Source organism: Gambusia affinis, linkage group LG11, assembly GCF_019740435.1.
Source record: "Gambusia affinis linkage group LG11, SWU_Gaff_1.0, whole genome shotgun sequence".
In the NCBI taxonomy this organism is placed as follows: domain Eukaryota; kingdom Metazoa; phylum Chordata; class Actinopteri; order Cyprinodontiformes; family Poeciliidae; genus Gambusia; species Gambusia affinis.
Window position 1 is genome coordinate 13,171,324 of NC_057878.1, and position 121,316 is coordinate 13,292,639.

Here is a 121,316-nt window from a genome sequence, read left to right on the forward strand (position 1 = left end):
ATTTAGACATTTTTTTTTGTCCTTTACCATCCTTAGTTCCATTTCTTTGTTGGTTACAGTTCTGATTCCTTTTTGATTTATTTCTGTGACTACAGGTTTGAGCAAGTTAAAAATTGTAAAAATTATTGTACAAGTTTGCCATGTCTGAAGGGCATGTTTTGTTGGCACTATTTGTACATAAGAAAATAGAAAGTCATGCATTACCATTTACATTTTCCCAGATATTCTGATCAACTTAAAGCATACATTTTAGAAAAGGTTCAGAAGTATTTGTTTTATAGGAATTGTTACTTGGGACAGTTAATTCATTACCAGACTTTGTGGAAAAAGAACTATTTCTTAATATGGGACATGTTTTCCTGTTGACCTCTCATCCATTGACCCCTGGAGATAGGCACCAGCACCCCTGGTGTGTTGGATAATGGATGGATGGATTTCTTTCCCCAGCTGAGAAAATGTGCTCAGCCTAAATGTTTCCATTGCAACTTGTCAAATATTATTTTCAAAATGTTCTGTTTATTCTTCCTTGATTGCAGTGACGCAATCATACTGGAGCCCTTCATAAAAGATCTCTGCTATGACATACTGTACCGTGCATGTATGGTTTAAAAATCTCAGAATGAGAGCTGCATATTTGTGACTTTTGACAAGCAGGCCACGGCTACGTCGGACATGTTTCCGCATGCTTGTAGAGATCAGTGACACACAATAAAGCTCTGCTTCTCACTCTGGTTCTGTCTCATATACACTGCACACAGAAACACACTCTCTCTCTTCGTCTCTCTCCCTTTCTCTCTCTCTTGTGTCTGCGTATGTGTGAATAGGCATGTGGGTGTGTGCATGTGTGCATGATAAACCCCACTAGTGGAGTAACAGTAGACTGGCAGTATTCCCAGACTGGGTTGCATTAGGCATGCACACTAGCAGAGCTCTTCAGGTCGATGTTCTCCCTCTCCAACGCTGCAACTCTCTGGCGTGACTGGGGATACTTTTGGAGGCAGGAGAACAAAATCCAGATTCTGTCTCCTGTGCTACTTTAAATCAACAGGACCAAAACCGGATGGTTTATTATCCGAGCGTGTGTGTTTAAGCAGGACACCATTTACTATTCACCTATCATATTACCATCTGCATTATTTAAGGCTTTGATAAACAATCTTATGCCGGAGAGAACCGCTGAAGACGTAGAGAGAAATGATTAAGAATGCTCGTAACGTTTTATGGGTAAAATAGTAATGTGATATATAAAAACAGAAGGTTAAAATTAAAAATGGAGTCTAAGATGTGGGAGAACTGAGTTTCTGTGTTGGGCTGCAGCTGGAGGAGCTGACTGAGGTTAGAGGGCCCATTCATCAACAGGTTTGGTGGCGATGCCGAGAAGAACGAACCACTGGCTGGGTTATCAAAATACTGAGACAGTGAGCTCACTCACACAGCAGTGAGGTCACTTACCGGAGAGCTGCAGCCTGGCCAATCATCAGTCGGCCTATTATCATGGTATGCAGTGTTGCTATGAGTAACAGAGACGAGCACTGCCACACCGACCCTTAATGAGGAATAAGATGCATCAACAGAGTTCACTCAGTTCCTTCTCCTCTCTTCGTAATTGTTTGCTTGAAGGTGACATTTCTTGACGATTTCATTTCACTGTCTGGATTTACAGGTTTCAGTATCACTCCTTTTCCGTTTTGTTTCCTCTTGCCAGGCTTTTTCTGGTTCCCTCCTGGCTGTGTTTACTGTCCCCTGCAGCAGTGTTTTCCGACTCTCCCCCCGATGGCAGGTGAGAGTAAACAAACAGGGAGGACTGAAACAATGTTAATTAACTGATCATTAACGAGTCGAGGCAGACCCTGGAGATGCGAGCAGTTGCCCACCCACCTGCGTCTCGCTATTTCACTAACTGGACTGTTAATGACTAATCAGAGGCGGGAGTGATTACATCGCCTCCTAACGAGAAGGATTTATGATTGCACGTTAGTGTGTTTATGTCGCTGAGGCCTTTACGGCGACAACAGTGTGTGGGCTCTGGTTCGCCAGTGGAAGAAAGGTACATCAGAGTAAAATACCTGCTTAAAATGCACAAGGTGTTCCCTCTTTATGCAGTTGACCAGGTTCCCAGGTCAACTGGGAACCTGATAGGCATGCTAGGAAAATTTACTTTTATATCAAAACATGGAAAACATAAATGAGTGAATTTGGTCAAACTCGACCTGAACTGCATAGAACCATGTGTTTTGTTCAGAAGAATCAAAGGCTGTCACTTAGGGGATCAAAAGCTCCAAGTGGGTAGGATGTAAAACACAGATTAATATATGGAAAAGTTCCTCCTTATTTAGCCATCCATCTATTATCCATACCCACATATCCTCGCAAGCTTATTTCCAGCAGCCATTGGGCAAGAGGTGAGATCATTTCCTTCAGGTTGTCTTCTATCACAGGGATAAAGTACATTAATTTGAACTTTCTTATTATATTATTATCCAATGCAAGAAATCATATAAATATCTCTTCATTGTTATTATTATTATTATTATTATTATTTATTTATTTGCATTGAATCCTTCTCAAGTTTGTACCTAAGGTTAACAAAATAGCTGATGAACTAATAAAAGAACTTAAATTGAAAAGTAGCTGCTGAGTCTTTTAACTTAGGTCTAAAATCAAATCATTCTCAGAGTTTTAACCAACAAACGAAACACAAAATTCCAGACTTTGATTTACAGGGGATGTTTCCATGCCATGTTTTCAAATTACAACACATACAGAAACACATAAAAAATATGACAGTTGTAAAGTAAAAAGTAAAGCTACAAATATGCACTGAACATTTCTCATACGTCGCTGCTGATATACGCAAAATGCGTAATTGGACACGAAGAAGCTCCTGCACTCATGCCAAATGAAGCAGCAGCTAAATAATTAAATTGAAACTCACCTTATATTAGGTTCTTATCTTGATGCCAAGAAATGCAGTGGGGAGTAAAAGGAGTCTGACTTTTTATTCAATGCATTTTTTGTATAACTGTGGTCTCATTCCTCAACTGTTTCCCTCCGGTAAGTAAAATACTTTTGCTGACAATCCTTTACTGGCCTGAGTCATCAAAAAGTTTTCAAATTTGCCCCTGACATATTATGGTTCTCGTCAATATAGCTTATCTGCTTGAATATTTGTTGAGAAAGGCACGAGAGACGCATGTGGATATTCCTTTATTAATAATCAGCATCACAACCCAAAAGGCCATTTCTTTGTCAGATGAGCAAAATAAACTGGTTGAATCTTCACAGAAGCTGGTTAAATGAGTTTGTCCTGGTCTTTGGGTTAGGTACAGATCTCCTGGACTGATTGAAGTCATAAGACTCCAGAGTGTGGTTGTTATAAAAATCTTGTTTCTCCAACCTAGAGGTTCTACCTCAGCCACATACGTAACAGCAGAAAAATAAATGAAGTGCTTCATTCACCCAAAGAATGTTGCCTGTGAGTGTAATCCAGGCAGCAATTAGGTTTGTCAGCACAAATGTAATTATGTAATTAGAGAGACAATTTAGCAATATAAACCTAATGGTTGGGAATTGAGACAGGGAGGACACCATAGCTTTTTTTTAAAAAAAGAGGCTGCAATCCAAATAGAACATAAAACACTCACTAAAAAGCTTTGTAATATGTTCATAATCCTTTTTCAAAAGCAAAATCCACATTTCTAGGGGTAATTAATTGAAGGTGGCTGTTTAATGCGGATCTCTAAAGAGCGTTATGTTTTCAAAGGGTAAAGTACAATTTAAGTCAGGAGAGAATACAGAGCATTTTATTGGGTTACCATGTTTGGTAACTTTGAATGGACAAACAATATGGCCTCCACATGCACATGGAAAGTCAACTCTTTTAAGGGAAACTGTGAGCAAAGTCAGAAACAGTTTCCTCTGTAACTGCTGACCTGATCCACAAATAATCTGCTCCAAGTTATTAAATTATAACAGTCTAACCCAAAAAGTACCAAACCACACAGAACAAATTGTCATCATACTCCTGTCATCAAATCATATCAATATCAGAGCAAAAATGAAAAAGGTTTGAGTGAAACTACCACCTCAAAAACCCTGTATTAAACATAACACTAGGATTTAAAGGGGTTGGACTTTATGTTATGCACACAAACTTCTTCAGATTCAACCCTTCATCTGCAAGCACTGCTTTTCTCCAGGTCTCATCAAAATGTCCCTGCTCAAACAGACTTCTAAGCGCAATTATTTCAAATGTTTTTTATATATTTGGCTAATTTAGAAACTTAAAAATCTAAACTATTATGATGGCGTAACTTTAATTATTGATCAATATGTTAAGCCTTGAATCTGTTTTTGTTTTCATTCAAAGAACTAGTTACATATTTTAGAAAAATAGTTACCAAAACCTTTGCTTGGTGTGAGGGATTAATTTGTTGATTTCTATGTCCACTGTCGCCACATGCTTGCTAAGCAGGTGGAGCTGCCGCAAACTCAATGGTTGGATGAATGTGAGTCCTATTGTGGAAAAACTTTGACCAACCTGCATTGTGAACTAAGATATATTGTCTTATTACATTTGAGACCAGAATGCACAATGTTTCATTGAATCTAATCTGTCAATATGACTGAACTGCATTGATAAACAATGTCTTATTTCTTATTTGTTTGTTGTTGTTTTATGTTTTCATCATGTAATTTACTTTGAATTACCTTGTTGCTGAAATGTGCCAAACAAGTAAATTTGCCCCAGTATAGATTTTATTCATCGGGTATTTGTGTACATTTTGAAATTAATTTCACCAATTTTTCGTGTGAAATAGCATTTGTTGGGATTTAGCACTAGATAAATACACTAAATAAAAACTGAATTAAGATAATGTCAGACCTGTTTTTTTGGTTTTTTTTCTCAGAATATTTCGGATGTGCTTCTTTAAGAACATCATTCTGTGTTTCCAACCCTGCTCCATATTCATGGTGGGAAACTAACAAACGCCTCCAAAATATCTGCTAGGCCTTCCAGTGGTGTAGTGACCTTCAGCAGAAACAACAGCTGTCTGTGCCCATTACCCAAGCTGAGATGGAAGTGCAGGAATCAGACCTGATGTGATCCAGATTGATTCCTTCAGTGAAACGACAGCCCAGGTTCAGAGCATAAGGTGTTTCTTTTAGATCCAAAATGTTGAATCAGGTGCTCAAACCTGATGGTTGCAGGTAGTTTTTAAGACTTTTGATGCCTCCTTCTTCACTTTTTCCCTCTTATATTGAGGTATAGGTTACATTCCTTGGATTAGGCCAATATTTCAGACTTTTTAGAAAACTATTACCTCTTCATAAATGTTACATTTCAAATAATTTTAGTAATTTTCTTCGATATTTCCTTCAGTCAAGCCACATTTTTAGTTTCATTAATAATAAAATAAACTTTTTTTTAATGGTAATTAAAAGTTCCCATTGACTTTTTAAATACCTTTCATTTAAGTTGGACAATCTTTCAGCAATGGCCTTCAAGCCCGAATGAGGGAGTGTTCGATTAATAGCAGATCTGTGAACAGATTGTTCCCACCTGAGACCTGGATTTCCTTACACTGTCCTATTTGATCACTTCGTTCTTTTGTTCTATCATCTAAAATCCCAGTAAACTGCATGGAGGTTTGATGTTGTAATGTCACAAAATGTGGAGACATTCCATATTTTTCATTGAACCGATAAAAGCAAACTAAGGCAAGTCCTTCTTTAAGAAAAAAACAAAAAAACACCTATCAATGGTCAAAAAATTGCCTAAATTGTCTTTCCCATTTTGAGTTGTGGCTAAGAGACATGTTCCTCTGTTTGATGGCATATTTGTATCACAGAGAAACAGGATGTTGTGGGTTTATAATTAGAAATTCCTTGACACTCTAAATGTAAGATTTAGATCAGTGAGTTTTATTTATTTTTGCAGAAATCGTCAGGGATAATGATAGTAATGGCATTGATGATTTGGTCTTACAAGCTAATGACAATCTCAGATTAGCAGGAGATTGTTTCCCTGACAGTCCTATAAAAAGGAAAGTGGTCCAACAAGTCATTATTTACTCCTGATCAGGTGACACTATTTAAAAAAAAAACAAAAAACCCAAAGACAAAAAACACCCGACTCACCGAGTGTCTACTTATTCTCTCCAAAGCTCCGCTATCTTGTGTGAATGCTCACCAAGAGGAAACGATAGATGCAGACATTCTCCATCCCATATTCCCGCTCACTCCATCTTGTTGCCATGGGAACCGAAAGAGATGGGAGACAGGTTCATATCGGCCTCCCTCAGGTCTCCAGTCGCTGCCTCCTTCACTGTGTGTGCTGTGTCTGTGTGTGCGTGTGTGCGCTGGTGTGTGTGAGATGGTGTATATGTGTGAGTGTGTGGTGGCTGTCAGAGTCGACTGCTCCTGTGTGGGCCACTGATACTCGCTGATTAAAGGAAGTTATAATTTGATTTTCTCAGCAGGCGCCGTTTAATAGAGCAGTTTAACTAAAGCTGTGCCATCCCCAGGGCTTATGGAAGCAGAGGGAGAGAAAGCAAAAAAAAAAAAAAAAAGGAGGGAGATATGTATAGAAGGAAGGAGGAAAAAGAAAAAAGAGGGAGGGAGAGTCATGCTAATCCCAAACACTGAGCGATCGCTCTCCCACTCTTTCTCTCCTTCTGATTCTGTTTGCCTGTTTTCACCGTCTGTTTCCCCGCTCACCCCCTCGCTGCCTCTCTCTGTTTCTCCTGCTCCTCCTCAGCCTATTAATCTGTGCTCCCCTCTCCTCCCTCATTCCTTTCTCCCTCCTCTTAGCGAAGCAAACATGGGAGGGCTGACTTCCTCTCCGTGTACAGGCAAGGCTGTATTACTGGCCCATTGTGATAATAGCGTTTAATTATCCTCTCAGCTAAAATCAGCCCCATCACTCTGCTTCTCCACCACCACCACCACCCACCCGTCTGTGGTGTGTCTATTACTGCCCTCCTACCCCCTTTCTCCATGCATCTCTTCCTACCACCACCCTCTATGCCCCCCCAGTTCTCCAGCTATTTCAGACCCATTTAGCGGGATAAGCATCTTGAGACAGACAGAGGGGGTTTTTTTGCTCTCTTTCACAGAGCGGCAAGGAGAGGATATGGAGACTGGCATCTCGGTGCCCGCCTCAGAATACCAAACAGGGGGGCCTGGGCATCTTAATATGCAGTGTGGGACAGAGGCGGAGATCAAAGAGAGAGGCAGACAGACAGAGAGATGGGTTGGGGTGGTGGTGGTGGGGAGGGAGCAAGAGCAGGTCCTCTCAATTCTCCTCATCTTTTTGCATCCTTTCTCCCCCGCTGCATCATCGTTCCTGCTCTGCTTTCCTGCGTCACTCCCTTGACCCTTGGAAGCAAAAAACATCGACAGCTTAATTACCAGAGCTTGCAACCGTCCCCCCAGCCGGTGCGCTGGGTGGGTTTTTCCCTCCTCAAATGTGTGCATTTTGAAGAGTTTCTGTGTTTATCCCCTCCTCAGATATATGTAACAGTAGAACACATTGAAATATATCAGTAATTGCACTCTTTCTCAGCCAATCTCATGTCTTCAACTCAGTTCCTTTATGCAGCTGGATGTACTGAAGACAACTTGATGAAGTTCAAACCGAGCATCAGAAAGGAGAACAAAAGGGATTGGAGTGACTTTGAACTTGGTATGGTTGTTGGTTCCTGACAGGCCAGTCTAAATATTTAAGAAACTGCTGAGCTACTGGGGGGGTTTCACACACACACGCCCACACACACACAGTTATTTCTCGGGTTGCAGAGAATATTCAGAAAAAGAGAAAATAATCTTTGAGTTGTGAGGATCCAAATACCTCACTGAAGTCAGACATTAAAGAAGAATCGACAGACTGGTTCAAAATAATAGAAAATCAACAGTATTTCACAGCTAAGGTTTGGGAAATAACATCTCTGGAAGCGCAACACCTTAAACCTTAAAGCAGAGAGGACCTGGAAGCAGAAGTGCAGACCACGTCCATCTCTTTCTGATCCTGCTATCCCCATCTTCTGATAGCTACTTCTTGCAGAGTATTGCACAATGACACAAAATCTTCTCAAAGTGGTGTTTAGCATATGACAATGACTTCTCTGTACTCCAGTGGCCTCCTCAGTAACCAGATCTCTACACGTCTAATAGTTATGCTGAGGTAAAAGTCGCTCTACTGGGCAGCCCAGCTTTATCGTTTTCTCTGGAATCAACAGAGTTTCCTTCGCTGTGTTTGAGATCATTGTCTTGTTTAAAGAGATGATCTTCATTGCATCCTCAGATCCCAATTCTTGATGAACTCTACCACAAACATATTTTAAAGACAACCCTTACACTAAGTTTCTTGCCTCTCCAAATTGTACTTTTGCTATGGTTCCTTTGAGGTGACTAGTAGAGCCAATTCTTTTCCCAACATGATGTGTGACAACATCCAATGAACCAAGCTGTTTCACTCTGGCGCAATGATTTTCTTGCAGTATTTGCTTGTCAAACTTTAGAGTGCTCTACACAAACTTTAAAGTGCCGTAAACATGCTTCTTCTTCTGCAGTGAAGTCTTGTGCAGTGAGGGTGCATAGAGGATATTGTGATTCAGTGCTTATCAACTATTTCTGCTAATTCCAGGTTTCACTGCAAGTGGTTTTTGGACCTTTTATTCATCATTATTATTATTCTGACTTTTATCACTGAAATCATGCGAGACTTGCCTGGTAGTGGCTGATTTATGGATTAATTATCTCCTCCTCACGTGATAAACAGCAACATTCAGAGGTTTATAAATCCATCTGTAACCAATGACGACATGATTTGCATCATGGAGACCTTCAGATAGATCTTTACTCGTACCTATCGTGACATAAAGTAGTTTGTGTTGGCCTCATTGTGTATGACCTACTCTACAAATGAAGAGTGATGGATTGATTTACTTGCTTCAAGTGCAATTCCTTTGTAATGAGAAACCTTCTTATAGGCCATTAATTACCAGCTGACACTGAAAAAAGGGGAGGATTTCTTCCTAAATACAGAAAGATTTAATCTATTTTCTTTTCTTTTCACACATGCATCTTTTCTTCACGTGTTTAAATCTTTTTCCCTGTGTCATTTGTTCATATTGCATGTAACTGAAAATATGAACTCATTTGTTTTGACTTTACTATCATCATCTGGTGTTGATTTCACATGATCACAAATACACTTACTGGAGCATGTTTCTACCCCTGGACTGAATCATTTCCCCCCCCCCTCCCCCAGACATGGCTTAATTCTCTATGGCATAATTTCAGCAAGATGTTCGAAACACTCCTCAGAGAATTTGGTCCGTATTGTTCAAATAGCTGCTGCTGATTTGCTGGCTCCACGTTCATCAGTGTGAATATTACATTACACCAGATCCCAAAGTGTGGGGGTCTGGCAATGCAGAGACAATTGCAGAACAGTAGACTGACTGTCATGTTAAAAGAAACCAGTTTGAGATAATGATATGACGCTTTAATCCTGCTGGAAGATGCACTTTGGTCATAAAGGGAAGAACATGGTCAGCAACAGCACTTAGTTTAAGTAATCATGCAGCTTGGTCAGAGGAATCACCACTTTCTTGTTCATACCAAATTCTGCTCCTACATCTGAATGTTGCAGCTGTAATCGAGACTCGTCGGACCAGGCAACATTTTCCCAATCTGTAATCATGTAATTTTGGTTTCCCGTTCTTAGCTGACAGGGATGGCACCTGGTGTGGTTGTTCTGCTCTTGTAGCCAACCTGCTTTAAGGTTCAATGTGCTGCATGTCCAGATTTGGTATGGCTATTTGAGCATCTGTTCTCTCTTTATGTTTGTTTGTTTTTTTCTGTCTTCCACAAGCCATTTTCACCCATTCACAGTGTGCGAAAGCCTCAGCAGATCAGAGCAGAGCCAGTGTGCCGCCATCTCCATGTACGAAGTTACTCAAATGCTTGTTCTTTCTGATTGATTCTCCAGCTCAGTTTTAGCATCACACACTAACGCCACTGAGTTGCTCCCATCTGGCTGATTCACCAATTCTGTTAACAAGCAGCTGAGCTGGTGGATAAAGTGGCCAGCGAGTGAATATTTAATTAGATAAACCTTGACCGGATCAGAGCTTGTTATTATTTAGCAGTATCCATGCATTTGTTTGTGCACAGAGGGGGTTGGCTGTATGGCGGCTCTACCTCCTCTGCCACCTCCACCTCCTCAGTCAATTAAGATCGTGAGTAGCTGTCCCTGAAGCGGTGTAGACAGGCTAAATGAAAAGGCAGTGGATGTGAAATATGAATCATTAGAATACTGCAAGGACAGGCTTGGAGAGGTTGTTGGGGGGGGAGGATGGGGGGGCTGTGATGGGAGGGTCTGGAGAGGAGATAAGGAGGAAAAGGAATGGGAAAGAAAGGGAGAGGGAAGAATGAGAGAGCAGATAATAAAAGATTAACGTCACGCCTCTCAGAGTGGTGGAATTTCAACCCCCCCTACTGATCAAATTATTTATCCTCGTCTATAAATGCAGAAGAAAAAGAGGAAGAAGAAGAAGCAGAAAAAGAAGAAGGGAGATTTTGCTTTTGGAGGGAAAGAAATGGAGTAAAAACGTCTCAGTTTCTCTGATGACGCTGACAGCGAAACAAACGCCTGTGTGTGTGTGTGTGTGCGTGTGTGTGAGGGTGTGTGTGTTTGTGTGACTGAAAAGAGGGAGAGACAGTGGAGAAAGAAAAAGTGCGGGCAGATGTCTGCATTCACTTTGTGGGAGGCTCAAGGCTGTTTGCTGAGCAGGGAGGATATAAGAGAGAGGGAGACGGAGAGGGTGGGATTAAATGAAACCTGTTTCTCTTTGATTTTTGCTAATTTGCAGCAAGATGAGGCGCATGGAGAACAAACCACCTACGCAGCGCCACACTAAACCACACGCTCACACACATACACACACCCACACGCGCACACACACACAAACGCACATCCTCCTGATAATTCTCAATGGAGATCAGTCAAATGCACACACAGTCACAATCTTCCGTCGTGGATCGCCTTCCACTTCCGCTCTATAAAGATCAGTTTTTCCCAGCTTACTTCCTCCTTCACTTTACGAAGCGAAACCATTAAAAGCACCAGCGTTGGAGAATACCAGCAGCTCGGATTCACATTTACTCGCACGCAAGCGCAAAGTCCTTACTCATTAGCCCTGATTCCCCCTGAGTGACATCTTTAACAAAAGGATGCAGCCTCTGCCATGGCAACAGCCTCCTCCATCTCCGTGCAGCGCTTCACTCTGTTTACATGATGTGATCTCGCTCCTCTTTTTTTTTTTTACCCCCCCCCCTTGCTCCCTCCTTTCGATTGGCTTCTTGCACTTAATCACTCCTCTCATTTCAGTCCTTTTTCTTTCTGTCTCTGGTTTATCTGCGTGCCGGTGGGGACCACCACCTGCCTGCTCAAGAACCAGAACTTCATATGTAGGTCTAACATAGAGAGCAGGGGGCCAAAGGAGAAAGGGAGAAGGAGAAAAAAAAAGGGGGTGACACAGATTAGGTATTTGGGCTTGCAGGAGGCTGTGATATCTAGGCCATGGGAGTCCAAAGCAGCCAGTGTGTCTGGTGTCACAGCAAATCAACTGTCAGCTGTACACCACCTGCCCACCCACGCATGCTTCTGCACTCTCTCTCACACACACACACGCATACACACACACGCGGATTCATCCAAAGTCTGAGGAGAGAAGAGACTAAGAATAGAACACCCAGAGAGCATTGCCACTTCTCCTTCGCTCTCCTCCTGCCACCATCAGAGGTGTTTCGCAAGTGGCCTCCAACACGATAAGGAATTTTGTGGGCTTGTTATGGTCTCCTCCGTTTGTTTCTTCTTTTTTTTCTTTCTCCCCTCTTTTCTTTCTGAAAAGTAAAAAAAAAAAAAAAAGAAAAAGAAAGCATTCAGAAAACATCATCCTCGAGCCCTCCGGTGTCTTCTGTTTTTATTGACAGAGAAGGAGGGAGGAAAAGGGATGAGAGGCGGTGAAAAACACAGGAGAGACACTTCTGAGGCGGGATTCGATCCAAGACCAGCAGGGGTGGGTTTCCAAAGGCTTCAACCGCTAAATCATCTCCTGGGAGGATTTTTTTTTTTTACCTCCACATTAATGTGTGTGCAAGTCAAGATGGAGTGCAATTGTCTCCTCTGCCTTTTAGCATAAACAGTTTGCGTGTGTCAGAACAAGGAGTGGTTGGGACCCTCACACACACACACACACACACACATATATACCATCTGAGAACCCATCCAACACTATGGATGTGTGTGTGGGCACGTATGCTGAAGCTTGTATTTATGTTTGTGTGGCGCTTTCAGTCTGGTCCCTCTCTGTTTCTCTGCTGTCTGTGGCCTCCTCTTCCCCATGAATACTAATGTGCTTCAAACCCCAGAGATCAACCCTCCTCCCTTTCCCCTCACTCCCTCCTTCCTTCTTCTCCTCCTCCTCCACCGGCCTCCCTCCCTGCCTTCCTCAGCCTCAGTCTTCATTCATTTCTCCGCCCCCTTTCTACTTTTCAACTTTCCCTCGCTTTCATCTACCCTTTTACTCTCCAATCTTTTTCTCCTCCCCTTTGCTTCCTCTTTCCCTGCCTTACTTCCTCATCCTACCCCCACCACCCCCCCCACACTGTCTTCTTTTGGCCTTTTCCAAGCTGTCATTTGTTTAACTTCACATCATTTGCCTTATTTTCTTCTCTACCTTTTGTTGGATTGTGATGTGTGATGGAAAACTAACGTAACAGGAATGTCACCATCCCCAATGTGAAGCATGATGGTGGCAGCATCATGCTGTGGAGAAGCTACTTTTTATTCCAACAGGGCAAAAATTGAACACCATAAGTTATCTTTATTCTGCTTCTGTAGAATAGGGTCTGTTACACCTTCAGTCTCTTCTGTGAGCCCAAATAAAAGCAGTATCCTAAATAAATCATCTAAATTCACTACATATTGTCTGTGTATGGCGCAGTTCAGGTCCTAATCAGGAAATCCCTCATCTTAAGCTTGCAGAAACAGTAAACCTGGAGCTCCAATTACTGTTTGCTATAAGCTTTCACCCCCCAATACATTGCGACATCTTGAAAATTATTCACGGCCTAATTCGCTTAAACTTGCATCCCATTTCTTCTCCTTCTCCCATTTTCCTTCTCAACCACGGGGGCCGTGGGAAGCAGAGGGGTGATGGGATGAGAGAGAGTGAGAGAGAGAGAGAGAGAGAGAGAGAGCTTTCTGTTGTTACACAGAAGATGCAACTCTTCAGAGTCACCTGTTCCTGCTGACTGGACGATCTCAAACTTTTACTGTTGTTTCCATAAGCAAATTGTTGGTGCGGATGTTAAAGAAAAGAAAATCGTCCCAGTGCAAACAGCAGTGTGTGCATTTTTGAGAAGTCGCAGTAAGAGCCACAAAGAAGCAAATGGGGTAGAATTAGAAGGGAGGAAAGTTGCAATAAAAAAAATAAAATAAAAATAAAAAAAAAAGCAATAGTGTGTATTTCCCGTTGTGTCAGATCTTTTTTTATTTGTTTATTTATTCATTTGGGTTTTAAGACAATCTAAAATTTTGAAATGTGAAGAAATTATGTCATGGTTACCATACTCAAAAGGTACAGCTAAAAAAGGACTAGCTGCTTGCTAGTTTGTAAAATTGGTTAGACTCTCTCAACTTTTTGACATTTTGTCGTGCTACAACTATAAGCTTTAATGTATTTTATTGCGATATTATGTGAAGACAAATGCAAAGTAGCAATTTATTTTGCAGTGACAAAAAAAAAACTATACAAGATTTTGACCACTTTATACAAATAAAAATCTGAAAAGTGTGGAGTGTTTTTGTGTTTAGTCCCATATTTTACTCCAGTTCCAGCATAAACAGTTTGCGTGTGTCAGAACAAGAAGTGGTTGGGACCCCTCAAACACACACACACACCCCAGCTGTCCTTTATGGTATGTCCCAACCAGCTTTGTGCTACGAGACCCCAACATAGAAACCTTTGTTCCTTTTTTTATTTCTTGCTAGAAAATCTAATGTGAATTTAGATCTTTACTTTGACAGGTTTTCTACGAGAGTTGCATCCATCTTCTGACAAACTCCTACTAAAGAAAAATATTCCACTGCATAATGCTGCCATCACCACCATGTGCTGTGGAAGTTTCCCACATAGAGTGCATGTATAGGTCAAAATGTTGCTTTGGTTTCATCTTGTGACAAACTGCAAGCATGAGCTCTTGCGGTTTTCTTCCTCACACACTTTCATAAACACCAGATTGGCGTAGAAGACAACTTTGTCCAGTCAATAGGTTTATCTTACCTGAGCTATTGATCTTTGCAGCTCCTCCAGCTCCCATGGGTCAGTTGCTATTTCCGACTCGTGCTTTCCTTGCCAGGAAAGTCATTTTAGGTAACAGAGTTCCAGAGGTGTTGTAGATTGTTCAGGCTGAAGCATTGCTGAGGGATATGGAGACCAGGATACTTCAGCTTTCCAGCAGTCTGGTGTATGAAGCTGTCCCTCAGTCTGGTGGAGCCAGCCAGGCTGGAGGTTCCACTACTTCCTTGTAATTAACTTTTTATTAGCACTTTTCTTCCACAAACCAAGACGTTTTTGCAGTCTCGTGATCTTGATAGTTCTTGCAAAGGTTTTCTTCAGATTTTCCCCAACTGCTTCAATTACTTTGGTTGAATTAAGACAAAAAAAAATAAAAAATACAATGAGTATCAAACTTGACAAATGTATTAGCATGCTAGCATGCTAATACAGCACAAATGAGAAACATTGACTATTCGAAAACTGGGAATACAGTAGATGATCTGAACAGGTTCTGTCTGCGCTGAATTTCTTATATGTGATGATAGACACGTATATTCTTTACATCTGACACTATTTGTTTTACATTTATTTTTAAGCATGAAAAGTTTGACAGAATTACATGGCAGTCTTGCCACTTGGAAGCAAAGTGAATTAAAATTAGGACTTCTGCACAGTTCTGTACAAGCGATCTTATTTAACACCAATGTGGGAGCTGGTTAAGGGTCTAGGAAGTACGAGAAAAGCATGTCTGTGTTTATCCAGCAGGCGTTGCAGAAGCAGGAATAATGAAGCCGGAGAAGAGGAAGGAATCCTGCAGGAATCCATCTCAGTGTGCATTCCTCATGATGTGGAGCTGAGAGAGCAGACAGCGGCAGAAAGCAACAGGCTAGGGAAGAAAATGACACAATGCATGCACGCACACATGCTCACGCACATCTTAAGACAATAAAAGCCTCTACTGGGTAGAAAACTCACTGGCGTGCAGAAATGCAGCCGCAGACACATTCATGAGCAGCACAAATGAGATTTTCACAGATTGTTGGTAAACAGATTAAATTTGAGGATCAATGAATGTTTGCCGAGTATACACTGCACACACACACACTTTCAGATGCACGCACAAACATCTGGGTGGATGCACACTTTCACACTGCAGACCACTTCAGGTTTCATCATCTTCTTCTCTCCCTCCTTTTCTTTTTTTTTGTGCTTTCTTTCTCTTGAGAGCCAGTGAAGGCTGGGTGGGGGGGCAGGCACAGGCAGAGAGGCGGAGGGATTGGGGGGGGGTTTCTCATTGCCTCTCTTTTGTTGCTGCTGGGGAGAGAGAGAGAGAGAGAGAGCACATATTCATACAGAAACCTCTCTGCAGCCCCATTCACACCCACACACCGCTCTCCCCCTCCTCCCTCCACAAACACAAAGATACAACATCAAAGAGCCGACGCTGCTGAAGGATTACTTCAGCCACACACTGGCTCCTCAATCCGGGTCTGTTCCTCTTGCGCGGATCCCACCTCCCCCCTCTCGCCCAGCTCCACTTGGTACAGCCCGAGCATTCCTGCCAAGTAGCTTTCACACATGGAGGGGAAGCTTGTCTCAAGCAATTGCTGACAAGCTACAAACAAGACTGCCTCCTTTCCCCTCTCTCCCTCCCTCTCTCTCCTTCTCTTTTACTCCCCCCTTCTTCTTCCTTGTCTTTTCCTTCTTCGCCCCCACTCCGCTTTGCTCCCACCCAGTCTCCCCTTCTTCGCCCTCCTGTCTTCGGCCCTCATTCCTCCCTGCCCCCCTCTCTCCTCTCTCTCTGAGAATGTGGGGGCCCCACTAGCATAAATTGTCAGCTGTTCCTGGGCGTACTCTCCATGGCTCCCTAAACTCACATAAGCTTGCACACGCAGCCGCTGGTGGGGCAAGGGTAACCCAAGTAAAGCCCCGCTGGTTATGAGCATGAAAAAGTACACCCAGGCCCCCGAATAATGCTGCAGTCAAGAGGCACGGAGAGATTTGGCTCTATAATAAGCTACACAGTCCCGGGGAGTCAAAGAGGTCAACATCAACTTACTTTTTGATAAATTATACAAGAAAGAGTCTGATTAGCTGCTATGCTCAAGCTGAGTTATACATTTAAAAACCACAATCTGGGTTCTGCAATCAGGTACAGTTTATTCATAATCACCCAATCTGATTTCACAATAATCGCTCTAATGTCTTGTGAATTATGAACGGTCGTTTTGGGTTTAATTCAAAGTGTGGTCTTAAAAATAATCAAATCAGAATGAACTCTCTGGTTCCAGATGTGAGCAGTAATGACACTGGAACCATTTTGCATTGTTATTGAGCAGCTGTGGTGGTCTGAAAGGGAGAGGCTGCCATCTAGTGAAAGCTTTGGGTACTGCTGGTTCAATCAAGAATCTTTTTTTTATCCATTACTTTTCAGCTAACTGGTAAAGATGTGTCCATTGTCTTTACCTGCTTGTCCTTGTAGGGCCACAGGGGAGCTGGTGCCTCTCCCCAGAGGTCAGTGGGAAAGCGGCGGGCTGCACCCTGGACAGGTCACCACAACATAGAGACACGCAGGACAAACATAAATTCATATTTTTCAGTTGACATTTCAAAACCTAAATATGAATTAAAGCTGCAAGCAGCCTCGTGCGGCCCTCGCTGCAAGCGCTGCTCCCGCACACTGGCCACCGCGGAGTTACAGCCACCGCGGAAGCTCTCGCACCGTTTCCAGCAGGAGCTCTCACGAATCTTCCCCGCCCGATCGCCCGCCAGACGACACACATGAATGCGTTCGGCAACGCTCCCCGACGACTCACAAAAAATCTGGCGCAAATCGGTCCATGTACGGCGGAGATGTAGCTGACAGAATAACCTAGGGGGCGCAGTGGAGTCAAATTACATTTCAATGCTCTTGAGCTCTATAGAGGTGAACACAAGTCTTACATTTCGAGTTTGGTGCCAATCGGATCATCTATGTGTGATTTAAAGACAATCGTATGAATATGGCGAGGGTCTGATATTCGCCATCTGTCCATGCCCACACTGTTAAGCCAGCACTGACAGATGTCATCACCTTATCATTTTAAGTCAGTTTAAGTCAGCTGCAGATGACACACAGCTCTATATTACGATGTCAACGGGTGACTCAGAACCCATCCAATCACTGAACAGATGCTTAGAACAGATAAATGTGTGGATGTGCCAAAACTTTCTCCAGCTGAACAGAAACAAAACTGAAGTTATTATCTTTGGACCTAAAGAGGAACGATCGAGAGTCAGTGCACAGCTTCAGTTATTACAACTGAAAACCAGCGATCAGGCCAGAAACATAGGAGTAGTGATGGACACTGACCTGAACCTTCAGAGCCACATGAAGACAGTCACAAAGATGGCCTTCTATAATCTGAAGAACATTTCCAGGATTAAAGGACTAATGTCTCAGCCAGATCTAGAGAAACTCATCCATGCGTTTATCTTCAGCCGTATTGATTACTGTAAAAGCGTCTTCACAAGTCTGTCGAACAAATCAATCAAACAGCTGCAGCTGATCCAGAATGCTGCTGCTCGTGTTCTCACTAAAACCAGGAAGATAGAGCACATAACACCAGTTTTAAAGTCCCTCCATTGGCTACCTGTAGCTCAAAGAATAGACTTTAAAATACTGTTAGTTTATAATTCACTGAATGGTTTAGCACCACAATACATTAAAGATCTGCTGCTGTTGTATCAACCTTCCAGAACTCTCAGGTCTTCTGGTTCTGGTCTGCTCTGCATCCCCAGAACCAGAACCAGAACCAAACGAGGAGAAGCGGAATTTAGCATCTATGCACAACAAATCTGGAACAAACTTCCAGAAAATTGTAAAACAGCTGAAACACTTACTTCCTTTAAATCTCAAATAAAAACCCACTTGTTTAGAGTTGGATTTGAAATGTAATCAATTGCAAATCTTTTGACGGAACCTGACTTGGTGTTCTGTTTTGATTGTTGATTCTATGTTGCAAAGCCTCGTAGCGCATTGTTTCTATGTAAACAACTCCATTAGTGCATAATTTCTACCGGATTTTCACAATATATCAGCTATTAGAATGGACAGAGGAACTGACAAGTTCTTATCATCTGGGAGGAGGTTACTGGTTTCTCAGTCACAAGGTGGTTGCAAACCTGAGGCCAGCAGGTCTCAATCAGTTATGGTAGATCTGAAATTTGGTTTGATGACGTCAATATGAGAAGCTACAGACTGATAAGAGGAACCAAAGAGCTCTGTTAAGGTAAAGAAGCCATTTATTTGTTAAAATTGTATTAAATATATTTGTTGTATTTGATGTTTGTTGTAAATGACGTATAGTCACAAACGAACGAGGTAATTAGTCCAACGTTTAGAAACTACAGCGGTTGTAATGCGCCACAGCAAAGGTAAATAAAGGTAAAATAACCCAAACAGGTGATTAACTCAAAACCACTCGTACCTTCTTACTCTCTCTTTGTAGTTTAAGCACACCTGTTACCGTGGTAACCGCCTGCGCTCTGCAAGACGAGCAAAAATTACGTTAAAAACATAACATTCAGTCCGTTACTATATCAAGTTTCCAGGCTTGATATTTATTTCTAGATTATTAATCACCGCTTCCCTGAACACAGCGATGATTGATTGACCAGCTGTACTTGGTGCTAGAGTGGCTAACACGAGGAACAGTTTAGTCCAAAGCCTTTTCTACTAAAATAAAATTTTTAGCGTATGTCAGATACAGTACACATTGCATATTGATCTGTTTAACAAACGTAAGACCGTGTAGCAGACAGGCTACAAGGTGTAGAAATTGTATCAGTACTGCTATTATGCTGTACTTAGTGTAGCACTACCTAATGCAGTTAAAGGACTAGATGGCATATAATACCAGAAGATTAGGTTCATCTACTGGAGCTGTTGTCAGTAATCAATAAAAACAATACAAAAGAATAACTGCTTTCAATATTATGCATTTTAAAGAAGGAAAAATAACTGAACACCACAAGACACAAACATACATGAAAAACCAAAAAGTAAAGACAATAAATATATATACACAATACTGCAGTAAATCTTCTATATCGGCGGTTTTCAAAGTGTGAGGCGCGCCTCCCCAGGGGGGCGCCAGAGCACTTTAGGGGAGGCGCGGTGCGAGGGAAAAAGTAACCCGGAAAAGCTATCTGCTTGCTGTCTACTGATGTGAGCGAAACGTCTTTTACGCACACGATCAACTCTGTGGATTTAGGAAAAAGTTGGTACTGTGGGTGCGTGGAGCGGGGATCAGTGGAAATGTTTCCCACCTTAGAGGATGTTTTGGCCAGTGATGTCAGTAACGTTACTGACGTCGGACCACTTTTTTCAGTAACGAGTAATCTAACGCGTTGCTATTTCAAATCCAGTAGTCAGACTACAGTTACTTATAAAAATCATTTTTGCGTTACTGCGTTACTATCTTCTATTGTTATTTAATCGTATTTCCTCTACGCGTCTTGTCGAGTGACCGACGTCTCTATGCGACAGAAATGTAAACAATGGAGGGAGATGCGCATTTTGTTGGTGGAAAAACTGGAACTATTTTGAGTTTTTGTCGCCAAGTCCGATTATTATAAACGGCTTTGGGCTTCATTTTTTTTAAAGTCGCTTGAAAATTTAACGAGTTGCTGGTTGCGCCTTTTTGGGCTCGTTTTTGAACGTGAAGTTACTCATTTGTGGTTGGGAATAAGCAGAGACTCATAATAAATCCCAGAATTTGTCCGTCATTAAGGTAGTTTTAGTCAGTCTCTCCCTGTCCATCATTTCGCGGATGATCCGTCCCGCTGTGTCTTAGTTAATGTCAAGTTAATATATTACCTCTGAATGACGTCGAGCTTCGCGTTGCGCTCCAGAAAACTGCAAACATCGAGACCAATATGAACAGCGCAATAAACGTAAAAACAGCCACGAATAAACGTGTCCGTAGTTGGCAATAGTTATAATAGCAAGTTAGCACCGTTATAATTATTAATATTACGGTAAGTGTCGCAGCCATCTGAGCTGTGGAGCTGCAGGAGGAGATCTGTGCGCTGCGCTGACATCAAACTCAGGGGCGTAACGCAGAATCTGGAGGCTGGGGGGGCTTTAAAATCCTTCTTGGAGTTTTCCAGACAACAGTGGACCACACAAATTACTCACGTTTTTTATTTTTTGTACAATCTCCTCTTCAGTTCAACCTTATAAGTGGAGACACATTGTTGATGTTACCATTATAAAATAGCTTACAATTAAGTATTAGCAAAGATCAATGTGATTTTCACAGGAGGCGGAGCGTTGCTGTTAGCAGCTGCTGAAAGTAACTAAAAAGTTACTTTTAATGTAACTTAGTTACTTTCCAAGTCAAGTAGTCAGTAATATAACTAAGTTACTTTTTCAAGGAGTAATCAGTAGTCCGATTAAAGTTACTTTTTCAAATGGGAGGGGGGTCGGGGGGGCGCAGCAGGCATTGTGCTCCTTGGAGGGGGGCTCACCCTTTCATACTTTGAAAGCCCCTATTCTATATAAATGTTTACAAAGAGTCCTATCTTTCCCCAGTAGTCAGCACATCGTCTGACTGACAATGATTTAATTGTCCAATTGTTTGAGATGAAAATGTACAAGCGCAATTTGTTTCCACCAGAGAAGGGATGAATAGTGAATTGTGTGGCTTTGTAATGAGATGGTGGAGGAAATGTTGTGGACCATCAGACTCCTACCAGACCAGTATAGAGTGAGTTTAAGGTTCTCCTGGCTCCAGCCAGTTGTCAGAAGCTCGCCATCCTTTGACCCTACAAAGGGATCACCTGGCCTGTATTAAAATAAACAGGACCAGTAAATTACCAGCCTGCTAGTTAACTAGACTTTTTTCAGATATTATATACAGAAATAAATGCAATTATATCCACAATCTAATTGTTAAGACAAAATAAAGATATCAGCATTTACCTCATTATCTTAAACACATATTGAATTTAAGAAGTTAAAATTGAAGATCAAGCAATTAGCATTGGCTACCACCACCAACATGCCAACCAAACAAACAACATTTGTGTTCACTACTCACCAATTCCATATATAGTTCAGTGCATGACAACTTCACGGCTCCAAGCTCACTGGATGTTCAGATCTACATGATTTTTTATAGTGCGAGTATTAAAAATGCATAATAAACAAAGAGATAAACTAATTGTTTGGAAGAACAAACCTGTAGCTCCTTTGTCTCCAGCTCACCCCCTCACCCTGACTGGGAAAGCAGGAGCAGGCTTGATTAACCTCTCAAAATGCAGTGATTGGCTGAATGCACTGTGTGACTGTCACTCTAACCAATGGAGCAGCAAAGGCGGGATTAAGGGCAGTCTTTTACCCTGGGTTACATTAGCATATATATTCAGTCAATGAAAAGCGGCCCTTCTGGTAAGGTCTATTAATAAAGGAAATCTTGTTGTCCATCACAAAGTTTGTCCAGCTAAATTTGGGAAGAAGGGTGAGTCTTTCTCTTCGTACCGCCTACTTTAGCTTTGGTCTTATATATTCTCAGATTCACAGACATTTTCTTTTCTTCTGCGGTCCCTCACAGAGATGTAGGTATCTTAAGGTATTATTTGAATAATAAGCTAATGTTTTTATTGTGTTTCCTCTCTATAGTTGTTATTATCTATATATTTTGTGTTTTCTAGAAAATGGCACATTTTTCACCTCTAAAATTGCCAAAACTGAGCGACCCAGACCATAAGAGGCTCCAGGACGCAGCCCAGCTGGCCTGTGTAAGTGTATTAGTTGGTAACTAATTTTAAAAAGTATTGTGTTTAGAAATTTGTGTATGAGGTTCTGTAGTTTTAAGTAGTTCGACTTGCAGTAATACTTTTTGGATATAAAAACATACCTGTGAAGTTTTAGGTTAGTAACTTTCGCCTGGAGTGGGGACATGTGGAGGAGTAAGGGGTATGGCAAGCCGTTTTAACATAAATTCGGTTTCGTCTGACTATCCGTAATTACATTCTAGATATCTAAAATTGCATTTTGACTAGACAAAACTACATTTTGACTATCCGGAATGGTAATTTAAGATATCTGTATTTACATTCTGACTAGGAAGAATAATAATTCAAGATATCTTCAATTTCATTTTGACTAGTCAAAATTCCTTTCAAGATATCTCATATGACGTCATCGGATTCGTCATTAGAAGGGTCACACATCCGTAATTATAATTTAAGATATCTCGAACGTAATTATGACTAGTCAGAATTACAATTTTAGATATCTGAATTAAGAGATTGCGTGTAAGCCCCTCTTTGGCTGTACTGAGCTGTCCAAACAATTGCCTGAACAAATTCAATGGCGCTGGCAGTTTTGGACAAAATTGTAAGAAAATGCCACAATATAGAAAGAGCTCTTCAGTATGGGATATGCGGAGAGCGCGATTTTATTGTATTGATATTAATATTCCGCAGCCCGGGCCAGTTCAAGTAATAACCAGATGTAGTTTTTATACTGTGGTAAAGCTATCTGCCTTTTCGGAAATTATAGTAAAGCCAGCCAGCTCTTGATTTTGACATACTACACGGCACTACACCCATCCTTTAGCTCCTCTGAAAATAAAAGCGCACCCCGGTTCATGTCTGATTCACACTTTAAGTTGCTTTCCAGCGTCTATAAAAGTTTAAAGGTTTGTGTTCATGCATTTGTAACAGGAAATTATGTATATCAAAATAAATTTATACACAGTGTGAAATGCATAGTGTCACCTTTAGGAGATACAGGGACACCTGCAGAGGATAGACAGATATAGACAAACAGAAAAAAACAGATGTATAAAGTAAACATTATGCTAAGACCACCTAAAATATGATTCTATTTTAGGTGGTCGAGGTAGACCAGTTATTCATATTATAAAAGAGCAGATCGACTTTCTTTTGGCCCAAGGTGGGGCTTTGTGGTACATGGTGGCATCAATGGATGTTCTCGCTTAGTTACCTACTTGAACTGCAGCACAGACAATCACACCTCAACAGTGCTATTTCATTTTCTCAAGGCAACAGGCCTCTATGGTTTACCTTCTAGAGTGAGGTCAGACCATAGTGGAGAATGTGGCACTGGTGATGAACGTCGGAGTCATCTAACTGGGGAATCCATCCATAATCAGAGTTGAGCGTCTTTGGAGGGATGTGGTTTTACATGTTCTGGAACCATTTTATAGCACATTTTATAATCTTAAAGATTCAGCCCTCTTGGATCCCAGCAATGATGTGCACAAACTTTCTCTTCACATAGTTTTTCTTCCTGAGATTCAAAGCCGACTGGAACAATTCAGAAAGTCATGGAACCACCATTCCTTGCATACAGAAAACAATAAAACACCAACAGAAATCTGCACTGAACGGATGTTGGCAAACAGCACAGCAACTAACAACGTGTTTGGTGAAAAGTCCAGCGCACCAGAGACTCTGCAACAGCATGGCCTTTGGCCACTACCAACCACTGTTGCTGAAGAGGTTCCTAGTGTAGTTGTAGAACCACCTCGGACCAGGCTCAGTTGGCACCGACCTCAGTCATTTAATCTTGCAGTCAATCATATTTCAGATCTGAAGGAGAAATACCAGGTCTGTTGTGCAGAAACTGCAAATGCTTTATTGATTTAAGTACATGTCACAGAACATTTGATCAAATGCATTGTTCTAAAGATACAATTACTACAAATAAAACTCGGAATTGACATGAGTAGGTAACCTTAAAGATTTAATTATAAATGTTAAGGTGTTTAAAGATATGACAAATTAATTACACATTCTGGAGAGCAATTGAGCAGTGTTCATTACCAGAGTAGACCTTTTGATTTGCAGTGTGGCTTAAACGTACACCTTTAAATTGTGAAACCAAAAAGTGGTTAAAAAGACTCCTATTCTTTGCAAAAAAACAAGAGAAGCCAATATTGTATTTACATTCCAATATTTCGGCCATTACATTACCTTTACTATAACTTGCTTTAAAATACTTAACTTTTCAAAACATTCCAACTCTATTTTAAAAGAAATGCTTATTACAGTTATTAGCTGATTATGCAACACCAAAGGTAGGTCCCTGCAGCACCCCGTCTGTCATGTACTTTGTGAAAGACTCATAGTCTGGGTGTACAGGAAGGCAGAGTACTATCAGGCAAGTATTTGCTTCTGGGAAGACTCTGTTAACCTCATGGAGGAATTCAATTTGTGGACGATGGGGAAAGCCCAGTGGAGGTACCGTGGATGTTCCAGAAGCAAATTCCAGTATCATTCCAAGGGTAATGGGACTGCATTCTCCTTCTGAAAGACAAAATGTTGAAATTATGACCTTTGTAATAAAGTATCCAGTGTGTACTCTTAAAGACATGGAAGAAAATGTGTCAAATGTCTGTCCTTGTTCCTCCTCAATCTTGTTATATTGGTGATGACATTACATTTCTTGTAAGTAAATATAAATCAATAAACATTTTGAAGACAAACCATGACTAAGCATGATCATTGTAAATAGTATGTAAAAGTATGCATTTATGCAACAAATTACCCAATATACTGTATATTCACTGGTAAAAGACAGACAATTTGTTATGGCAGCTTAACAAAACAACATTCCAGGAAAGAGACTTTTCTAGTAATTTAACAGTTTTTGGTGTCACTAGTCATTTAAAAAGTCTGCCTTTACACTCAAACTATGATTACTTCTTCTTGGACAGTGGTGATAAGTCGGTCACTTGACGGTTCTTTATATACTGCCAGTCGTTGCTGGCATTCTTCAATTGCCTAAAACATGAGAACTAAAGCTAAACTAAAATGTGAGTAGCAACGACAACAAATGATGATAACTAAAATGTTAACTCACATTTTCTTGGTCTGCTAAAAACGACTCTTCATACTCTTCGTCTTGCTGGGACCGCAGAGATCGCCAATCTAGAAGTGTACAGCACAGAGATTGTTAAAGTCAACATCAGAAATAAGTTATAAAACAAAAATGCATATATTGTTTTTGAAATTAATGACCTGCTCTTCCTCCAAATGTTGTCTGTTGGTACTCTCTCAACCTCTGGAGAGACGTCCTGTACTTCTGGTGCAGTTGAGGGTTCTGCAAACAAACTCCTGGACATTGCTGAGGTTGACAGGTTTCCTAGACATGGCCAAGACATTTCAAATTATAGTGGAAGATATTACTTTGGATGTACCACACTACATAAAATTATTTTTGTGTAAAAAACAATCATACGTGTGACGGATCTGCTTTTGCCAACCTTTTCCTTCAGCTCCCTTACAGAATTCACTTGTAATTTTTTTTTTTACCTTTCGTCCTTTTCCAGCTCTTGCCAGTTCAAAGCCAACCAGATTTAGGCTGATGTGTGGGTAGCTTTGATACACAAGTTGTTCAGTTCAGACAAGCTCCAATTCAGGTTAATTTTGGAGCTTCTGGTTTCTGTCCCCTCATGCACAGGCCTGAATAATCAACAGTGACAAAGCAATGTTAAACACAATAACAAAGAACACAAAGCCATTTAAGTTTAAACTCATCAGCCCGCCAGATGACTGGTGAAAGAGTAAAATTATCATGAAGTGGTGAATTAAACCCATGTTAAAAGCAAAAGTACCTCCTTCTGTCACATTATGCAGGTGTATGAAATAATGTATTTTTGAAAATATATGCCCACCTAATCCATGGTCCTTCAGTCTTTGTACATCTGAGGGAGAAGGGAGGACGTCAATTTTAGGGCCAGAAAGCAAGAAAATATTTGTCTTCCATACAGAGCTTGGCAGCCTCCCAGCCGAGCTGCAATGAACACAACAGAATCACACTATTGATCCATCATAGATGCTAACTGATATTCTATAACATGGAGTGTGTAACTGGGGATGCCACCTTTCATAAGTTTCAAGAAGAAACGCCCATTGTGGCTTCTCATGTAGATTATGAAAATTGTGAAATAAAAATATGAAAGCCAATAATTTCATTTATCCTAATGAACAGACTGCGATGGACTGGCTACCTGTCCAGGTGTACCCCGCCTCTCGCCCGCTGCTGGTGCGAGATAGGAACAAATCATATACACTACAAATCGCTTTCCATATCGCTTCGGGACGTAAAATTTATTTGCCAAAATACCGGACTATTCCGTATCTTGTAGACAATTCCATATTTTATAGGGCGGATGGCAACTCCAGTGCTAACTAAATAGGCTACTTAAATTTTCCCAATAAATATTTAATTATTCCACTAGCACGGGTTAACGAAGCTTGGAAAGCTACAGTTATATGAACCGATAACTGAACATCCACTTACCTTGACTTCTCTGCACTTGACGTCGAAAAAGTCTTCTTGTTGCAAAGAATAAATTATTCTCTGCAACATGTATTTCTTAATTCATGTCAAGCACGAGTTGCAGCGCTGAATATTGTTAAAAACACGAACATTTGAGCTGGACTGATCTGACACTGTGGACCACTGAATAACATAATCAAGTAGCCGAAGGCTAGTATCCGCCAAAATGTTACGTAAATCTGTGACGTTTTGACTAGACAGAATGCTAATTCAAGATATCAGTAATGTCATTTTGACTAGTCAGAATGTCAATTTAAGATATCTTAAATGGAAAAGCTGAATAATTCAAGATATCTCAAATTCATTTAGAGATATCTTAAAAGGAATTTTGACTAGTCAAAATTACAATTCAAGATATCTTAAATTTAATTTTGTCTAGTCATTATTTGCATTTAAGATATCTATAATTTAGTTTTCACTAGTCAAAACTATATTTCTCCTATCCAAAAATACATTTAAGATATCTTGAATTATGGTGTAATTTGAGATATCTTTAATTAGAATTATGACTAGTCAAAACTAAAATTGAGATATCTTGAATTTACTTTATGACTAGTCGTAATTTAATTGTAGATATCTGAAATGTGTATTTCAGATAGTCAGTAATTCATTGTAGATATCTCGAATTGAAGTCTCCATACAACTGAATGGTAAATCTGACGTCATTTCGACTAGTCAGAATGTTATTAGAGATATCTCAAATAGGTATTTTGACTAGTCAAAATATAATTAGAGATATCTTAAATCGCTAAAACGTCTAGTCATTATACAATTTGAGATATCTGGAATGTAAGGGCGGCAAAACCGAATTTATGTTAAAACGGCTTGCCACAGTGCCATAGTTTTAATTGTCAGGCACGTGTGTTTCATGTTGAAAGTCTATGTGGATTGCATCTAGGATTGTTGCGGTGCATTTTGTTTGTAGTTGCGCGATTCGAACTGTATGGAGTGTTCAATGCTTCAAGCGCGTTCGACACTGCATATTTTAATCTAAACCTGACGACCAAAGCGTGTTTTGTGTGCATATGTTTCGAACTTTAAGCATCACATGCGTTTGATATCAACGCAGCTTTAACTGTGTTTTATGTAAGACTTATTTCATTTGAAGTGAAGTAGTTAAATTCTTTATTGATATTGCATAAAAATATAATTATAATATTTTTGTTGACATACAACATACTTTATATTATAAAAGACCAGCAGACAATTGCTGGTCTGCGATTACCTTCCTAAACATCACCAACATGGTAAATGTACCGGACTATAGAGCGCACCTGATTATAAGCCGCACCCCCCTACATTTTTAAAGAAAACACATTTTGTACATACATAAGCCCCACCGGAGTATAAGCCACATGTGCCTACATTGAAACATGAGATATTTACAAAGAAAGACGGTACACAGAAGGTGTTCTTAAAGTTTTAATAATATGCTGTAGCTTTTCTTTCTGAACAGCAGCAATATAGCAAAATAACACTAACAGGGTTGGTTTAAATGGATAATAATATGCCGTAGCTTTTCTTTCTGAACAGCAGCAATATAGCAAAACAATGCTAAAAGGGCTGGTTTACATAACATAAGGTTAAAAGTCACGGAGAGCAGTCATCCTCTTCCTCCTTTGCACTGAAACCATGTAAGTGTTCTTCCTCATACCACAATGTGGTATGTGTCTGTTTCCTTCTTTATCGGCCAGCTCGATTGCTTTTAACTTGAAAGCTGCATCATATGCATTTCTTCTTGCATTCTCCATGATGAGGGTCCGTTCAAGCTAATTTTATTCATGCACAAAGCACGATGTTACATTAGTCTTCCTCTAAAGATATATTCCAGCTGTCTCACGCTTACGTTTTCTGCTCCAGCGCCCCTACTGGCCGTTAGAAAAAATTCATAAATAAGCCGCATCGTTGTATAAGCCGCAGGGTCCGGAAATTACGGTAATCAAAACATCGATATGTAATAAATTATTTCAGTTTTGGTAGAATTGTGATAAAAAAGTTCAGCAAAAGAGAATACCTATCAACTACAGAAGCAATATTAAAATTATTAAATTGTTGTAATTACTAAATAATATTTCTAAATCAGGGGTCTCAAACTCAATTTCCCCCGGGGCCGATGGAGGTAGAGTCTGGGTGAGGCTGGGCCGCATCGGGTTTTCCACAAGAAAACCCGATGCGGCCCAGCATTAAACTGGGCCGCATTAATGCTTCGGGTTTATAATATAAACCCGAAGCATTAAACTTTCATATTAAGGTGGGGGCCACAAACTATCGTCCCGAGGGCCGCGAGTTTGAGACCCCTGTTCTAAATAATTTATATTGTTTTAACTTTCTAATTTTAGAATTTTATTTAATTAATATTTGGCTCATGTTCAAGTTGCATAGGTTGTTTTGTTGAAGAATTCTTATTAATGGATTTTTTTGAGTGATGCAAGTCGAAACATTTTTTTAGTACTGAATTCTTATTTTGCATTTTATTTAGGGTAGCTCTTCATGTAATACGCATTTCTTTCCTTGTGGGATTCATAGAATACATATTTCAATCTGGATAGACTCACACAGAAAAAGAGAAGCAGTTAGAGGATTTAATGATCCGAAATTTTTCTTTGGCGCTCGAACCCGGCGGAAGACTTGTGAGCTGAGGATCACCAGGCAGGTGATCGGTCCAGGTTTAGCTCAGGGTAGTCTTCCCCCGGTCCGAATACTGGTGGTGGAGCAGACCTTGAACGAAGGAGCAGAGAGGGAGCTATGAAGATGTCCCTGGGATGATGGTGGAGATGGGGAGGAGGTGGGTCAAGTGCGGCTGACGAGCGAGAAGATCCGGGGAGGCTTGTCCTTTGAAGGGATCCGTGAACGACGATTGGCTGAAGCGGTGCGGCGCACCTGTCCCGATTGGCTGCAGCGGGGGCGTGGTGAGTGTCTGATGTGGATTTGTGTGTTTGTCTCCCAGCTTGAATTTTCGCCTAGGCTTCATTTCAATCTGGATAGACTCACACAGAGAAAGAGAAACAGTTAGAGGATTTAATGATCCGAAATTTTTCTTTGGCGCTCGAACCCGGCGGAAGACTTGTGAGCTGAGGATCACCAGGCAGGTGATCGGTCCAGGTTAAGCTCAGGGTAGTCTTCCCCCCAAAAGAGGGTGCCGGGTTGAGGCCTAGCTGGCCTGCAGTCTGCAAGACTTGTTAGGCACAGCTACGTTGGCGGGGGCCTGCAGTCTGATAGACTTGTTAGGCGCGAACCGCGTTGGCGGGGGCCTGCAGTCTGATAGACTTGTTAGGCACGAACCGCTTGGTGACCTGTGGAGGATGGAATGGCTGCTGTCGAGCCGAGGGCTGAGGACCGCTGGTCCGGCCGGATCTCCTAGCAGAATGAGATGTTAGAAATGGCAAAACGCTCCACCACCAGATATGACGAGATGCTTACCTGCAGTTATGGAACGTTGAGCTTTGAGTAGGATTGAGAGATAGGGTCTGATGTAAGATGAGAAGGCTGAGGACGCCAAGCGTCCGAGCTGAAGGAGAGAAGCTACAGGGACGCCTTGAACGGCGGTAGATGTAGCTGCGCCTATTCTAAAGAATGGCCTGAAAAGTGACTAGGTGGAAGACCGCAAGCTGCTAACGTCAGTCTGAGGTGGTGAGTGAACCAGTTAGCAGTCATGGAGAAGCATTCAGGTGTGAGAAACAGAGATTTGGATTCGTGGCAGAGTTGATGTCTTTACATGTGAATTGAGCATGGCGTGAAAAGAGCAGAACGGACCGTTCATGCGTGCGATAGCGATAGTACACAAACCTTTCGTTTTGGTGTGTTTGATGTGAAAGATTGCAGTGGTCCGTGAAGAATTTTAGATCAGATATAGATAGATGCATGGAGGAGAGCTTAGGTGTAGGAGGAGAAAGCTCTGGAACGGAGCGCAGTGATGAGACTCCTTGGTAATAGGAGTGTGATCAGTCTCTGCTATCGGGAATAGAGGAGCTGTGCTTAGCAATCCCTTTGAGAAGGAGCTTCGCAGCAGAGTTCGAGAAGAGGCTAGGTGATTAACTAGGTTTCTGTAGCTTCACGTGAAAGCTGATGCCCGCGAACGGACTGCGGATGTAGGACAGTACGAATCGACAGTGGTCGAAACAGTAGGTGATGAAAGCGAGAACTGTGGATATACTACCAGGGTAAAGGGGAGAATTGATAGCAGAGCAGAACTTGGTGAAAGTTTGCCAGGCGATAGTATGTGAAGAGTGTAGATGGGGCGAAGACCAACTCTATGTAGTGGCGTGATGAACGCGAGAGGGAGTGGAGAGAGCCATTTATTAAGCATCAGATCTTCGAAGGCTGACGTTAGCTCGGGTTGAGCGTCGGCAGCAAGGCATGGACAGCGAAACCTGAAACTAAGAACGGGACGGAGAGTCGGCGATAGCATTGTAATAACTGGAAACGTGCTGAGCTGAGATGATGAAATGTTGTTGACAGCTTGCCATGTGCAGCGGCGAATGAAAGGCATAACGGAGCTAACGGATGGGCGGCCTTTATTAATGCTTGAACCATGGTAATATTATCGCAGCGCGCTAATAAACGCATTCTGCTCCAAGGACGGCCCCAGAGGCGGCAAGCTACGGCAAAGGGAAATATTTCATAAAATGTAGAGGATTCGGACTGAGGAAAATAGGAAGGCAACTTTCCGGCAACCATTCACCTTTTAAAGCCCCCAAAACCAGAGGACGGGCGGCATCCGTGAAGAACTGAAGCGAGTCGGTCGAGAGAATGACGTTGGCTGGATGCGAGCCGCGTGGTGGGGTGTGCAGTCTGCGAGACTTGTTAGGCGCGAGCAGCTTTGCGGGGGCCTGCAGTCGGTAGACTTGTTAGGCGCGAGCCGCGTTGGTGGGGGCTTGCAGTTTGATGGACTTGTTAGGCGCGAGCTGCGCTGCGGGGGCCTGCAGTCTGCAAGACTTGTTAGGCGCGAGCCGCGTGGACAGGGACCTGCAGTCTGTGAGACTTGATGGCCGTGAGCTGTGTTGTCTCCCCACGACGACAGCCCTGCGCCTGATTACTCTTCTGCAAGGAACACAACCTACCTTCACACATACAACATGACACAACGCAGAGCCCGTAGGGTGTCTCCACCAGCTGCAGGTTTGAAGAGGGAAAGCCTGGGTTACGTTGCAACCGACAGGGAGGGACAAACGATAACAGTTTTAGGTAAACGGCCACATGCCAGGAAGTTAGATCTTTGTAAGCGTTATCGCAGGCGACGTGTGTTGCCACGAGGTTAATTTCGCTGATTTCACTCGTGTGTTTGAGGAGGAAAAACAAAACTTCCACAGCGCTCAGATGTAAAGATGTAAAACAAAAAGATTTATTCCACAGTTTCTGGGGACTTGTAGGGCGCGAGCCGCTTTGCGGGGGCCTGCAGTCTGATAGACTTGTTAGGCGTGAGCCGCGTTGGCGGGGGCCTGCAGTCTGATAGACTTGTTAGGCGCGAGCCGCGTGAACAGGGACCTGTAGTCTGATAGACTTGTTAGGCGCGAGCCGCTTGGACAGGGACCTGCAGTCTGATAGACTTGATGGCCGTTGTCTCCCCACGACGAACAGCCCTGCCCCTGATTACTCTTCTGCAAGGAACATATCCTACCTTCACACATACAACATGACGACGCAGAGCCCTTAGGGTGTCTCCACCGCTGCAGGTTTGAAGAGGGAAAGCCTGGGTTACGTTTGCAACCGACAGGGAGGGACAAGCGATAACAGTTTTAGGTAAACGGCCACAAGCCAGGGAAGTTAGATCTTTGTAAGCTTTATCGCAGGTGACGTGTGTTGCCACAAGGTTAATTTCGCTGATTTCACTCGTGTGTTTGAGGAGGAAAAACAAAAACTTCCACAGCGCTCCGATGTAAAGATGTAAAACAAAAAGATTTATTCCACAGTTTCTTGTGTTATCCTTTACGTGAGCAGTCAAATCTTAAATAACCTCCACAAAACGAACTACGGTTGAAAAACTGTGTGGCTCTGACGATTCTCACTGCAGCGACCTCGCCTTTTTCCCTCTCTACCCTTCTATTAACGCCAGGCTCCTCACCTCTTTTGCATAAATTGCAAAGTGGCCAATGAAGTTATAAGGCATACAAACTTAAAATAAAACACTTAAAACATTATGAATTTAGCTACATACGATATAATAATACTCCCTAAACCTCAACAAATTCTTTTATTAAATTACTGATTAAACAAATTATTTATTTATTTTTTTTGTATTTTTTTTTTACGGTAACTGAATATTTTCTACGTTAACTTGGCCTCCACACGACGGTTAGACTTGGTGATAAGCCGTCAGGCTATCAAGGACGACGCTTGTTTATGCGAGTGCGCTTTGTGGTTCATTGCGAATAGCTCCAGCAGAGATTACGTAGCAATTGTGACAAACATGAGCGATCGTGCATTTATCAAAACGCTGGCTAGTCGTATCCTGACGCGTGTGTTGGACTGGCGACTGTGCAGATGGCACGGACCTCTTTAGAGCGCATGCCTGCTTATTCGCTGCGTGAGTGCCTCCTTGAAAGGAGTCGGACCAATGAATGAGGAGGAAAGGAAGCCGTCGGTGCGGGTGGTTTTGTAAATAAAAGATTGCACCAAACTCGTTTGTTTTCGGTGCGTTTCATGTGTAGCTTTAAAAGACTCCTCTCTATTAGTGAAAAGAGCTTAAAGAATATGGTGCTGTGATTAGGAGACCAGCGGCAGCTGGGCTGGAGGGCAGAATGTGCTGAGATACAAACTGGGACTTCTGACAGAATTTGGAGCGAGCTAAGCAACAGAGGAAAGAGAGGGCTACAGCGGCCTGAGCGGGGAAATAACGGAATGAGGTTGACAAAAGCGTCCGCCATTAAATGGCGGGGTCGTGAGAACCCCGGCTCTTCTAACTAATTGAGCTACTCGAGACCCTGAAGATGCCAACTGACCAGCAATAGGAGGCGAAATAAACTTGAATTAAAGGTACTGGTGCGCTGACGGTGACATGATGCGTATGAAAATGAACGAATCAGGAGTGGGTACGTCTTACCTAGACAACGCCCGATGGGCGTAAACGAAGTTCCGGGTTGATGAGGCTGAAGGGTCAGCTGCGAGCTGAGATACGCGGAGGTGAGCGTAGCGGTCTGATTTCGGTTTCTCCTGGAGGTGGACTGGTAGAGAAGATGGGGCAACGGATCGAGTCCATGATGGGACGAGGAGGAAGAGCCGAGCGCAATGGAGCCACGGCGGATCGTGGAGACAACCAGCGCTTGCTGCAGGTTGACAGCACCAGTGAGCCGTAGCAACTGACGATGGTGAGCCGGAACGGGAAACCAGGCGGATGCCAGAGGACGCCTAGCGTCATCAATGAGGGAAAGACATCACTGGAGGCCGAATGCAGGCTTGATGGGGTGGTTAGATCGGTGAGGAATGACTGCGAGTCGACAGGAGCGCAGCCGGCAGGTGAGGGACACTCCCTGTATCTGGTTCTGAAAGAGGGCGAAGATGATCGGAAGGTGCTTCTGCGAGCTGAATTAGGGACTGAAGGACCGGGATTGCTGGCGGACGGGAGGCAGCTGACTAGCTGACTGAATATGGGACAGGTTGGATAGCGCGTACGTAGAATCAAGTGCGGCTGACGAGCGAGAAGATCCGGGGAGGCTTGTCCTTTGAAGGGATCCGTGAACGACGATTGGCTGAAGCGGTGCGGCGCACCTGTCCCGATTGGCTGCAGCGGGGGCGTGGTGAGTGTCTGATGTGGGACGGCTGTGTTTTGTCTCCCAGCTTGAATTTTCGCCTAGGCTTCATTTGTTCACCACATTGTGGTATCCTGGTTTTTATGTTGTTTAATTTAAATGTATTACAATGTTGCTTGACAGCACATTATGAATTTATTCCCTTGATTTGGATTTTTGTGGTAGAATTTCAGCTGGTTAAAATTTTGTAGATCTTAATGCAATATATTATAATTGCAGTCTACCTATGGTTTTAGTGGCACTGGATGAAGTGTTGTCATTAAATGACTGTTCATTATTCAAAAATTATGTTAATTCTGAATTTTTAATTAAGGAAGAAAAATAAATTATCTTTCAATATCTTATGAACTGCAGTTTACTGAAAATTAGAGTGATGGAATAGTCCATATTATTTGTTTAATAAAGATTTTTATGGTGTTCAGCTGAGTAATTATGTTCCTTAAAGTAACAACTGCAGAGTCAGTTTCATATGTTACTCTCTTCTTTAAAGATTTATTTATTTTCTGTGTCAAGTTTTAAGTTATCTTTAGATGTTTTGTTTGTTTTAAACTTTTGTTCACAAACTAAGAATTTTTCACATGAAGTACTTAGAGTGATGGAATAGTCTCCATATTATTTGTTTAATATGATTTATTATTTATGGTGTTCAGTAAAGTATTAGTGTTCATTGTAAAATATGTAACTTTTTTTTTCTTATAGTACCATATCTCTGACCCTGCGGCTTCACGGGATGAAATTGTAAAAAGCGTTAATGAGGCGTTCCACCTGAGCCTTCAGACAGTGGAAAAGAATGAAAGGCAGTTGAAGGCATTGGAGAAGAAAGTCAGCTTTCTTCAAAACGAACTAAAAAAAAAAAGAGAAAAGCTTGTTCAGGCCAAAACGAAAATTGAGGCTCTTGAAGGTGTCGCAGCCTTCTGTGCTGATGGTAGGTATATGTATAGTATATCATGTTGCTTATAAGTTTTATTTTTGTTTTATTGTAAAATTCATTAACGTGGTATAATGGTATATCATGAGGTATCTGTATGTTTGCAGAAAGTATTTTTGGTTCTTGGATGGTTTAGTATTTTTGTTGTTTTTACAAATGCACTGTGAATAAAAGGAGAGATTCACTTTTTATTAAATGAAAATCTCTAAAACTGTAATATATGTCAAAATGAAGATTGAGCTGTACAAAATAATGACAGTCATTCACTCATTTAGATGTGAAATAATGTTTGTATAAATATTCACCCCCATCTAGTGAGCACCTATTAGCTATCCCTTCATATTCAACGTATCAGTATTTCTTATTCTTTTTATTGTTCAAGGTGTGGATTATCCTGAGAATTTATTTATTTTACTATATTCTGTTGGAATTGCTATACGTGTTCTGATATTCTTTTTTTATGCTAAAATCTTTCAGAAAAGTTGAGTAATCTTCATTAAATTAGAAGGTTTTTGGGGGATGTTTTCAAGATGGTGGCTTTGAAAGACAGTTGGGGACGAGAATTGGCTTATTTTACCTATTTCTCCAGTTTATACCCTGAAAACCGATAACAAGGCAGTCTCCCATCTAGGGTAAAAGGTAGTTTTAGTGAATTAAACTTGAGGGAAAATGGGATATTTACAGACTAAAGTAAGTTTGGTATGAATGTTGATGTCACACAACTCTATTGTGGTTTGACAGAGCTTAGTTGGAAGGGAAGATTTTATTTATTTTGTTGGTTTCTATATTTACTGTTGAACAACATGGATGGTGGACAACCCAAAAACTGAGGGGGGCGCACACAAACAAACGAATGAAAAACAAACAAAACAAATCTTAAAAAAATAGCACTATTTGAACATGAATTTTGCCCTCCTTTCCTTCTGCCCTGCAAATTTCTCAATTACATTCTTGTTAAAGTCAGTCATCTCTGTGACTAGTCTTTTCTCCATTGACAACATGGCCAATGCATTCAGCCTGTCCTGAGTCATTGAGTTTCTCAGAAAAGTCTTGATTCTTTTCAGAGTTGAAAAGCACCTTTCAGCTTCTGCTGTGGTCATGGGTGTGGTGATGAGGATCTTCAAGAGCGTGACAGTTTCTGAAAAGACTTCTTCTAGATTGTTTTCCATAAACAGCTGGAGTAGGCCCACAGCACCACAACAGGCTTTGAACTCTTCCTTGCTGTAGATGAGAGCAAGCTCTGTCTTCAGCTTACCTCGATTGAGCACTGGATAGGCTTTTAAGGTGTTGCTCAGTGCATCTTCAGGAAATGCTGTGTTGTATTGTTCAAATCTGTCCCCCTGCAGGAGTGTGGCACTAACAAGGTGGTGTGTGAAAGAAAAGCGCTCCCTGGTGTGTCCCAGTATGATATCACAGACCTTAAGAGAGAAGGACAAACATGAAGATTATGATTTTATAATCACATATTTTATTCTAAATATGAAATGTTATTTTGTCCTTTCTATTAAGTCATAGAAAGAAGGAACACATTTTATTTATAAACTTACTGATTTTAATAACATTTGCTGCCATTTTTTAAGGCTGTTATGAAATGGGTTACAGCATTTTTGTGGGACAAGATTATACAAAATTCAGTAACCAAATGTTTTATTCCTCATTACCCATATACTTCAGTACAACTTAAATAATAAAACATCTTCTGAAAAGACTTCTTCTAGATTGTTTTCCATAAACAGCTGGAGTAGGCTCACAGCACCACAACAGGCTTTGAACTCTTCCTTGCTGTAGATGAGAGAGCTCTGTCTTCAGTTTACCTCGATTGAGCACTGGATAGGCTTTTAAGGTGTTGCTCAGTGCATCTTCAGGAAATGCTGTGTTGTATTGTTCAAATCTGTCCCCTGCCAACCTTGGAGTGGAGAGAATTTCTACCAAAGAGAAATACTTACAATATTATATCACAGACCTTAAGAGAGAAGGACAAACATGAAGATTATGATTTTATAATCACATTTTTCATTCTAAATATGAAATGTTATTTTGTCCTTTCTATTAAGTCATAGAAAGAAGGAACACATTTTATTTATAAACTTACTGATTTTAATAACATTTGTGGCCATTTCTTGTATGCAAACAGCGGATGAGGTCCTCTCTGTGCTCAAGATTATACAAAATTCAGTAACCAAATGTTTTATTCCTCATTACCCATATACTTCAGTACAACTTAAATAATAAAACATCTTGCTGACAAACATTACATCAACATACCTACACAGCATAGACACAACTAAAGGCATTTCTAACTGAAGTAGCTTGTTGCATTATTAAATAAAACTACTATAAACCAGTGTAACAGTGATTTTCCACCACAACTCACCTCTGCAGCAATCCTTTCATGGTCTTCTACACCTGCAGTGGCACCTCGCATCACGCTGGCTCCATCATATGCTTTGTCCAACCATAAAGCCTTTTGATCCTCAGGAAATACTTACAATATTATAATAATGACGAAGAAGAAGAAAAAGAAAAATCAGCTATTTAAACAATTACCTGATCTTTTGAATGTCCTGCTGGAACTGTTGGATGCTCTCCTGGATACAGACTGAATCTATGACCTTCATCTGGAGTTTGGCATAGAGTATCCCCCAAAACCTAGCTTCATTGCATTGTCTGGGTGGCTGCGAAAGAACTTAAAATCCTGATCCTCCAGTAGCATGGCAAATGCCTTTGAAATAGCAAACACGGAAAGCAGTAAAAGGCATTGCTTACATCACATCAACACAGAGCTGGAAAAAAGCGTGTAAGATCCATCTGACATTGCTGGATGCTGGTCTCTTCAAGTGAACGCTTTGCAAAAGCATTTTTTGTAAAGACAAAACAGAATTTTCTCATTTTGAAATTACTCCACTTTGCAAACGTAAACTGCATTATTAGATTGAGCTGATGAGCATAGCAGTGGATGTAGTGGGCATTTGGGTACACATCTTGTATCTTCTTCTGAACACCTGCCTTAAAACCAATTAAAAGTCAGCCTCAGATCACCTTAGGCAATTAAAAGTCAGCCTCAGATCACCTGCTTGCCAAAAGTTGATGCGCCTACATACACTCTCATTAGAACGGCGCCCTGCACATAGGATAGGAAGTGTGCACAATGTGAGCAATTAAATAGAATTATGTATTTACTATTTTAATAAATTCTAACATGTCTATTGGCATACTGACAGTATGAATAAATACATTTCTAAGTATTTTGCAGTTCAGAAATAATTTATTATCTAAACAATTTAAAGGGGGCGGCGCCCAAGCGCCCCCTACTGGCCAGCCGCCACTGAGTAATAGTGACACCAGTGGCGAATATGGCCATTACAGAACTTGTGTCTAATACTGAGTAATTGTCCCCTCAGTCATGTGTGGAGTAACAGTGACACCAAGTGGCTGATATGGCTAATTACAGATATTATTTCTAAACAGTGAAATTCAATCCAAAATAACAGACATCCTGTTGAATTTAGAACATGGCTCCAAGAGACTTTTTTGTTTGTCCTGAAAGGATACACATATGTACCAAGTTTCGTAATTCTAGGTTAAAGCATGGCTTGGGGCTGATCATTTAAAATATTCTAGGGGGTGCTATAGAGAAATTAGGCCACGCCCAGTAAATTTTAATATGGATTTCATTCAGGGGTCAATAAAGATCCATCCTAGTGAATTTGGAGAAGCTTGGCCCAAAACTGTGGAATTCAGAGCCAAAATTATGACAGTGGTGTTAGAGGTCACTTCGCCACGCTGCCACGCCCACCTGCTCCATCGAAGCCGGTCGGGGCTGGAATCCAAAATACACCAACATGTCTTCTGTCTCTGGAAAAAGTTTCAAGTTGATTAGTTCAAAGGTGTAAGATAGCAACGGCTCCCAGTAAAACATGACACTTCCTGTTCTCAGGGGGCGTGGCCTGAGGGCAGATTTGACCACAGGGTATTTTAGGTCAGCCCATGATGATCAATCACTGAATATTTGGTTCCTCAGCTGAGAGAGAGTTGTGAATTTAAATTGCGGTTCTTATTGCTGATCATAACACAGAATATTTAAAGCCGTTCTCACTTCCTGCCTGCTTTAATGAATGTACTCAATACAGAAGGATTTACCTGCAGAAAGTTTCCTTGTTTTGCTGGACTGCTGTGTGCTTTACTTAGAGTTGCACTCAGCTGCTGAGTAGGTTGAGTTTGCGCTGTATACATTGTGCAGACCATCAGTTTTGCATTGGCCAGAAAATGGTGTGGGGTTAACTTTGGTATCCGTTTATTTATTTTTCTAAGTTTTCAAGGATTTACCGATTTACCTCCTTACACAAGAGAATGCAAGAACATTTACTTCATCATGGAAACCCTCATCTTGAAGTGTACAACAAAGACGCAAGAAAACCAAAACAAGATATTAAAGGCAAAAATTTATTTAATCTTTAAACAGATAGCAGGAGACAGCTCGTTTATTTCTAAAATCATTTTGTGATACATAAACATCTCTGTATGTGCACATTGCATTTACTCAGTAGAGAGGGAAACTTAAGTAGAGCAAGATGATCTGGTCTTGCATTAAAGAAGAGATTAATAAAACATCTGTCGTGATGCGGCCATCTTGAATAAAGTTAAGAAATTCACATTTATAAAAACCGACACTTTTCCCTTTTTAGACCCAGCAGCCTTAGAAAAGGCAGAGGACTACAAATGGCCTGAAGATACACATGCAGTGGTGTCTTCGTACAACCCCTCCCTGCACTCCCCACCAGATCAATGCCAAAAGATATCAAGTCATTGAAACATTAGCACACCACAGGAAAACGATCAACTGGACCCCCACCTTCAAGTATGCCCCACCCCCCCAGCACTTTCACAACTTCAAGTATTCCCACCTCAGACTCCAAACCTTCAGTTTCATTACCAATTCTTAGGTTTACAACATAAGCTATGACATAAGTGCACTCAACATTCATCTATACATAGAAAAATAAAGGTAACAATAAGTAGCAGTAATAGTTATATCAATCACTTTACATTTCTTTTTTTTTTTTTCTTTTTATACAACTGTGACGAGAAATCGCTGTACAACGTGGCATCACATTCCCCACCCCCCTGAGAGTAAATGTTCAAGTTTCTGTAGCTACCAAAGAAGCAAACAGGAACGGCAACCTTGGTTTGATTATTTTAAATAATTTTAGCAATCGTTGATAACAGCAGTGACGCCTTTCTGCAGACCGTTGTGCTCAAGTGTGACTGGATTCAGTATGTACAAGCTTGGGATCCATCATGTGCCTCTGGCTTCAGCCCGATGGCTGCTGGTGAGACACTGATGGCTTTCATCCTGAAACGACAAACAACTTGTGTTAATGAAGCAGAGAGGAGGATGTAAAGGAAATCAATGAGAGCAGGCAGTTGTGCTGCACTACAATCAAAACAAAAGTTAAACAAATCCCCCTTTTTCACTCAACAATAGCCCCGGTCAGGACAGCTGACGTACAGCTCAGTCTTTGAGAGTATTCGCTTCACCGACCTCCATGTGCCTGTGCTAGAAGCGGGCGTCTCCGGCTGCCTCACGAACCGGCTGCAATGCAGCTCCGGCATTTGTACAACTTTGGGTCGTGGGTGCGGATGTGATTCCGAACATTCCTCAGTCTGAAGAAGGTCTTGCTGCAGAGCTGCGGAGCAGAGAGAAGATGGAAGAAAATGAGTAAACAGACAGAGGCTTCACTGAGACTCCAGTGATGCAACATAGAACTCTTTACAGGGGGGGGGGAATCTATCTATTTTTCTAATTCTTAATTTAGAATTGTATTGTATATATAATTTATGTAACCCCTGCAACATTTGACTGAACTAGTCTGTTTAAGTCTGCTGTAGATCCAGGAACCGACTAGAAGGGTCATGTAAAAGGCTGATTTTGTCCCTTGTGAATTATTTCTGTGATGATTTGGAGATTTGCATCTTAAGCAGGTTTGAAATTCAAAACGGAGATGATTCATTCCCCATTTTGCGACAAAGGCATACTGACTTTTATTTTAAATTTCATGCTACATCAAACGGTTCATTAATAATTGTATTCATTGGAAAACAAATGAGCTCTAACAGAGTCACCATTGGGCTCTTGGTCACCTCCCTGACTAAGACTCTTCTCCCCCAATTGCTGAGGTTAGATAATAAAAATAAAATAAAAAATAAAAAAACTATTCTTTTCTATTTTTACTTATAGAAAAATTGCAAGGTATACACAGTGTGTACACAAATCAATAATTCAATATAAACAAAAGACCCAGATTCTTCTTCTTTTGTAGCTCCACTCGATGCTGAATTGAGCCCTAACCAACTCATAATGAGTGAAATATAGTCCAAAAAAATAAATAGATTAATTTAAACCTACAATTTTGCAGGCTTGAAGATTTTTCTAATTAGAGTGAGTTAAACATATTTCCATCTCTTTATTTGGATAACATCGCCTGATAAAAAACATATTTTTTGGGATGCAAAAGATCCAACAGTTTTCAGCCGCACATTGTTGTGTTGCTCCTTTTTATTTTAAAATGATGGTGCTAAATCAAAAAAAAAAAAAAAAAAAAAACCTTTCTACTTTAGCTTTAGCAGAGATCATTTTTTTCAGAAGCCGTTTTGTCTCAACAATTTCTACACCAGGAAACTAAGTAAAAGCTTTCTTTTATATTGAGTTAGGCATTCTTTTTTTCCAGCATGAGCAGGTGTGTAACTGGGCACCAGGATCAGCATCGTCCCTGAAACTGGATCCCCGATGCTGAAAGAGCGTCCGCGGTTTCCACACTGACGTGGTTCTAGGTAACATCTAGGAGGCTGGTTCTTACCGGACAAGGCCAGTGCTTTCCATCAATGTGCCTCAGCTGATGCATAATTAGGGCGTCGCAGTCCTTGTAGGCAGCTGGACATTGCAGACAGGCGTGGGAGGCCTTTGGGACTTTGGGTGCTTGGCTGCGAGGCCCTCGGAGCTGCTTTAGGCGGGCCCGATGTACGGCGTCCAGCATGGTGCAGCTCCGGCTGCTGCTCAGGGTATGGGCCTTATTTTGTCTCTACATATGGAAAAAATTTAAGAAAGAAGCTGTTTACAGAAAACATTTATAAAGTCGATGCATTGGTTATTTGAAATCAGGTCAGTACTATCCTTTTAATATTTGAAGGATTTCCAGATTAAATCACATTTCCAAAAATATTTACTTTATTTCCAATCCAAATTGTCCTAGAGAATAGTAACTAAAACTTTGTCTAGATGCTGTCCTCCTCGTGAATGCAACTGATTTGGCATCCAAAGTTTCAAAGAACTTGGGAGACTTGGTTGCACACATTTTAAGTTTATGTGAAGTTTCCGACACCTGAGGTCAAAACTATGCAGACTCGATCACAAAACATAAAACCAGACTTTGTCAAAATGTTTCAAAGACAGGCGCACATCAACAACACTTTTTTTGAAGCAGAAAACATCTAGCAAAATTCTTCCAGGAAGAAGTGATGGCATAAATCTAAAGTGGTTGGCTTCCCATCACAGACCCAGCTTTTTAAATTTCTAATAGGTTTCAGGTCAGGGCTGGTTCAGAAGCTAAAAATCTGTCTGGTTAATTCATTCCAACACACTAACACACAATTCTGTTCAGATTTCAAGCCTCTGATCAAATCCCCTGCAAAGATGAAAAAAATAAAATAAAATAAAATCATGCAAGTCTTAAGATGATTATACCAACTGTAAAGCAGGGTGGTGGAACCATTATTATGATGGTCTGCTTTACTGCACAGTGGGTACAATCGTTAATTAATTATGACACACATTTTAAATTGTTCTTCTAATTCTAATTCAAAGTTAGGATGAAATAAATTACTCTAAGGCTTGCGATGAGCGCAAGTAACCATCTGACCAGAACCGTGAAGCATCATTAAAACTACCTTATAGGTTACCTTTGGCATCGTCCTTGTAGCTTTGGACCCAGCACATTTGTCCAGATGCGTTCTAGGTTCTCTGGACTTCAGTCCATGTCTCTGACTCTGTCCTTGTGTGACTCTTCTCTCCTCCCTTTTCACCACGCTGAGGCCCAGCGGACCCCTGGCTCTCAGCGTCCGCTGGGGAGACCCGTCTGTGTCGAATTTTTCTGGAACCTGAGACACGGAGCGCGTCAGACAGATGGCCACACTCTCCTCCTCCTTCTTCAGGCCGGTCATGGAACCCCCCGCCGGCCGACAGAAGCTGAACAGGAAACCAGAGTCCAGCAGTTTGATGGGCGGCTTGCTCTGACGTTTGCCCAGGTCAGGTGAGGGGGGGTCAGGGAAAGGTCCGACTGGCACTGGATCGGCTGGTTCTTCTTTGATTGTTTTGTAAAGAGGGTGACTATAAATCGAGGGTGGAGGCGTATGCTCTGAAAGACCATTGGGTTCAGGATCCTTTACCACTGGTCTTCCTGCCTCTCTGGACTGGCCCCTCGTCTTGTCCTCCTCCTTTGTGGACGCCCGTCTCAGCTTGGCCTTCGCTCCCGGTCGGCTGCTGTTGTACCGGAGCGTTTTCACCGCATCTCCGGCGACCTTTTTTCTGCTCTGTGTTCTCTGTGAAGGCAGGGAGTTTGGAGATGCGTGTCCGCTCTGTCCATGTGTGGACAGCCTCAGACTTGAGATGGAGTATTCAGTCGTTTCTGCTTTGATTTTAACCACGTTTCTAACAAAGCTTTTCTTGCTGGTGTAACGCACAGGCTGCTGGGTGCTGTCGCGTTTCCTCACAGACCGCCTGAGTTCCCTACCACCGTACACCGGAGTGGAGGAACGTGGAAACAGGTCCGGTAAAACCACTTTACTTCTCATGCTCCTGTCGGAGGGAGGAATGCGCTGCTTGATGCTCTTCTGCCTCTTCGTTGGGATCTGCTCGGCTCTGGAGGATCCCAAACCCTTGGACTTGACCGACTTTTTGAGGAGTTGAGTGTTGACGGGGTTACAGAGAGGAAGTGTCAGCTTCATATCTTCGTATGAGGTTCCGGGGGATGAAGAACGTGGTTTCCGTCGCTTGGTCAGAGAGTAGTTGTTGGCTTTTAACTTCCGAAGCCGTTTCTTCTGCTTCCAGCCGATTAGATCTTCTGGTCTGGGAAGGAGAGCTGTCCTCTGGAGTCCCAGGACATTCATGAGCTTGTACTTCTCCTGCGCTCTTGCGTAATCCTCCTCGTCCTCCCCGACCTCCTCCACTTCCTGCTTCACCCTGACCGGGCTGCAGGACGTTCCCGGCCGCGACCTGGACGTGCATGACAGTTGGGCGACAGAGTGGGACTTTCTGTTCTTCTTAGGTGTCTCTGGCTTAGATAGGAACCTCTGAACCTCTTTGGCGGCTCCGGGAGAGGAGCGGAGAAGACGGGTGCTTGACGCTGAGAGGGGCGAATAGTTCTGTGACCTAGTGGCGACGATGACGTGGCGAGGTGTGCTGGCTTTTTTGGAAGAGGGAGACTTGAAGTCCATGAGCTTCATCCTGTGCGAGGGACTCAGAGGGAGGCCGTTCTGAACTTGGGATTTTGGCATTCGGCGCAAGTTACGCTTAGGACTTTCTTGTAAAGACTCATCGGACGTCTCTAGTGTTAGGCTAAAGCTTTCGTTCATGTTCTCTAGTTTCAAGAGTCCTTCCCTTTGGTGGTGACGGTGCTGGCTGAACGGACCGGCATGAGCTGAGCTGAAGGCCTTGCTAGGGGCATTGAGATGGTGCTCCTGCTCTTTGAGGAGGGCAGAGCAGGCTTCCACGGCCGGCCACATGCCCAGGTGACGCGCCATCGCACAGACTTCTGGGAGATCCTCCTGACGAACACACAGGGTGGACGAGTAGGAGAAGTCCAGCAGAGACAAAAGACTGTCCTCACTGAAACCTGAAATAAGACGAAGTTGTATTAGTAAAGTACGGTAGCTTAGTGTATTTGATATGGAAACACCAGATAAGCTGGCAGATGAAAGACAAACTATGGCTGCTCTCCAAGATAAGGATTCTCCAAGCCTGTTCGTTGATTAGATCTCAAACTGACCAGCTCGACTCATCAACACACTGAGAAACACCTCATCTCTGCCTAAGACAGATTATATGAAAGCAATTCAAAACTAACACTGCGCTTTTATGTATTTAAGCATTTATTACTCACTGATGAACTAAAGTTCGTTTTATTGCCTTTGTTTCTATTTTAGGGTGAAAATAATTCAGAGAAGAGTAGCTAAAAGTACCTAAAAGCAGAGCTCACATTTGCTTCCAAGTAAAAATGTTACCAAATTACATCCCAGAACATCAAAGTGTCAACTCAAGACACACAGTACCTTTCAAAGATACTCAGCATAGGCTTAAGTTTCTTTAAAATCACCTTGCTGCAACCACAAACTTCACTATTTTTTTAATACACCAACTCAAGATGTTGTAATTCTGGAAATTTATTTAGAATTTTAATTTTTTGCTAATAATCAGAAAGAAGTACCATGTGTTTTACTTCTTTCCTCATCAAGTCACAGAACAGCTGGATTTATATTGAGATTTATTTACACACAGGTTGACCTTCTTAAAGTAGTTTGTTTTCACTTGGCTTTACTTTGTATGACAGTGAATGGGACCAAAACCACATCACTAAGAAGTAAAGTATTTGCAACAATGTTGAAATTCACATTAAAATTAATACGTTTTCCAGCAAATACAATTTCCATAAATAGTCTGAAGGCTGTTCTTGCCTAAAATATAAATACTTCTTCAAAAAATTGCGTCTCTGACAGAAAGAACAAGAATTGTTTGCAGCATATTTGATCTGGATCACTATATTAATGAACATATTAAATGTGAAAAAGAACTGGTGGAGCAGGATTTCTAATAAAATGTAACCCATTTCTGTTGACATACAACCTTTTCCAGCAATCAAAAGAAACATCTACACCGATTGATATTTTATATTTCCAATCTTCTAAAATAAAATAGAGGCTTTCTTAACCATAACCAAAGAAAATCATGACATCACAATGCACCAACTCATGAATGTCGAGATTTTAAATTCCTACCAGAGAGATCGATGTCTGCTTTCTTGCTCGAGTCCATTTCAGCCAAAACTTCATGGAAGTGATCGCTGACGGCGGCCAGGACGGCTCGGTGAGCTGCGAAGGATCCCCCGTTGGTTCGAAGGATGATGTCACAGAACTGCCCCGCCTCCCTCTGACTCCTCAGCTTGCTCAGTAAGTCGGCGCCGTGTGACGGTACCGTCTTAGATACACACCTCCTACCACCGAACCCCTGAGAGGCAAAAACAGCGAGAGACAAAAAAGATGAGACAAAAACGGCATCACTGCAGAAAGAGAAGGGTGAGAGAAAAACCACCAGAGAAACTGGCAAGAAAGTCGTGAAATCTAACATGCAGAAAATTAGGCACCTGTACCTGTAAAGTAGATAAAGATTAAAATGTCCTGTACTTACCGCTGATGTTTTACTGTGCAGATTCTTACATTGTGGACAGTGCAGGACAAAGTCTCTGATCTGGAAGTACATTCCTGTGGAGGGAAAAAAAAAAGAGCAGACATGAAAATGCCTTAGAATAAAGAAAAACAGACAAAGCAGGGGAGCTACAGAGGGACAGAAATAGATCAAAATGTTTACTAAAGTGTCTAAAGTCCAGAAAGGAATGTAAAGTTGACTTTTTACATTCTATAAAATTTAATGTGACATACGTAAAGAGACTGTGAAACAACCAGGTTACAGAGGGACGTTTGTAAAAAGGTCTCCAAAGGACAAGGACACTTGGTTTCTTTTTTTTTTCAGATTCTTAAAAAAGCTACATCTACCAAAGGGGGGGACAATTTTTTTTAGGATGAGGCTGACCGAGTCCAAAAAGTTAAAAGAAAATTATGTAGTTCACTCAAAACGCAGTTTCCATCAACATGAAACACAGTGCCTCATTAAGATAATTACACCCCGCGAGGGTTTTCACAATTTCTCACAAGTGCAAACTCGAATGTGTTTTCTTAAGATTTTACATGACAGACACATGGAATAGTTCATTAATACAGTGGAAAGCAAAATCAATCATTTGTCAGGTCTTGTGCAAATGATAAGTGCATTATCAATTATATTCAATACCCTTTGCTTTGATAACAAATACAATCCAATTCAACCTACTGATTTCAGAAGTCCCTCCAAAATAATCACATCACAACAGCCATGATCCTGGAACTGAAACATGGTGTAGGCAGCATCATGTTGTGGGACTAAAATTAGAGAGGCTGTGTTTGGGGTCCAGCAGCCCAGGGGACCAAACACTTTATTATTATTATTATTTTGTTGTTCACTCATAGGCCCATATCAAGTGAATTGTATTCATATTTTGGGATTTCAATAAGCATAAAAAAATACTGAAGCATTTCGAAATTTATGAATTTACAGTACATTTTTTGGGGGAACAACATTGAACTACTCCTCAGGGGATGTATTGATCTATCATACACCAATTCATATTTATCGGTCTACCTATGAATGTATTATAATTTCCATTATTAGGGGAATGTTTGGATACCACACTGGCTCTAGCTCAGGCGCCCACATCCTTGTAAATCCGCTCCCATAGTTTTAGTGTGGACTTATGAACACTGAATAAATATAAAGTTGAAAATTCAAAAACAATGTATCCCTTTCCTTTCGTGACACACCACTTTCTGGCAGTAAAATCCCAATAAAATACAAAGTTTCAGCTTGCAACAAAACGGTATATGGAAAAATGGCTACAAGTGGCTCAGAAACCTGATCTAAGCTTTTATCTTTTGCATAAAATGCCACCAAAGTTAGCAACATTAAGACGAAATAATAAAATTTGTTTGTTTTTCAAAGAAACCGGCTCGATGACGAGTAAAAGAATGACATCAGTGAAGCAGAAACATTCCCGTAATGCTGCTCAGGTGTTAACATACCCTCCCACCAGTAGTTCTCAGCCACGCATTTATAGGTCTCCTCCAGGGAGAGGTGGCGCTGGCCGGGTCGCCGCCTGTGGAAGGTGGAGATGGCCTCTTGCCTCCGGTCCTCACCCAGAACCTCCCGGTAGTTGATGAAGCCCCTTTCAAACTTCCTGCGGTACAGCAGCCCGTCCATCACCTCAAAGTTAGAGGATCTGCGCCCCGCAGACTCGATCCCGTGCTTGGACGCATAAACAGTGCAGTCGCCGTCCATTTTTATTTTATTTTATTTTTTCTAACAAGTTTTCTTCAGTTTTAAATAAACAAATCTATATAAAGTGTGGTTATCCCACCCAGATTGAGGACGGCAGGGGAAAGGGGATCAAAACTTTCCCAAATGACCTGAGACAAAGTCCACGTGGATGTGATGATAGAGACCCCCTGACGCAGCAAACCGATCAATCAGCCTTGATCTAATAAAAACGAGAGTCAATCAGTGGGAGTTAACAGAACCGTCTCCCATTGTCTCTTAGAAACGCCTGTTTTAGCTCAGATAACGAGGACTTCTCTCTGGATGGTCCTGCTTGTGTTCAAGCTGTCAATGAGAGCATCACTTCCCACTATCCAAACAGTTGTGGCAAGCATACCTTCCCATCAGTAGTTACACTTCCACTTTCTTTCTTTCTAGGCTCTTTTTCTGTAAATAACATTAATTTAAAACGTGCGAATTCATATCCTACAGTGGGTTAAATAAATACAGTTAAGTTGGGGGAATCGCGCCAACTACACCGAGGCAAGCGATGTAAAGTCCCCACAACGACGTAAACTAAGCAGGCTTCGCCGCCAGTCTCCCACCGACAGCCCGTCTTCCACGTACTTCAAGGGTCGGGAGTGGCCTCCGGGGCTGGATGTCGGCGGGCAGCCTCACCTCCCGGCGATAACTTGTGATTTCTTCTCGCCAACTCGACTCGGAAGCAACATGATGACGCAGCTATCAGCTAAAGCATCGCCACTTGAAACGACCTAAAAGCGAGGTGGACCCTCTCTCTCTCTCTCGCCGCGAAAGGCTCAGAAATTTCACAAATATCCGCCTTTCGCCCTCAAAAGCCAACTAATAAGCTCCGGTTAGGCCCCCGACATAGTTAACCCCGCTTCTGTAGCCACGAAGGCGCTCTGGTGGGCAAATAATCCAATTTTTCTAACTCGTAACCTTCTGTTTGTTGCTAATCAGCAGACTAACCAAGCCAACTGCTCCCCGCCTTCACACAAAGACCATTAGTAGAAGCTTTAAAGAGACTCCACCACGCGAATTCTGATTGGCTAAGAGAGCTGTCAATCATCTCAGCTCTCTGTAGCCAGCAAGGTAGGTTGTTCAGTCACGATGCCAATTTCCAAGTGTTTGTTTCACTTGCTGTTAAGTCGTGTAAAACATTATTTTGAATAAAAAATATTGAACATATAAAAACATATAACATGTCGAGTGTTTTTTTCTTAAATTAAACTCCGAGTTCTTTTACTAAGACGCACACTGCTGAATTAACATAAAAATGTTATGTAAGTCAAAATATAATTGGATGTTCATTTAAAGGCATTGTCTCTTAATATTCTCAAGGGAAACCAAGAATCTTCAATTTTATTGTCCCATTGAAAGTAGAATGCGTAAATTAAAAAAAAAGATAATTATAGATAAAATATTTTCAATAACAAAATTCCTTTTATCTTAGTATTTTTTTGGAATAGACCAATAAAAATTTAGTCCAAACTTTTGAAGAGGAAAAAAATAATACAGAGCCATTTTTTCTTTACTTTACCTTTCTTTTTTTTTTACTAACAAATTTCAGACATATGATGCCACAACTCCTTCCTGTGGAATCTACAGTAAAGTTTAGAATTTAATATTCTTATTTAGCTGAATTTGTTGGTACAACAGAGAATAGAGTAAAATTACGGTTGTAATTTGTTTTAAGGTTGACGTAAATGTTTGCACACTTGGCACATTTGTTCTCAGTCGCTGGGCCCTGAGAACAGCCAGCGACTGAAGAGAGGAATGCCCTCAGTGAGATGGGAACAGAGATATAACTCTTTGAGAAAACAGACAACCACCACAAAGTCTGACACCAGAGACAGATCTGTGAGTTAGAGCAACTTGGATACTCAACTAGTTTTTGGGAGTTTTTTTTTAAATTATTATTATTAATCACATAGTTCTCATCCAGGACTGACCAGCATTTTGTCTCTTTTCTTTTCCAGGCTGAAGAAGAATGTGGTCTACAGGCACTCAGACCAGTGTTTGACTATCCAGCAGTAAGTTGTCATATGCCTTACAGTCACAAATAGCTGCTTTCTAACCACGATTCTATGAACTTATTTTGAGTGTTGTAAATTTTAGCATCCAAAAGTCTTCAACCAAGCACTTCTTCATTTGACTGCAACCTTAGCAACGTTCGTTACCTGTTGATCTGTGGGCCTTTGCCCCAGTTACCCAGTTCTAATTTTAAAATGAAAGTTTGCTTTGCTCGTGCCTATTTTAAATGTGCAATATTGTTTCTGACCTTTCCACTGATGTGAGAAAACTACGGCCTGATTTCTAGCCTGTTACACAACACTGAAGTCAGATCTCGTTGAGATTCTGTGCCTATTGAATCCACTCAGTATGTGGAATTCAGCCATACAGAGGGAGAGGTCACAGGAGTTCAGTAAACTATATTTCAAGCTTTGGTTTTGAAATATTTGAAGAGTACAAAAACTGTTGATGCTCTATTGCAGTGACCTCACTGGCACTGTTTCTACCACTTCCTTTGTCTTAAATGACCCAAGCGTCATCCTTAGATGCTAAGTAACATTGTTTTCTGACGAGATCAAACAATCACCCTCCTATTCTTACTCAGTTTGCCACTAAAGGTTTTATTAAAAATAGCTTTCTTTAGTTTAACAACTTCCTAAAGCATATGTTAAGATGAACTGTCGCAAACTGTCACAATAAAGAAAGAATATGTTAGGGGATTTATTTATTGGCATCTTCGAAATACAAAGTTTACAAGTTTAAACTTTTTATTCATACTTTTCAGTTGGGCTTTTTATCCCAAAAGCCCAACTGGTCAAATCTTTTTTCTCTCGGGTTCCTACATACTTGCACAACGTTTGGATTAGAGTATGCCACTTCTGGTAACTGCACAGTATTTTTAAACTGTTATCTTGTCCTTATTGCACACTATGTTATTATATTAATCTTGGTTTTATACTTTTTAAATTTTTGTATGAACATACATATGTCAAAGCAGCTGTTACACCAACTGTGGGATAAAATGTTTCTATTCTGTCTTCTCTTTGGTTCTCTGCACCTCCAAGTTAGAAAATCGTGCAACAAAGCTTTAATAATTTGAATACATTTCAGGTTTTTTATCATCATCCATGTTATTAATTTAAACTTTTTAATACTTTAACTGATGCATGTTAATACACATGCACCTTAGCAACATTGAAAGCTAACACAGGTTCTTATGAAGTGGGTTTCAAAAGGCTTTAATAAAAGGCATCTACAAATCAATGTAATTATATTTAATTATTAAAAGATAAATGAGGAATACTCAAACATTTTAAGGACTGTGTTTAATTAAGACACCTTGAACCAAACTACTTGAAGTCTTTTATTAATAATTTGACATTTTTAATTCAAGATGTTAACTGTTGCTTCAGTTTTCAAAAGGTTACAGAGTTAAACTTCAAACTACCAAACCTCAAAGTGTTCTTCTCGTCTTCTTCGAGCACTGCAGCTCAGATTTATCTTGTTTCACTATTTTTCTCCCCCTATAAAAGCTTCAGAGCGTCATTAGGAAAGGGAAATAAAGCATTATCTGTTTAAGATACTAAATCAAAAACAACTCTTTGACCAGAATGTCATGCAGTTTGTAGCTGGACAAACACAAAGATGTTGCGCTGTTACAACCATGAGGAGCTTCATATAGTTCTTTTATTCCTGATGTTTCCTTTAAGCACCACCACACTCCAGGCGGTGAATGCTAATCCTTACATGTTCTGGTTTTTACTGGGGTGTTACTGGTCTTGGCCCGTTTGGATTCTGGAGGTTGGCAAACTGAATCGGAGGGGGGAGATGGACGCTCTGGAGAAACACAAAGAGAGGGATTAACGACCAGAGGATAAACTTTACAGCCTGTTTCTGTGCAGTCTTTGGAGTAAAAAAAAAAAAAAAAATCAAAAACAAATCCACACAATTGTGCCATTAATGCTGCATGATCAGCATTGTATGTAGTATATACGTGGAAGTTAATCACAAACAAATGTATATGAACTATACCAATGGGTAATGAAGTATGGGTGTCTGTTGAGGGATTATATGAAAATCCTCAAGTTCGTGGAGTGCATGGATCCAGACTTGACGGGTTTTACAATAATATGACTCGGAAACATTGAAATCTGGTCATTTCAGTCTGACTTGTCACAAACTGCTTCCACACGTTTTATTGTCAGATTTTCCTGAACACTTTGCACTGTTTAACTCAAATGTTTGGAGGAGCCGTACAGAATACAAATAAACACCTTCGAAGGAGGAACTTGATTAAAAATGTGTCAAAAATTGTAAACAAGAAAAAGAGATGCATTATTTGATGTTGCCAGAGGCATGTTTGACTAAAAGCTGTATTCTTTTTGAGAGGGTGGATTTGGTCTTATTTCTTAATGATTTGCAAAACAGTAAAGCAATAAGTACCATATTACAACTAAACTACAACCAAAGTGAATTGATTTAATTTTCAGAAACATCAGGCTGGTTACTTTAAGAAACAAAAGCCTTTTAAATGAAGATGTTAGTTATTTTACCACTATTTAACTACCGTATAACAACTCTGGCCCAGTGACACAGCACATGAAAAAGAGACAAGTGTTTGTGTTGACATTACCTAGGCTCGAGAAAGCCTCCCATTGGTGTGTGCAAAGTTTAAAGGTAACATTACGAAGGGTTTGCAGATTCTCAAGACAAAATTTTTAACATTTTTTAGAAGCCGTTATTGAGGATGGAAGACTGAGACGACACTCTTAAACGCTGAGCTGAAAAAGCTGGAGAAACCTACCGTGTTTGGCCTTCTCTGCGGCTGCAGCGCTGCTGAACAGTGAGCTGACAGCTGGAGGCCGAGATCCAAGGGGAGTCAAAGACACTCTCCTATAAACAAACAGGGAGACCAAAAATAAAGAGACTATGAAACTACACAAACTCCAAAGCATCAATTAAGAATGCTGCTTTGCTGTAGCCGACATGGTTTCCATAATTTATTTAGCATGGTGTTGAAGTAGAACAGGAAGGCATTTGCAACAATCGTCTTTAAGCCACAGTCAGTGGGGGTCCAACCAGTCCCCCGTACCAGACGGGGCTTTGTCTGCACTGCCAGGACGAAGCACGTGTGAAGAGGAAGAAACATCTAAATGCTGCATCCCAGCTTTCCCTTAAGAATTGATTAGAAGCACATGCTATAGAAATACTTGTTTCTTACTTAAATGATTCATCACTCATTGATGAATCTTAAAAGATTCATTGATGAAGGTGGATAATAAAAGAGTTTATGGTGTTCCTCAGCTCTTTGTAGAGCTCATAGGTTATGAGTTTAGCTCTTGAAACATCAGTAGAAGCAGGCAGTGGGAGCAGTACTTTGACTTCTCCAGTCAAAACCTCATAAATTATCACCGGTGGTCATGTGACGGGACCAGCTGCCCTTTAAGTACCCAGAGCTCTTCAGCTCAATAAAACTTTCAATGCATGGGTGGCAAAAAGTAAACATCAGATTAAAACGTTCCTCCATTTAGTAACTTCCACTTGTTCTAAGAAATTAACTCAAACTTTCAAGCCGAGTTTTCCATTCTCCAACATATACTCTTCATCTTTCCCATGGCAGCTCGATTCAGACGTTTCATTGCCTTGAATTGGTTTTTAAGGCAATTTGTGGAGTTGCTATAGAAACACTTGTTCCTTACTTAAAAGATTCAAATAACTTGAATATTGCACTCAACAGAAGTTTAAAGTCAACATCCAAGTACAGAATCAGCAGGGCCGTTTTTGTCTTCTTCAGATGCCAACAAATAAACAAATACTATGAATGTATTTAAAATACCAACACTGAACCTGCTATGCAGGGATTTTGTTATTGTTCTGATTGTTAAAATGTTTAAAAACTAAAAATCTGGGAATTTGACTTGAAATTTAAGGTTTTGTAAAAAAAAAAAAAAAAAAAAGTATAATTCACATTGCCTTTCACAAATACTGGCACTGTCTTGATGTGTAAAAATCATCTATTTTTGCAGCAGCATGATAAAGAAAAGAGTAAAAAAAAATTATAAATTTGAACATACTTTTATTATTATTTTTAATCTAATAACTGTTTTGTAAAAGGGTAACAATGCACACATTCATGTCCACTAGGGCTAAAACAATTAATTGGACTATTTGTGATGAATTGATTATTGAAATAAACACCAACTGATTTAGCAACTGATTAATTGTTAACTGGAGTACACAGATTCAAAAGAAGGCATTTGCGAAACGAAAAACACATTCAGAGCAGTAATTAATCCACATCTATGAAAACAAATATTTAAAAATTGCATTTAGGATTTTTTAAAAAAGAAAAACCTTTCTTTGTTTATAAATCTACCCAGAACTCCTCAGGTGACACAAAACTCCTAGTAAGGACATTTCGCAATCCAGATATTAATCCAAATATAGTCACCAGATTGGCTCTGTATTGATGTTCAGTCGAGCAGAAAGGGGTTTTTTTTATGCGTTGATGTTTGAAGTATATTTTAGATGCATGCTTTGCTACAAATGATCAAATGTTCACTAAAGAAATGCTTTTAATGTATTTCAGACAGTAAAACGTTCATCTGATTTAAAAGGAATTGAATTATCTGTTACTTTGCATCTTTTAACGTGTGTCTAATATTGTATAAAGAACTATTAAATAGTTAAATGAAAAATCTGCAGAATGTGCCCGTTTTTTAATCCGAATAACCAACGGAATAACTGGTTACTAAAATAATTGTTAGCTGCAGCCCCAATGCTTACCGTAGAATAAATATAAGAATAAGTAATAAGTGTTTACGTCTCATTTCTCCTCCTATGTTTACCTTGGGGTGGGTCCTTTTGGGGTGGTCGGACCTTTAGGGGTTGTGGACCCAGCAGTGTTGAGAACCTTTGATGTGGAGGGAGTGAGAGGTGCGAGGCGGGGCTGGGTCCTGGAGGAGCTGGTCGGGGTGAGGGGAGTGACGGAGGGCTGGGGAGTCGAGGGAGCGCTCGTGCTTCCAGATGCCGGAGTCTGACTTGCTGAGGGAGTCGAAGGTTTGGGAGTAGTGGGCTTCCCCCAGCCCTCCAGCGTGTTAAGGGTGATCCTGCGAGGCTGAGGCGTCGATCTGGGTTTCGGGGAGGTCTTCTTTTCGTCCGTTGGGGTGGGACACGGGGAGTCTCTTTTACCGCTGCTGGTTTGGGATGCCGGGTTCGGGGTGGAGCTCGACGGCTGGGAAACCGGAGAGGAGTTTTTGCCCGCTGACGTCTTCTTCCCTTTTTTCTCGACGCCGCTGTTTGGGACAAAGATTTCCAAGACGGGAGGCTCCTTGAGCGGAGTGCCCAGCTCCCCAGGAGAGAAGGAGAGGAAGGAGCAGTAGCCGTCTGTTGACGACACGGCCAGGAAGGAACCATCACTAGACCTAAACAGGAAATCGTACAGACATGTCGATGGAATGTAAAACATGAAGAAGACACTGTTTAATTAATAAATGGCTTTACATTCACACTTTGTCTAGTTTTTATTCTACATTTAAGGTACACAAAAGCATTAATGTGAAGCCGATAAAAACACCCCAATCAAATTTATTATCATGTGTTAATCCATAAAATTTTTTGTTTTACATGCTTTTTTTCTAATGTGTTTATTGAAACAACTTCTAACAGTAGAATTACAGGAAGAGTTTTATTTTGACTTTCAGGTTTATGGCTCTTCTCCTTTTTCATTTGAATCTTTGCAAGTCGGACATGCAGTCATTATTTCAGCATTTCACAGCCAGGTTTTGGTAAATATTCTGAATTTATACAGCACTGTTCCGGTCATAGCGATCACCCAAAGCTCTTTACACTGAAGCCAAATTCACCCAGCTGCGCTAATAAACTCACACTACTCTTCCCATTACGGTCTATTGTTAAAATGGAGAAGTTCGCCATGACATAGAGCTGATTGTTCAGCAGTGGTTTAAATATTAAAACTACAAAAGAAACCTGCTGTGTTGAAGGAATAAGACAGAAAGGATGGACTGATGGGTTATAAGACAAAATGACAGCAGCATGGAAACACTAGGAGTAGAGAGATAAATGGATCCATAAATCGATGGAAGCATAAAAGGTCAGAAGGAGCAACGGATGGACGGATGGATTGATGTCAGGACAGCTTTGTAGGAAAAGAGTTTTGAGATTTTTAAGTAAGCTAGAAATAAATGTTTTGGTCCTTTAAGATAAGAAAAATAAAACTGCCGACTTTCAGCGTGACCTTTTTCAGCAAAATTTCAGAAAGAGCGCATGAAAACTAAATACACCTTTAGTGCTTCGTTGTGTGCGTGTGTATAAGTACGATGGGTGATCCGTCTACAAGCAAACAGCACAAATGAAAACACCTCAAACTGGTTCGGGAAGAAAACTGCCAAATAAAAAGTTCCTGCAGTGACATCACTGAAAGAATCTCTTCACATCCAAGTACGACTGACAAACATGAATATCTGACTGCAGAATAAAAGTCAGCTCATTCAGGGCATGTTCTAACTTTTCCTGTCTGACAGAACCAGGAGAAGCCCTCTGGTCACACACCGGCTGACTGTGAAGCATCTAGAAATACACACAAACTCAACCCAACTCGGGCCCAGGTTTACCATGTGAGGTCACTGAGTGTGTGGTAGTGGATGTTGGACACCAGGCCAAAGGGAAGGCTCTGCTGAGTGTCGTACAGGAAGACAGAGTCCTCGGAGGCCACGGCAAACACCATGCGGTACGGCAGCTGGAAGAGGTTGGGGAGAGCCTGGGGAGATCCGTCTGCAAGGCAGAAATGTCAGCAAACACGCAGAAGAAGAACGAACACAGAAAATGTGTCTTAATTAATGGTTCTCACCTTCTCCCTTTTTGGTCCTGAGTTCAAAGTAGACCGGACAGCATCGCACAGCCAGGGTGGCTTTAGACGGACAGGGCAGGTGGGCGATCGGCCTGAGAGTCGAGAGCAAATGTGAACATCACTTATAAGATGCTTAATAGCATGAAATGAACAAAACTTAAAAACAAGCGTTACCTCTTTAGGCTTTTCCTGGAGAAAATGTAAGTGGTATTTATGATGTTTTCTCCCACCTCAACACATCCAGCTGTTATTTGAGTAGAAAAGAGCGACGGGGTTAGACACAGAAGGAAGACAGCGACATTTGATCACGAGCTGTCTTTGTAAGCTCGATTTTAATCTTGAAGTCCTCCACTATGTAAGGTGGATGTAAACTGATGCCTCTAGTTTGGTAGTGAACATCTACAGTGCTTTGTTAGTATTTGTTAAATTTGCTTTAGCGTGTTTATGTTCACAGACAATCTGACTTATCTTGTGGAAATTTGCATGGATGGAGGACAAAAATGTTAGTTGTTGGTTTTTGGGGGTTTTTTGCACAAAGCAGACAGAGACAAAATACAAAAACCTGCAACTTCAACTGCAGCAAAACATGATTGTATAAAGTACTGACTCAGGTTTTCAGTTATAATGCATCCTGCATTTTTCTATTTTTTTTTTCTGTCACTTCATACTGTTAAGGAATAAACAGGTGGTGGCTCAGAAGAAGCCCAGAAAATCTTTAGAGGAAGCCTATCAGCTTGGATCTGACAAGAAATTTTTCAAATACACAAAGATTTTTATAAAAAGAATAAACAAAAAACCTACTAGACAATTAGCAATTAAAATGAAAACGGCACTGTGCTTGTTAGTAAATGTTTCTATGTCAAATGGTCAGTTATGTTTCACTCACTGACGTAATTACATTTTTAAGTTTAATGCAATATTTTTCTCCCCTCGATTTGTTTGTTATTCAGCTTTTCTACATTAAAATGAAGCTACCACAAACATATAGAGACTTTACTTTGGAAGTTATTTAATCTATAAAACCGGTAGGTCATCAAATATTCAAGCCCCCGTAAATACAATTAGCAAGGTAAGATTTAATTTGGTGAATGCAGTAAATGTACCTGGAGCGAGAAGGAACGACCCATCTGGTGTAAAAGAAAGACGACGAAAGAAGGACCTCATGCTGTCGTCGTGAAACATTCTGTACTGCTTCACCTGCAAAGTGACACACAGGGGAGATTACAGGTGGTGTAATTCAGCAATGCATATTTTCCTTTTCAACACGTTTTCCCTCTGAACTCTCAAAGATCTCCAAACATCCAAGCCTTATTTTAATGAGTGATCAACTGAATCGACCAAATTACCATCTGCATATATGAAAATATTCTTTAATGCAGTTTCTCTAAATGTAGGTAAAATTCTTAAGGCTTCCAGTGCTACGTTTGACAAAAAAAAAAAAAAAAAAAAAAAACAAGAAATAGGTTTATAAAGCCACACACAAAAAAGATGTTTCAACATCAGATAATTTTAATTTAAGGATTTAACTTTTAAAAAAGGGAACTTATAAAACACATTTGTTTATTTTTAAACAACTAATTCAAATTCAATCTGAAGTTGAACCATTTGAGGTGAAGAAATGGTATCTCCAAAAGCAGAAATGGGTTTGCATAAAACCAAACCACTGGAGTTTGACAAAAATTCAATTTAACATGCAGAAATTCAAAGATAAGGAATCTAAATCCAATATGGATTGATGAAAGAATATTTTAATTATGCTTCTCATCCTTTAGCTAACATAACTGAAAATAAAAATTTCCCCTGAATCCATTTTCTTTTTCCTCGTACCTGAAAAATGCTAAGGGCTATTTCCACATTTTCCCAGAATTCAATACAAAGTGAAGGAGCCCGATTGACATTTATTGTCAAATTATTTAGAAAAAAAGGACAAAAACTCATGACAGTGCGAAAAATGTGCATTTTATGACCTGAAACAAAGAGAAGTACAGAAGCTACATTTTACAAACCTCTCCATCAGCAAGAGGCCCAGAGCTCATTTTGCTGATACAGAAGGCCTTCTTCTTTGTGTGAGTGCTGTAGACACGCATCAGTCTGACACACAAAAAGAAAATAAGAAAGAGTAATCCATTACTTACATGAAATCAGTCTGGTTGTTATCGTATTATTACTGCACACATGTGCACTACGTAGTCTTAAAAACATTACTTCCTGTTCTACCTGTCACAGCTGAGCGTGGCGACATACTGGCCCTGTGGATCCCAGGTCACCCCCTGCACGTAGCTCTTGTGGTCATTCAGCATACACACCTTTTGTCCTGAACACAAAATCAGACAAAAAAACAAAATAAAAAAATCATCGATGTGCATCACTGTTGTAGCTCGTCTAAATATTTGCACCATGCACAGCTGAGGCTGCACACCTTTGCTGATGTCCCACATAATAGCAGTGTTGTCAACAGATCCAGAAATCATGAAGTTTCCGTCTCGCGTCCAGCAGATGTCATACACGTCCTCTAAATGTCCTCTGGGGGCAAAACACGAGACAGAAAAGGTTACAGTTTCAATAGATAATTTGGGAAAGTTTTGATCAAACACAGCTGGTTTAAATTAAGCTTTGATACAATTATTAGCATTAATTTGTTATTGGAACAAGGTTTAAAACGTCATGAAGCGTCACAAATGGAGCAAAAAATAAATAAATAAGGTGCAGTCAATCAACAGATGGGCAGCTTCATCATCATCGGTCCGCGCTGCATTCTGCACAGCTGGAAGATGCAAATGTGAAGCTGTCCTAGTTAAGCCACAGCAGTGAGTGTTTGAAGCCAGATGAAATTATTACATAGCAGACATCAAGAAAAATATATTTTTAGGAGACAATAACAAAACCATGTGCATCTTTACATAGCAGACAGGTCCACTTTCTGTTCTTATGTACCTGAGCGTTTTGACCACCGACCAGCTCTCTTTGTTGAGCTGAGCGTCTTCTTCATCCTGAAACACAGTGGCCTGTTCCGGCTCCTTGGAGTCGTTGAGCTTCCACAGAAGAATAGCTGCATCTGTAAGCAAGAAAAAAAACAAGACAAAGACATGTCTCTGTTTCAAATGTATTACTGAAACAAAAGTAGTGGCACAGAAATAAAGAGAACTTTATTTTGAGGGGCTTACCGTCTCCCCCTGAAGCGAGCAGCTCTCCATTAGGGCTAAAGCGAACCACATTGACCGCCTTGCTGTGTCTGGCCAGGTTAGACAAAAACTCCACCACGGCCTTCCCATCTGGACCTTGCTCCACCTGCCACAGCTGCGTAAACAATTGGGGAAAATGAGGCAAATTCGTCATGAACATTCAAAGCTTTCCACTTTGAAAGCTGACGCAGTGCAGTGAAATAATAAGGAGTTATAACATAGACGCAGTGTGCTGGACGCTACAAGAGACAATTTTCTTTGGCTTTTGGAGGGTGGAAAGAAGGAACGCTATTAGCAAGAGCAGACACAAAGAAGAAAGAAAGCACAACATTTAGACAAACTCAGAAAAATACCTGCAAAATAATAAAATCCATTGTTTTTCTGAATTTTGAGACTAAATGCCACATTGGCTCAAATCTCTGGATTTATAATTATTCAGCAAAATTGCTTAAAACCATCTTTATTTTTTAAATTCACTCCAGGGAGAGGTGTTTCATAACTGAAGAACAGCCACAATATTACTCATTTTTAATATATTTTACTGTCTTTTAACCATGTAGCAGAGACAGATCCTCCCACATGCACTCAAAATACTTTTAGTTTTTTTTTTTGTTACAGTTGTTGTAATGTCAAAAACTTAAAGGGGTGTGCATACTCTTGGACGGCACAGTGCACCATGTTGAACCATCATGATTATACATAAGTGGCAGGCCTAAGGAAAAAGTGTCTTCATCACTGCTACCGTCAGCTTCTGGATGCCACATAAAATGTATCTTATATTTTAAACAGAAGAGGTTTTGACCCCTGCCTTTTAATCAAGTATTAAATTGTAACTTCAGCGGATGTTTCCTCTCCACTCACCCTAACCGTGGTGTCCACTCCAGCTGTGGCCAGTCGATGAAAACGTCCCTCTGTGTTGTGTTGGAAGTCCAGACTGTACACCGGCTCCTTGTTGTGCCAGGCAATCTCACAAGTCACCACCTTCATTTTTAACCCCTTTCGAGAGGAAACACATTCAACACTAGCTTATACACAAGAGAGTTTAAATGACTTTGAATCTAGTGCAAATAAACAGCGCTTCCAAAAACAGCAAAGGTGGACCCTATGTTATAAATTACGCCAAAAAATATATTTTGAAACTGTTAGCAGATACTTCAACCGAATGCTAGGATTAGCTCTCAATGTTAGCACCAAGCTGAGCGGGTTATCTAGGCACTTTACTCAAAAGCGAGTCGCCACATACATTACCGTGTTTATCTAATATTATTAGATGCTCTGAAGTATATTGCTACATAGATAAACTCGACTTTTTTCCTAATTATCAAACTAACTAATATAACTTTTAATAATAAGTGTGTACTTTACCTCCTCTGTCGTTCAGCAGCAAAAATATTAACAATTTCCCGCGTACGTTTCGCTCAAAACTTCCGGCCAAGCACAGGGGACTGATTGGATGAAATAGTGGAAGGGGCGGAGTTAGTTTGAAGCCTTTGACAACGGGTCCATTCCTTAACAGTGCGCCGGTGGATGACACGGGTGGGAGTGGAGACGAAGAGAGGAAGATGGAGTTTTAGCGTAAACGGAAGGTTGTTAAGGAGTATACCCTCCTAGTGCAACCAGAGCGCTAGTCATCAACTACAACAGCTTAAGAGAGCAACAGTGTAAATATTAAATTCAGTTTCCTGAGATTATAGGATTTTACTTTATTTCGGTAGATAAACAACTCCAGCATTGTTATATGTCACATAAGTGAATCATTTAGCTTTTGGATCTGAAGCATCCCGGATATTGTTTGTTTGAGACATCATTTGATATTTTATGTAAACTACATTGCCCTTATTTTTTTCTCCTCGGATGAGTAATGGTGCGCACCTTTTTTTAAATCCATCGTTCATATTGCTGAACTCCAGGAGAAAATTGGATGTCTCTTTAAGAAATAAGTAAATATTTCAGAAAAGTACTTTTGGTCTGTTTCCTTTACAGTATTGCACTGAACTGTTTACACCTGCTTTGAGGGTCTCACGTTTGTATGTCTGCGTGACATCGTGTGTTTGTGTTATGTTATTTTCAGCGACACAACATTGCGTATTTTTATCCTGTATTTCACTTGAGAATTACTAATTGGCTTCAACTAGTGTTATTCTTCAAAATGGAAAAGACAAAAGAAAATACTTTTTGTAAATCTGGAGATTGCTCAACTTCTGATCTTGTTCATACCAGAAAAAAAAAAAAGAAAACGTCATTGAGGACGGACAGAAGGCTTTCATAATTTAGGAACGATTCATCGGAACAAACATCACATTGATTCTTTCAACAACAACAACAACTCTGCAACTGAGATGCAGACCAAAAATCATAAAATGTGAACGTTTTTAAAGAAAATACTGTTGTTTGTAAATCTGGAGATTGCTCAACTTCTGATCTTGTTCATACCAGCTGTCACGGGAGTGAATGAACAGTTCATACAAGTGGAACCGTAACAAAGAACGCTGAAGGAGGAGGACCTATGTTTATTTTATCGTTATGTATGATTGGGAGGATAAGGAAACTCATTCATGTGTGATGCTTAGCGGTATAATCGCACAACTTAATATCCAAGTAGACGGTTACTTTGACCTTAGACTTGATGAAACACAGCAGACCATTACCAGTAGATGACATGGCTTAACTGTGGAAACTTCCCAGTGAACCTCAAGCAACTTGGATTCTGTACCTGTCTGTCCTTCCTCTGAAATCTTGAAATCCAAATCCAGGAGTAAGACGCTCTTATTGTCACTGGCTCACATCCCTGTGGGAGGATATTTCTGTTGTTGTCCACATTTTTCAATCACACTTTATTCTTCCACTTAACATTCCATTAATATGGTTGTTTGCTGCACTCTATGAAACAACCAGCTTCTTAACCAAAATAACTTTTTTGTGACGACTGCTGGTTATCTATTAAATCTCAGTATTCTCCATGACGTGTAGACCATAAAGAGATGTGCCCCTTAATTGTTTTGGTATTCAATTAAAGAAAACATTTTCCAAGAACCCTGATGTTTCAGTAACTACGTTCAAATCGAAATTAGTTGAACTGATCTCTTGACATATACTCTCCTTCTAAATGTAAAGAGTCAGAAACATGAGTTTCAATCTTTGAACAAAATCTTTTTTTTTTTATTTAAATGAATGTGTATGATCCAATATTTGATCTAGCTTTCCTTGCAACTAGAAAAAATAAGTGGCATACAATAACTATATAAGAGTTTTCCTTTTAGGCTAGAATTACTAAAATAAAGAAACTTTACAATGTTCTAGATTGCTGAAATGCACCTGAACACAACAACAAAAAAAGCTAAAAGGAATTATATTTCTAATATCTTTTTATTTGCACTAAGCGACATTCAGTTTCAGTCCGCCATTGCTCTTGGCTGCAGTTTGGACATAACCCACTATAGAAATGTGAAGCTTAAGTTCAATTTGCAATATCCAGAAATGTACTGCAAGTCTTATTGCTGGAACTACACAATATCTGTCCAAAACTAGAGTACAAATGACTTACACAGAACATAGGGTGTATAAAAATAGATTTAACATTATATACATGCTTGGAAAAAAAAAAAAAAAAAAAAAGAAATTAGTGTGACATTTAGTTGGGTAAGAAAAACTAGACATGAGATAAAACACTTTAAATGACTGAAATCATCAGATTAAAATGTAAAAAACCTCATTATTTAAAAGATGCTAAAATTAAGTAAAAACACTCAAATCCCAATGACATCTGCAACCTGAGCCTCACACGAGTTAAGATTCCTGATTTTGCAAGTCTAAGCAGGAGAATCTAGAAGGACTTGTATAAAGCTGGTAACAACAACAACAACAACGGGTGTGCAGATTTTACACAAGCCAGACCATAAAACAAGAAAAAAAAAAAAAACATCATTGAGGACGGACAGAAGGCTTTCATAATTTAGGAACGATTCATCGGAACAAACATCACATTGATTCTTTCAAACAACTCTGCAACTGAGATGCACTTACAAAAAAAAAGAGACCAAAAATCATAAAATGTGAATGTTTTTAAATAAATAAATCCAAGACATTCATCCGACTCCCTGAAAATGTTCTTCAGAAGTCCAAAAGTTTACAATCCATTTTGGAAACTGGTCAGGCTTGGACCTGTTCCAGATCCGAGAGTCAGCAGGAAGACCTCAGTGGAGATGATTTTCCAAACCGAGCGCAGCATTTCAGCCTGGGAATTCAAAGTCTGAGCCTGTCAGAACTTGCTCGAGGATCTCATCGATGACGTTGCATTCGAAATTCACCTGCGCCAGGTCCAGCGCCGGCACCCGGGAGACGAGGAGGCGGCCGACGTTCTGACGGAGCTCGATCAAGCTGAAAACGCAGCCAGACAGAGGAATAGAGGAAAAGCACGAATCAGAGATCAAGATTCATGTCCTGGTGGTTTCATAGAAACACATTAGTGATTTTTCTGCAGCCGTACCAACTGAAGGCGTCTGAGTTTGCGCCAGACGTGGGGGACCCTGCTGAAGACTGAGCATTTTCGTTTTGCTGCTCCATTCTCAACTTGAGCTCCTCACACTGGGCTGCCAAAGTCGACTTCTCCACCTCCAGAATATCCAGCTGTCGGAAAAAACTGAGAATTAACATCAGGAAAACAAAGACGGAAAAATGTACAAATAAAATGTTTGAACTATGAAATTAATGTTTCAGTTTTATAAATCAAGTGATTTCAGATATTTTCTGTTCTGACTTGTTGAGCAAAAACACAAATAAATAAATTAAAAATATTAAGCAACTTCTATTCTGCTCTCCCCACTCCTCCAGATTCTATGATCTTGACTTCAAAGTAAATTAAAGTGAACTTTTCAGTTGTGAATTTTTATTTGCACCTCAGAGCAACAGTCCAGTCCTTTTTGTCCTAACATCAGGTCTGATGTTCCTGAACTGACATTACTGAACTGAATCACTAGTGTGGGCCAAAACATGATATGTCTTTATCAATCAACCTCTTCTGAAAAATTAACTTGGAATTTTCTGTCATCCATAATTCATCTGATCAGAAATATTCTCTTAAACTACATCCCACTGTGCATAGGGCATCTCTACAAGTTTCACTTTCTGATTTGAATTACTGGAATACATTACCCTTTCTGTGGTACTCTGGTTTAGTGACATGTGTTTGTACAGTCTGGTTGTTCATTTTCAATATGTCAACTTCCTAAAATAATGGCTAAAGTGTTTTGACACTGTTGGCTTTGTCAGCTCTTTTCTCATGGCTTTTTAAGGTGTTAAAATTATATGCATAATGGAAAGAGAATATTTTGGATGGCATACTGACCTGCAAGCGCAGTTCTTCCCCTTCCTTGTTCCTCTCATCTAGTTCATGGACCAGACGGCTGACTTTAAGCGAAATCTCCTCAATGTCATTTTCCTCATCTTGGCCACAGTTTGGATTTCTGCTGCCCTCATTAGCTGCCAATAAAGCCTCTTTGTCCCTTATTAAATCATTGATTTTCTGTTTGGCCCTCTCAAAAAGACCCTTGTAGTCCGTCTGAGTGTCAGTCTGGCAAGCTTGGTGTGAGGACTCCTTTACCTTGGCCTGAGACTGTTCCTGCAGTCGGCTCTGCATGTCCTCCAGCTGAGAGGTGAGAAGTTTCAGCTGCTCTTTCAAGGCGTCCCTCTCCTGGGCCGTTTCCTGCATTAGCTCCACGAGCTTATCTTGTTGTTTCTGAACTTCAGTGATATCGGGGTACTGCTGAACAGAAGAAGAAGGACCAGCACCTTCATCACTCTCCATATGTTCCACTCCGTTACTCAAGGTTTTCTCAACCCCGTCACCGAGCTCCAGCTTAATTTCTCTTTCAATGGGCAGATCTGGATTTGACCCGTTCCTACTAGCCGTTTCGCCGTTCCCTTCAGTCTGATTCTGACTCTGCTGTTCCTCCTTCACTTCAAAAGCGGTGGTCTGGGTGGTGGCGCTGGCCACTGCTGGAGGTGGGCAGGTTTCGGCAGAGGAGGTTTCTGCTTCGGCCGTCGCCGTGGAGGTCACGTCCACAGCAGCGTCGTCGGTGCACTCTAGCACCATCGAGATTTGATTTTCACTCTCCTCTTTCTCTTGCTTCACTTTCCTTAAAATACCAACGGGCTGCTTGGGCTTGGGCGTACTTGCAGTTTCCAGGATGACAATGTCATCATCGGTGTCATCGGTGTCACTGCTGTCGATGTGGACGGATACGGGGGTCTCAGAGGTGCCTGGCTGGAAACCGTTCACTCTGGGTCGTTTTGGCGTGCTTTGTGGAGTGACAATCTGGCTCCTTTTCCCCCTGCAGAGCAAAAACAACCAAGTATTCATGACCACTCATTACTGCGATACAATCACAGCGTCTTGTAAATGTGTCCACAACCCTCTACCTTTTAGGAGTTTTGTTAATTTCATCTTATTTGGGCGACTTTCTGTTATAGCCCAACACAAAGTAGAGCATACCTCAGGGTTGATGATGGTGCTGAGAGCGAGCAAACGTTGGTGATCACAAGAGGAGAGTCGCTGCTGGCTACAGACGATAGATAACAAGTTTATCTCAATTGTCTTTCTTTTTGTTGTTTGCTTTTCGCTAACCCACAGAAGAAATCATGTCCTTACCAACTTGTGAAGTGTTTGAGGACCTCTGCAGGGTGGGTTCAGCCCTGTCTGCACCTCTGTGTACCAAGTTACTCGTCGGGTAATTAGCAGACTGCAGAGAGAACGTTGCAATATTTTTTAAAATCAATAATTTTCTGAAGCCACATTTTTTGTGTGAAATTAATGACAGTTTTGAATCTTTGTCAGCAGGGAATCTAATATTAAGTTCTGACTTGAAAATATATTTTTTATTTTCCAAGAGAACAAAGTAAATTTCTGTTTGACATAACTTCCTCATATTTCAGGATTTAAACATGAGGAAGTCACGGCAATTCTTTAGCAACATTTCTTGCAAGAAACAAGTTTTTTAAAACCGGATTCTTCAAACATGTAAGAACATCAAATCCCACAATTAATAAACATCTTGAATCTGTCTTTTGAAGTTCAGGAGAGAAATAAATGCTTAGTCTGTTGCTGTCCAGTAGAAATAGGTGACAAACAGAAGCTCATCAATATGTGATGCAATGCAATTCTCTTCAACTGAAATTTTGCCGGGCGCATTTGTACACCTTTTGCTTTATGGTGACAACTGCACTGAGCCCAGGAGGATTTTCAAAGATATCAGAGGAATATTAATTTAAAAACTAATAATTTTAAGTGGATTTCTTAGCCTTTTGACAAAATGACATGCTAGCATGACTCCGATGAGTTCAGGCTGATATTCAGTCACTCTAATTAGATTAGAGAAGCAGAATGATTGATTTTTTTCTTTTCTTTTAAAGATGGTGAGTCTTGAAATCTTTCTTCTTTTATTAATTATGCAACTTTGGATCAAAAGGGCTTCAGAGTCAAAGCTGCACCTGAATTAATTCATGGAGTCATTGAGAACATCAAGGGAAGAGGTTCAGCTGCTTTGAAGAAAAAAATTGGCCATCTAAGACGGTTATCAATTGTCTTCCTTCAGCTCTGCACTGCTCATGTTCAGGACCAGCCGCCAGCTGTGTGCGACTTTCCCCCTCAGACACGGTGGTAGAAACCTAGCTTGGTGTTCAGCAGGACAGCAAGAAAAACCTCCAAGATAAAAATAAGTTCTGCAGGACTTCAAACATTTGGACGTCTCTCGACTTTTGGAACATCTGGACTGACCAGAGGAAGAAAGATGAGCATCATCATGACTCTTGTATCATGAGGGAAGTAAATCCTGAGACCATTTGTGAATGATTGTTGCCCCTGGTCCAAAGAGTGTGTGTGTGTGTGTGTGTGTGTGTGTGCATACTCCCATTTCTTTTCCAAAACACATTGGCATGAATATAAACTGGAACCACAACATTCAGGCAACTTTGGTAAAGAAAAGGGGTTTTAACAGAACAAGTGGCTCAAAGATTGAAACATTAACATTTTGGTTTGTGATCAACAAAGTACTCAGATCTTAGTCACGCTGAGAACATCTGGTCAATCTCCAATAATAGGTTAAACAAAATAATGTCAGAAAATCTTGGCCATGGTAAAACAAAAGTGAGTGACCGTCAGTGAGGATTCATGCCAGGGGGATTTGCTGAAATCTTGAAACCAAAATGTGGACATGGTAAATGCTGAAACTTCGCAGACTTAAAGCTTTTTCCCCCCTCAATTTCTTTTGAAAAGCATTAAATGTTTATTACTGATCGTCAGTCTAACTCTGAAAAACAATGGAGTTGGACTGACACCAAACACTACCTATGTCTGTCCCTCAACTTCTTAAGTGCAGAAGTTTCATTGAAAATCTAGTAGTATGAAGACTCCAGTAACACAAAAGGCTAAGAAACCAACTTTCTTTATAAATGCCGTCTTCTCAACACTTAAACACTCAACCAGCGCAGAAATCAAGCAATCTCAGGTTTTGTGGGATGTTTAAAGTTGAACGTAGTAGGACATCTAAATTCACATGCTTCAAATGCAAAGTCAAAAATACAAACCACAACTTAAGCGCATTTAAATTACCCACCACTTGGTGAAGCTGCCGGGTAAGTCTATTGTGCTGCCGTTTAAAAGCTTTGGTCTGTCTGTCCAAGATATCCAAATCCAAATACTGCTCTTCGTCATCCTAGGAGAGAATAGCAATAAATAGTAAACACACTGCTAAACTGGTGAAAAAATATTTTATCTAAAGAAGGTAAGCTTCTTACCTCTTCAAGTTTCTGTCCTTGTTTCCTTTTGTTCTCCCTCTCTCTGTTACAAATAAGACATTGAAGAAAAAAATAAACTCATGCTGCTGGTGTTAAACATGTTCACATTACAGAGGATATTATGAACAGGCATGGGAGAAACAACGTACACCCACTTTCAGTACTACGGTTTTTATGCATCAGGACACAATAAAAGTGATCTTGTCTTTAGTTGCTTCCAAAACTCTTAAAAACAGGCCTGACTATTGGCAGGCCTGTTTTCGGGCTGCGAGTTTCGGACCATTATCATGCTGCAAACCCAGCCATAAACCATCTTCAGTCTTCCTAGTGATGGGTAGGGATGTTGAAGTCTGAGTGATTTAGAGTGTGGCTAAGTGTCTTTTATACAGGCAAGGAGTTCAAACAGGTGCAATTAATACAAGTAATGAGTGGAGGATGGGATGGGTTCTTGAGAGCCAGAGTAATTTCTGATATAAAAATCACACAATGTGACTTTCTGGATCTGTTTTAAGATGCTGTCTCTTGATGACAACTGCAGACCTCTCTATTCTTTGAAAGTGGAGAAACTTGATAAACCTGTTGCAAATCACATATTTATTTTCCCCACTGAAAACTCTGGGATTTTGCAGGGTAATGTTCAAACTATATTTACTGACTGTTGTTTGTAGGTCTTCCGGTACGACGGCTGATCATCATCAGAATCCTCAGGCTCTTCTTCTACCTTGCAGCTCCTACACAGTAAACATACAGAGTGTTTAGATTAGAGTTTTAGTTGATAAAAGTAATTGATGAAACTCGATATCCAACAATGTTGAATTTAATTTTCCCATACATGTAACTAAAATACCTGACTAAAAATGGTATTAGAGAATAATTCCCAAAACAGGCAGGTATTACCGATCGGCTAACATTCTTGACCAGCCTCTATGCCTTCGTTGCCAAATTATCCTAAGCGAATGCCGCTGCCAACACTATGTTTTAGCACAGGAAAAACCTGGAGTATTTTCATCAACAGTGCTTGGTTATAGCAGTAAATAAGAGAACAAACGCAGAAGAGTTTAGGTCATTTTCATTTAAAATGATCCAAAAATGCTCTGTTACCTGAACTGTGGATCGGGGTTTAACGAGCAGTACCACTTATCCGGCAGCTTGTTGACGTCGATCCCATCTGGGAGTTTACGCCACCGCAAACAGGCATCGCACTGCACCCAGTTCTGATCCGGTCGCTTCCTAAAGAGTCACATTAGTTAAAACTAATACAAATTACAATATTTCACATCTCTCTCTTGACTGTGTACCAACATGGTATCTTCCACTGGTACGGTGCTGTGTGGGTCTTCTTTGGTCTTTCTGAAACGGATCTCGTTCCAGTACTCCTCCAGTTTAATCCCCAAACTGTTAATGGTTTTTCTGTTCACATCCAAAAAATAAACCCACGTATTTTTGTGAATTCAAGCACACCAAATAAATTAGGAACAGCTTATGATGATCCTGAGTGCATCACTGACGTTATTACCTGTACTTGTCTGTCTCGTTGAAGCTCTGCTTGTTGTGGGTAGGATCCAGAAAGTTACATTCGATGACCCCAATGACTCCAACACCTTTATTGTTGGCCTGTCGAACGAAAGGATTTAGAAGATTCAAAGAGTTTAACCTAGATATTTACATTCACTGCGTAAACAGACACAGGGTCTTTTTTTTACTTATTGTCTGACAATTAATCAGATTTCTTGGTTTTAATCACTGCTAGAAAAATGTTTTTAGCTTCAAATCCAGATGTTTGGGCATTTCCTTTGAGTTTGGTAGCTTTGCCTTTGAACTGTGACGTGGGCCTGATGTTTTGGATTTTCTGCCACACTCAACAGTAACGTTCTGGAGTTTTGGCCCAATGACAGAACTGCTGGTAGTGAGTCAGGGTTGTAGGTCATTTCCCTTGGACAAGTCTCATCAGATCTGCTCAGATTTTCTAGAGGACTGAGATCAAGGCCTAAATATTGACTTTGTTGTCCTTCAACCTTAGGATCATTGTCTTTTTGGAAGACCTTGAATTCATGTTTTTCTTCTCATGATGCAATGCACTTCAAGTACATCATTCCCTTCAACAGCATTGTCTCTCCTTCCCCCTTTCCTGTCAGCCTACTTTCATATAAGGCCACTAAAGCCCACAAAAGACCCCCTGGAGGGGAGGGAAAAAAACATGTTGTTCTCTGCAAACCCAAAATCTTCCTGTATAAAGATGACTGATCATTTCCATGGTGTTTTATACTTGCATAAATTGTTCAAACAAAGTAACATGACGCTTTTAAACTTATGAAAAACAGAGCAACTTCTCATTTGATGTCACAGTGTCATAGGGCAGTTATATGGCAAGAGCCTTTAAAAATCTATCACTTTTTCTTGGAATAAATAAGACATTTTTTTTTAATCCTGACTGACCTAAACAAAGATGGGTTCAGTTTTTGGATTTCAATGAAATGAGTCATAAACAAAACCCACCTTAAGCTGGCAGCCCACACGTTCATACGCTTTGATGAGCCTGTTCTTGTGATACATCATAATACCATACTGGTCTTTACTTTTGGTGTTGTACCCAAAAATAATAGGTATGCGTTTGTCCTAGAGTGACAAGAAAAGGAAAAAAAATAAGCTCAGGAACCATGAGAAAAAAAATAACACTTCTAAACTCCTGTCAAATCTCTATTAAAGAAATACCAGAAAATTGGGCCTGTAGTGGTCCTTTCTGATGTAGGCCAGGCTCTTAGCGATGAGCTGAGACTTCACCTTTTGTCCCCGCACCATGACCTGCATGCGTGGCTTCAGGTATAGAATGCTACAGTACACCTACAACACAGGGAAACAAAATGAATCAAAGTTTAACCTCAAAGAGGTAATTACCAGGACAAAAATACAGAAGAAACAGCAGGAAGCCTCTGGTGAACACCAATAACTTGGGTAAGTTGTTTATATGAATGCAGTCAAAATTTTATGTTAAGAAGACAAAAACATTAATTTAAAAAAAACAGAGCATTTCATGAAAATAAAGTGATGCCCTGCCTTTTATCGCTTCTTACCCGCAGTGAAAACACACTCTCAGGAACATAAGATGTGCTCCTGTTCGAAGGCTGAGATGGATCGCTTAATTCTTCGTAAACCTCTGAGGGGATGCGGATGTCGTATCGATCCATGTCAAAATCAAACTCTGTTGATCCGGAAGATGTCCTAAAACAGAAGACAATGATGAAATCAATGAAAATGGTTACTCATTACAAATGAGATACAGGCAATCCAAGAGCTGAGCTCAAGTGAAATAATACACAACCTCCTCTGAGCGAAACCAAGTAAAAGAAGTGAATTCTTCACTGAAATACTGCTCTTCTGTCTTCTGTTCAGTGACAGTCACTATTGATCACTAAGTGACACTGTGGCTTCATTCAACGCAGTGCCCAAAATGTTGCCCACAAATATATTTTTTTGAACTGAATATCAACCATGTTCTGATTTGGGAACTGTGTTTGTATTTTAAGAATTGAATGGATTTAACAACATGCATAAGGACTAAAAGAGTTCAGTGAAGACATATAACCGAACATGTGTTTTATGCACGAGCTCCCAGCTGAACGTTCTCAAAGTACATGCAGTCCTGCACTCTGCTCAGATCCACTTAATGTATGATGTGAAAGATAAAAGTGAATTTTAGATGGGGGTTTCTGACTGAGTGATTACCAGGGAAATGTTATCTGAAAGGAGCATTTAGTTACGTGATCTCAGTGAAAATTATAGATGAAGATTCATGTGGAGCATGTGCAGGAACCTACAATCCATTGCATGAAGCTCTACAGGTTGGTGGTTTTGTGTGTGTGTGTACATGTGTGTGGTCTACAAACAGACCTGCGGAGATTCCAGATGATGATCCGGGTGCCTGTCTTAGCTGAAGATAAGACTGAAGTGATGGCATCGATCTCAGCGAGAAGTTCCTCATGAGACTTAAAAAGGGAATACTGCAGGATGTCCCTCAGACTTGCTTCTTGTTCTTTTCTTACAGAGAGTACAGCCACAGTTAAGGAAAACTGATGATAAAACATTCCTCAAAACATTTAGGGGAACAACTTTTAAAATGTTCACTGATCACATTTGTGCTCCTTGGTTAAAGGATATTGCTGTTTGATTTCTTATTTTCAAAGGAAATAATTGGAATAATTATTTGCTTGGCTCCAATCTTCTCCAGGTAGGTTTGAGAAAGCATCCCAATGCATGACATGCTCTTTGACTTAGAGAAGACAATCGCATCTTTGCCAAGACGCATGGATCCAGACTTGAAGCCGTTACCATAGATACCAATGGGCTCCAGTCCATTTACTGCTATCTTGTCGCTGTACCCAAAGCTGAAATAAAGAAATACAAAAGCTGAACTAGGTTCCTATACATCAAGACATGTCTATTTTCCGTGATTTGAGAGGGTTTTCTTTAGTCCCTCTCAAATAATCTTTTCTTTCCATGACCAAACATCCTTTAAAAACTGAATTGTTAATAGCTTGGGGGCGAAGAGGCTTCAAAATGGAACATTGCTTAAAAACAGAGTAAAGAAAGATACCAAAACCCTGGAGAAACATTGCACAAAATGATTATGTATTAAAATCGATCATATAAAAATAAATGGTAGCTTTTAATGTGTTCAAAAGCCTACAGAAACAACTGTGGAATTTGTACCTAAGCATTTTGTGCATAGTTTCATGGTCGAGGCCGTTTCCGTTATCCATGAAGCTGAGACACACCTCTCCTTTAACCATCGTTTTATCAATCCAGAACTGCTTGGCACTAACATCTGGGTCATAGGCATTGTCTGTCAAGAAACAGAAACATCAGAAAGCAAAAACTTTATTTAAAGTAGAATAAATCTGACAGGAGCAATAGATCTCATTTGGGAGAGGATTTTAAACTATATTTTCACAAAACAAAATGAATTACAACTCCCAACTATCCATAAGCTTTTTTAACAAGGTACACAAGAAATACTGCAAATTCCAGTGTCTGGTTTTATACTTCTGGGTACTCAAGGCTGGAGCCAGAGTTAACAACAGTCACTCTTTAAAAGTGGCAGCTCAACCAGTTTGAGCATGATTTGTGTTTAACATGTGTTGTTGCCAGCTGCCACAACAATTCAAGAAAACTGAAAAACCAGTTACAATATCTTATCTAGACCATTGACAATTTCGAAGCGTCTGTCCATATCTATGGACTGCACTCTATGCCGAGGAAGGAGGAACATGAACTCCAGCAACATGAACAAAAATGTAGAATCAGATCCTGGTGAGTGAAACTGTGAATTTTGTTTTCCCTCGCGTTTCATATTTTAATCTTCTAATTCTTCACTTTTTCTAAATTATAGACTACGATGAGTTAGCATCAGTGTTAGTTGGTTAAAGTAAACAGTGTTTTGCAGTCCTAATTGCATTTTAAAAGCTTCTTAGAGAAGAAAATCTAATCAAAAATATATTAATAAAATTAAAACAAATTTTAGGGAGCTCAGGAACATTTCAAATTGCCGGATGAAAAAGTGCTTCAATCAGATGCTCTAAGTGACGTGTAGACAGGAGGAAACTGTTAGTCAGTTGCCAGCTGCCACAACAATTCAAGAAAACTGAAAAACCAGTTACAATATCTTATCTAGACCATTTACAATTTCGAAGCGTCTGTCCATATCTATGGACAGCCCATAATAATCTTTATTATGGGCTGTGGCTGCAATATGGGCCTTGTTTTGATAAATGAGAAAATTCAAGAAGTATGCGTGGGGTAAAAGGTGGTTACTGTTTTGTTTACATAAATAACAAATGATCTACAAAATAAAATAAAAAAAATCACTGTGCAAACAGAAAACACTCAGGTGATAATCAGATGATCTGAATGACTCACCTATGAGTTCAGCGATAGCGCTGAAGGGCCAGGTGTGGCTGGTGGAGTTGGTGTGCAGAAACTTTGGCGAAAGCTGAAAGTGGAAAAACATCTCAGCAAAAGTTTCATTTATCATCAAGATCCTGACAATTTATTGAGCTGGGTTTTATTATGTTAAATAAAAGTTTTTTTATTTTTTATCTTTAAACCAGATCATTTAAGATCACTATGCATGCACTGGATATAAATACTAGAGAAATTGTCACAATTCTTAATCGCAGGTTGAAACTGAATGTTGAAAAAACAGATTTGAGTCTGAAAACATAAAATCTGAAACTGACAAAAATATTCAAACTACTAAAAAGCCTAAGAAGGAAAACTGAAATGAATTATTATTTTTTTTTCAAACTGACAGAAATTCTTTCAGTTCTTATTTTGAGCCCATTTTTTTCTTCCAATCGCAACTTCAGAATTGGACATTCAGTGTCAACTAGTTCTACCAAATGTACAATAGAAATCACACTCTCTTTGCTCCAAATCTGAATCGGTGGTTCTTAAATATTTAGCTATTGTTCAGCAAAGTGCAAGCAGGTTTTTGTAATATGCACACTGCAAACCATGAATTAACAAAATATTGTGCAGCCTTAATGTGCACCATTTGAAACAAAAATTCAATCATATTTCTTTATCACTTCAAACTGCTTATCAACTGAGAGAGCCTGTTCTACTATGGGTGATAAACATAACCATATTATTAGGGTAAATAGATTAAAACAACAGGGAATCACTTTTCACACATATCCAGACCTAGAAAATACCTAAAGCAATGCGTAGAAACCACGTTGCCTAGATATATGCAAAACAAGCTGTAAAATTTCCATAGGATCAAGAAAAAACTGAATTACTTCGAAACAACCCTCCCACAGGTCCACAAAGTAATGTTCTGGTTTCTGTAAGAATAATTTAAATTTAGCAGTGTAGTGGTGACCTCCGTTTTCCCTTCAGCCCCAATTAGCGGTTATCATTGTGCAGTTTTAGAGAAATAAGGGGAGGCATATCCGGAAACCGAAACTCAGCGTTCTCCGTAACAACATAACACGGTCACATCATTCTTAACAGCCTAAAAATATTTAGAGAAAATATTTATGCATTTACCGTTTTTAAACAGAGATTCCACATTAGTAACCAACTAGCCACAAACCTTACACTTAACACAGCAAGCTTAATTGTTAATATATTTGGCATAAATCATATTCCTGCGCACACGAAAGGAGTGTAACGTCATTATGTGCAAAGTCTTTGAAACTAAATATGAAAAAGGTGATGCAAAGTTTGATAAACAAGGAGATAAAGTCTGCTCACCGTACTGAGAGGCACGCCGCGGTCTGTTTGTGTCGCCATCTTTGCAGGAACAGGCGACTATGGGCGGAGCTTAGCCCCGCATTTCCAGTTCCGGTAGAAAAATAAATAGCTAAGCAAATACATTGCAATTGTTGAATGGGTGAATGGATATATTGTCCGTGTTGTTAACTTCTTAAGAGTATAATTCATATATTTAAATGCACTGTTAAATGTTTCTCAGGATGGAAGCCTGTTAAATCACTTTCGGTTTGGTATGTCAAAGAATAAAAATGAATCGATTTTAAAACAATAACAGAGAGTAGATGAGGTTCTTTTTCTTGATAAAAGTGTCACTTGTATAATTAATGTATTTTCCCATCTAAGCATCAATAACACTTTCCTGTCTTTAATGGACTGATAATTATTTTTTCTGAATTGTATTTATTATAAAATTCGTGAGCTCATAACTATGATTAAGCTACCAGCTTCCTGAGGTGTTGCGCAGATCAACTGTGTGGCATCATGGGACACCTGTTCAACCTGAGCCTGAAGCTGTGGGACACTTCCTATGTGTGTTATCTTTGGTACCGGTACCAAAGATAACACATTTAAAGGACCTCAGAGACATCAGTGTTGCCCTGACTTCACTTCTGATGATGACCTACGAGGGAGTCCTCAACCATTTTTTACTTCTTGTAAATAGTCTATTATACTTACGCACATTTTTTTATAGTCTTCATGTTCAGTTGCACATTTCTTTGGACAATGACATTTTTAACAACTGCAGTTACTTTCTTCTTATGCTTTTTCTATGGTTTGCCTTTGTTAGTTTGGTGTTGGTCATTTGTCTCATTACTAAATATGAAAGTACATATTATAGATTAATAGTAAATTAATCCTTTTATTTAAGGAACAGTTTCGGGGGAGTTTTCACTTAGGCTTAAGCGACATTTCCTTGTCTTTCATGGAAATTAGTCACAATGGAGAGAAGTTCTTGAAACTGATGATTTTTCAATGCATAATAGCTGAAGGTCAAGGGAAATAAAAAGCAATTCACATCAGATTTAAAGATAATTTAATAATTACATTTGAGATTGATTTCTCTTTTCCAATATATTTTAGTGAAGTGAAATAGCTTGAGCCAATATCAGTTTTGAAACTGGGCTTAAACCCGCAAAATGTCTTAAAAGCACAATATAAAAACAAAATATTTGTTTATAAACTGGTGGGAGTGCAATAAAACAAAGAGAACAAATAAAACAGAAGTTAAATGCTATGTTTAATGACTTGATTTTTTTTCCCCCTTTCGCATCAAAATTTGATGTGGTCCGTTAAAGATAAATAACTTACAGGAACATTCAGATGTGCAGGAAAATACAGACAGTAGCTGTAAAAACTATGGAGTAAAAACTAGAAAAGGATCATTTCCCTTGGTCACCAAAAACTCAAAGCATGTAACATGTCGACGCAGAGCCATTGTTTTAAGAGTTTTCCCAATGCACTTAAAGCACATTCCTTACATTACTAATAAAAATGTTAGCATGAATTAAGAGAAATCTGTAAGAGTTTATACATTCTTAAGACAGATTGTTACACCTGAAGAAACAAACTGCAGATGGCTAGTTCAGGAAAATAAAACACTAGTGGTGCCTAACGCAGTTCTTCACAGTAAGTTTTCGATGTGCTTCACTAAAATCTATTGACTCTACTACCACGGCCATAAGGTGCATGCCTTGCTTAGACAATAAGTAACCTGAATCGCTACTGCTTTTACCGACACTAAAAGCAGTAAGTTAGGGACTTTTAGCTGCGTTAATACCTCATCTTTGGACGGAAACAAAACTGCATTCCTTCATATTTTTTCACATTAAAAGCCATGTGGAAATGAGTACCATGGATTCCCTTTGTTTGTTTTTTTCCTTTTTCTAGTTAAAGCAGTTCAGAAGTACATGTAGAGATGTAATCAGAAAGACGACTACATAAAAGGAAAACACATTTTCAAAACCATTCCTTCACTAGAACTCCACAATACAACAAAATCACTGGTTGTGCCCATTCTAGGTCTTTTATTACATGTGCCTGCAGCTATATAAAAGCTCAGTTTTTAACTCTCCATGGAGTCCAGGAACTCATTCTCAATGATGTCCTCCAATCTGCTCAGAACAATGTGCGAGCTGGCTGCAGGGTATTCTGCTATGGGGAAGTGGGCAGCAGGCTGGCTGGAGGGGGGAGGGGCCTGGAAGGAGCAGCAAAGGGTGCGAAGGAAAGGCAGCAGCTGGGTGATGGAGGACAAGGAGCTCTGAGTGAGGAGGGGAAACTCCAAGTTATCCGTGGAGGATTCCTCAGTCAGTCCGTTCAGTGCCTGAAAAAACAAGACACAGAGAAATTTGTGTCATTTCAAACCTCGACTTCATGTTTTTTTTTTTCCCCTCGGCAGCACAAACAATAAATATAACTTTACCACTAACAGAGCTTTCAAGTATGAGTCCGCTCTGAAATACAGCGCCTCGCAAAAATATCCACACACACTCCTTATGTTCTTACCACAACAGACTAGTATATATGGAAAAAGAAAATACAATCTGGATTTTAATAATATAAAACAAATTAAAAAAAAAATCATCCTGAAAAAATGTGTCATGCACATTCTGTCTCTCTGAGTCACTACTTTGTAGAACCACATTTTCTTGCAGTTACAAATGAAAGTCTTGTTTTTAATCTCAAGCTCAGTCCCATTGGATTAAGTGAACAGCAAGTCTTGCCACAGACTCTCATTTGGATTTAGATCTAGACTTTGATTAGTCCACTTTATGCCGTAGCTCTGGATGTATGTTTGGGTTGTTGTGTTGCTGGAAGGTGAACTTGCACTCAAATCCTAACCTTCAATAGGTTTTCTTCTAGGATTTCTTTTTATTTAGCTCCATTTATCCCACCATCAATTCCAAGTAGCTTCCATAAAAATTTGTATTTGCCATTCTCCCATAAGGAACAGATTTGTGAAATTCTCGACTAGTTATTGGCGTGTTGATAGATTTCCCCAGATGAGTTGTGGATCTCTACAGTAGTCTTTGTGTTGGTCTTTAAAATAAAACTAATTGAAGTTTGTGGAAGTAACCAGGCCTAAAAATCTTATGTTGAGACATCATTTGACTACGGATGACTCTTCATAGTCGGATGGTTTATTTATTGTAGTGTCCACTTTATTCACACAAATGTTTTGGGAATAAGATCCAATCAGGTGCTGATGAAAGAGCAGCTCTGTAACTCACCCCATAGCGTTCCTGTATCCCTTCCAGCACTCTGACAACGTGTGGTGTGCATTCCTGTTCACCCTCAATCAGCGCATTTTCTGGACCACTGTAGCGGCTCACGTCCACCTCCGGGACAAATGCCCAACGATACCTGCAGGACAATCAATTAGATGCTTTCGAAACCAATGTCTTTACTAAACGCATCGCTGATGTTACAATGAAAGCATGTTTCCAGTTCCCTACATCTGAAAGAGGGGCATCTTCTCTGGAGGAAAGGCCAAGGAAGTGTCCAGAAACTTGCAGGCTGAGAGGTACATGTCCAACTCTGCATTGGAGAAGTTTACTGGTCCATTTCTGTCAAGTGCCCCACGCACCACTTTGGTCAACCTAAGTTGGAAACAAAGACACAGGGCTTATAAAATGAAAGCTTTAGTGGATTTGCGAAACATAGATATTGATAAAAAAAACTCACTTTGAGACGTCTTTCTCTGGCTGCAGAGATTTCTCTAAGCGTGCAAATATACGCATCTAAAAAAAACGAGTTAAAAACAACATCTTCATACAACCAGGATTCTTTAGATCTTACATGGTCCTCTCAGGAAGGAAACTTACAAGTTCTGTGACCATTATAGGCCAGAGCGACGTCAGGTGCTGGGATGAGATCCGCAGCAGGAGAACTCGGAACATCAGGAACATCTGGGCTGAGACCGCAGGGCTTGAGTTCATTCTCAAAGTCTCTGTGAGGCGTTCTGAAAGGAACCGGTTGAAATTTTACTTGGCTTTAGTTAATTCCAGTTTGAACATAAGTACATAAGCCTACACTGATATCTAAAACAAAAGAAGCCCACCTTGAATAAGTGGAAGGTAGAGGTGGTACTGGTCGAGTTCGCCGCTGAACATTGCAAATGCCTGCCGTTTCACCAACATGGGTTTCTGGTCTGCACTGGTGAACAACTTCAGGGAGCTGCTTTGCATGCCTTTTGTGCAAATAAATACAAAGACAAGATAAATAGAAAGCGTTTCAATTTGTTTCTTGCATCAAGTAAGAAGTTACAAATCCACAAGAATATTGATTTTCTTCCTTTATCAATTCTTTTTAACATTTATGCTAACGGTTTGGATAGCTGCCCAACATATTACTGAGGACAAAAATATTTTCTCAATTTCAGAAAGACTCTCAATGGTACTCACCCATCAGGTCCTTAAACATGGTCTTCTCATGAGTCAGTAGATGGTCAATAATTGATTTCCAACTATGAAATAAGAAAGAAGCAGACTGATGGGTGGAGCTCATTCAACTGCCACATCATGATAACCGAGTTTTTCAGGACTTAAACCTTTCCATACAGCCATTTTTATCATTTGTGCTTCCACCATATGCTCACGCTCACCTGTGTGCACAGGAGGCATCCATGGTGAAGAACAGGGGGTCCATGAAGAGCTCAAACACCTCCTTCTTCCAGGCCCGTTTGGTGCAGGCGTACCCACTCAGGCTACTCAGCAGCTGGGCGCCTGCTGCAAAGCTGGGCATGTTGTAGGCACTACAGGACAGGAGCCCGACATAAAGGAGTCAGGTATCCCCAGTGACAGTGAGGCTGCAGGCATCAACGTGATTCACTATCAGTTTTTTTTATACCTGTGGTTCTTGAGGTAGGGAAAAACGTAATACAGGAGACGTGAGATAAGGGGGACGGCTTTTTCCTTCTCGTCGCTACGGTAGACCATGTCCAGAAGGGGCGCCAAGATCTACAAAAGGAGAAAAAGAAAGCAGTTTAATAGCACAGAGTGAAATGCAAAACCATGGTCCAATTTGCCTAAAATTTAAGTAGATAATCCTATGTACATAAAACCCCACCTCTGCAAGCAATGTGAGGGCCTGCACACTGTACACTGAAGGAGCGGAGGACGACACCATGGCATTAGCCTGAGTTACTGATTCTGGATGAAAAAGAAAGGAAAAATCAACATGTGAATATTATATAAAGCTTCAGTCAAACGTTAACATACACATATCATTAACATAAATGTTTACTAACTTTGGGCTTTTAATAATTTCCATCTTAGTCTAGCTTAATCCTTTGGGAATAAAACCCGGGTAACACTTTATTTGACGGCGTGTGCATAAGACTGACATGACACTGTCATAAACATGACATGAAGGAGTCTTTATGAATGTCTATGACTGGTGTCATTAAGTGTCATTCGGTAAATAATGACACTTTTAAAGCAAAGTTGCTTTAAAAGTTGCATTGAAAGTCCATTAAAAGTGCCAAGTTTGCATTAAAGGGTTTACTTTGTAAAGTTATTTACAAAATAATACAAAGTTGGCACTTTGAATGGACTTTCAATGCAACTCTTAAAGCAACTTTGCATTAAAAGTGTCATTATTTGTCATTCACATAAACATTCATAAAGACTCCTTTATGACACCTTTATGTTCATGACAGGTGTTGTGAAATGTTCATTACAGTGTCATGTCAGTATTATGCACACCCCGTCAAATAAAGTGTTACCAAAACCAGTTTCACCAGAAAGCATTTGGTTTGTTCATGTGAGCAGTTTCACTCAAACTTGAAGGCGTCCATTTTGTAGAAGGAGCTTCTTTCTTGATCTCTCAATCCATGTTGGTGCAAAACTGGCTTTATTGAGGACAGAGACACTAATGTCCTGCCAGCTTCCAGTTTATGAAGCACTTAAGCCTTGGCAGCTTTTTAAGGTTTCCCTTAATCTTCTACCCAATTTTGTTTCATCTGGGGATTACCGTTTGTGTCTGATCGTGAAAAGTTGGATGCGCATTAGTGTTCCAACAACATGTTCACATCCAGTGGCGAAGCAAGTATTTACTAACCTACGTCACACAAGACCAACCACATCCTGCCATATACTGCCCCATAATTGTGTAATAATAGGTCTCTTTTTTTTTCCCCCACCAGGGGGTCTTTTGTGGGCTCTAGTGTCCCTTATATGACAGTAGGCTGACAGGAAAAGGGGAGAGAGAGGGGGGAAGACATGCAGCAAATGTCGCCGAGTCCAGGAATCGAACCCGCGACGGCCGCGTCGAGGACTCATGGCCTCCAAATGTAGGTCACGCTATCCCCTATGCCACCACAGCACGCCCCATAATAGGTCTCTTTTAAATGTAAATCTTTAACAGCTATATCAAGTTCATCAGTGGTTCCTGAGATCTTTGTGACAATCAAGTACATTTTTGAACATCTGAGGGTAACAATTTGGGTCTTCTTCCAGGATTGGAAAAAGTGCTCTCAAAATCTAACAACTTGCTTGCACTCATAATAATATTATGTTTAAAACATCAAAAAAATTACCACAGTGATCCCCGTCCACCTCTGTGTCATCCGGTTCTTCAGCTTCTACGCACACCTGTGGCTGAACTTTGACCTCAAGGCTTCGGCTGAGCCAGCTGGTCTGCTCCAGAGAAGAGCCTGCGATCCCACCCACCATCTCCAGGATCCGCTGAGTCACCTCCTGCTCAAACGTTTCATCAACAAAGCATCTTACCTTCACCTGCCTATAATCTAAGCAGAGCAGTAGCTGTTTGCAGGTCTGTGAAAATAACTAAGACCGTTGGATCTTACCTGCAGATCTTTAGAGTCTTTCTTGCTGTCCAGGTTTGGGAGACGGTTGACAAAATCATTTAGGATTCTGTAAGATAAAAATTCAAAAATTCAGACTCGGGAGCATTCATGAAGTACTGCAAAACCTCCAAAGGGTAGGTGAAATTCAGAAATATAGTGTGAATAGAAAAGAATGGACCCCAGCAGGAGGAAATGTCCAGGTGGCGCCAGGTTGAGCTGAACAGACTCCCTCAACAGGCTGAGGAGAGGAGCAACGTTTTCCTGCAGAGCCGCAGCTGAAATGCTTCAAACAGATAAACAGATTATTGTAAAAATGAGCCAAAAGAAAAGAATATTAGTTTTTTCTGATACCAAGATTCATCTTCACCTCTGGACATAGGCATAGCTGAACTGCAGCATGGGAATATCGACCAGCGTTGCCTTCTGGTGGGAAGAAATCAGAACCTTAAAGTTGGAAAATCACCCACGGTAAAAGTCTTTAAAATCTGTTTATGTACCTGTTCTCCTTTGATCTGATGCGGCCTCTTCACAACCTCTTTGACCAAGTGGAGGACAGTTTCTATATTCAAGGTGTGAAGCGATTTTATGAGCTCCACAATGACCAGACGAGCCTCACTGGCCACTGGTAAAACCTAAAAGAAACCCAGAAAGTCAGTCAGAGCACTGAATGCAAGACTTTAGTTTTCCACACAGTTTGGGTCTTACTTTGTTCTTGTGTCTCCTTTTGCTCTTCCTGTTGCTCCACACTACTCCTACTGAAGCCATCAGCTGAACCCCATAATGTCCAGTAAGAGGGAGTAGAAACTGCAGGATCCGCTGCCGCAAGATCTAATTGAATAAACATCAAAAAATGTATTAAATTCACATTGTGTTCTAGGATTAAAATGTTATGAAGTTATAGAGTCAGAAAACAGACGATGCACAAGAATCTCAACAATGTGCAGTTGCCCACCTTGGCGCTTTTGAAATACACAGAGGTAGAAGCATGTTTGCTGCTGTGGCTGGAGTCAGACGCACGTCTCTGAAACTCCTCCCTCATGACAACGCCCCATAGCAACGCCATGCTGCTGAGCATTTGCGGCAGCGCCTCCAGCACGGCGTTGCGCGCGTTACGGACATCCACGGGATCACAAGCCACCAGAGACTGACCAGAGAGGGGACAACGTACAAGAATTCCATATTAAATGATCACAGATCACTCAGCAGGTAGATACATTGACGTAAGCTTGCCATACCTTTTTGTTGTCAAGGAGACAATAATGTGTGATGGTGGTCAGGCCTTCAAGCAGAGTTAAAGGGTAGTCTGGAGCGATGTTCTCCTTCCTGCCAGTAACGCTGACAAAAAAAAAATTGTAAAATATTTCAGAGGAAACACAAGCAAAAACAAAAAATCTGTAGAGCAACTGTTTTAGTCTTTGTTAAAATATATTGCATGTAAACTTTAAGGATCATTGAGATATGTTCTAATTTATTCCCTTAATTTTAACAAATTCAGATTTTGCAAACAAAACACATCTTTTGACCTAAAGAGTTCCAAAATAACATAGTTTCTGAATGTTTTATTAGAAATATGACCACATATATAATAGAATCATGAATTATTGTTTCACTCAAAGAGAAATTTCAGCTCAACAATCTAAATTGGAAGCTTTTACAATAAATCAGGAATCAGGAAACATAATTAGTGGAAGTAATTCCCCAGCGCTTTCATGTGTCTGTCACCTCGGCCACTAAAACCAGCAATGCAGTGAGCCTCCATCCAGTCGGCCAGGTATATCTAAGCTCGCTGACCTTCCAAATTTTGCATCAAAGCAGCCTTTTTGATATTACACACACACACACACACACACACACACTGATATTGCTATGACAACTAAACATTGAGATATTCAGCATTTTTAACACTTTTAATTTGCATATCAGTCGTAGAAACAGGCTTGTACGTTTAAGCTACCTGTGGTTCGCCTTCCCTCCCTCGTGTTCGTGAAGCTTCACCAGATCGTCCATGTTCCTGCAGATCTGACTGATGAGCGGTGACACGATGATCCCCAAGGAGCGCCCCAGGTACGGCAGAGAGGAGCACAGCAGCGACACCCAGTGGGGATGCATAGCATAGCCGTACTGAGGCTGCAGGGCTCTTGCTGCCGCGGAAACAAACATCCCCTGCGCTGTGATGGGGTGGCTCTGGACATACTGCGCTGCTTTGATGGACTGCTGGAAGAGCACAGCGGTCTGCCACTCCCGGGCCAGCGGGGTGGAGGCCGGTGAGGATTCACGAGGGTCTCCAGGCTGGCCTGAGCCGCCGCTCACTGCAGATGCGACCCCACCCGGCCACACATGGTACTCCAGCACTATCAGAGCCTGGAGCAACTTTAGTAGCTCTATTTGTAAGGGGCACTGGTCCTGCCCTCCTCCCGCACCCAGATTCACCAAACTCTCCTCCGATAGGCCTCCTGCCTCATCCAGCAGTTCGGCTCCTTTGGATGCTCCCTTGTCCGCCGCCTTCTGGCTGACGTACATGGAGGCAGACAATGAGAGCAGGGCGTACTGCTGCACTTTACAGCAGGTCAGGAGTCTGTGGATGGATTCCAGAGTGGCTTTGCTGCACTCCTGTCCTCGTACTGTGAAGATGAGCTGCTTCACGATCCGAGTGAGGACCGTCACACTCTTCACCTGGACCTCCATGTTGCCCTGCAGGTCCAGGGGAGTCAGGCTCAGGTAGGATGGGTAGTGAGAGCGCAGGATTTGCAGACAGAGCGACACAAGCAGTTCGACAAGTAGCGATGGGGGTCCAGAAGGGGAGGAAGTGGGAGACAGCAGACAGCCGTAAAAGCACCTTCCGTCCTGAGCCTGCTGGTGGCGTTGCAGGAGGTTGGAGACCAGATTTAAGTGAGCAGCAGAGCTGGTGTCCAGCGAAGTGCAGCACAGGGCGTCCACTAGGTGGCACTCGGGGCTGCTGCGCAGCAGGCTGTCGAGCAGCGCCAGGCCCTGGAGGAGACGGCGCCAGCCGCCCGCCGCCGCCGGGTACAGCAGAACATGACGGAACAGTGAGTTGATGGCTTCTCTTTTCTCTCGCTCCTGCTTCAACAGGCGAGACCTGGCCATAGCCTCCAGCTCAAAATCCTCCTCCTCTTCGCTCGACAGTGAATCGGACGCCTGCGTGTGCTCGGACTCCACCCTCCGCAGGCCGTTCACCAAACTCCCCTCATCGACACTGCTGGGCGGAGCAGAACCGGAACTGGAGTTCTCCGTGGAAACTCGGGCGCCGCTGGTGTCTGCCGACTCAGTGTGCTCACTCTCAGCGTCCTCCTCCTCCTCCTCTTTGACCTCATCTTCCTCTGTCACCTCACTCTCGCTCCTTGACGCGGGTAAAGCCTCTTCAGGTTTTTCCGGCTCCGGCCCGCTTTCCAACTCGGCCCACAGAGCTTCTCGGTCCACGACATCCAGGCTGCTTAATGTTGTCACATCAGATGCCACCATGTCTGCCGGTGTCCGAGAGGTTTTGATCAAAATCCTTCTGCTGTTTAACAGCTTCAGGTTACCTGGAAAACAACAAGCACATCAAGTTAATGACACACACACACACGTTCAATCGAGAGAAACTCTTCCAAGGCAGAGATGAATTTGCGTACCGGCCGTGAGATTCTGTTTAACGCTCTGGATGGAGCAGCGCTGGGTGGATGGGTGAAGGAGCAGCAGCAGAATGGGCTCCAGGATTCGGATCACATCGTTCAGGGACAGAGCTCTGACCAGCCAGCACTGAGCGGCCGCACTTATTGAGCCGTCAGCCGAGGTCAGGCTGTCCACCACTACACACAAAGACCTGAAACGCCACAGAGGATTTTGAGAGTGACGAAATTATTTAAAGCGACAGTTTTCAGATTTAATCAAGTTGCCTGGATTTTATGCAATACACCAAAAATAGAACTGAATGGTGTAGTCGAAGAAAAAGTAGTAGTGATTTTCTAAATTATATACAAATGCAAAAGAAAAATGCTGCATGAATGCTTATTCTGTCATCCTCGGCTGAGTCACCATTATTTTTAAAGCTTTGCACACAACAGAGTGGTATAAGGTGGCAAGTGATGATGTGCCTTTATGCAAGGCACAAAACCCCAAGTTGTCTGCTGAAGTATATTTTATAGCTTAACCTTGCTGTAAACTTCTCCACAGCCTGAACGTCTTCTGTCTCTGTCTTTAGATGCTGATTCTGTTCCACATTGTTCTCTAACTGTCCTCCAATGTATTTAAGGAATATCTGTGTATGTGGAGAGGTAAACTCTACCAATCAGGTAGAAAGATAATGGATGGGTAACATGCCAATTTGTCAGATATGTGCAGATTAGGGAGTAATGAACTGTGTTTGTCGTGGCTGCTCGACTTTTGTCCCCATCTGTTGTTTTATTCTACTTAAGTGTTTCTATTTTAACACTTAAAACATTCTAAGAGTTATTATTTTTTAATTTAGTGTACTTGTTGAATGTTTTGCTTTATGAACAAAGTCCGGGTGAACTGACCGGTCAAAGGATCGACTCAGAGACATGGTCCTGTTGCCCTGAGTCTCCCGGGTCAGGTGCCACAGCACGGTGAAGCGGTGCAGAGCTTCCAGACGGATCGCCTGGGAAACAAAAACACACAAACTTTCAGTTTTTCTGATCGTATTTACAACTCTTCTTCTATTAGTTCTGACTTTCCATCCAGCCATCAATGATATTGAGAGGAGAATGGAAAAAACAACAACAACAAAAAAAACCAAAAAAAAAACCACAACAACTGTGTGAACCTTGTCTTTGTGCAGCAGTGCCTGGCAGATGATGTCCTCACAGATGGAAGCCGAGGGAGCCAAACAATGCAGCCTGTAAAACAGATCCACACAGGAAACGTGCTGCTCTCTCTGCTCGGTGTCCAGTTGACTCCACAGGACCCTGGATAACCTCTGGGTTACAGCAAACACACACCTTAAGTAGGGCCTTCTCCAAACAGTCACACCAATAGTTCCCCTTTCAACAATCTGACCTGAAAGAAGTCTGTGTTTTCCTCTATGGCTCGGTGCAGGACTGGGTAGATGGGCGGCACGCTGACCATCTGCAGCCGCCCACTCAGAGGGTTGTTGTCAGAGCTCTGGTAGCGCCTGTGCTTGTCCTCAATGACCAGTGCTAAAGACTGGGAGTGGTTGATGAGCTCCAGCAGGGAGGCCACGGCGGTGTGCTGAATGTTGTAATCCCTGGACATGCAGCACAGAATCATCAGGGACCTCAACCACACAGGGAGGCCGTCCACGTCGCTGCCTGAAATAAGTAGGAAGAAAAACAACAGCAATATTTCATTACTTATTTATGGGTCAAAGCATTTTAAAACAGTGTCGACTTAAAAATCATTTTCAAAAGTATTCATACTGCCTAAGTTTTGCCACATTCCACACACAAAGTGGTGCATTACTGAGAGGTGGAGCAAAGGGACACAGGACTTTCAATATCTTTGTTGGTGGTGGTATCATCATTATACGAGAACAACAATGAACACGATGGGTAGAGCTACGACGAGATGGCTTAAAGCCATTTAGTTAAAAAAAAAAAAAAAAAAGCTGGGCAAAATACAAATGCCTGCAGCCCTTTTCAGATTTATTTTGCAAAGATTTTTGAAGCCTTGCATTTATTTTTACCTTTTACTTCACAACTAAGCACCACTTTGTGCAGATTTAATCTGAAAATATCAAGTAAATGCATTGAAATGTTTGATTTTAACACCACCAAATGCAAAATAAAAACAAAACAAAACAAAAACACTCAAGGCATATACATAATTTTGTCAGGCAGTGCCTCTGTTCACATGCTGACCTGAGTCTCCAAACATGTCTGTGTAAAGTGCTAGCATCTCCTCCTCGCTCAGGTACACAGGGAAGGTGGTGCTCTCCAGCAGCAGGTGGCAGGTGGCGACGAAGGTCTGTCGACAGGCCTCAGAAATCTCAGCTTTTCCTCGGGGCATGTAACCAGCTGCCCAGTCCAAACACAGTGTGGAGCCACGCTCCTTTTTCTTCTCCGCTGGCGATGCCGAGGGCTGAGTGTCAGGCGAGACGCTGGCTTTGCGTTTGTTTGGAGTGAACAGCTCAGACAATTTGTGTTTAATTTCACGTCTCCTTAACAGAGACTTCTGATCGCCAGAGTTGGTGCTTTGGTCACGCTGAGGCTCTGGAATCGGACCTGTTACGTCCTCCACCTGCACCAACAGGTACCTGAAATCAAGATGGAAGAGTAAAAATGTTTAGATGACTTGTATAGATTTTTATCAAGCTTCTTCATCTGGCTCTGAAGTTTACTTTGTGGTTATGAAGGCCAGGATGTCCTGCAGACTCTGCGTCATGGCTTCTACACTCCCTCCCCTTCTCCAAACTCCATCGCCGGTTTTGCAGGTTCCGTTTTGCTCGGCCTCCGTGGGCATTCCCAGCTGCAGGTGCTGCTCTGAGGGGGAAGCGCTGATGCCCAGTCCGCTGTCTTCCGACCTCAGAGTTGAGTAAACCCCATTTGCAGGCTCGGCTTCACCTCCTGGATCCTGCCTTTCCCGCTCATCTTCCTGATGTCCATTAATGCTTCCATTTTTCTCCCCATCATTCTGTACATCCTTAATGAGAAATTCTTTATAAGCTTTTAAAACACCCTAGATTTGCGCTTACTTACTAAAAAAAAAATAAATAAATAAATAAATCCTCACCTTTGTGGTTTCATCCTCTGGTGAAGCCAACTCCCGCTCCTCTGTGTTTGCTCCTGCATCAACATCCATGTAAGCTACAGGCATCTGGATCTTACTCAGGACCTTAAAGCACACTCGCAGCCCCTGTGTGATGTCATCAAGGGAAATTGAGTCCATGTGGCGGTGCAGGCTCTGCAGCATGATGCCCAGCATGTCGGGAAGGAACAGTGACTGGATGTCGGCATAGAGCTCCTGTGAGAAAACACAAACATGCTGCAGCATGAGAAGCTTCTACAACGTTAGATAGTCAGATGATCAGTATTTATGGGTAAAAAAAACCTAAGAAATATGAAACAAAGAGGAGGCAAATGACTGAGAAATGCTTTTAATTTTGTCTGAATTTGGAAATTTATTTATTTAGCTACTCTTGAAAATGTGTGTTAATTACCAGAGGAAGAACATCCAGAAGGAAAATGATAAGGTTGGATATTTCTGTGACTGAGGGAGCCGTCTGGCCGTAGTCCTGCTCCGGATCATCTTTTTCACTTTAACAAAAACACAACACTGGGATTCATTTTTCTGTACATTAAAAACTGAAAACACAAGCTGACACACATGCTCGATCTCATTTTGTGCTTTAGTTAACACACAATTCCTATCAAAATACAAATGTAAAATTCTAAATATTATTAGAAATGTAATCTTTCACACTGAGAAACGTGTCTTGAAATTGTTATTGTGATATTTCAGTCAAATCTCTGCATACAAGGCACACTGGAAAGCGCAAGCTGAAACTGACAGAACAGGATTTCAGATTAACCAGATCACAAGAGGTTCTGAACAAATTCAGATGAATGTGCCAATAAGAGAAACTTAAATTCATACTGTGCAAATATACATAAATACATTAAAACATTACCACCTCTTTGTTTAACTTTAAAACAGAACAACAACAAAAAGGAAGAGACAATGAAGAGCTAAGATCTTATAAATATTTTCTAACTCTATGTTACGGTGTAACTCAAAAACAGCATTTCTTAGACACTGTCCACATACTTGACTTTTAATCTGTCTGAACGATTGGTCTGACTTGACTTTTGCCTTGAGACAACGTGTGTTGTGAATTTGAGCTATATAAACATGCTCACTAACTGAAACTGAATTGAAAATATAAATGTTTATATCTATTCTTTTTTGTTTACAGTGAAGGAATTCTAATTGCAAAGAAAGATTTAGTATGACTGACAAACCTGAGAGAAGTGCAAAAGCGCTGAGTCATGTACTCCCAAAGATATTCGCTGTTCAGGGAGCTCACAAGCATGTTCACTGTCTTTATGATCTCTGACGCATTCTTGTTCTCTTTTACTTTACTGTTAAATGAAGACAGAAAAGAAAATCTATTTTCATATTCATGCTACAAAAACTAGAATTTCATTCTTAAAAGGAAGCGTGTTCATTTCTCTCACCAAGCCAGCTGGTTGGCTGAGCTTCCCCACTTTGGGATGTTTTCCTCTCCAAGCATCTCCAGACAGTAGCGCTGGAAAGCTCGGACCACCTCCAACAACACGCAGGTCAAGACAGCTGGACCTGAACGCAAAAAAAAAAAAAGCCATGTCAGCAAAACAGGTTGGAAACCGTTCAGCATAACAAGGCGCTTCTGCTCAGCTCCGTACCTATCTCGGGTTTATCGAGCAGACTGATGACGATGCGAAAGGGTCTGAGGTACGAGATGACGCTTTCTGGGTCGCTGTCCACCTCCTTTTGTTTGAGGATGTTAATCAGAGCCTGCAAACAGAAACCACAAGAAATCTACTGATATATTTGTATGTACTGGTTTATTTTATTTTATATTTTTGTACTGTAAAATAGTTCTGAACAAATAAGATCAAGAGAAATAATTGTTAAGGGTTCATCTAGAAAACATACTTTAAAATATTGGACCTAATAATGCAAAAAAATATTTAAATGTTGCTTTTTAAAAAAAAATAAAAAAAAGTTTAACACAACACACGCTTTTAAACTAGTTTTGTTCAATTTAGGATAGAGAATTCAGTCGTTTTTTTTCTTTACTAGTCATACATTTAGCCTTACAAAAGTCATGAGCCTTGGTCTTACATCACATTTTATACGTCTACCAAATAAATCAAACCTTCACAAGATAATCTTTCGAGTAAGTGTTGAAGTAGAATGAGGTGTGCTCCTCCACGGTGGTGGAGAGTGTGGGATGTGGCGCCACCATCCCTCCTTTAATGTCGGTGCCTGAAGAAACAAACACAGGAATACAAATGTCAACGACAACAAATAAAATATGTTCCTTTGCCAAACAGCGATCCGATTCATTACTAATTTATATCCTTAGCTTGAGGACCTAGGAGCCAGGCGTAGAGACGTCTGTTGAGGGACATGTCTCTCCTGAGCAGAGTGAGTAAAGCTGCAGACACCACAGTGATCATGTCTTCAGCACTCAGAGCCACACTGGGCTCTGCTGGGTCCTAAAGCAACAACATACAGAATTAGCTGGGGAGCAGTAAAAGGATTTCTGGAGGTATAATCATCATTTCCATTGAAAAAGACCCAGACATATGTTGAAATCTGCGGCTTTTATTAAAAGCATATCCACAATACATAAAGAGAACTAAGTATGCTACTTGATTCAGCAGGATTCAAGAAGAAGAAATTAGAATCAGTTCCTCTAGGTCAGAGGCCATGATGCTCAACCTTGAGCGTTGAATAACATGTGGAAACACCACGGGGTTCCCATAGTGAGGAGCTGTTTTTAATTAACTCATTAATTCATACGTGAAGTTATTTTAATTTGTTTGTTTTGCTTGGATAGCTGTTTTATTTAGGCCTTTATAGGTGACTAGATAACTCCATCTCTGGTTGCTTTATACTGTAGTCTCTTCAGGCCAGGGAACGCATGTTAATAAATGGATGCCAACCAAAATCTTCTAAAAACCTTTGGAAATATTTGTAATACATACAGACAGAGAAATAAAGGAGGTTCACTTTGGTGACCAACATTTTTACCTACCAGACATGTTGCAAAGGGGAAAAAGTAGAGGAGGACTTCAAGCATGTTCCTCTGCACCAACACATTTGAATCTTGCAGAGAAAGACAGACTGACTTTATCTGGAGAAGCACAGAGAAACATAAAACTTAAACCGGGACTGTCAGGGAATCATACAGCCACTGAAGGAGGACAAACGTGGACACTCACCACTGCGCAATGGCCGTAGCCCAACATGTAGGTCTGCTGACTCAGCGGGACCATGCGGTCAAAATGTGTGACCACAAAAACCGAAGCGGGCAGCCGCACCATCGGGGTGACCAGCATGCTTCCCCACAGGGCTCCGTAGAAGACCTGTTGACCCACCAACAGCGACAGCTTGACCAGCAGAGCGTCAGTCCTGAACAGAGGCAGTGATCATAAACAACAGAATGTGACTAGACTACTACTAAAAAGGATGAATGCAATTCTGAGGGGTTCCCATAAATCAGAAACCATCTAAAGCAGCTTAGAAGATGCACAGTTTAGTTTTCATAAGGCTCATTTTTCTCTTATCTTTCTGTACGAGTACATTTAGCACAAAATATCAAAATCAATGCAACTTTATCATGCTTTGTCATTAGGAATCATTTCTTTACAAAATTAAGAGGAAGTCTGTGTTGCATTCAGTGAAAAACCCTTTGTGGTATAAAGATGATTTTAGATCATGAAACTGGTATGTTCATTGCCTTGAATAGAAGGGTTTCTGGTTCTACTGGCGTCTAAGAGAAACCTGAACTACATCAGGGGTCAGTCTCCGCCTTACGCAGAAAAAATCTTGACATCTTGTTCATTAGTGATGGTAGGATGTAGTTGGAAATGGGCAGATGGAATTTATTTGTTTGATCCACATTTTTTTTTATTTTAGAGGGGGGAAAAAAATTCAAAAGTGTTTTTATGGACCTGTCGTAGACCTCCAGTCCTTCTTCCAGACCAGGTAAGAGTCCAGTTATGAAAGCTTGCAGACTGGGAAGCAAAGCTCTCTGCAGTGGGAGATAGTAACGCTCATACAGCGTCAGCAGAACAGGCTTAACTGCCATGGCTGCATGACCCAGCAGCGGGAACAACCCAGAGCTGAAAAAACAAAAAAAACAAAATGCATGAAATTAGTCAGAGTGAGAGCGGCTCATAACAAGGCCTTGATTCTTCTTGCTGAAGATAATTTTATCCGGTTCTGTTACCTGTAAATAAACAGATCCTTGGCCAGCCATTTAGTGCCAATGATTTTGAAGATGACCTCGTACGTCTCCAGAGCCTTGAGGTGAACGCCGCTGGGCAGAGCCGGGTGCAGGCACTGGGCCAGACGCTTCCCTATGATCAGCCTTTTGGGCAAGAGCGAATAGCGAAGGTTACTCTGCAGGGCCTGGAAAAAAACAAAGAAACCGTAAAATCAAGAGTAGGATTTTCACCAAAAACTCCACAATGAGTCAGAAATACACACGTAACAAATTTTTGACTTTATGTAAGTTTTATTTAAAAGGTTGAACATCTCTCTTCCTTGTGTGTGCTTTTTTTTTTTTTTTTTTAGCTTGAACACACAGGGACACTCCAAAGTCAATATCTGGTGTACAAGGAAGAGAGAAAAAAAAACCCCACAAGGGCACCTTTGTTCTTCATAAGAAATCATACGAAGACTTATAAACAAAAAGAGGATGTGATAATACAGAAGCAAACCTCATCCATGACATCACAGAACTGAAACAGAACTAAGCAAAACACCAAAGAGGAACCTATACCTTCCGAGTTAATGCAACAAAATGGACCCATTAAAATTCAGAGTAATGGATCCACGTGTGTCATACTGCACCTTATTGAGCTTTCCCAGGGACGAGATGAGATCCGCCCACTCACTGGACGACTCAAAGTTTCGCAGCGCCTTCTCAATGACCGCCGCGTAGTTACGGTATCGGTAGTCATTCTGCAGCTCGAGCTCCTCGGGATCCATGTTGCACCGGTTTGATCACACCATGTTCTTAGAATACATCTGAGGGCAGATAAGGCAGGAGACAGAAAGTCAGCGACATAACCCACCTGTCTGAAACCTGCCTGATTGCCCTCTGTCTGCAAGGCTTGCTTAATACAAATAAAATTTGCTAATTAGCTCTGAGGCCACGGACATAAAGGCATTTATTCATGACTGGATGCTGGATGGCCGACTGACCTGTCAGTCAGTCCCAGGACTAAGGAATTCTAACATAAACCGAGAGGCAAACATTCAGAATAATACTTCCCAGACAAAGAAAACAAAAATAGACTTTTTCATTTGCATGTCCAGCGTCTTTCAGTCTTTCTCATATTTTAAAGGGAATACTTGCATATTCAGCTGAGAACTGTGGCATATTTACAGACTGCACAGCCACAACAATACCTCTAAATTACGACAAGAAGCTCATTGATGATGTGCTGAAATCTCCAACTAGTCGTTCTCTGTGGGCTGATCAGTATTAGTATCTACATCCACATTAGCAATGCAGCATATAAGCTTAACTGTGCATTTAAGGAGTGTATTTTATTAGGGATCAGGGAGATAGGATTAAAGAGACGCAGACATCTGGAGTCCGAAGGCTTTACAGCTGAGAGGAAGAACAGCACATGGTCAGGATAAAGCTGAGCAGCATGGTAATGAAGTGCTGAGTAGCCAAATCATAATCAATGAGAAATATCTGATTAACACAACACTTATTTACATGTAAAAAAAAAAGCAACACTTTCTCTCTCAGATATGGGATTTGCTTGGTTTTTATCTTTCTTAAATCATGTTTGAATACTATAAAATCACAATACTACAGAATTTTTACCTCAGATATCGTATTGTGAGACTGTTATAACAACCCCTGACTTTACAGGGGTCTTTAGCCTGCCATATTTCTTAAGAGTCAAAGCCCACAAACAAGAATCATAAGCACAATCAAACGAAATGGTGTGCAATAAGAAAATAATATGCAATTACATTAAATTATATAGGAGATTTGACCATAATTAGTTTAGTCCAAAAACTACTAGATAAATAGAAAATAGTTTATTGAAAAGTAAGAAATGGAAACAGATAGATCAAATGAGGGTATAAATTAGGGAAAAGGACCAGAATTATACGAAGATGCCATATTTTACCTTCTTAACCTGAACAATCAATCTAAAGACAAAGCTCAATGTTTGGGGCTTGTAAAAGTGGATGCAAGCTTAGGAAACGGTCTAATCCACTGTGGTTAGCTTAGCTTTCCACCTCTTGCGTTAGGTTGACCTTTCTATTACATGTGAAGGTCTGTCATTGCTTCAAAGAAAAGAGCAAACCGATAATGTAAGTGATTAGGCGTATCTTTCTACTGACACAATCTGGTATTCAGGCACTTCATGTTTCTATGTTTTACTCAACAGTTTCAGATACACAAAAGTGCTTGACGTAAGAGCAGAGATGTGAATAATCCCTTACTTGTCGTCACATAGTTTTGATTACAATGCTTCTAGTTCTTATTCTTCAGAAAATGAGCAGCACACATGCAGAAAAGGCTTATTCACAGGTGATAATAAGCAAATGGTGTTGGCTTTGGCAGAATAAGATATGAATTCTCACTTCCCTTACTGGATGTAACAGCAGAACTGACTTGAAACCAGTCCCTTCCACGTTGCGTTGTACAAATATTGACATTAAAGCCCAATGTATTTTGTTAGGATTTACTGTGACAGAGCTGAACAAAGCATTACATGGCAGTAAAGTGGAAAAAGGATACATGGCTTTCAGTCTAAGCAGTCTAAGCATGCTTAGACAAAAACTTGAAAATTATGGCACATATTTATATCCACCCTTCTAATACTCACACGTAACATCAAGTCCAATCAATTGCTTTCAGAAGTTACCTAATTAAGAAACAGAGTGTGTCTTATGTAATTTCAGAATGCATGAGCTGAGAGAACATTAGTAAAAATATGAAAACTAAATATTCGCCAGACTAGCCATAGAGATCTTTGTGAAGAAGAAGAAGTAAAAAAGAAAAGTCAGGTTTTTAAGCAATTAGGTCAGGATTTCTACATTCCACATTCCATACTTCATCTAGAAACAGTACAACTACAAACCTATCAAAACTCAGCTGTCCACCTAGACTGGCTGGAGAGCAGAATTCATAGAACTAGCCAGCAGGAACTACAGTGATCCACAGCTCAAGTGGGATAACCTAATGGATAGGAATAAAATTATCCATTCCATAAAATGCAGGTCATTATTGACAGAAAGCCCAAGGAAGTCCCATTAGCAAATCACTAAAAGTCATGTAGGGGAAACAGCAAACATATGAAGATGATACTAAAATAGTACTTCATTGCCTACATGCATAAAACTAGCAATGAATAACATTTAACACACCGCCAAAATGGTGAAAAAAATGGTGCTAGGACTATAATGCAGTGAGAATAGAGCTAAACACAGGCTATAACTGTATACAACTGTATACTGCTTGGCCTGTCACATAACATCTCAACATTGTTTACATGTGGTTGTAAAGTGGGAAAAATGTAAAGTGAGAATACTTGTGCTGTTTATGCAGCTGTGAGGCATTGAACTGTGTGCTTTGAGGGTGGACACCGAGCAGCCGTGTCACCTGACTGACACCACCACTACAGCAGGCTTAAAGTGCTGACGGATGCGGCCAAATAACAGCTGGACAGAGAGTACTGTACCATCAATGAAGGATGCTATTATGTAACATTTGACAAGCACTGAGCAAAGACTAGGAAGAGATTAGTAGTCAAATTCATTTTGCATAGAACTAGCTTGTGCTACTGATTAAAGTTGGGAAGGCACACTGAATGTAAGCCAGTTTCTTTGTTTCTAAAAAGAAATGGCAGCTTTCTAGCTACAACACACGCTACTTACCGCTAACAGCCAGCGTCGTAAACAAACGCAGTCGCAATCAGGTGCATCATGACTCACCGACAACTGAGAGAAAAATCACAGGAGGCTTTAGAGCAGGGCCGGAAATCTCGTTTTTGACGGGCTCATCCTTCAAACAAACTCCCGGCTCAAAGAGGGTTGATATCTGTGGGGTTAACCATCCGTGGAGAACCAAGGCAGTTGGTAGTCATAGCGGGGCGGTGATCCTCCAACTGCTCAGCTCATCCTGAACCGACAGCGGCCCGCACTCCTCCCTCTTTCACACTGATAACTGGGGGATGACTTAAGAATATTATGATCGATAAAGTAACTATTTGTATTCTAGCTTCTATTGTAAACCAAATATTAATATTTTAAAGTATGTAATATAACAAAACAAAACCAATTGGAATTACCGTGGCTTTAAAAACAGAGGCAGAAATAGGTTATCACAAACCTGCCACCCCTCCAACTTTGGTATGTTCCAGGATGTGCCATGTTGACAAACCTCTCACCTGACAGTCAGAAATTTCATCATAAAATTTTACACAGCAATGTGCAACAAAAATATTAAGAGTATACAGCTATCATAAATGATTCAAAATGGGTTTCTGTATATATAAGTTTATAATTTTACACAACAGTTAAATAAATGTATAAATGTTTGTTCACACAGTGTTGTTTTTTTTTAAATAAGTCTTTTCTTTGTCTATGGAAATTATTTAATCTATATGCTCCTAATTTTTATGTCTCCTCCTTCTCATCAAAAAAAGTTTCCTCAGATATATATAGATATATAGCTATAGATATAGATATGTAGATATCTATATCTATCTATCTATCTATCTATCTATCTATCTATCTATCTATCTATCTATCTATCTATCTATCTATCTATCTATCTATCTATCTATCTATCTATCTATCTATCTATCTATCTATCTATCTATCTATCTATCTATCTATCTATATATATAGTCTTTCTGATTAAAATAATGTGATACACAAAGTTCTTGAGTAGTCTTCTTTAACAAGTAGTTGTTTTTTTTTACTTTTCACTTCTACTTTGCATCAAAAATACATTTTGATGCAAAGTGCTTTCTGTTGACCTTGTGTCTAAAAGATGCTCTGTAACTAATAACCAATTGTTGATTGACTGACATTTATAGCAATGATTTTAGTTTACAAATGAGAGGTATTATAATCCACATAGTGCATCTGCTTATCCTTATGGGGTACAGTCACCAATAATCACAGAGCAACACACAGACACACAACCACACACATGCAATTTAGAAAGAACATTTAATCTAAAGGCATGTTTATGGACTGTGGGAAGAAGCCAGACAAACCAGAGAGGACCCATACATGCACAGGGAGAACATGTAAACTCAATGCAGAAAGAACTCAGGCCAGGATTGGAACCAAGGATTATACCGCTTCAAGACAACCATGCTACCAACTGAACCACTATGCAGCTGGAGACTGTCAAAAGGTTTTCTAATCAGTAGATAAAATTGGATAGATGGAAAACCAAATATATTCTTGTTTCTAGTCCTTCTTTAAATAATGTCAGACTCAGACCCGGAACTTAAAAAAACAAACAAAAAAAAACAATAAAAAAACAACAACTGCTGACCATATTAGAGTTTGTTAGATGCAGATATTAATGATCAATTCTTAGTTTCAATAAGCATATACAATATTTTCCTATTTTTTCTATTATGTAACATGCAAAAATTTAATGATTGTTCATCAAAGGTGTCCAGTTTTTTACTTTTCAAAACAATCATCCTGGCACATGTTGAGAAAATGTGAGATTCCATTTGATCTAGAAAGCTCAATGGAACCTAAATTGAGAAAACAACAACTTAGAATAAAATTGTCCCACTGGTTGTTATTGCTTCATTACAGCCTCTGTTGTTTAGTATTTATATGACTGTGAGTCTTTTCTGTGAATGGATGGCAAAATCCCTTTTCATTATTTAAACCAAGGTTTGCTTAACATGATGCATTATGTCTCATAAGACTTGATGGAAAACATATCTAGTTACATAATAGATTGACAGTACATCCTTGTACAGAAAATAATCTGCATGTTCAGGTTTAAGCCTGTAGATGGGGCCAGTGCAGTTCAAAAAACATTCTGCACTTGTTTTTGTCGAAAATGTCTGGGCTCACAACGGATGAACTGAGAATGTGAGGATGTAGTCAGTGATTAAATAATACGTAGATTAAAAAAAGAAAATACACAGGTACAAATATCTAAGATGATAAAACAAAGAAAGCATGAAACTTTTTTCAAGGCCATCTTAAAAAAGAGTAATATATTAGCTAAAGTTGAATCCTTGCAAAAAAGTTGAAAGTGGTGAGGAATTTGGATTGTAAAAGGCTTAATGCTTAATGTTCAGGACACATCCAGACATTACTTGACTGTCTGCAAACCGAAGAGAAAGTTTTCAACTTTTGTTCAACTGATTTCTGTGTTGAAAAATATGCTCCGATGACACCAAGTTTCTTTAACGTAAGTAGGTGAACAAAAATAATGTTGCTATTTGTGTTGTAGGTAGAAAAAAGAAATTTGCTCAGAATAACACTTCAGATCAGTTTAAGACCATTGGTGACTATGGAAAAAATCTGTAAATCAGATTTTTAATTATAAATTATAGCTTATTTGCATATAATTTATAATATTATGATGTCTTTGCTATCTTATATATATATATATATATATATATATATATATATATATATATATATATATATATATATATATATATATATATATATATATATATATATATATATACATTAGCTGTTGTTAGCTCATTTTTGGCACTTATATTTGAATACATCAAACTGCACCATGAGTGAATTGAGCATTCTTATTCACAGTAGTTTCTTGTTAAAAAATTAAGTTTTGGGAATTAAGTATTTACAACATACTCTGATTTATTAAGTTGAGTCTAGATTTTGTTTCATCGCTACAGAGAATAGTTTCTCAAAAGTAAAATATTAAAAATATCTCTTTGGAAGTGTAAGATGACACTTTTCGGTGAGTCCCTTTCTAAATGTTGGTCCTTGAACACTGACTGAGGTAGCTGTCTTACTTCAGGTGTTGTTGTGGGTTTGTTTATGACCTTAGTGTTGATGTGTTCTTGGAGTCATTTTGCAAGACTTGCCTATTCCTGGAAGGTTCCCGACAAGTTCATGTTTGTGAATAAAGGCTTTCCTTGAATCCAAAATTCTTGCAAATGGGTTTGTAAGGCTACAATTGACTTTACTGTGGAGAATGACGCTGATGTCCCATAGGCATCCAGGTTAAGACTAGCTTCTGCCTTGAAAGTGTCTGGGTTTTTCTTGAACTTTTTAAACTATTTTGTTTGATCTAACTATGTGACAGTTTGTGTCACAAGAACAGACATCCATATTCTGGCATGAGTGGCCCTCATTATTTCAAGCTTTGTCAATAAGTAGCTTCAAGGTTCATGTTGTTATGATGTCACAGACAACTTTTCTTTAAATTCTCAAAATTACATTTTGATACTTATTTTTCTTTAACTCAGTCTAAATTCTTGTTCAGATATATATAAAAAAACCCAACTTGAAACTTAAATGGGATCTCTCCTGGTTAATAAATCTAAGTAAATTCAGTTGAAAAACTGACGACATCTTGTTTTATGGCTGTTATCTTTATTTATATTTTAAATTTAGACTGCATCTATGACACAATTGATAAGATGCAATTGTCAAACAGGATCCTGGAACACACATATTCATTCACCTTTGCACAGTACCCTTACCTGATACCTTTGCACAGTTTAAAATAAGTTGTCTGACTGGTCTGTACTACCACGCATGGATATCCAAGCTACCAGTAGTAACTCTATCCCTTCAAACTAAATAAAGTTGCAAAAACCGCTCTGTTTACTGTAATTGAACCAAATAATCATTGTCAGGTGGACAGAACAGAGAAACTGTTAATATCTATCTAAATATATTTTTGTCTGTGTTTAATATGTTATCAATCCAGGTCCGAATCTGTTATATTTCTTCCACCCCAGTTTGGGTTAGTAAAATTGATTTTAAATGCTTTTAACCTAGAAAACTTGATAATTAGAAAAAGAAACTCAGTGTAACTATTTCCTCATTTTTCAAAGATGAAGAAATCTTTGCCTGCTTCTCACAGCTCTTCTGCAACACAAAAACGCCTGGATACACAAGAGTAAAAGAAATGTACTAAATACACTTAATTACACTTATGATGCAAATAAAGAACTTAAATTTTTATCCACAACTAAGTTTATTTGCATAGCAAGCCCACAAGACAATTACTATTTAGAGTTTAAAAATGTATACAAGTCAAAATATAATGGACTGAAATCCACAGTGAAATAAGTCTAAACCTCTAAGGATATATCTAAGCAAACAGAAAATCCAATGAATGAATGAATGAATTCACTTCCTGTTAGATTCAGCATGATCTTTTTCCTCTCCTACACAAAGCTCAATGAATATCCAATAGCCTTTGTCCCGCAAGGCATGCTGGGAGATGATGTTTCGCGGGAGATGGAAATTTCCAAGATATCCGTTTAGAGAAGTGAGTGGAAATTTACCGTCCTCTTGCTCCTTTTATATGGAGAACGCATGATATATTTCATACAAATGCATGCAATAACAATATTTAATGCAAATATATATATATATAAATTATATATAGTCGAAGTGTTCACATTAGAACAAAAAATAGGATTTATTTTGCTTTTCAAGAACTAAAATTTCTAACATTCAAGTTTGAAAGCAGTTATTTTAAAAAACACCAAATACACATTGCTTATCATAAATTATGCCCTAAAAGGACATGAGTGCAAGACTTTTATAGTGACAGGTATACTTTATTTGGATTACAAGCGGGATTGTGGATGACTGCTTTGTAAATTTCGATTTAAATGTAATGTAGATTTTTCCTGGATTCAAATCTAAACCCAAATTAGATTAAGTGTCAGACTTCCATAACTAGAAAGACCAGGTGCTTCTGGTAGTTTCTCTGACTCCAAGCAGCTCAGAGATTTACTATTATTAATGTGTTGTTCTAAGATAAGCAGGTACTTTTGTGTCTAAGTATAAGGCTGTATGTTTTGAAAATGATTTAGTAGGTTTATGTACTCTACAGTTTGCTTGAAGACCAATAAAAAGTTGTGCATTGACAAGAAATTCTAGAATATTTCCACAAGACAGCAAATACAAATACAAGTTATTTTAAAGACAGACCAGATATGGGATAAGACCCAAGTAAAACGCACCTGGCCTGGTTTTCTCAATTTAAGCATGTGGATTAATACGGGTAATTAGCTGGAACAACTTCTAGACGCCTTTGGTGCATCCCTTTAATACGTCACGGGTCCACGTGTGGGGCGTGGATTTGTATTGGTTCCTATAAGGAGTATGAGGCTGATAGGTTATCTTTGTCTGACGGAGCGTCACAGTTGAATCGGAACTCTGCTTCAGCGGGGGAAGCCGACTTATCCGGGCCATATCTACGCACTACGAGAAAACAAGCACAGTTCCTGGGCGGACGGAGTATATTCTTCTTCCTGTTCATCGACTTCAAGGGGCGTGGAGTGGCGCGTGGAAGCGCGTCTATTGAGTGACATATTTTTTTTCAGTTCAACCGGTGAGTGTAATCCACGTCTTTAAGTTGATCCCATTTAAAATATAGCGACTGAATATCACTATTAACCCGGTAGGGGTGTGTTTCCAATAAAAGACGCGCGCTCTCTCTCTATCAACGATTGTTTTAGTAAACCTCGTTTGACAACATCCCAGTGCTGACGTCAGTGTATGAAAACAGTCGTTATCTTAAAGAAAAGACCCGCTTAACGCCACAATTCGGCTTTGCGAGCGCAGCCAATGTCCCAGACATACCGGAGTTATGAATGAGACATGTAATATTAGGATGCGCGGCATTTTCACGCGAATGAATGAACGGCTGTTCTAGAATTTTCTTGCCACCTGATAGGTTGATCCGTGTCTGCTCGTGCACTGGTGTCGCCTCCTCTTTGTATTCATGGGTCAGTCTGCGGCTGTCATCCGCATCTGGACGTCAATTAAAGCCCCATTGTTCCATAGCGATACTCTTGCGTCTCGTTTTATTTTGCTCCAATGCTCAAGTGGAGTTATAGAGCCTCACCTGTGACTAAACAAACAAACAACACACCTCATTTCATGTCCTCCAAAAGCTGTTTCAATGGGATTACGGTGTATCACCTAGCTTTATTTGTATTGCGAGGTTGTACTGGTAAGGTTTAGAGCATTTTAACCGTCTGGTGTTCTACTGCGTTTTGTTTAGGCTTTTGAAGACAGAAAGTCAACCACAACTGAAAGGTAATGATTAGCCTGGGATTTAAACTGACAGGAGGAGGAAGAGCAGAAGAGTTACACCTGTGGTTTGTTGTTATACCTGTTTTATGACGCAGCCTTAAAACAGGTATAACAGGTGTAAGTCTCAAGCTATGACTTAGCTTGAGAGATGCCAATGCCATCTCTCAAGCTAAGTTGGGGACCTTTAAATGCATCGCATGATACCAGTGGAGTTATTTAGTGTAACTGCTAATGAAACGCTTTTGCATTTTGGATTAACTCTGGAGTTTAATGAAGCAAAACATGATAACCATTTAAATATGAATTAAATAGTGTTTGGATAAACTACAATGATGTTTTGTGTATTTGGAGTTATTTTTAGACTTGACTCCTCTTACACTAGTGGTTACCTTCAGTCTTCTGGACCAACTTGTTATACCAGTAGTGTCCAAAGTCGGTCCTCAAGGACCGGCATCCTGCATGTTTTAGTTCTCTCCCTGGTTTAACTCACCTGGCTCAAATGATGATTCATTAGAAGGCCTAAGAAAAACACTGACATGCAGAAAAGGTTATTACCAGCAGGGAGAGAACTAAAACATGCGGGATGCCCGCCCTAGAGGACCGACTTTGGGCACCCCCACATTATACTAAATTAAGATAAAAGCTTGATTCTTTCTCTATCCAGGCTAACTATTTTATTATTAAAATAATTCAACAAGAACGGTTTCAATAAAATGTGAGCTACCACATGTAGAATGCACGGCGCCGTTATTCTGGCTCTGGGGTTGAGTGAGTCGGTCCTGGCAACATTGGGGAAAAATAGTGATTATGTTTTAATCCCGTATTATGTAACTTTGCAAATTAAACATAAAAAATGTATTTGAGAAATGTCCCAGTGTTTCTGAGCCAGGGTCTCTAAGGCAGTTTATGGCAACCTCATAGAGAAATAGGCCTTGTGGATGACTTAATAAAACTGAAAACAAAGACTTCTTTTATTGAGAGAGATGCTTTTGCATAGAGCATGGTTGTGAAAAAGAAGGCGTGGGGGTTATTTTCTGCTATGTATGGCAGGGTGAAACCTCAGGAGAGGCCAAACATTCAAGTGTTTGTGATGATGGGGGGGCGTCGAAAAAATAAATAAATGAAAAGATGTGCTCAAACGTCTCCCAGATGTTTTCCTTTCTGCTGAAGAACTCAGGTGCTTCAATTTCTGTAACTGTGGGTGATATTAGTAACATTTGCTGACGGTAATTTGAATATTTCTGTAAAAGGTAATTTTTGGTACTGAGTCTTATAGTGACAATCTTTATTTCAGTGAAGTCCAATGATGTTTATTTAAAAAGAGGCATTTTGATGAACTGTCCAAAAATAAAGGCACACAGGATGTTCTAGATCTAATAAAAATTATGTATTTTTTTGTGCATCTTTGTGGGATTTTCTAAGTGTAGGCATGTTATTAATCCATTAAGGAGTTGTATGACACTTTAGAGGACACCAACATGGCCTCACAATAGGCCATGTAGGAACTGTGTAGCTGTTGCCAGCGGAATTTTGTGCTTTCTTGACTCGTCTTACATAATATTTTAGTTCTAGCATGGCGTGAGGTTAGTTGTATTTGAACAGATTAGGAAGAAAATCTCAGGTTCTTTAGTCTGGGTGGCACTAGAAAAATACAACTGAAGCAAATCCCAATTCACTGACGGTGCAAGTCTTGTTTTTTTGTGTTTAGCATTTCACTATTTATTTTCCTAATAATTTTTATTATACGTTTTGTTGTATGACCTTGAATTTGGTGTCAGTACACATTACTCAATGTTTCTCCTGTTGTGAGTTCTAACATGTTTGTGTTCAGTGTTTTTTCCAAGTAAAAGTCATAATACTAATGATATGTTTCTCTTTCTGTTTTAAAGGAGTATTTAATCTTGGCTTTTCTAAACTGGTGACCTACAGCGCCCTCCTCAGCCTCCAACAAACCCAGAGCCGACAGACTACCTCGTTAAGCTTTTTCGTCCTGGCAGTGGATCATTAACCAGTTTTTGGTTTGACTGAAAACCAAAACAGCAAAATTTTAAAAATATTTCTGTTAGCTATTTTTTTTTAAAATAAATCACAGTAAGAACACTTGTACATTTTCTTCTTTTTAAGCTTTAAAGGAATTGATTTGTAAAAATGCATGCCAGGATGGAAGCAGCGGACATTACGGTGGTCGCACTCTATTTTGTCCTGGTGCTGGCCATCGGGCTTTTGGCCATGTGGAAAGCCAATCGCAGCACTGTGAGTGGCTACTTCCTCGCTGGACGCTCCATGAACTGGGTAGTGATAGGGGCGTCCCTCTTCGTCAGCAACATTGGCAGCGAACACTTCATAGGTCTGGCTGGGTCGGGTGCAGCAAGCGGCTTTGCTGTAGGAGCCTGGGAATTCAATGCACTCCTCCTTCTGCAGCTGCTCGGCTGGGTGTTTATCCCCGTCTACATCTACTCTGGAGTTTACACTATGCCAGCGTACCTGTCAAAACGTTTCGGTGGGAACAGGCTGAAGGTTTACTTCGCCTGCCTGTCTGTGTTGCTCTATATCTTCACCAAGCTCTCTGTGGATCTGTATGCTGGTGCTCTCTTTATTCAGGAGTCCTTGGGGTGGAACCTTTATCTTTCAATTCTTCTGCTCATCAGTATGACTGCTCTTCTCACCATCACTGGTGGATTGGTTGCAGTGCTCTACACAGATGCTCTTCAGGCAGTGCTGATGATTGGTGGTGCCCTGACCTTAACCATCATGAGCCTAATCAAAGTTGGTGGTCTAGAAGGGGTCAGAACTAAGTATATGCAAGCCATTCCTAATGTCACTGCCATAATGGCTGCTGGAAACTACACATATTCACCATCTTGTCGCATTGAACCAAAGCCAAACTCACTACAGATACTTCGCGGCCCTCTAGATGAGGATATTCCTTGGCCAGGTTTCATTCTGGGGCAAACCCCTGCATCCATTTGGTACTGGTGTGCAGACCAGGTTATCGTGCAGAGAGTATTAGCTGCTAAGAACATTACTCATGCTAAGTGCGCAACGCTCATGGCTGGATTTCTCAAGATCCTGCCCATGTTCGTCATAGTCATTCCAGGAATGATCTCCCGCATCTTATTCACAGATGAGATTGCCTGCATCGGGCCAGAGCACTGCATGGCTGTGTGCGGTTCCCAGGCTGGGTGCTCGAACATCGCTTACCCACGCCTGGTGATGGCGGTGATGCCGGTGGGACTCAGAGGTCTTATGATGGCGGTCATGATTGCTGCTTTGATGAGTGACCTTGACTCAATTTTCAACAGCGCAAGCACCATCTTCACCCTGGACATCTACCAGACTATCCGGAAGACAGCTTTGCAACGCGAGCTGCTGATTGTTGGCCGCATGTTTGTTGTGGTCATGGTGGTTATCAGCATTGCTTGGGTCCCTGCAATCATTGAGATGCAAGGTGGACAGACATACATGTACATCCAGGAAGTTGCTGGCTATCTCACCCCACCAATAGCTGCCCTTTTCCTGCTCGGTGTGTTCTGGAAGAGGTGTAACGAGACGGGCGCCTTCTGGGGAGGCATGACGGGTTTCATGCTCGGTGCCGTACGGCTGATCCTCGTCTTCATTTACCGCCAGCCTCGCTGTGACCAGCCAGACAACAGACCCTTCTTCATCGTCCACATTCATTACATGTACTTTGCAGCTGGACTCTTCTGGATTTCAGGGTTGGTTGCTGTGGTGGTCAGTCTTTGTACCTCTGCACCAGATGATGAACAGGTGCGCACCACCACAGTCTGGGGGCTCCGCAAGCTGGAAAAAGTTCCCCCGAAGGACAAAGCTGCAAAGTACGGTCTCAAAGAGAAGAACCAATGCAATGACAGCGAAGTCTACTATAAAGACATTCCTGTAGATGTCAAAATGGAGAGGTGTCTAGATGGAGCTGAGATCAAGCTTCTGGTCCCGTCCACAGACCATGATCCAGCTACTCCCAGCATGGAAACGTCCCCTGCCTCCACCCCTGCTGAGCAGCCTGCTTTCAACCAGATGGATATGATCAGACCAGAGCAAGGACAAAAAGGCCCGTGCATGCGCTTTATTGACTGCTTCTGTGGGTACAAAGAAGAACCACATGGCGGTCCGCAGAAAGTCTCGCAGGAAGATGAGCGGGTGATTGCAATGTTGCTGTACGAATCCCCCAGAGTTAAACTCTTTCTCAACCTGGCCCTATTCATGGTCTGCTCTGTGGGCATATTCATGTTTGTGTACTTCTCACTCTAGTTGGACCCTGTACAAAACTGTTTAGATTATTTCTTTTGAATATGTAAGATAAGTGCAAGATTTTTTTGGGCTGTTACAGCAGTAAAAAAATTTTTTTCACTGATTATAAATTTTGTCTGTAATATTTACAGTTATTTTTTATAGCTCACTAACAGGAATCTAAGCTTCTTGTTAATCTTGCAATTAAAATGTTGACTGGGGCTTTCAGAGTTGTGCTATAAGTAAATCTAATATTTGCTTTACTATATTAGGTTTTTGTTGCATTTGAAGATGACTTGAAATATTTATGACCTCTTTAGAAAGGGTGCAAGAGAAAACATCAAGAAGAATTGCTCGGTACTTAAAGAATATTGCAAATGCCATTTATTTTTTAAAATATATATTTTAATAGTGATAATTGAAACTATTGATTTTGGCTTACTTAACGTGTTACATTTAGAACCACTTTATAGAGTTGGAATTAAGAAATGTATCCATGTTTTTCTGCTGATTGCTGTCAGAAAGAGAAGCACAACTTAAATTATTTTTCTTTTTCTGTTGTAGTCAAAAATAGACATGGTATAGTTAATGTAGTCATCTTTGACCAAATTTCAGTCATGTTTGGAGCGTTATTGCTCTTTATACACATTGTGTTTTACACTATATTTTATTTTTATTTATTTTTTGTGGCTATTTTATTGTAACATAAAGCACCAGTCAGTTTTAATTTGATGTCTTGTTGTGTTTGACATTAGACAACTAAAGTCTTTTGCAAATCTTTTAGGGCTCATTTTGTTCAAATTGCTTTCACACTAAACTGTTTGTGTGTCTACTGTCTGTTTTTAAATATTGTCTTTATAAGTGAAGTGCATTTTCTATGAATCTCCTACCAAATGTGTCTTATTGCGCAATGCATAAGTGGGGAAAAAAAGAAGAAAATTTACAAAGAACACAAAGATAAAATGTATTTTTAATGTCTTGACTCAACCAGCTTTTCAATGCAGTGTTGTTTTTTGGTGGCATAAATTGACTGATGCTACAAAACTTAAATAACATTTATGTCAGGGTTAGCAATTTGTTGGCACAGCTTACTTCTGACGTCATCATTGAAATTTCCTTTTTCAATCTGCTGATCTGGATTGTGGTAATTGTTTGAGTCACGACTGCAAAAGATATGAAGATTTGAATCAAGTTTTGCCCAACCCTGAGTGCACGATGTCAGTGAATGGGACAGGCAAACCCTTTTTCGTGTCAAGACATGTTGGGATGATAAGAGACGATTGCTGTACGGGAAAAAGCTTTAAAAGTTTTTTCTTTCCTTTTTGAGAGAATATACATTATTTTTATTCTAGAGACTGTAAATAAAGTTTTTATGGAGACCAGAAGGAAGGTGTGTTTTCATTCTTTATTTTCTGAAATAAGTACATTATCTGAGTAAAAGTTATTTGAACGGCTAACAGAAATTCAGGTTTTCTGTTTATTATATTCAAAATGTGAAACAACCCAAAGTAGTTGTTGAATTCTTGAATTATATTAAGCATCCTTGGATAATTTTGTTCTTTCAAATGGCATTAATAAACATAAACACAATTTTACGCATAATTTGCACTACATATGCATCCACCCACCTTCTGTACACTCTTGTTGTCCCTAGTGGGGTCGAGAAGGGTGCTGGTGCCCATCTCCAGCTTAGTTGGAGATACACCCTGGACAGGTCGCCAGTCTGTCGCAGGGAAATGCAGAAACAGACAGGACAAATAACCATGCACACACTCACACCTATGGAGAATTTAGAGCAGGGGTCCCCAACTCCAGTCCTCAAGGGCTACCGTCCTGCAACTTTTAGATGCATCTCTGCTCCAAAATGTCTGAATTCCCTCACCAGCATCCAATCAGCTCTGCAATGGGCTGGTAATGAGCAGTCTATTTGATCCAGGTGTGTTTCAACAGAGATGCATCTAAAGGTTGCAGGATGGTAGCCCTTGATGACTGGACTTGGGGACCCCTGATTTAGAGAGAACAATTAACTGAACAGTCATGTTTTGGGACTGTGGGAGGAAACTGGAGAACCCGGAAAGAACCCAGCATGCACAGGGAGAACATGCAAACTCCAAGCAGAAAGATCCCAGGGGCCGGGAATTGAACCCAGGACTTTCTTGCTGCAAGGCAACAGCTCTACCAACTACTCCACTGTGCAGCCCTACTACATATGCAATTGCAGTTTAATAATACTAGCAGTAGTAGCTGGGAATTACAAATACAAATACATCATACTACCTGTGATAAATCTTTTAAAAATATTGTAAATGTAACTCATTAGTGTTTGTTTGCATGTGTATTAATACTATTGATAATAATCACACAATTTTAAAAAATAAGAATTAAAAATATTAAGCTTTTTAAATTCAGATCAGATTACTTCCTTCTTCTTTATTGTCCCTACTGCATTTCATCTTAAATTGTTTACCATCATGTCATAACTACATTACGGTAGTTAGATATCAAAACCTTAACCATCCTTGTGTAGATGTAAAGATTTAATACTGTAACTAAATCAACAGTCATTAAATCACTCCTTTTTGAACTTCCTATGCATAGAGCTCTGTGATCTTATTGACTAGGATTACATAAACCCCAGCAAAGAGCAATTAATCCGCTTTGAATTTGATGAGGACTGGGTTATCCCAAGCTTCTTTACCAAAGATTCAACAAATCAAAATCCCAGCATCAGTAGTTATGAGGCTTCACATTCTGCAGTTTTCCTTTACTGACCAAATCTCATGAGTGTAACTTTCCATCTGGATTTAAATTAGAAATACTACATAGAAATGGTTCATCTGTTGTCAGTTTTCTGTTTGAATTGGATTAAAATTGTGACACTGAATCCTGAATAAAGCAATCCAATAAAAATTGGTTTTAAAATATAGTGCCTTAGTCAACATAATACCACAGAGATCTGATCCCCACTGTTGATCCCCCTTTGATTCAGAGGGTGACATTGGAGGGCATGATCTGAGTGCCTATTTAGTCTGTGACTCATCACTGATATGCTGCGACTTACCATAGTAACAAGCGAAATGTGGCATGAAGGGAGAGAGGGCGTGCAGACCAAACCACATTCTGGTTGATTATGAGCAGGTGCCACACTTATAATTGATAAAATGAATAAAAATATTTCTCTTGTCATTGAAAATACAACTAAATCTGTTTATTATTTAGAGAAATAATGCAACTTTACCAATGATTAGCTAAACATGTTCAAGAATGACCTTAACTTGCCTCTGTGAACAGAGATAATCATTCTGATAATCTATGGGAAAACCAATGCTTGCAAAAGCTCTATTTCCAATATGACAGAACCTTTTCCATGTCAAAACATGTTGGTATGATAAGAGATGATTGTAGGATGGACAGAGATGGTCGTCTTTATGTACAAAGATGGCAGAGACAAAACCTAAAAGACTTCCAGCTGTAAATTTATACATTTGTCTTCCACTTCCCACCAATGTTCTACGTTAAGTCACTCTATCACATAGACTTCAAACAAAAGAATGAAATACTGAAAAGTTCAAAAGGCATCAATACTACTCACTGTAAATCTGTAAATATTTTTTTGGTTCTTGCTGATCAATAGACATGTTAGTACAAAAAAATACTTGATAAAGGTTTGTGTCATCTCTAATGGATCTTAATGGCACAGACAGACTGGACATCAGACTAACATCCTGTAGATGTGGAGAACTTTTTGCGTGATTTTCCAACAAAGCTGTTGTTTGCAAATTCTAATTCCAATTCTAACAGTGATATCCAAAGCATCACTGATATTTTGCATGACTTCCAGAAGGTTTAATAATCAGCATGAGTTTCAAGTTCATTCGATTTCTTTTTGCTCAATATATCGCTCAAGATTTCGGATGCATTTTGCTTACTCCTCCACTAACCCCCGCTAGCCTCATTCCCAGCCTCTTGCCCAAGAGGAAACTAATGATATTGTCCTTGTGGAAAAGTACTGGCATTTGGGCCATGCTTTATTCATTGTTTATTTCAGACAGAGAAAAAGCAGCCTGAGACAAATACTTAGATAGAAGTAGATAAGCAAGATACATTATAAAATAAAATTATAAGCGACAGAAATCTACAGTGCTTTTTTTTTTTTAAATTAAGCACTATGAGGTTGTCATGACCTTTACAGTGCTTTTTTTTTAAATTAAGCACTATGAGGTTGTCATGACCTTTTCGGTCTTTATCTGTCCATTTGTTTCAGTGTCACTCATTGAAGTGAGTCTCTACAGTCATGGCAGAGGCCCTGCACATAGAGTGCCTTCCAAATGTGTTAACGTGAAGCTTTTCATTTCACATTTTGACATTGTCAGTGTGTTTAATTAGAATTTTATTTGAAACGGCAACACAATAGTGCATCTTTGTGAAATAAGAGATGTTTTTCAAATCTTTGTACATGTCAAAATCTTCAAGCTTCTTTTGCGATTTTTAAAGTCTTGCCACAGATTCCCCACTGGAGTCTAACTGCAATGTTAGACATGTCCTCGTCTAACATTACAGTTCCCCCTCTGAGAGCTGTTAGATTTACTTCAACCAAAAACCCATCAACCCTGAACATTGTCTTACCAGAGGTGGAGATCTGCTGCTTCTCCAGAGAGACCGGGGGCCTCTTCGCTGCTCTCCAAGTAAAGCTCTCTTTTCTCATGCTCTCAGTTTAGTCATAGTAGGTTTGAAACTCTGCTTCATAAGAAAAAAATATTAAATTGCATAAGGCCTCCTGTGTAAATTTGTGTTAATATCATAAGTTTGAATCCTTGACAGGATCTTTCACAGTGTTTACATAACCATGTTTAATACACAGCAGATGCAGTTAACACCGAGTTAACTTCTTGGCAAAGCTATGTCTCCAGGAAAAGATGTTTTGTTGTGAATAAAAACAGGTTAAACTTCACCTTTGATCTGAGGCACTGATCCAGTCATGGAAGACTGGACTGCATCAAGTCACCACAAGCTGTTGAATCATAGGGTGTGTTTAGTTTTTGTCACATTACTTCTGCAGCTTGCCTCAGTCTTTGTCGAGTTGATGTTAAAGCCTTCAAGTAATCGAGTATCGAGCAACGGCAGGCGGGAAAGTTGATGTTTGGATTGTTCCTTTGCAGTATAGAGGTCTTGTTTGACTGCTGGCCGAGAGACTTTGCATATGTGGGGTTTGCGACTTCCTCCCACATTCCCAAGCTTTAAGTGTGCATGACTCTGTAGAGATGCGCCAAGGGCAAAGTGCGTACGACAGAAGAGAAAAGAAATTTAGAATTAAATGATGATTCCTAATGTAGTTCACATACTGATGTACTGAGTTAACCCCACATGGTGTATGCTTGATCATAAATACATGTGACTGTGGCCAAATTAGGGAGTACACATTTATTTATCATGATTGTGTTTGAAAGAGCAATAAAAAAGACACTCCTGAAAACCAACCATGACATCATGTTGATAAGGTAAATGGTCTCTACTTCCACAGGGAGGATTTCAAGGTCAAAATAAGGTAATTTATTGTTTTGATCCTATGATGCAAAATGCTTCTGTGGTTTTAGGAAACTATCCAGTTGGAAGGGAGGTTTTTTTTTTGTCTTTGTTTTACATGAAGCCAGATACAAGGATAAACATTTTTTTTAAATTACCTTTGAGAAAAGTTCTTTATATACATGATGTAATGTGATTGATGATAATCATGGGAAAATTAGATGAAAATGTTAAAAAATGTTCAAGTGTCGCTCAGGGGATTTTCTGTAGCAACTTCACAAACTTTACAAGTTGCGTGTTTCTCTTCAGATTTGAGCGCATGTTAGCCATCTTAGCCTTGAACAGTCATTTTTAATACTTGATTTTCATGTCTCAGTTTAACTTATCTAGTTTGATTTTTTTCAGTGGATTCATTTTGAATTAACAGAAAGTCAGTAAAACCCAGAACCATTTAAAGACAACAATGACAAAAGTAAACTGAGTAAAACACCGATCCTTGCAAAGGATGGAAAACAACATTTTGCAGATGAAACGAAGTTTAAAAAAATGTTCCACGGAGATCTTTTTGCAGACCTCATTACCAAAGGTTTGGACACACCTTCTAATTGAATTCAATTATAAAGTGTGTCCAAACCTTTGGTCTGTACTTATATAAAAAGACCTTAGGCATTATTGTTACTAAACAGCATGTTTACCCTGACTAAAACCATGCCATAGCTTTTGTTCTGTTATCACAACTAACCAGACATGCGAAGGTTTAAAAATGTCGCTGTTGTTCATTCCATTGAGGTAACAGCGGAAGCAGCCATGTAGAGAATGCAGTGAGACCTTTCAAATATACGGTGAACACATAGTCAATGCATTCCTGGCGTTCTCCCTGCATAGTCTCGACTAAACTATGGCGGCATGCCTGGGATTCTGGCGCTAATCCACTGAATAGAGCTTCCCTGGCGAAAGGAAATATTTACCTCCTGCAGAAATAACAGCAGGAAGAATAGAGTCTGGGGTCACAACAAAATAAGGATGAGTCAATGAAGGAAACACCAGTGAGCCCTTTTTCTTTCAAGGTCAGGCTCACCAAAGACAGATTAACAGCAACATAGTGCAAACCCTGTCAAAGAGCTGGCTGATATATGTAAACAGAGAGTTACTGATATGATGTGCAGTCTAGAATAAGGTGACTCAGTTATGACGAAACAAACCTTATCTTATTCTTGTATGTCACAATGAGTGAGGTAAAACAATGCCCCTATCAATCTTCTTACGATTTACAGTATTGTTACCTCTTTTCTACTGCTTACACAAAACAGTGAAAGGGTGAATCTAAATATTTATGACACTGTGATACCTCAGTCATTTCTCTTTTCTCTTCCACATCCCCTATGGAGCCGAATCTTATGTCTTCTCATATGTTTTACACTTCCTAGGGAGAGGGATTTCACCAGAAGAGTGTTGTAATGTAAAAACAAAGTTTGTTTTTTTTTCTTCCCCCAGCATCGCAGGCATTAAATGTAGAGTTCTTTTGAATAATAAGAGTTAAAAGTATTCAATTATTTTAAGGTTTAAGAGATTGGGAATGTCTTTCATTAGACAATAAGATGGTGGCAACTGTGGTAGGAGTTCGTCCCTAAATTGCTGGGTTGCTGGTTTTATTCCCATGCTGTCTGCCTGTGTCATTGTGTCCTCGTTACCTGCAGGTGGTGGTTGTCATGGCAGCCTCACCTCTGTCATTGTATCCCAGGGCACCTGTGGCTGCAGTCCAGTAGCTTGCCACCACCAGTGTGTGTTTGAAGAGCAACACTGTCCACTAGACTTGATAAAGTGCTATACAAGTACAGAACATTTAATATGTTTCTGTTGCCAAGTTTAAATTAAAAGCTAGAATACAACAACATTATTGGCCCATCCAGAGTCCTAACGCTGCAAGGAGAAGCAAGCATAGACAATGGATGGATTGATTAACGTAATTTTGTCTAAGTTAGTCTAACAGCAGACATTTGTTCCAAAACTTTGCATCAGCATGCCACTCCCACAGAAAACTCAGTTTAATTGTATCTGAGTGCTGTACTCAGCTCAAGGCCAGTTGAAAGCATTTGACTATCTCACAAACACCTTCAGTTTCTGAGATAAGGTTTGCTTTTGTTACACCAGCCAACCTTTTTTTTTTGCATTAGCAAAATATACTTTGTAAAAAAGTCATAAAGTGTCACAGAGCAATTGACTTCATGTTCAAAACAAATTCTACTCAGATATCACAAAAGGTTTATTTGTTCTGATAGTGATATTCAGGAGTATTACCTTGAGTGCAGATCAATACAAATGCATGCCACATTATATTTTTAAAGTAAATTTTAGAACTATGGATTTATCTGGTTTTGTTTTTGGCGTCAGTGCCGCAGGTTGTAGCACCGTTGCCTTACACCGAGAAGGTTCTGGGCTCAATTCCTGACCTGGGGTCTTTTTGTGTGGAGCTTGCGTGTTCTCCCTGTGCATGGGTGGACAGTCCAAAAACATGGCTGTCAGATTAATTGGTCTCTCTAAATTCTCCTTATGTGTCTGTCTGTGTTGCCCTGTGATGAACCGGTGACCTGTCCAGGGTGTACCCCGCCTCTTGATTGATCACTGGACACCCCAATGGGACAAGGGTGTAAGAAAATGGATGGATGGATTTTCTTCCTTCAATAAATATGCACCTCTTTGTGTTGGTCTAGCTAGCATATCCAAATCCAACAATGATTCTCAAAGGTTTGTGGCTGTAAAAAGATTGTATTGTATTGTATTGAATTGGGGGTCATTGTTGTCATACCCCCCAATTCAAGGGGTATGAATAGTTGTTCCTGCATCATTATGGAAAACAATTATTTATTACGAAAGGGGAAAAATGGCAATATAAGTTACTTATTCAGGAGTTATTTAAGAGGATTTAGGCATGAGTTACATTTTAATCACAAGGTTATTTAGATTCAGGTCTTCAGAAGGACTGAAAAACATTTCCATGACGTCTACTGGATAGGCTGACTTTGAAAACAATAAATAATGGGTCAAGGAGAGGGTTCAGGTTAATTTGTTACAGTGTTTGGGGCCAGGTGTAGTTTTCACTGCAGCAGGGCAGTGAGATTAAAGGAGGGATTCTGGTCTGTGGCAAGAAGAGGGAGTGGTGACTATATGAGAAAATCTCATGACCACGTCTGGAAAAATACCGTTGTAGCTCACTCAAGGACAAACGAAAGAAAGAAAATAGAGAGTAACTCACAACATGAGCAAGTTAAAGAAGGAGAATGTTTGATCGATTTAACAGTTTGACAAATAACTTGCAAGATGAGGATTAGTCATTCTTTTTTGTGAATTTGAGACCAGATAAATGCTTCTCAAGCCAACTGAAAAACACCAATGTCAGGATGTTCACATTTATGATTAGGCAAATTGTTTAAAATTTGACATTTACGTATGATCTTTTATATTTTTTGCAAAGCTTATTTTTTTTATTTTCTAATATTCAACATTTTGAATGGGAGTCATTGCCAACAAATAAGCAATTTCCCCAAAGAGCTAAACTCAATAAAGTATTTCTGATTCTGAAGTAATTAGTGTCACTGAAATCAGGAATGAATTTCAGGGAGAAATAAATGAGTATATGTGAGTGCATGTGAAAAATGAGCAAGCAGAAGTAAAAACGTGTCAATGAGCGTATGCGATTCTGCATTATGTAACATATAAGCTCAGCTTGGGTTTTACAGTTCACTGGCTCTTGAGGATCTTTTACATATGTCACATTCACTGTAGGGATTGGTTGGCTGACCCCTGATGTTTAATCCAGCCAAACTTGGGATGAAGTCAGAGAGCTTTTGGTCACAGCAGTCATTGCTTTTGCTGTCCGTAGCTTTTTATGCCTATGTTGTGAAAGACTCCACAGCTTTGCTGCAAGACTTTAAATTTACTTATATTTGTGACTTAACTAAGTAATGAAAAAAATACTTCAATATTTTTGCATTACCCATCCCTAATTTCACAAACAATACATGTAATTAGGGATTCTACAGGCCTCTAGTTTTGTGAAGTTTCAACATACCTATACTGATATATTCTGATTTAGAAACTATAAGACAGAGAAATGTCTTATAGAAATGAAAAAGTTTTGTAAACAAGCAAAAATATTTGTTGATAGTGCCTTTGGTGACTCATGTGGAGCTGCAGCAATCATAGAACAACAATTAGTTCTGCACTCCACAAATCTTACTTTCTGGGAGACCGATTGTCAACCAAAGATCTTTTTGGGGAAACAACTATCAAGTAGAAGAAGGCGCTCACGTCAAACGAGTCCATTATTAAAAACTTTATGTGCTGAGAAAACAAACAAACAAACAAACAAACAAACAAACAAACAAACAAACAAACAAACAAACAAACAAACAAACAAACAAACAAACAAACAAACAAACATCTCCACTGAGCAACAGCTGTGGATGTGTGTTTCTTTTTTTGGAGGCAGGGAAAGCATAAATAAGAGAAATCATTAACCAAGAAGCCAAGAGGATGTTCTAACTCTGGACGAGATGCAAAGATTCACCACTCAGGTGGGAAAATCTCCACAAATCAAATCTTTGAAGAAGAGTGTCAAGAAAAAAGCTGTCATCGAGAAAAAGTGATTAAAGGAAGCTTTGCAAATGTCGTTTGAAGCCTCCAACAAGCTTTGTTCCAGAATTGAAAAGAAAGAAATTCTAAATTATCTATCTAATGAGAGTTTTCATCTGTAAAGCAGGAAATATACTGGTAGTATTTATGTTTGATTGTGTCATTTACAGAAGGAAAGTAAAACACTCATAAAAAAAAAGGGATGACTTGGTCTCCACTTGCAGTTTGTTACAACACATACAATGTTGCAATGAGCTTTTGTCCCACAGAGTCTGCTGAAAACTGACCAGGGATGAAGAGAAGCAGAGGAAAAATCCCGAGGTCATTCTGGAGTTTGGTGCACAGTGTGAATATTTTATCTCACTGGAACAGGAAAGTTCCCATCTGCTGGATAATAAAAGCTTGTAGCATTTGTGTCAAGACAGCACAGCATGTACAATGTAGATAACATTCAACTTTTCATGTGTTGACACATTAAAACTGACTGATCTCCATTTAGCACCTCTATTTTAATTCAATCTGTCGTTTGGCTTTGTGGTTTGTTTCATCCTACTCCAGCCAAAAAAAAATAAAAAATTAATAAAAAATAAAATAAAATCAGAATGAAACATAATGAAGTGATTTACACATATATTTTGAACGCCCCCCGTTTTGTTTTGTTTTTTAACAGAACCGGAAGATGTGCAAAGTTATGGTGAGGAATCATGAACCTTCACTAAGAAAAGCGGGTTATGTTATACTGCCATCTAGCGGTTCCAAAGGAAATGAGCGGACGCTTCTCATTCTAATTGTGCTTACTCTATGCAGTCAGGTTGTCAGACAATTCATTCATTCATTCATTCATTCATTCATTCATTCATTCATTCATTCATTCATTCATTCATTCCTGTCTTTCTTACAGTGAGATTGAATATATTTTTCAATGCTAGTATATCGTCTTTAGTTGCTGCTGTCAAACATCAAACTGATGTTCGACAGCAAGCTGATGTTTGCTCTTTTATTTTTTTTTAAAAAAAAGTCACATTAAAAACTAAAACCTAATTGAAGTTAAATAAAGATTGAAACAGTAAACAGACTTTGATCTCATTCAACATCATAAGTAAATTAATTCAAAGTAAAAGCATTACCAGTGAAGATCTGCTCACCATTTCCTTTGCTTAAAAATCTTTATGTAATTAATTTCAGGATGTTGTCCTCAAAAGCTTGACAAAATGTAGAAGAAAAGCTGAATATCTCTGTGGTTGGGCAACAGTGGATGTTTCCTCATCTTCATTATGTTAATCATAAACAGTGAAAATCAGTCACTTATTTAATCTGGGCAGAACAATTGCTGTTCTCGTTCTGCCCCTATCTAGTTAAAACTAAAGTAAAGACACAAGCTAACCTTGGTCTACACTACATAAGTTTTCTTTTCAATTATCGTTGCTTATTTCTAAGTTTATCTGTGTTCTTCCATTTGCCTATCCCTTTACGGTTGACACTCTTGAATTTGCCTATTCTATTCTATTCTATTCTATTCTATTCTATTCTATTCTATTCTATTCTATTCTATTCTATTCTATTCTATTCTATTCTATGTAAAAGATAATCAGATATTATACAGTGTGAAAGTTGTTTGCCGAATTATGTATGGATTTATAGCAATTACGTGTATTTTGTCCTGCAGAGGGCAGCAGAAGTTCAAATGTCAGCATTTGGAAAGCTTTCATATGACTATTGTGAGGAAGACTTTATTGGGTAGTTTGTCTATACAGAAAGTTGATTCAGTCCAGACACAGAGACACACACTCATCCCTAAGGGTAATTTAGAGAGACCAATTAGCATGAATGTTTTTGTACAGTGGGATAAAGTCAGAGTCCCCAGTGAAAACCCCATTCATACATGGAAAGAAAATGCAAACCTCATCGGAAACCAGGATCTTCTTGCTGTAGGGTAACAGCACAACTACCTGTGGCACTGTGCAGCCCAACTAAACTCATTCAGCTCAAAGTGTCACTCAGTGTACTGTACAATTAAGATGATCTAATAATATAATCCCAGCAGATAAAACGCTGTTGTGAGTTGTAGACTTTGTGGGAGTCTTCACACTTGGTTTCAACAAGAACAAATGTCCAGCAGCACCTACTGAGTATGGGTATCCAGGTGCTACCATTAGCTGAGAACAAGGGTATCAAATAAATAAATATTTGGGACAGACTTTTTTTTAGGTAACTTTTTTGTGTACATTTGGTCTAAAAGAGAGACTAATTGTAAAGCCCAGTTTTGAAAAGCCATTAAAGCATCACAACATGCAATAACAATAGAAAACATCACTATAAAGAAAGGTTAGCTAGGGGTTAGTCGTTTGAACTGTTTGTTACACACCTGTTAGCAGACTGTCCTGTGAGCTGCCACTTCAGATACATTAACATTTCCTT

The 121,316-nt window shown here is 40.2% G+C and overlaps 5 protein-coding genes and 2 long non-coding RNA genes across 10 annotated transcripts; 2 read left to right on the plus strand and 5 right to left on the minus strand.

Moving 5' to 3' along the window:
- Nucleotides 1-14,911: 14,911 nt before the first annotated feature.
- Nucleotides 14,912-21,617, minus strand: LOC122839701. The gene is made up of 6 exons (XR_006372093.1): nt 21,581-21,617; nt 21,440-21,502; nt 21,093-21,184; nt 18,824-18,881; nt 16,821-16,895; nt 14,912-15,668 (listed from the first exon to the last, which is right to left on the minus strand). It is a non-coding gene; the product is annotated as an uncharacterized LOC122839701 (long non-coding RNA).
- An 18,200-nt stretch (nt 21,618-39,817) lies between these two features.
- si:dkey-229b18.3 lies at nt 39,818-49,572 on the minus strand. Of its 2 annotated transcripts, none has more exons than XR_006372076.1 (7): nt 48,328-49,572; nt 46,844-46,917; nt 46,435-46,663; nt 43,345-45,275; nt 42,246-42,467; nt 40,898-41,075; nt 39,818-40,741 (listed from the first exon to the last, which is right to left on the minus strand). XR_006372076.1 is itself a non-coding variant. In XM_044131397.1 (7 exons), exons 1-6 carry the CDS (start codon nt 48,581-48,583, stop codon nt 40,971-40,973), a joined length of 2,817 nt encoding a protein of 938 aa, XP_043987332.1. In that variant the 5' UTR covers nt 48,584-49,572; the 3' UTR covers nt 39,818-40,741; nt 40,931-40,970. The 2 variants fall into 2 exon arrangements, 1 of the variants encoding a protein (XP_043987332.1); XM_044131397.1 differs by having other exon boundaries at nt 40,931-41,075.
- A 13-nt stretch (nt 49,573-49,585) lies between these two features.
- Nucleotides 49,586-50,596, plus strand: LOC122839621. Its single transcript, XR_006372077.1, has 3 exons — nt 49,586-49,672; nt 50,318-50,440; nt 50,560-50,596. It is a non-coding gene; the product is annotated as an uncharacterized LOC122839621 (long non-coding RNA).
- Nucleotides 50,597-51,943: 1,347 nt separating this feature from the next.
- chaf1b (chromatin assembly factor 1, subunit B) lies at nt 51,944-62,093 on the minus strand. 2 transcript variants are annotated; one of them, XM_044132255.1, is made up of 14 exons: nt 62,009-62,093; nt 61,505-61,639; nt 60,626-60,758; nt 60,396-60,516; nt 59,881-59,984; nt 59,679-59,775; nt 59,468-59,552; nt 58,565-58,658; nt 57,636-57,705; nt 57,462-57,553; nt 57,226-57,385; nt 55,441-56,016; nt 53,397-53,485; nt 51,944-52,429 (listed from the first exon to the last, which is right to left on the minus strand). In XM_044132255.1, the coding sequence occupies exons 2-14, from the start codon at nt 61,628-61,630 to the stop codon at nt 52,329-52,331; spliced, it is 1,848 nt and encodes a 615-aa protein (XP_043988190.1). In that variant the 5' UTR covers nt 61,631-61,639; nt 62,009-62,093; the 3' UTR covers nt 51,944-52,328. The 2 variants fall into 2 exon arrangements, with proteins under 2 accessions (XP_043988190.1, XP_043988191.1); XM_044132256.1 differs by having other exon boundaries at nt 61,892-62,014.
- A 1,897-nt stretch (nt 62,094-63,990) lies between these two features.
- Nucleotides 63,991-76,773, minus strand: morc3a (MORC family CW-type zinc finger 3a). 2 transcript variants are annotated; one of them, XM_044132217.1, is made up of 19 exons: nt 76,688-76,773; nt 75,347-75,419; nt 74,141-74,273; nt 73,589-73,815; nt 73,322-73,478; nt 72,505-72,652; nt 72,146-72,274; nt 71,930-72,049; nt 70,950-71,047; nt 70,736-70,843; nt 70,535-70,663; nt 70,090-70,164; nt 69,434-69,476; nt 69,253-69,351; nt 67,290-67,380; nt 67,134-67,200; nt 65,988-66,972; nt 65,130-65,269; nt 63,991-65,020 (listed from the first exon to the last, which is right to left on the minus strand). In XM_044132217.1, exons 1-19 carry the CDS (start codon nt 76,724-76,726, stop codon nt 64,873-64,875), a joined length of 3,009 nt encoding a protein of 1,002 aa, XP_043988152.1. In that variant the 5' UTR covers nt 76,727-76,773; the 3' UTR covers nt 63,991-64,872. The 2 variants fall into 2 exon arrangements, with proteins under 2 accessions (XP_043988152.1, XP_043988151.1); XM_044132216.1 differs by lacking the exon at nt 76,688-76,773 and adding an exon at nt 76,481-76,548.
- A 951-nt stretch (nt 76,774-77,724) lies between these two features.
- On the minus strand, nt 77,725-98,381 carry dop1b (DOP1 leucine zipper like protein B). Its single transcript, XM_044132107.1, has 38 exons — nt 98,175-98,381; nt 95,058-95,234; nt 94,432-94,613; nt 94,154-94,324; nt 93,422-93,611; nt 93,235-93,333; nt 92,569-92,692; nt 92,350-92,459; nt 91,874-91,985; nt 91,667-91,787; nt 91,451-91,570; nt 90,649-90,745; nt 90,222-90,452; nt 89,830-90,131; nt 89,351-89,745; nt 88,530-88,801; nt 88,297-88,449; nt 88,031-88,131; nt 87,146-87,336; nt 85,468-87,055; nt 84,749-84,848; nt 84,466-84,657; nt 84,219-84,341; nt 84,011-84,145; nt 83,881-83,936; nt 83,692-83,796; nt 83,514-83,580; nt 83,244-83,403; nt 81,773-81,855; nt 81,554-81,663; nt 81,309-81,458; nt 81,109-81,170; nt 80,766-80,894; nt 80,530-80,666; nt 80,390-80,445; nt 80,161-80,304; nt 79,936-80,068; nt 77,725-79,028 (listed from the first exon to the last, which is right to left on the minus strand). The coding sequence occupies exons 2-38, from the start codon at nt 95,193-95,195 to the stop codon at nt 78,771-78,773; spliced, it is 6,897 nt and encodes a 2,298-aa protein (XP_043988042.1). The 5' UTR covers nt 95,196-95,234; nt 98,175-98,381; the 3' UTR covers nt 77,725-78,770.
- A 5,121-nt stretch (nt 98,382-103,502) lies between these two features.
- Nucleotides 103,503-109,576, plus strand: slc5a3b (solute carrier family 5 member 3b). Its single transcript, XM_044132187.1, has 2 exons — nt 103,503-103,788; nt 106,385-109,576. The coding sequence occupies exon 2, from the start codon at nt 106,644-106,646 to the stop codon at nt 108,762-108,764; it is 2,121 nt and encodes a 706-aa protein (XP_043988122.1). The 5' UTR covers nt 103,503-103,788; nt 106,385-106,643; the 3' UTR covers nt 108,765-109,576.
- Nucleotides 109,577-121,316: the final 11,740 nt, after the last annotated feature.

What these genes read in the sequence shown, in the direction of transcription:
- si:dkey-229b18.3 (XM_044131397.1), bottom strand. Translation starts at nt 48,583, where the DNA reads ATGGACGGCGACTGCACTGTTTATGCGTCCAAGCACGGGATCGAGTCT. An exon ending in TGCACAGTAAAACATCAGCG is followed by an intron (nt 46,664 to 46,843) that starts GTAAGTACAGGA and finishes TTTGCCTCTCAG; the next exon opens with GGGTTCGGTGGTAGGAGGTG. An exon ending in GAAAGCACTGGCCTTGTCCG is followed by an intron (nt 41,076 to 42,245) that starts GTAAGAACCAGC and finishes TCTGCTCCGCAG; the next exon opens with CTCTGCAGCAAGACCTTCTT.
- chaf1b (XM_044132255.1), bottom strand. Translation starts at nt 61,630, where the DNA reads ATGAAGGTGGTGACTTGTGAGATTGCCTGGCACAACAAGGAGCCGGTG. An exon ending in GCCACGCTCAGCTGTGACAG is followed by an intron (nt 59,553 to 59,678) that starts GTAGAACAGGAA and finishes TTTGTGTGTCAG; the next exon opens with ACTGATGCGTGTCTACAGCA. An exon ending in TCCAGGAAAAGCCTAAAGAG is followed by an intron (nt 57,554 to 57,635) that starts GTAACGCTTGTT and finishes CTCGACTCTCAG; the next exon opens with GCCGATCGCCCACCTGCCCT.
- dop1b (XM_044132107.1), bottom strand. Translation starts at nt 95,195, where the DNA reads ATGGATCCCGAGGAGCTCGAGCTGCAGAATGACTACCGATACCGTAAC. An exon ending in CCCTGGGAAAGCTCAATAAG is followed by an intron (nt 94,614 to 95,057) that starts GTGCAGTATGAC and finishes GTTTTTTTCCAG; the next exon opens with GCCCTGCAGAGTAACCTTCG. An exon ending in CACTGCTGCACAAAGACAAG is followed by an intron (nt 88,132 to 88,296) that starts GTTCACACAGTT and finishes TTTGTTTCCCAG; the next exon opens with GCGATCCGTCTGGAAGCTCT.
- morc3a (XM_044132217.1), bottom strand. Translation starts at nt 76,726, where the DNA reads ATGGCGACACAAACAGACCGCGGCGTGCCTCTCAGTACG. An exon ending in ACTACAGGCCCAATTTTCTG is followed by an intron (nt 72,050 to 72,145) that starts GTATTTCTTTAA and finishes TTGTCACTCTAG; the next exon opens with GACAAACGCATACCTATTAT. An exon ending in GCACCATCATCAACCCTGAG is followed by an intron (nt 66,973 to 67,133) that starts GTATGCTCTACT and finishes TTTGCTCTGCAG; the next exon opens with GGGGAAAAGGAGCCAGATTG.
- slc5a3b (XM_044132187.1), top strand. Translation starts at nt 106,644, where the DNA reads ATGCATGCCAGGATGGAAGCAGCGGACATTACGGTGGTCGCACTCTAT.